Below are 115,000 nucleotides of genomic sequence, written 5' to 3'. Positions count from 1 at the left end.
AGAGAGAGAGAGAGAGAGAGAGAGAGAGAGAGAGAACGATGATAGAGAGAGACAGAGAGAGAGAGAGAGAGAGAGAGAGAACGATGATAGAGAGAGACAGAGAGAGAGAGAGAGAGAGAGAGAGAACGATGAGAGAGAGAGAGAAAGAGAGAGAGAGACAGAGAGAGAGAGAGCGAGAGAGAGAGAGAGAGAGAGAGAGAGCGGCAGATGTCGGCTCAGGTGGAAGCGGATCCTCTCAGTCAGCAGATGGAAGAGGAAAAGCATCTCAGAGGGAATTCTGCTCTAAAAACAGACTGACCGGAAGAGAGGAAAGAGACGGAGGGAGATCCGTGGATCTGTCCTTCATCAGGAACACCTCAGCGTCTTCTCTCTGCTTGAGAATGAATCTGGCATCAGCTTGTGAAAGCGAAGGGGTTCAGGAAGATGATCTATTCCTGGACGCTTCACAGGAACGTGCTCCTGATATAGAAACATCTCCAGGAGGAGCATCTGCTGCCGATCACAAGCGCTCACAGACTGATGAATCAACAATCATACAGTTTATTCTCCTAACACAGAGAGAACGGATCAAGAGAAATGAACCCAAGCTTGACTAATGGAGGATCGAGCAGCACTGAGGAATCAAACACGGTTAGATGTTCTTCCAGTCGATCAGGACATCAACAGCATCTCGTCTCCTGGAGAGGAACTGGAACACAAGTGATGTTTGTCTGGCTCCAGAGGGATAACACAGATGCTGTCATCGTCAGATATTAAATACATATCTACAGCAATCAGACAAACCCAGACCTACAGATCCTGCAGGAAACATTACCTTCATGTGTGTTAGTGATGCTCTGATGGACACAGCTTAGAGACTGAAAGCTATTAATGCATAAAAAATCTTGTTGAAAACACAACAAACGAAAATGAAGCGAATGATGCTGTGCATAAACATGCTTGGTAAATAAGCAGCTTTCAGATGTGGCTCTGGCAGCAGAAATATCTGAATTCATCATCAGCAAGAACTAATCAAAGTTAATTAAAAGCATATAGAAATCAAGAGGAATATTCTGCCCTTTAGTTTTATGACTTATGAAAGCACATCTTTCCAAATCATTACAGCCTCCGTTTCTCTCTAAACTAATCAGATAAAGCTGATTTCTACCGGATTTAAGATCTTTACTGAGTTTACTGATGATTGAGACAGATAATAAACACTATTTACAATCATTAACACCACGAATTCATAAAGGAGGTCAAATTAACCCTCCATGATGTAAATATCTGATCAATAAAACCTTCATTTATTTGATATTCCATGAAGTACAACTGCATTTTAAAAATAGTATGTTTCATCTTTTGCAATGCATGTAAAAATAGACAAATATGAATGTCTGATGTATTGAACATTTGTCTATTATTTTACATACTTAAAAAGACACCTATAATCCGAAGAAAACCAGTAAATCCAGTTCTAGTCATTTTGACCTGTATATATATATGTGTGTATAAGTGTGCACAAATCTTGACAGTCTGCTGATTTCCAGTTGAGCGCGAGAGCAAGTAAACCCTAACAGAGCATTTCTTCAGATAATCAGAGCGGTCCGTGTCGGAATCATCTCTTGGAGGAGTTGAACGTCTCAGGAAATGTGTCAGATTCACAGGGATTCATTACTTGATGACATAAATCATCTCTCTCAACACTTTCCACTGCACACGTGGGCTAAAATAAGCCATTAAACCTTCACGCTCAAAAATACGATGATCCAAAAAACAATAAAAATAAATTAATTAATTTCATCTAACAAAAGCAAGAAATGTAATGAAAGCAGTAATTCATGAGAACTGTGTCATCATATACTCGTGTAACTCGTGTTGTTTCTTCTGTGGAACACAAGAGCAGATGTTCAGCTTAAAACACCATCAGAGTATCATGTGAGGATCAGAATATTACACAGATTCTTCTGGAGGTACGAATCTGAATCAATCCACTGCATGTTTTTTGTGGTTCATTGTGATTCCTGTTCTGACAAAACTCTCATGGACTTTGCAGATGTGCACACAACCACCAACAAGGAAGGACAATATTTGGAACAGGACCACAGAATGACCCAGATGAGATGCTTACTTATGTAATCAGGGGGCGGGGCCTCACATATAAAATCAGGGGGTGGAGCCTCATATATATATGAGCACAGGGGCGGAGTCTCTGCTGTCAGCTTCATGCGCAGTTTCATAGAGAAGCAATGAACGCATCATATTTTTCCTCATTCTTTCTCTGATGAGTCTCAGCGGTCAGCGTTTTGCCAATCTTTTCCTCGCCCCGCATTCGCTCACTGTGACATGATGAATTACAGATGGCCTCATCTAATGGAAAATGAACTTGTCCGCCATGGAATTCTCATTTATCACACTGGTGTCATGCTTTCTTTCTCTCAGTATCTTATTTCAGTTTAATGGTCTTTTCTCACCATCCGCTCGTCACACATGCTCAGACTCTGTGTTTATAGAAGCAGCGAGCTGATTGTTTCAGGCCCAAGTGCTCTTTCTGTGTTTAGTATTTGCATCCTCATTGAGTCGTAGCTATGCCATCAAAACAAACACAGCGTCCATATGAACCCAAAGACACTCATAAAGTTTCTGTTTAACTCTACGTCGTGCTCTATATAAATGACACAAGTTTTATTATAAACAAAGCCACAAATGCAGTCTCTTCCCGAGTAAATGAAAACAGACAAACAACGCGTCTCTTTTCTTGATCAAAATGAGCATTATTTCAAACAATACACACTGCATGTAGAACCCATCATCCTGATGGATAATCAGACTTCAGCGGTGTATCTGACTGCACGATCTACAATATTTGACAAATTTGCCAACAGCCAAAACTTGAGTGAAAACCACTGCTGGCTTCGCGGTCAGAATTTCCATCCACCCAGAATGAACTAATTCACTGACATAACTCTGGAAATAATATTAAATATACAGTTTGGCTTGTTGATATCTATCTGAGTCAAACAAACTCAAATCATGATGCACTGAGAAAGCTGACGTTCTCTGGAAAGTGTCAGAATTTGAGAACAGTTCATCTGAAGTTTGCAGTTTTCAGTTGAATTGAAGCACCACAAGCTCATTTCTCATCTTGTATCACGAGAATGCATCTGCTCCGATGTAAACCTTTCTGTAGTTTGATCTCTGATCGTCTGCGTCATGATCAGCGTTTCTGTTTATCTACTGTGTGAAAAAATCAATCTCTCTTAGAAGAACGAATGCAAACACTGCACAAGGGCCACGAAGCTGGACACACACACACACACACACACACACACACACACAGACACAGACAGACACACACACACACACACACACACACACTCACACACACACGTTTGTTTTTGTGTAAAGTGTGTTCATCCCATAGGTGTAATGGTTTTTATTCTGTAGAAACTGTATATTCTATGGTCCTTCACCAACCCTACACCTAACCCTAACCCTCACAGGAAACTTTCTGCATTTTTACTTTCTCAAAAAAACTCATTCTGTATGATTTATAAGTGTTTTGAAAAATGGGGACATGGGTTATGTCCTCATAACCCTCTCCTTGTAATACCTGTGTCATACCCATGTCATTATACAGAGTTGTGTCCTGATATGATACAAAAACAAGAACACACACACATACACTCTCAGACACACACACACACACACACACACACACTCTCACTCACACACACACACACACACACTCTCACACACACACACACACACACACACACACACACACACACACACACACACACACACACACACACACACACAGACAAATTGCAACCATTCAGCTGTCAGCTACAGTATCACATCAGACAGTGCACTATAGACCCCCTGAGGAACAGTTCCACTCATTCTCTACTATAGAGAATGAGGAGTTGTCGTCACAGCACAAAGCCCCTCCCTCGATATCACGGTCTCCGCCATGTTTGCAGGACACCGGCGGCGAAACAGGATTGTTTACGTGTGTTTTTAACTCGGTAGTAGAGGAGGTTCTCACAATTCTGCACTGTTTTACCATGCCTGGAAGTTACTGCTGCGTTAAAAACTGCTCCAGTACCTCACACAATACATATGGAGAACATAGGAACAATGTAATACAGTTTTTTTAGGTTACACCAAGCGCAAAACAGCGGTATTTGGAGAAGCTCTCAAGCATCCAAAATATCGACCCATACGAGCTCCCTGCAGCAGCACAGAGACCTGGACAGTTTACCTCCATGCACACATATGGACATTGGGAATTATATTGTTTTTGGTTTAAGTTACTACACAATGCAGGAGTTTAAAAGCCACACGTCTTTGGAAAGTTACGAGGCTTTCTGCTGTGGCTGGGTCCATCTACAGCAGGTGATGAAAACAGTGTTGTGGTTCAGGTCTCTGTGCCGCTGCAGGGAGCTCGTATGGGTCGATATTTCGGATGCCTGAGAGCTTCTCCAAACACCGCTGTTTTGCGCTTGGTGTGAGCTTCTTCCTGTAAGGTCCCCTTTCTTTCGCCTTATGTTTTTGCATTGCTTTACTTTCTTCCTTTTCTTTCTCATATTCGTAGATCTGTCTCGATCTGTTCCGCCGACAAAATAAATGCGCAAAAATTAAAGATCTCTGAAATGTTTAGTCGCGCCTCTGTGAAGTTCTGAAGGCATTGCCCCTGGCAACCGATAGCGTATCCTGCCATCAAGGCCAGGCGGCTCAGACCCCTCCCAAATCAACCCAAATCGGCACGTGACTCCTCACTCTCAATAGGAGAGGAAGAATTGTATAAACTTGTTAAATCATCTAAACCAACAACATGTATGTTAGACCCTATACCATCTAAGCTCCTAAAAGAGGTGCTTCCAGAAGTCATAGATCCTCTTCTGACTATTATTAATTCCTCATTGTCATTAGGATATGTCCCCAAAACCTTCAAACTGGCTGTTATTAAGCCTCTCATCAAAAAAAACACAACTTGACCCCAAAGAACTAGTTAATTATAGACCAATCTTGAATCTCCCTTTTCTGTCCAAGATACTAGAAAAGGTTTGACACAATTGACCACAGCATTCTTTTGCATAGACTTGAACACTTTGTTGGCATTAATGGAAGTGCATTAGCATGGTTTAAATCGTACTTATATGACCGCCATCAGTTCGTAGCAGTGAATGAAGATGTATCATATCGATCACAAGTGCAGTATGGAGTACCTCAAGGCTCAGTACTAGGGCCGCTACTCTTCACGCTTTATATGTTACCCTTGGGAGATATCATCAGGAAACATGGTGTTAGCTTTCACTGTTATGCTGATGATACTCAGCTCTATATTTCTTCGTGGCCCGGTGAAACACACCAATCTGAAAAACTAATGGAATGCATAGTCGATATAAAAAATTGGATGATGAGTAATTTCTTACTGCTAAATTCAGAAAAAACAGAGGTGTTAATTATAGGACCTAAAAACTCTGCTTGTAATAACCTAGAACACTGTCTAAGACTTGATGGTTGCTCTGTCAATTCTTCGTCATCAGTTAGGAACCTGGGTGTGCTACTTGATCGCAATCTTTCCTTAGAAAGCCACGTTTCTAGCATTTGTAAAACTGCATTTTTCCATCTCAAAAATATATCTAAATTACGGCCTATGCTCTCAATGTCAAATGCAGAAATGTTAATCCATGCATTTATGACTTCAAGGTTAGACTATTGTAATGCTTTATTGGGTGGTTGTTCTGCACGCTTAGTAAACAAACTACAGCTAGTCCAAAATGCAGCAGCAAGAGTTCTTACTAGAACCAGGAAGTATGACCATATTAGCCCGGTCCTGTCCACACTGCACTGGCTCCCTATCAAACATCGTATAGATTTTAAAATATTGCTTATTACTTATAAAGCCCTGAATGGTTTAGCACCTCAGTATTTGAATGAGCTCCTTTCACATTATACTCCTCTACGTCCGCTACGTTCTCAAAACTCAGACAGTTTGATAATACCTAGAATATCAAAATCTACTGCGGGCGGCAGATCCTTTTCCTATTTGGCGCTTAAACTCTGGAATAACCTACCTAACATTGTTCAGCACCTAGAAAGGACCTCTGCATCCCTGAAAGACAGCGGAGACCAGGACAACTAGAGCCCCAGATACAGATCCCCTGTAAAGACCTTGTCTCAGAGGAGCACCAGGACAAGACCACAGGAAACAGATGATTCTTCTGCACAATCTGACTTTGCTGCAGTCTGGAATTGAACTACTGGTTTCGTCTGGTCAGAGGAGAACTGACCCCAACTGAGCCTGGTTTCTCCCAAGGTTTTTTCTCCATTCTGTCACCGATGGAGTTTCGGTTCCTTGCCGCTGTCGCCTCTGGCTTGCTTAGTTGGGGTCACTTCATCTACAGCGATATCATTGACTTGATTGCAAATTAAAACAGACACTGTTTAACTGAACAGAGATGACATCACTGAATTCAATGATGAACTGCCTTTAACTATCATTTTGAATTATTGACACACTGTTTTCCTAATGAATGTTGTTCAGTTGCTTTGACACAATGTATTTTGTTTAAAGCACTATATAAATAAAGGTGATTGATTGATTGATTGATTGTTCAGTGTGTAGAGCTGATGGCAGGTGTGTAGTAGTATAATAGTATAGTGTGTTTGTATATGCCCTGGCAACAGTCAGAGAAACACTGGAAAGTGCTGAAGTAATGTGCGTGTCAGAACCGCTTCGGTCTCTAGAGGATAATAATCACAGGTGGATTCCACTACTGAAACAAACCACTTCAGAATCATCAATCCTCTAAAACACCTCGTGAAGATTCATCCTTGAACTGATCACAAACACAAACTCACTGCACGTTCACCCGATCTTCACAGGGAAAGAGAGCGCACACGGCTGGAGGATAGTCACAAATTACCAACTTTCAAAAATTACCTGTAAATCTCTCATTATGCTATTTTATCATCACATCTTGGTTTAATTCAGTAATTTATTTGTCAAAAAAAAATTACAAAACATACAAAACATTACTAAAATCATTTAGTTATAAAAATCATTTATAACATACCATACCGTGAGAGCAAAATTAGCCAGTTTCAGTCCAATGTGATAACATTAACTAGCATTTACAGGAAAAATAAATCCTCTGTGGGTCGAAATGATCCAAAAACACTTGAGGTAGTGTTATAATCACAGATAATCATTAGTATTTTATTAACTGCTCACACACTGAGAGATGACACTCAAACAGCAGAAACACACACCAAATCTACAAACACACACCGGTTCTCAGCCTTTGACTCGTCGACTGGGATTAAGATCATGACAAAAGCGTTTGCAAATGTTTGCTTTTGAGATCTGTTTGGGATATTTTGAATGCAGTGCTTCATTTTGCAGTTTGTATTTTGTGTGTGCGCAGTTCTTGAATTTATGTAAAGTTTTGAAAATGTGTGTAAGCAGTGTGTAAATGTAAAAAGTATGAAATCAGCTCATAGAAACATGATGCAGATGTACTATATGACACTACCCCAATGACATCATCACAATCTGAGCATGTGCTGGTCTCCTGAGGGGATGAAAGTCTCAGATATTCCATGTGTTGTGCTTTATGATCCATACAGCAGCGATCAGAGCAAAGCCTCTCTCAGCGTGTTCTGACAGATCTCCCTGAGACAGCGGTCATATTAACTCTTAGTGTCCAGCACATACAGCGAGAGGAAGAGAGGGACAGACGGCAGATGATCCAGGATTCATCTCACTCGCTGAAAAGCTCATTCGTTTAGATGCCAGTAATTCTTGGTTGTTTACATCTGGTTTCAGTGACATCAGTGAAGAACACTGTTAAACCACACGACTGAATGATCAGAAACACACTTACACAGGCTTTGGTTCGATCCGTTAGGCTCAAAAACACGATTAATATTCAGAAATATTTATATCACATCACCATTGGAGAGATGCAGACACAATTTGTGAATGAAAGGCAAAGTAGCAAAGCATCTGAAATGTTTTTATGATGATTCTGAAACGTCTGAGGAAAGTCTGTTGTCAAAGTATTTCTGTATAATTGTTTTACACGACAGCAGCATCGACTGCTTTTATTGTGTTTCATCTGTTCACTCTGAGATCATATAGCTTATTAAAATGATCATATTCAGCTGCTTCTCCTAGTTTATTACTAATGTTTGCATTCTGCATCTGCATTTATTGTTTGGACACACCCCTTATATTTGTCCTAATTTGTCTTAGTTATGATTCATAACCTCGACGGGCCACTGACAGGCTTACAATGAATCCAGATTTCAGCTTCATGTTAAAACAGTAATTACAGGCCAGACTAAAGCTTTATATATTCCACAGTCAAACAGGTATTAAATTATAAGAGCTAATGGCGAAGTTAAAGGCATAATTCATTCAAAAATCCCTTGTGTTATTCCAAACCTGTACGACTTTCTACTATGGAAAATAAAAGATGTTGTTTAGCTGAATGCATGGAAAAATGAAGGTCATGGGTTCGATTCCCAGGAAATGCATGAATGGATAAAAAAGTGTGTACCTTGAATGCAGTGTGAGTGGCTTTGGAAGAAAGCATCTACCAAACACATGAGTGTAAATGTAGGAGAATGAAAGCCTGTGACGTTAGGAGTGTTTCCATCGGCTGACGTCAGTCTGGAGATCTGCTCTGTGTTTGGGAAACATTTCTTCAGAAACCACAGCCGTCAAAATGTGGCCAAAATTAATCCAAGGTTAATAACTCGGTTTGGCAGAAACCTACGATTGATCGAAACTGGAGTTCTCTGGTGTGCTTTAACATTTAACACAAACCATTCGTGTTCACTGAGAGGAACACAACCAGATCTCAAATCACTCCCAAAATCAGTTTTACGTGAACTGACCTGCTCTCCCTCCTTTTCTTTAGTCTCCATCATAAAGCATGTTGGACCGAGTCAAACATCTGATTCAGGAAGAAAAGAGTGACGTCCAGCGCGAGAGTTCATCATCATCATCATCATCATCATCAGGACGGCCACACCTCACACATCTGGAGCTGATCTACAGGGAGCGCTTACATTGTGTTAGAACTGTGTCTGATGGAGATTTCAGGACACACACACACACACACACACACACACACACACACAGACACACACACACACACACACACACACACACACACTGGGAGAGCATTATCACACAGATCCTTCAGAGAGAGGAGTTTACTGCTGATGATAGTGATGTATAGTGCTCCAGCATTAACTATTTCACTTTATTTGAGTGTGTGCATCGTCCGTCAGCATCTGTGCACCAGATATGATTCATTCCTTTTCTTGAGGAGAGAGTGCTTTTCTATACAATAATACAAATGAGAATAAAAACAACTCACAACCCCTTCAACAGTCCTCCGCAGCAGCGTCATGAAGCTGATGACCTGTGAAGAAAGATTCGTATGGAGTTCATCTGCAAGTTGTGTTGCATTGTGTAGCATTTCCTTTCCCCATAAATGCTAGCTGAATTTGCTCAAAAAATGTGATAGTTTCACACTTTTTGTGGATTTTCTTTTGAGCTCCTGGACAGAAATGACCGGCCTTGTTTTCTTTTGATTAGCCCAAGTTTTGTATTTCTTTAGGAACTCACTGATTAGACCTTGTGTGTTTTGAGTGAACATTTGCAGAACGATCCACAGATACTGCACAAGCTCTGAACATGTTTTGAAAGGCGGGCTCTCGTGTTCGTGGCGTGACGTCTCAGAGCCAGCAGGACTTTGACTTCACCCCAGTCTCTCTCTCTCTCTCTCTCTCTCTCTCTCTGGGCCCTTCTCCAAACGTTAACACTTTGTAGTTTTCCAGCGCAGCAGCTTGAACCCCAAACCTCTCGCTCTCTGGTGATATACAGTCTCTCTACAGCTAAAGTTGGTTTGGATTAAGTTAATGTCCCGTCTTCAATGTCTGGTGAGGGCCACAGACCCCCAATACATTAACCCTTCTCCAAACCGCTGCGGTGATGAGGGAAGATGGTCCGATGCTTTCTTTGCATTCTGTTCATATTCCTCATGTTCTGAATCAGGAGTAAATCAGATTAGGTTGTGCTCTGAGATCTGAGTTATTTGGGATTGGATCACTGGTCTTGCCTCATCTTCTGGACAGCAGCATGTCTTTGGGAATATTTGGTCCAGTCTGATGCCAGACTTCAGTTCATGTAGTTTGTGTTTGAGTCATTTCTTCAAACTCAAATAAAAGATGCTCCTGTCATTGTTATGAACTAGGGTTACCCCTGAACAATGATTTTCATATTTGTTGACTAGTTGCACTCTTATGATGTGAATTTAATGTTTCATATTTCATATCTCATGTCTCATATCTTCATGTGTTCCCCTGATGTTCCAGTCAACTATGTCTGATTTTGATATTGCGTTGCAAGAGAAAGCTAAGTAATTTCTAACAAGCAGAAACTGATGAGCAAATAAAAAGTGAAGGAAAAGAAGAAATGTTTATAATCCTCTGAGAAAACACAAGTGAGGATCTGGAAAAAGAACAAGAGATGTCATGTCTGGTGGAGTAACTCATGGGATATTGTGGGAAGAAAGGTGAAGAGAAACTAATTCAGCACAAGTGTTTCCACGGTTACAATGTGACGTTCAATTGCTACATTTAGCTTTTTTTCTCACAATTTGGTTGATTTAAATATTGACTGATGTTTAGTCGACCAGTACGAACGCAATGCATTGGTTATAAGCTGTTCCCCAAAAAATGACAATTAAACTATTTCCATGACAAATTGAAAATAGATATCATATGATAACCTTGCTTTGGATACCTTATGAATCAGAGAAACACGCTGTGTTGAGATTAGGTGTCTCATCTACAGGAACAAACATGAAAACTCATTCTTTCCCGAGAGTTTATGTTGCTAGAGTTGTTGTAGAATGATGAAGCAAACATACCTAGGTTCAGAGCCACATCATACAGTAATGAACACTAGAATGTGAAGAGACCTGCGAGGAAGAGACAGGCCACAGATCGTTCCAGACGGAGAACAGCAGGAGTGTGTGGTTAGTTTCTCTCTGATGAATGTTAGTGCAATCTCTGCTTCACTGATGCTGCTGATGGAGAAGAGAAGAGGGGAATTCCATCTCTTTCTCTCTCTCTTTCTCTCCAGGACGCTGATCTCTCGCTTGCATTTCTCACAAACATCACTGACTGCAGGAATGGATCTGTCCAGGGAGCCCATTACAATCCCAGCGCGGGCCAAAAACACGCCGCTCGCCGAGGCTCAGATTGTTTGAATTAGTGAGATTGCGTCTGCTTTCGCTCGCCGAGCCTCGAGGATGCACCTGCGCCAGAGTGATGTCACACCCGCACGCCTGCAGTGGCCTCCTGATGACATCATCACAGCGTGACATCATCAGCGCAGAGGGGCGTGGTCTGCTGGAACGGGCGAGTTCAGAACAGGACACGTTACAGAACATTAGAAATGTTAGTGGAGGTTTTTGACGTCACGCTTCAGCACTGTCATGACATCATCTTCTCATCCTCCAGAGCGATCAATCACATCGAATCAATCCCAGCTCAATAACCACATCCAGGAAGGAGTATACTAATGGATAACTCCCTGCAGGTATTACAGAGCTGAATTTATATCTTTATAAAACAACAACAACAGAAAAACCATGAATATCTGGTTTTCTATGACAGCTGTAGCTCAAACAGTAAATCATGGTCATAGGTTCGATTCCCAGGCAACATTTACTGATAAGTGGTTAAACACAAGTTTTTGGAAGTGAAAAGGTAGATGGCGTTCCTGTAGCTCCAACAGTAGATCGTGTCTAGTTCTGTGGTCCAGTATTTGTACGGTAACATCACGCAGCCCCTGTCTTCAGGTTGGGATGTGGAAGTGTGACGGAGCGCTCGCTGAAACACCACACACTGGAGCGTCAGATCTGGTGTGAGCTGCTTCTTCCAGTGCTGTGGACACTGTTCAGGTGTGTGTCCAGACTCACACACAGCAGCTGGACAGGTGTTACACAGCACTTCTGATGATCCACTGCTCGAAGCCCAAATATACAACGATTAACAGAAGACTCGCTGCTTGAAGAGGTCACTTAAAGAGGTCTGAATACTCACAGATTCAGTAAATCATTTGTTCGGTAATTCCCCAGAAGAGCAATAATCTTTTGCTTGTTCTGACTCAATCAAAGCCCAACCTCAGATTCAGAGTCTCGACCGGACGAGAGATTGATGAGTGAACACTGCAGGAGCGAGGCTGATTTCTTCACACGATCGAGCGAACACGTCTGCTGAAGGAGGTTCAGAGAGACGGAGGCATGTTCTGTAACTCTTATTAGAGCGGTCCCACCGGACGACTGGAGACACACGAGCCAGAAACACACTGAATACACATGATCTTATCCACACCGTTTAGTCCAGCGAAAACCATCAGACTGAGGAATGAACTCGAGCACACAGGTGTTATAGAAGTCATCAGACGCACTGTTTTTCACCTCTGGACAGTGAGAAAGGTGGTAAAAAGAGACTATTTTCACTAGAATCAGTAAGATCCCTGATAAATAAATACATATCGAGATGCATGTACACGCTCAGACGGCCGTCAGACATGACAAATATATGCTTATATGATTTATAAATCAAATTCTGTCCTCATGTACTTCCACCTTTACACACACCTACACACACACACACACACACCTACACACTCACACACACACACACACACACACACACACACACACACACACACACACACACACACACCTACACACACACACACACACACACACACACTCACACACACACACACACACACACCTACACACTCACACACACACACACACACACCTACACACTCACACACACACACACACACACACATGTCTGGTCAGCTATCCTCGTGGGGACTCTCCACAGGTGTAATGGTTTTTATACTGTACAGACTGTATTTTCTATCGCCCTACACCAACCCTACCCCTAAACCTAACCCTCACAGTAAACTTTCTGCATTTTTAGATTTTCAAGAAACTTCATTCTGTGTCATTTATTAGCTTGTTTACCTGTGGGGACCTCAATTTAGGTCCCCACCGTGACACGAGTCCCCATGAGTCTGTGTGTATTCAGGTTTAAGTCCCCACCAGAATAGAAAAACAAGTACACCTACACACTCACACACACGCACACCTACACACTCACACACACACACACACACACACACACACACACACACCTACACACACACACGTACACCTACACACACACACACACACACACACACCTACACACACACACACACACCTACACACGCACACACACACACACACACGCACACACACACACACGCACACACACACACACCTACACACTCACACACACACACACACACACACACACACACACACACACACACACACACCTACACACACACACACACCTACACACTCACACACACACACACACGCACACACACACACACGCTGCAGCTGGGAATATCTGTTAATGATCTATTTTGCGTAACAAGTCTGTCACTGACTCACAATGTCTCGTTCTTTCAGTGCAGTGTACAAAAAGAAATGAGTTCAAACTTTTCTAATCTTGACACAAAGAAAAGAACAACCAGGAATAGTTGGTCTGATGAAGGCTCATTATAACACACAGGGGCCTGATGTGTGTGTGTTAAATCAGAGCCGAGGCTGTTTTATAAGAGCAGGAGGAGGCACACAACCCTACAAACCCCTCAGCTGCTTTTATTGGGCTGTAATTTACATTTATGAGCCTGATTTGGTGGTTTTGCACAGATGAAAACCAGGACTGAGCTGAAAAACACACTGCTGGAGCGAAGGATTGAGAGAAACTCAAAGCATGTGAGAAGCATGATCTACAGAAACGCTGTGATGATCACGTCCATCCATCATCTCATGCAGTATTCATGACTTCTTCAGGAGGATGCCAGGATTATCTGTCGGACACACAGAGTGCACGCTGCATCCCAAATAACCAAAAGCTACTTGAAATCAGATCAGACCGTTTAGACTGAGATAGATGTGCCAAAATGTATAATCATGTTTAATCAAAGTGCTAGAACTATCCTCTGCCTATAACAGTTTCACTGGTACTTGATCTATCTGCACAACAGAAACACAGTATAGCTAGATGGGATCATCATTATATATTCCTACATTGCCTAACATCCTAAAACCATTCGATGTTAAAGCATTCTGACAGTCTGACTTTCTCTAAAGCTGCTTTAAACCCATGTGTGTTGTGAAAAGCGCTACATAATGACACTATTATATATTACATTATATTATGACACTAAAGTCTGACTTTAATCAGATTTCAAACCACGTATGAATTTGCTTTGAAACAGTCAGATTCTGCTGTGTGAGCGTTCACGTCTCCAGAGTTTAATAAACACTACGAACATCGCCGAGCTCTCGAGAGAAACGCCGTTCCCTGTTCTTATCAGCTCCAGCTCACAAACACACATCTGGAAAAACACTCGTCTTATCAGCCTTCAGATGCACACGCTGAATGATTTCTCCTTCAACAGACACAGAAACTGCTTCCCTGTTCCACAAAAAACTAATGTTTTTGAGAAAACAATCAATAAAAAACGATCCAGAGCTTCAGACTGGACAGACAGAGAGAAACAGCTCTGTTCAGAACCAATCGTGCTGTGTTTGAAGACACACGTGCTCTTATAAGACAAGGACTTCACAGTGTCTGGTTCGGAGCTGGATAAGCATCAGTAGATCAGGCTTCTGAGCCAGATCAGCTCAGCTTAAAAAGAGATGACATGTGAAGGGAAAATGTTCACTATAGATGAATATCGACATTTTATATTTATGCATTAAATTAAAAATACATTTAAGGAAATCTAGTATTTATAAAAATACAAAAAAAAATCTAGTTAAAAATTGGAAGAAAAAAATGCATCACAGTTTCCACAGAAATATCGAGCAGCACAACTGTGTTCAACACTGATGATAATCAGAAATGTTTCTTGAGCAGTAAATCATCATATTATTCTGATTTCTGAAGATCACTGAAGACTGGAGGAATGATGCTGGAAATACAGTTCTGATCACAGAAAACAGTTGATTTACATTCCCACGGCTCAATCAATGCACTTCTTAACTCTAGTATTCCCGTTATGTTCTGTGGCTAAAGCTATGGATGTTTTTTGTGAGTGAGATTTTTGGCGATGCTTGTGGAACCACGCAGGAGTGAAACAGCAGATTCAGGGCTCGTATCCCGGTGTCCTTCCTCCAGGAATCAGATCAGAGCCTCTGGTCTCCACACCCAGCCTCCGGAGACGGCTCTTACATAAGCGCTGAGAAACGCTCCGGATGGACTCACCCATGCCAGCGCGTCCGGAGAGAGAGCATGACTTCATCAGCCGGCGCTCGACTCAGGATCTGACTCTGACTCTGTGCTTTACTGTGTTATAAAGCTGTTCTGTCCTACAGATCACGATGGTGAAACTGAAGAGATTACTTTTGCCTTTCAGTTAGACTGAGTGCATGTTGTGCTTTCTATATGTGTGTTAATGAGATTATAATTAGGGTCTAATTATCTGTGTAAACCGTCCTGAACACCAAACAGAGCAGGAGCGATGGAGGAAGATTGTGGAGCACAGAGCGAGTCTTTGACTGTCAGCAGGGGTGTAGACTGTTCCTCTGTCACCGTACTGTGCTCATTAACCCTCGCTTATCTCTTCTCCATCTCCTAATACACGAGTCCGGCTGGCGGCCAGAGAAACCCAGATAAACATCAGAATCAGACTGGTGACAAAACGTCTGTGTGTTCGAGTCGGCCTTCACAAGCGAATGATCTCTGTGTCCTGATGGAGTTCGGTGCAGTCAGCTGTGTGTTTGTGTAGTCAGGGTCTGAGAGATGTGTGTGTGCACGCACTAAACCTGACCGAGTCTCTGTTCTTCTGTAGAGCTGCTCTAAAGCTGAATCTGATCTCCTTTATAGTCCACTAGTTTCCCTTTATCTCTGAATCTCTGCTTTAACACGATCTGTATTGTATAATCGTTTTAGAAATAAAGCTGAAGACAGCAGGAAGATTTACCAGCTTTACCTGTAACTCCACTATTTCCACATATATTTGAAATTAGGCAAAGCGAAATGAATGCATCATGTTTGAAACAAGTTATAAGCAAATAGGACAGAGATAGAGATGCATGCTTTCCTTCTGAACTTGCATCCGCTCTTATTTACGCTGAGAGACTCTCAAGTTTCATTTAATTCAACACAGCTTTATACAATACTGATAACAGATGAACAGCAGAATCAAACTCGATTATGAAGACAATCCAAATTCTGCTCGGCAGCTCTGGAAAGTGAAGGCACCTTTATTTATATAGTGCTTTTTACAATAATACAATAATAAATAAATAAAACTATCTCTCATTATTCAGCTCATGTTAGCTCAATGTTGATTCAGTTCAGTTCAATACCAGTATTGATGTTGCAAAATGTGATTCAACCAGTTTTGGGGAAAGTTATTTTTAAAAGTAATGCATTACATTCGTCCTATAGTGTAATTTGCCAAATAGTTTGCAGTAAGAGCAAGCCGTCATGAATTTGTGTTTGTGCGTCTGTTGTGCAATTCTGTGCGTACACATGTGTGTCTAGAAACATACCTGCGAGTGTTTGCATACCTGCAGTCTTTGAGAGGGAATACGAGTGTGTGTGTGCGAGTGTGTGTGAGCGAGTGTGTGTGTGTGTGTGTGTGTGTGTGTGTGTGCGTGAGCGAGTGTGTGTGTGTGTGTGTGTGTAATGACCTGAGCTCTTCTGGTTTAGTGTGTCACTAGCAGAACAGCTGACGCAGTTAAAAGCCACAGACATGAATTCTCTCAGCTGCTATTTTAAGAACAACCAAAAAATCTGCTTTCACTCATTCACACAGGAAACAAATGACAAAGACTTACAGAATATCTATTTTTTTCTTTACAATAACATTAGTTAATGCATTAACTAACATGAACCAACAATAAATATTAATGTTAATGTTGATAAACTCACATAATTTTGTTCAGGAAAAGTCTTAATATCCCAAGTCATTTCCCATCTCAATCAAATGTGTCCAGATTCAATGGAAAACTAATGTAAAACTACTATGAAAGTTGTTTTTCACAGTTTTTCCCATACGAAAATTCAGATACAGTACAACGGTATAAACAATGTTAGATTGGAGAGAGTAAACTCCAGAGCAGCTTGGATGGTCATCTCTCATCTGTCACTCATTGGCTCGATTCACGTCATCTCTCTGACCTTCAGACTGAAGTCATAAAGAACTGCTGCATGAACGAGACGAGAGACTCTCCATGATTATTACTGCGGTCATTCCCCGCATGACTAAAACAAGGCTATAAAGAGGCTCTGTGATATTCTGGTCACTAGATGTGGAGACGCTTCACGCTAAGATCACCGAGCTCTTGGTTCCTGGTTGGCAAACACACTCACAAATACATAGTTTCTGATTTTCCCAGGGCTTCTCTCTCCATTCACATTATTACTAACAATGAAGTCCTGTTCTAGTTTGAACACATCTGTGGAACTTCATCGTCTCCATCGTACCACAACAGACACGGAAAGAGAGGTCTCCCTTAATGAGGATGACCTTCAGCAGTATCTCTTTACACCTGGACCAGTCTAACATTAGTTTCCCATCACTATAAACATGTTAGATCTAAGGGCTTCTAAGGGTTCATTCTCATGGAGACACTAATGGAAAAGCCCAGAAGCAGCTCAGATCGTTTACTGCACAATTATCCCACTCTTCCATTAGTGTTCCTTCATAATTTGGACGTTTATGATAAAACTCCTCTAAAGTGTGGAAAATCATCATAAAGATGTCATAACCATGAATGAGTAGTTGTGTCCAAACATTTGACTGGTGCTGTATATCCCCCGTAAATCTTGCAATGGCATCACAAACACTATAAAAGACCTAGAAAACCTCTTTAAACAAACGTCACATATCTCTGATTTATGCCGAAAGCAAACATGTCATCTACAGGGTTTTCAGCGGTCTGTGCTCATTATTGTCCAGTCCACAGGAGAACAAACCAGCGAAGTTGGAAACTTCAAACCCGAGATAATAAACTCAATCAGGAATCTCCACCAAGAGATGTGTGTCCCACAGACGGTCATCACAGTGATGCTGTCTCCAAAAGAAAACGTTTAACATTAAAAGACAACAACTAGATGCTGTTGGATGGACTGCTCTGGAGAAGAAACCCAACCCAAAGACACAAAACAAAGGTTATGACAATTTTTTTCTGTGTGACACGCTCTCTCATCGTTATTTCTATTTCTTGAACAGAGCAGTTCTTTCAGAAGTATTTTTCCCACGACTTTCTCTTCACTCCTGCCAAACTCTCTTTCCATTCAGAGTTTCGTTTAAACTCTCTGGACTGTAATTCGGCTGGAGAAGCCAAACCGTAGTCGAGCCTTGCCTCACGTTACTGTCCGAGGTCTGGAGGAGAATATTCTGTAGAAGCAGAGAGATCTCATACAAGACATCCCAACAAACTGGCACTCCTCAAAATGGACAACTAGAAAAAATACCATGTTTCTACAGTTTTCCCTGAGAGAGTTGGAGGGAACCCACACCTACATCTCCTACTTCCCAAAAATAAACTCTGGGAAAGTTTCCATAATTTGCTGCATATTTCACACCTGTTTGCAACAATCCATTGCACGTTGGACACAGATTCAGAACTACAACGTGAAACATGAATATATGGCGCGGTTACATAAGCATATTGTGTAGCATTTTCCCTTATTGCTCCATACCAAATATGAAGTTTATTCCACTGATGTGTGATTCTGCAAAGCGTAAGATGCTTGACCAAGCTAAACGTCACAGACTCTTGGTTTCATGTGAAGAAAACATTTGAAAAAACAAATTCAAATAAAAAAAAGGCTGTTTCATGATGTTTCCTTCATAATCCATATCCATATTCACTACGGTGAAGGATCTTGCATGGTCCAAATCTAGTGTGCCCCTGAAAAGTACACAAGCTGCTCATTTCAAACATATAAAAACATCCCAGACACTTCATCGAAACAACAGGGCAGAAATACTGACTGATGAAGAACACAAGGGAATGAAAGCAGGAGCAGAATGTGACGGAAACGTCTTGGTCACATCATGAACATCAGAAAGTTTGAGACAGCGTCTACAGCTGGACGAGCTTCACCAAGCATTACATCAGAGAAGAGCAGGTCACAGACAACCTGTGCACGCAGAGGTCTACATGACGTCAGATTCCAGCGGGGTAGAGTTTGGGGAATCCCAGTGAACGTCTGTCTGGAGGAACGGGGAGAGGTTCACATCTCACATTCATTTCCAGAGACCTGGAAAGTTGCACTCGTTTGCATTTTATTTCATCACTTTGCTTCTCAGTCGCCTGGAGTGAATCCAGAATCAGTCTGCGCTCAGCCATTAGACCGTAATCAAGTCTTATGTGAAGATATCACCCCAAAACAATGCTTTGGCTTCAGGAGTGATCACTGGGTGATAGTGTTGCTTGTGTGCTTTGAGAAAATACATCTGCTCCGAAAAAATTTATAAAATTAAACAATTACAGTTTACGGTAAAAACTGGCAGCTGTGGTTGCCAGAATTTTGTCATAAAAAATACAGTAGCAACATAAAAGGCTTTACGGATTTTACAATTAAAAAACATATTTCATGAATTGATATACAGCCAGCAGATATACACATATACTGTATAAGATGCACATGGTCATTCACACCAACACTAATCACCATCACGGTCACGCATATGACAGGTTTGAAAGGGCCCTTACAGCTTATAAAAATATAACATTTGGCTTTTTGTTATTAAAATGAATAATCAAGCCAAGCCCAGATTACAAAAAGTAACACAAAACTACCAATGCATTACTTTCCATAAACAGTAACTCAATTAGTCACTTTTTATGAAGTAATGCAACATTGTAAGGCATTGCTTCAAGAGTAACTTTCCCCAACACTGAGTGTTTATTATGAATATAGCTGGCTCTTTGACAAACACTGTCTTCTTAAATGTAGATGTAATGTAAATAACTGTCTGAAATATATCTGTCAGCAAAGAATTGTATTTAAAGTAAAACATTCACACAGAGACTGACACTTCCAGAGTAAGAACTGAGTGTATCTAACAGAGATCACACACACACTCTGCTCAGGCGTATGGGTCGTGTGTGAATGTGTGCTGAAGAGCTGTCTTTCCATCTTTTTAGAGGTTTCTAATCCTGGAGAAGCCCAGTGACATCACCCTGCCGCACACACACCCTGGCCGTGCTGAAGGGGTTAAATCCCTCTGTCGCGGGTCACATGACCAGGAAGTGTGGCTCCTGTCCACTTCCTCTGCTGGCTGAAGGGGATCATTGTTACAGAGTGGGCGGCGCTGGGCCGCTCTTACACCATGGGTTAAAAATAACCAGCATATTTAAGAGCGAGGAGGAATCCCTTGGAGCTCAGAGGAGGCACAGACTGCCTCACGACAGGAGCTCACGTCTGCTCCTAAAAAAGAGCATGGTGTTGGTTTAACCCATGCACCCTTGCTATTATACAGGAAGAACATCTGGACATGCAACTATGAAACTTGCATCTTGTTTACTTTTTCTAAATAAGAAAGCACAGCTCTATACACACAGCAGAGTCGTTGTGTATGGAAACCTGTTTAATGACTCTGACATCTTGTTCTGTTTCTCTCTAAACGATGTTTATCTCGGCGGCTTTCTTTCAGTCCACCATTAAACTGCACTGTTCCCATCCCGTTCGAGTCTCAGCTTGTACAGCTTCAGAATTACACCTGACCTACGGCTGTGAAGATACTTATGTTCCCAAACACTGAAGCTTTAACAGTGAGAAACACTGAACCAGACTAATCCAGACCGAACAATGATTGGTGAAAACATGTTTTGTTCTGGTAGCAGCTGTTCATTCATTGATGATGAGTCTCCAGCGTATGCAAATATACTGAAGCATCAGAAGAGGAGAGATCACCTGTTTATTTAAATATATCATTTGCATTCTGATTCCTGGATAAATGGATTCTGTCAGGATTTTCCCACAGGTTTGTGAATCATCAGTCATCATATCAGTAAGCGAACACACTATTCCAAGGAAATGAAAGGACACATCTCTTGGAAACCTATAAATATGTTTGAGCTCTGAAATGCAAATATATAGCGAGGATATTCCAAGCCATTCCTGTTGGTGTTGACCCTGGAGAAGAGTGGCATTTGCATAAAGTCCTCATATAACCAAACATAAGCTGATTTCTGATTCTTATATTGTGCTTTCAGAAACAGCAGCTTACAGTGTTACACAGCGAAACTGAGAGTGAAACACCTTTGAAGGAAGGGAAGATAAACACCAGACGACATCAACACTGCATCTGATGGCACTAGATAACCTCAAGTTTCTCTTTCCCAAAATAGCTTTTTAGGTTTTTGTCATGAAAACAAAGAGTCAAGTATATCTCCACGCTCAGACTGGGCCACCAAGATGAGATATTTCACTAAACACAAACATCCAGCACCAGGAACCAGAACATGACACACAGAAGAGTCTGGATGCACTGAGAGATCAAGAACAGTAAGCAAATCAACATCTCATCCATGAATGATGAAGTTACACTACAGGAACGAGTATTGTGTGAGGGCTTGAGCGTGAGAATGTGTGTGTGTGTGTGTTCTGCTGTTGACAGAGCCAAACGAGCAAGATCCTGAAGGAACAGGATGGTCTCCGAGCTCGTGTTTGCTGATTATACAGAGATGATTGTAGACACTGCGGAGACATTACTCTGAGACTGACACACACACACACACACACACACGCAGCCTCGCACTCTCACACACACACACACACACACACACACATACACACACACACACACACACACACACACACACACATACACACACAGACTCGGGACAGCACAGGAACGATCTAAAAGGATGCTGGGGTCTCTTGATTCAAAATTAAAGGCTGTGATAAATTGTCCAACTGGAAAAAAAATTTGACTTTTAAGAATATTTCTGAGTTCATATCTCACAATTTAGTGTTCATATCCAACATTTCTGACTTTTTTCTTGGAATTGTAAAAAAAAAAAAAAAAAAAGAATTCTGAGAAAAATAGTGGCAATTACCTAATTATTCATATATATATATATACTGTATACAAAGTGCCTTTGTGGCCTGATATAAACCCTTCTTAGAATGCATTTATTTTGTGTGCCTATTTATTTTCATACATTTAATAAAAATTGCAAACCGACAATGCAAGGTTAAATAAAAGTCAAATAAATAACTTTAAAAGTAAAAAGTAAAGTAACTCAAAGACACAATCCAGAGGTGAAATGCTGCCCAGACTCAGTGCATGTGTCTGTAGTAATGACTGTATCAGGTGATGAACACTGAATGCATGGCTTCTCAGTCCTGCACGTGTCTCTCGGGCTGTGTCCCGTGTGTCAGGTGTAATAACGATCAGTTCCTCAGGTGTTTGAGAGAAGACAGGAAGAGATCGTGACTTTCACCCGTGGCTCTCGCGCTGGAGTCGGTTGATCCCGGTTGCTAACACGCACATATTTGTGTGGATACAAAATACCGGCGCGGTGCCAGATTCGGTTTTTTTGTTGTCGTTCCCTCCTCCCTCTTGATGACGTCACGAGGTGTGTTTTCCTGCGGTTGCCGCGCAACGAGAGGCGTGTCCGGGGTTTAAGAGCTAGGCGAGGAAAGCCCTGCGCGCATCCGACGAGTCACTCGCGTCCAGACACCGGAGAGATCGCGCCGGGGAATCCCCGTAACGACACCGAGCCGAGGCTGGTTAGATGGCCGGTTCCGTCAGCACGCGCTCGGTATAAGCCTGGAGTGATCTGCACTCATGAGCTGCGCGGTGCGCTCGGAGACTTCCGTCGCTTTCTCTTTAGGCTTTGATGTGTCCGAGAGTTTCCCCGGAGCTCCGTGACTAAAGGATTGTATTCTTTGCGCTTTCTCCGACTGCAGGTGGTCACGAGTGTGACGTCATGCACTGACAGCGCTGCGCGCGAGGCGATGACGGGACCTGCTGCCGGTTCAGTGAGTATCACACGGGACATTACCGGCCACCGATCCGGTACAGCACCGGACCGAAGCCATTCTCCAGCAAACCGGGCACTGTATACTGTGACCCTGGAGCACAGAACCAATCATTATCCATTTTTTGATATTCCGATTTATGCATCCTCTGAAGCTGAATAAATCATCTCTCCAGTGATGTCTGGTTTGTTAAGAGGACAATATCTGGAAATCTGCGGGTGCAAAAAATCTAAATATTGAGAAAATCATCTTTAAAGTTGTTCAAATGAAGTTCTTAGCAATGCATATTAATAATAAAAAATTTAGTTTTAATATATTTACGGAAGGAAACTTACTAAATATCTTCATGGAACATGATTTTACTTAATATCCTAATGATTTCTGTCATAAAAGAGAAATGTATGATTGTGACTCGTACAGTGTATTTCTCCAAACACACACCTGTGCTCCTGAAGACTGCTTCTGTGCTGCAGGGACTCGTGTCTTATGTTCTTTATCATGCACTGATTACACAATACTTCTATCAGTGTGGATTCTCTCAGGATCTGTAGCTGGAAACATGAAACAATGCAGCATGACAGGGTCTTCTAATAATTCACAATAACATCAGAGGACAAGCTGTATCTAGAAATAATTTGTGTTGAAGACCAGAACCAGGACACACTTTAACAACAATAGAAACCATCACAGAAAATCTAAGTTTCCACTTCATTATAATCAATCAACTTTTAACCACTAAAAATATTTAATTAATGGCAATATATATAGGTCATTTTCTATTTAAAAATGCTTATTTTAGAAGGTTTGAGATCCTGATCTTGAGCGTCTCTGAGAGACTCACCTTGTCTTGTCCTCTCTTCCTCTGCATGTGTCTGTGTTCACATTAAGAGATGGACGGAGGAGATGTCTCACCTGAAACGCTCCTGCATGTCTACAGGTGGGAGCTGTGCTGACCGGGACGTCCCCTCCGTGATGACCAGGAAGCAGTCAGAAGAGCTGGACCTGCTGGACTATGACTTTATCCTGTCGAACTGCATGCTTCAGCAGCAAGAAGAAGAGGAGGAGAGAACCGTGTCCTACTCCTATCAGATGCCGTCTCCTCAGGGACAGGACTCCAGCCTGCTCTACAACATCCCCGACATCAGCGACGTGTCTCCCTCGGGGGGGTTTGTGGCTGAACTGATGAGGCCTGAGCTGGATCCTGCGTATCTTCAGCCCACGAGCCTCCACGGAAAGTTTGTGGTGAAGACCACCATGGAGATGACTGACTACAGTAAGGGAGGCTCGGAGCCGTTTGCTTGTCCTGGGATCAAACAGGAGCATCCCAGCACCTGCACCATCAGCCGACCCACGGATCTCCACCTGGGACTGAACTCACGGAGAGCGCTGATGGAGACGCACAGCTTCAGTGTGTCCCGAGAGGTCATGGGTCCCAGCCGCTCGTGCACATCCTCTCTGTCTCCAGACGAACATCCTCAGACTCCTGTGATCTCTGTGGCTCCGGGATATCAGCCCTCGCCCGGATACTCACGCTTTCCTCCGTCAGGGCAGTACCAGGGTCAGTCACGCTCTTACTCTCTACCTCCACTTATAATGCTATCAAGACTTTTACATCAAAAAACATCATTTAGAAGCTGTTTTCTGTCCTGTTTATAACCAGTCCCACTGCTGCGATCGGCTAACAGTTGTGTGTTTGAGCTCGTATCTTCTGAACTGATGGACACTGATGGTCAAAAACACTCAAACGATGTGTGAGAAGAATCAATGATCCCAATGATCATGTAATGAAGCAGTTATTTATGTGCTCACACGTTACTGTCAGATCCGATGTAGTCTTTTAGTTTTAATCTTGCTGAAAATTGGACGTCAAATTGTGCCTTGTGCAAATTGACGGTAAATGAGTTCATCCACTCTTTCCTAACGTCGTGATCAGAAGGAAGAAAGTGTAAAGAACACGACTGCACAGAGTCTAGTCTTCTTCAGAGCATCTTTATCGTTAGGTTTCTCAATATTCCTCAATATAACACTACTTTGGTGAATCGTGGGCGGGGCTAAACAGACACAGGCGTAATGTGGGCGGTGCTAAACAGACAGCGCTTTAGAGTCGGTGGGCGGGGCTAAACAGACAGATGCGTAATGTGGGCGGGGCTAAACAGGCAGTGCTGTAGACTCGTGCTAAACAGGCATCAATGTAGAAGCAGGTGTTGTGTGGAGGCGGTGCTTACCCACATCTGTCGCTTTGACAGACTGCATTCAGTATAAAGATTCGTGTTCTGAAACTTGCAGGATGTTTTTACAGCACAATGACCTCTTACATGTCAAAAGATCAAGGGAATATTGGCTTCTCAGAGTCATTAGTTGATTTTGTGAACGTGAAGCATTATTTCCTAACGCTGTGTGCTCTTTCGTCTCCCCAGAGCTGATGTCTCCAGCCGAGTGTTTGTCTGAAGAGTCCAAGCCCAAGCGTGGCCGGCGCTCCTGGCCGAGGAAGAGGACAGCCACACACACCTGTTATTACACCGGATGTGGAAAAACATACACCAAGAGCTCGCATCTCAAAGCCCACCACAGGACACACACAGGTCAGTGTCTGTAGACTGGGAGATATAGAGACGTGTTCAGTACAGCTGGTGTGATCTGCTATTCAAACAGCAGTGAAACTTCCTCTTCTATTCAGTCAGCGCAGGGATGAGCAACATTTGAACAGTCTCTCTAATGTGACCAGTGGGTCTTGATTGTTCTGGTCAGGTGAAACGCTCATCTGTGTGTGTGTGTGTGTGTGTGTGTTCAGGAGAGAAGCCGTATCACTGTGACTGGGAGGGATGTGGCTGGAAGTTTGCCCGTTCGGACGAGCTCACCAGACACTACCGGAAGCACACGGGCCATCGGCCGTTTCAGTGCCAGAAGTGCGACCGAGCCTTCTCCCGGTCCGACCACCTCGCGCTGCACATGAAACGACATCTATAACGAGACTGGAAGACCCCGAACAGTGAAGACCCCAGTGGACTAGTGAAGCACGTGTTGCCTTTGATCAAGAGTCCGTGAACTAGAGCGGTGTCCTCCGCAGCATCAGCATCGGGACTTTTCCTGCTCTTTAGTTTATTTTATTCCCCTTTTTTGTCATTGTCTTCCAACATGCTGGTGATTCCCTGTCCGTTTCCTGCACACTGGGACAATACTGGAACGACAAAACTTGGAGATGCCAAGATGCCAAACACAAGACTGGAAATATATGAATATCAGGGATAATAGATGGACACATGACAATATCTGTATTAAAGAAGCCTTTGATTCGGTCACAACACTGATCCGTCTCATGGGTCGGTTTCTTCTAATAACTTCAGGTACAGAATAATAATTTATAAGTGTGTTATACGACGGTGCTGAGTATAGCCAGGTGTTCAGTGAGGTACCAAAGATAAAGTGATTTTGGGGTGAACGCATGACCTCTCTCTGGTGATGGACGTATAAACTGCACTGTGTTCTGAGGTGCAATCATTTTGATATTAAAGCACTCATATTTTTATATAAGAAACATTAACTCTGAACAAAGCTTTTTGTTTAAAGTCAGATCCGTGTAATATAATCTGAAGTTTTGTACATTTGTAAATACTTTTTTCATTAAGGTTTTTGTATTTTATGTATGAATGCAATCCAGTAATAAAAATAAAAAGTATGCAAATTGACTTTAGTATTGAGTAAGCTATGCATGAATAATGTGTGATTATTACAACATGTCCCAACATTAGCATGGGTTAATCAGGGTTTCTTCCATCTGTTTAGCAGCAGGTGTGGTTAAAGACTGCACACTCTTATTCATGCCTCTACAGAACTAGTGTCAGGCTGATTCTCTACAGCTACATGCATTAACATTTGTTATTGTGCATCAGCGTAAAAACTAAACAAAAAACTGCTCAATTAACAAAAGATGATTTACTGGTATATCATGAGATGAGATTTCAGACATGCTTTAACAGGCTTACGTATTTATTTCAATTTTTTTATATTGTTTTTTATAAAATAGTGTAAGTCAAGCCAAATGTCTGTATGTTATGCACGGGTCACGCGGTCAACAGCGCCCTCTGGAGGACACGCTACAGCACTGCAACACTGTCAAATATAATGTCAAATCTTTCCTTCTGAAACGATATGGCATCACACCTGAAGAAAAAGACTTTAGAAGTCTGAGAAACAAATGTGAAAGTATGATTTCGAGGAGGCGTTTAAAGTACGTGTGTTAAATGTATTGGAGACAGTGAATGATGAGAGATGAGAACTAGAAACTCTAAATGACCGAACATTTCTGAAAACCAATTTGAATCAAATCAAATGTGTCCAGATTCCCTAACTTCACGAGCCCCTTGGACCTGCTAACGTGTCCTAACGATGGAGGAAACATTGCTTTTATTGGTCATATGAGGAACAAATGAGGAACAGACAGGTCTCACACAGACGAGTGTTAGAAGAAGCAGAGGCTTTTACTGATTTCTGCTCATCTCCAGACGGACGTGCTCATGTCATCCAGTGTGTAGAATCAGACAGAATACCACAGCCTGTGTGTGTGTGTGTGTGTGTGTGTGTGTGTGTGTGTAGATTCTCTTCTCAAAAATGATCACTGAAAAACAAAAGCCCATAAGAGGGGATTCCTCTAATCATCATCAAAGTTCTGTTGTAAGAGGAAGTTTGCAGCCAAGTTTTCATTCTTCTCACAGGCAAAGTAGGCCTGTATAACGAGTCCTTCTGGGAATCCAAGGGCTTTTAGCTGAGGAGGAAACACAGAGAGGTTAGATGACACAGAAACACTCGCCAGACACATCCTCCATCTGCAGCTCGCGCTCATTAAAGGAGATCAGTGTAATTAGTTCATCTTACAAGAATCACTTTACAGCTTTAAGAAGTATCTCAAGAGAAAGTTAGAAATCTCTGAGTTTGTGTCGAGTAAGAGCACATCAACAGCTTGACTGAAGCACAGTGTGTGTCCCTCAAACACTCGGACATGACCCCAGACGGACAGGACTGGGGAACGTCTAAAACACCTGAAGCTCTGAGCTGAATAATAAAGCAGCACCTGTGATAACTGTTGTTAAACTGAAGGTGTGTTTTACCCTCTCGATAGCTTCTTTCTCCTGAGGTGTGACCTGGATGTAGTTCATGGCTCCGCCTCCAGCCTCGGCCACGCCCCCTCCACCTCCTTGCCCCGCCTCCTGCACAGGCTCATTAAGCATCTGGATGAACTGCTCCTGATGACTGCTGATTTGCTGAGAAACACAACTTTGTTTGAACTTTTTAATTGTTGTTCTAATGATGTGTGGTTTGAGTATTTTGGGTGTGTGTGTGTTTCTGTGTCTATGGTGTGTGTGTGTGTGTGTGTACCTGCAGCAGCTGAGGGTTCTCTCTGCCGATCTGCTGTAGGAGAGCTGGTGTGTGTGTGTGTGTGAGTGTGTGTGTGTGTGTGTGTGTGTGTGTGAGTGTGTGAGTGTGTGAGAGTGTGTGTGTGTGTGTGTACCTGCAGCAGCTGAGGGTTCTCTCTGCCGATCTGCTGTAGGAGAGCTGGTAGTAGAGACGGGTTCTGCTGGATGATCTGTCTCATCTGCAGGAACTGGGGCTGGTTCCTCAGGAACTCCAGAGGATTAGCTGCTCTCACACACGAAAAAATGAAAACAAAAAAAAATTGCGGAAACCAGAAAAAATGAAATGGAAAAAAGCTGACTTTGGAAAAATCATCTGCAGAGAGAGAGAGTGTGTGTGTGGTGTCACAGAAGGAGTGTGTGCCCGGTGTGTAAAGTGTGTGTGTGGTGTCACAGAAGGAGTGTGTGCCCGGTGTGTAAAGTGTGTGTGTGGTGTCACAGAAGGAGTGTGTGCCCGGTGTGTAAAGTGTGTGTGGTGTCACAGAAGGAGTGTGTGCCCGGTGTGTAAAGTGTGTGTGCCCGGTGTGTAAAGTGTGTGATTCTGCACTCACACTGCCAGTGATGACCCGGTATATGTGCGTGCTTTCACACACAACACGTGAAGATCCCGTAACGACACGTGACATCAGCGCGTGACGTGTAATGTACGAGTCGACAACGCTAGGCACGTTATGCTTTCACTGAAGCAAGAGAACGATCTCTGCGTCAGCGCGGAACTAACTGATCTCTGCTTCATTACAGTTCGCACATGTGTTTTCATCACGAACGTTGATCTTCATTGAAAACAGCTGAAAAAAAGAGTTGTGCGATAACGCGCGTCATCACTTCGACATGGAATTAGATCCGGCTTCTGTTCACACAGCGCTCGTCCCGGGTCGAACCCTGCAATGTTACTAGGTCTTGACCCGGGACGTGTTTGCTTTCCCACAGAAGGAGACCCGGCAGTGTTCCGTGTGAGAGGGGCTTGTGTCTCACCGGCTGATCCTGTGCTGGTCTGTGACGGAGCGCTGCTGGACACTGAAGAGAGGCCTGTGGACACCACAGGAGGAGGAGCCACGGGGTCAGCCCCGCCCACACCACCCTCACTCTCCGCCGGGATACCCTACACACACACACACACACAGAGAGACAGAGAGAGAGAGAGGCACACACACAGAGAGAAAGACACACACACACACACACACACACACACACAACTCTCAGAAGATGCATCACAAAACATCTCTGCAGAAGTGTTCATATCATCAGCTATTTTCAATGTAAGTCTAGTTTAAGTTGTATCATATTTAATAGAGATGGTCAATATATCACATGTGATCGTCATGTGTCTGGTCAGTAAAGCTGGGTCTGTGATCAGCGGGTAATGTCCATCACCAGAGCTGTAGATCAGTGACCAGCTACACAGTATCAGGATCAGTATGGAGGGCGATTCATCTGGGATAATGATCCTGATACTGTGCAGCTGGTCACAGAAGCAGCTTTACTGACCAGACACATGACGATCAGCAGCTGAAGGTGTGATCCTTCCCATCAGCCTGACGTGTCCTGTCACCGGAGCTCCTCACAGAACTGGTGTGGGGTTACCATCGGTCAGTCGATCGGTCAGTCTCTCACCGTGAGCAGGTACTCCACGGCGCGGTCAGGGTTGTTGAAACTGGCTCTCAGTGCGGCCACCACTCGCTCTCTCTCGTATCCCATCAGCATGATCTCTGTCACCATGTTCTCGTAGGACTGACCGGTCACTGCACACACACACACACACACACTTCATCACAGACATCACTGCTGAATCATGAACATGGAGAATGAGTGAACATCATCTTTACCCAGCGCTGACGTCGCCTCGTCAAAGATGTCTGCGTTCAGCACAGAGCTGCAAACAGCAGGAAAACAGACTATGAGCTTCTAACGAGTAATGATGACCACACCGGAGAGATGTCTGATATATCCTTTCATTTAAACACATTCTGTCCTGGACACAGCGTTTCCTCGGTAACCGATGTAAACACCGCAGCGCTGCGTGTATTAAGACACTGATACAAGGCTTCATTATTCAGATTAGGGCTTTATTGTTTTTATATTGCTTTATTTTATTAAAGGATCCTGCAAGCTCTTTAATATATCCCCCTTTACTCATTCTGCACGAAAGTGGATCAATAATGTTGAATGTTACAGGGACTGATTATTACAAATGCAGATCTCACTGTGTTCTGGTTAAACACATTATTAATGCTAAGGTTTGCACTCAGTGGTGTTCTCAAAGACAGCTTTCATTATGATATATACTATTCCTAAAATAAGAAATATCCCAATATATCCTTAAGCCTGGCTTATAGTATCGTATCGTAACCCCTGTATCGTATCGCCAGATTCTTGGCAATACACAGCCCTAATTAACAATCATTTTAATGATTAAAATGAAAATAAAATGTAATTTTTGAAAATAGTCAGTTGTGTTTGAATTGGGATCAGTAATATTTCCTCATGTTTAAAAGAAGTCTCTTCTGCTCAAGAAAACTGCATTTATTTGTACAGTCTGATTCAAGAAGGGGTCTCAAAAATATTTTATTCACTTATTAATTTTAAGTGAAATTGTGCTTTGTTGGTATAATGTCTGCTAGACCAATATTTTTATATAGTTTTGTAATTGACAAAACAGTAAAAAGCACATTTAAGATATTTCATGTATGCCATGATAAATCAAATCAAATCAGAAAACGTGTTTGTCGTTCAGTGTCTGGTTCTGTTGATCTTGGTCCCGGGGTTGTGACGGTGGTGTGGCGGTGTGTGTGTTCACCTGGCGGGTGTAGAGGAGGTCTCGGCGCCGCTGGGGGGCGTCTCCTCTTCAGTCCTGCTCTCAGACTGTGTTTCTGATGGAGGGGTCAGGGCTGGTGCAGTGCTGGAGGACTCTGTGCTGACCGCTGGAGCAGCAGGACACGCTTTGGGCTGCAGGAGGAACATCACATCACATGTGAGGAACACACTACACTACACACTCGTCAGCTAACACACATCTGAAGTTTAGTCTGCAGACACTGAGAAATCATCAAACAAACAGACTTATGGAAACATAAAACCAATTTCACAGGGCTCTAAAAATGTCATTTCTGTTGAACCTTTATTACATTTCTGTAAAAATGCATGAAAAACGTTCCATGATTAATTACACAAGCTTTCTGATCACTAAATTGAATAAAACCATTAAAACAGAATCCAGAAACAATAGAAAAGGGAGAATAACAGATTTCATAGACACACAATTACACATGAGGTTTGATTTAGATCCTCTCGATCTGAAAGTAACTAAGGACTGTCTCAGTCCTGCTCCTGAATACTTCAGCGTTTGGTCTCTCTGCAGCAGACGGTGATAACACTGATAAAGCCTCACCTTTGCTACCATCACCACCACAAAGTTCTTCTCCTCGATCTTGTACTCCTTCAGAGCCGTGTCATCGCTCAGGATCTTTCCTGCAGGGACAGAACCACACAGAAGAACCTGAGGACAGATCCTGAGCGTCACACACCGCTGGAGAAACACACACCGGACGTACCTGCATATATCAGCTTCTGCCCCGCCACAGGGAACTGATCTCTCCCCTTCTCCAGCTCGATCCTCTCCTTCAGGGCCTTCACCTGTGACAGACAGAGAGACAGAGAGAGAGAAAACAGGTCAGCGTCTGATCCGAGAGACACACACCGCTGGAACCCTGGAAGACCAGGACCATATCTGAACATCTGAGGGAGCCAAACAATCTCAATATTGAGAAAACCATCTTGAAAGTTGTTCAGATGAAGTTCTTAGCAATGCATATTACTAATCAAACATTAAGTTTTGATTTATTTATGGTAGAAGATTTACTAAATATCTTCATGAACATGATCTTATCTTAATATCCTGATGATTTCTGTCATAAGAGAGAAATGTACTGTTGTGTGTTGATCTCAGAGCAGACATGGAGGAGGTTTGGAGCGGATCTGTTGGTCTAAAGGACTGGAGTCAGAAATATAAAGCTGTTTTCCTGAGTAAGAGTATTTCTGAGAAGAACCGCTCCGAGAGCTCTGATAAACAGGAAGTGTGCACTAAACCCACAAGTGTCCGGCTGACCTGTGACCCTTGACCTCATCCCTCGAGGAGCACGTCTTATTTAACAGCACACACACACACACACACACGTGTCGTTTGTCCCAGATACAAACCTCTTCTGTAAACGCTCAAAGTTTAAAGAGATGTTCACACAAACACAATTCTGTCATTTATTCACTCTGACGTCGCTCCAAACCTGAATGATTTCTTTCTTCTGTTAAACACAAATTAAAATATCAATTTCCCGTCAAGAGTTTATGAACAGTAAGATTTTTTATGTTTTGTAATGACGTCTCTTCTGCTCATCATGCCTGCATTTATTTGATCCAAAATACAGCAAAAACAGTCAAACTTTAAAATATTTTTATTAAAATAACTGTTTTCCATTTGATTGTGTTTTCAAATTTTATTTATTCCTGAATTTAAGCGTCATTACTCCCTTCAGAAATCATTATGATATTCTGAATTGCTGCTAAATAAACATTTATTATTATTATTATTATTAGTGTTGAAAACAGCAGAGTATAATTTTTTCAAGTTTCTTTGATTTATCTGAAATATAAATATTTTCTAAATATTATAAATGTCGTTATCATCTTTTGATCAATTTATTGCATCCTTGCTAAATGAAAGTATTAATTTCTATAAAACATTATACTTGACTCCAAGCTTTTGAATGGAAGTGTATAATGTTATAATAGCTTTTTATTTCAGATGAATGCTGATCTTTGGATCTTTCTATTCATCAAAGAATCCTGAAAAAATGCTGTGTTCAACATTGATAATAATCTTCATGTTTCTTGAGCAGTAAATCATCATATTATTCTGATTTCTGAAGATCATGTGACACTGAAGACTGGAGGAATGATGCTGAAAATACAGCGGAGCATCACAGAAATACATTACACTTTAACACAGATTCACACAGAAAACAGATGATTTACATCAGAATAATATTTCACAAAATTACTGTCTTTGCAGTACTTTGGATCAAATAAATGCAGTCTTGGTGAGCAGAAGAGACTTCTTTAAAAACAATAAAATCTAACACTTCAATAACTAGACTGGTAGGGTATGACAAATGTTGGTAAACCAAAAGGTCAACATTGACTTTAGTAGATTGCTACTAATGTATGAAAGTCAATAGGAACCTGAAACTTAGGAAAATGTGTCATTTAATTTATGGGTGAACAACCCCTTTAACACCCAAACATCCCCAAACAGACTAACAAGAGTGTCATCAGTTCACAGTGAATGACTAACACAAGCCAGATTCAACAACACTGTGATATGAAGAACTGTTCCTGACTGCACATCTAACACACAGTGTTCATCCAGAAGGCTCTCAGAGAAGAGGAGGAACACATGAACTGTGTGTGACACGTGATCAGAAACATCCTCGTGTTCAATCACACAGCTGTCATATCAGAAATCACATGAATCATGTCCATAGAGCAGATACACACCGTGTGTGTGTGTTGGTTCATATACAGCTCTATCTCTCAAACACACACGAGTAATAACCTTTATAACACTACAGCATGACTTGCTAAAACACAATAATTACTCTTTAACTGTCTGTCCGTCTGACACGACCAATAAGGCATAACGCTGATTAAATGATGATTATAGTGATTTTGGAGTGTCTGTACTACTCTTATGTCTAACGTAGACAACTTTTATCCCGTCTTGGTGAAAATAAAAACTCATTTTATGAGAAGCTAACGAGCTAATGCTAAAATGTTCCCAGAATTCCGTAAACAGCGAGAAGCGCAAACAACAACTAGTGTTTAAAGTTCATTTAAAGCTACAGAGTAATCGCAATGTATTTACGTGATTTGACGGGAGTTTTACTGTGTTTTATTGACATCGATGACAGAAAGCCGTTAGCATCTCGCTGCCTCACGCGCCCGTCTCTCACCGTCTCCTCCGCGTCGATGTCGATTTTAAACGTCTGCTGCTGGAGGGTTTTCAGCGTGATCTGCATGTTCGTGTTCTTCCGTGTCGCCGCTGTGGAAACTGACCGAGGGCTGATCGCTGGCTGTGTTTCTCCGCCGAGGCTCATCACAGCCTGTCCGCCGCCATTACGCGCGTAAACACTCGACGCAACGTCCCCCATACGCAGCAATGCGCGTGCCCCACGCACCGACGCGTATGCGTCACTGCAAGCGTGAGCGAAAGCGCTGATGGGATATTGTGTTTTTCTTGCTTTTCCGTGAAAGCACAGTCTGCCTACAGAAGAAAGCAGGAAGTGGTAGAAGCGGATGTACAGTGGTACAGTGTTGGGAAGGCTACTTTGGAAATGTAATAGGTTACAAGTTACCCTATTTAAAATGTTATAAGTAGTGTAATTATTTTAATTAGCATACTCTATTAAAATGATGTAAATGATTGCATTTGATTTCTTTTCTAAATTTATAATGTTTTCAACTTAATAATTCTCAGACATGTTAAGCAGGCAGGGTTAAGCTTTTAGAATTACTCAACACTGATTACTATCAAAAACAGGTTTAAAACCATAACAAGAAACAGTTTAATAGCTACTGATTTTGAAATCAAACAGTTATGACAGAAAACACTTGCATCTAACAATGCCTTGGAAAAAACTGTTAATCTTAAAAAATAAAGCATATACATAAAAACCAGATAGGAAATAAAACAGTTATCGATCAATCATGTGTTTTAAATAAAACATTAAATCTAATATGGAAACATAAAACACAAACACAAATAAATGTTTTTCTATTTCATATCATAAAAGATACTTAAAAGATCATTTTTTTAGCTGATCTTGTAATATTTTTCCCTCATTTATGTATTTAATAGGCATCTGGTGTGAATCAATACATTTCAATAAACATTAAAATAAAAAAATTTCATATAAATCAATATATGCATGCAACTATATAACATGCATAATGATTTTTCATATTTGGACACGTCTCGTGTGCTACACACTGACATACATTCAATACTTACATTTTTAACAAAATGTTAACACACTGAACTAAATGTGAAATCTTGAAGTAGAAAGACTGTTGTATGTTCTTATCAAATGTCCTACAGCAGTTTCCACAGGTCTGTTCCTCTCATGCACTGTGTATGAACTATGTGTTGTATTGTTTTATATTGTGAGATGTCAGCTCCTGTTGTGCTGTGTTGATGTTAAACCTCCATCCGCTGTTTAAAGCCCATCTCTCCTGGGGTCTCGAGCGTCTCCTCCTGCACAAACACTGGTGTGAAGATCTGATCCCTCATGTCTCACACATGCTCTTCACAGATGAGGTTATAGAAGTGAAATCAAGCTCTGAAACACATCAACTCTTCTGTTGGGTTTCAGACGTGACCTCTCTATCACAGCTCAAACTGCTGTGTGTGTGTGTGTGTGTGTGTGTGTGTGTGTGTATACTTGAACACATGTGCATTTCAGGACAGTGTCACCTTCTTGATATTTCTGACCACAAAGTGCTGATTTTAATTCAGAAATGTAAAAGCTCATCACAGACGAGGTGAATTCATGCCCTGAGCAGAAAACAACAGAAGTGAGCGTGCTCAGGTTATCTGATAACTTTATTACCAAGTTAAAAAAAGACGATGAATTACAATATTTACAGAAGATAGAGAAATCAAAGGAATAAAGCTGTAAACAAGCGTCAGAAATCATCAGAAGAAAGGCAGAACGCAGGAGATCTAGTCGAGAATTAAAGGGCAACGATAGAAACTGAAGCACATCTATGTACAGATCCAGTGTGATCTTAAAAGCTTATATCTGATGCTTCTCTACTCCTTATGAAGGACATGGAGGGTACAAAAGAGCTTTTTATTCTGTTTTTTTATTCTTAACCAGACAATTTACAACAGCTTTGAACAGTGGAGAGCTAAAAAACAAAAGAAACGTCTTCTATTGATTTGTATTTTTTCTTCCTTCTTTCTTTTTTTTTGTTAATATTAAATATCAGAACAACACTTAAAGGAACAGACCCCTTTCTGAAACAGAATCCACAGTTGTAAACACTTACTGATGAGGAGCTTCGAGTCTATACACGGCTGCAAAACATCATGCAGGTTTCCCAGAATGCATCTGGGCCATTGCTCGGGAAAGACTTTGGGAAGCGACACTTTGCTTTCAGTTTTGGTGTGATGACTGGGATGATGGAGATCGGTGGATCTGTAAGGCTTTGGGGTTTGGAGCAATCACACGATCTCAGCTCCATGTGAAAACACAGAAAACACTCGTTCTGCTCAACATCCCAGAATCACAGCTGTCTCCACTCGTCCTTCAGCTTCAGTGAATCATGTTTAGAGCGAATCACGTGTCTTTGTTCCAGTGCGAAACACAGATGTATTTTAGCATGTCTGGGGAAATCTCAGAGCTGCTTGTCAAAATAAAATGTGTAGTCCTAAATGTCATATTTATGTATTTGAATTGCATATAAGATCTACACAGTTAACAAACTAATACAATTAATGTGATGCATATTTGTCAGCCATGCATGACTAAAAACTGGTCAGATTTCTGTAATTTTAGTAATAAAATAACATATTAATAATAATAATGAATAATAAATGTGTTTTAGACACTCAGTAGCCCATTTATATATATTCACCATCAATAAAAATGTTTTTTTTTTTTTAAATGAAGATGCACCAGAAAAAGCAATAATTAATAAAAATAAACAAACAGAAAAAATATACAAATATTTTAATATAAAATCTACATCATAATGATACTAAATGAACACGGATAAATCGGACCTGTTTGATGTCTGTATGATAGACAAGCATGCATCACAATAGGTTTATTAGTTTATGTTAAAACTGCAATTCAGAAACATTAATCTTACATTCAGGTGTAAATATTATTGTGAGTGTGTTTTGAACTAGTAATTTTCCTTTAAACCGATGGATAGAATCGTCCAATCAGCAGAGAGCAGCAGAAACACGTGATTGTGATCCATCGATGCCCAAACGTTAATCGTGATTAAAGTGAAGCGGGAGTGCAAGACGAGCCGGAAAGTGGCCGAAATCGTCCAAAGTAGCAATTTGCTACGAGTTTTTGGGGCAAGTGTTGATATTCTAAAATCATGTCTAAAAGAATCAAACGATCTAGATAAATAAGATGACAACTATTCCTCAAGGAATTCAGCTACAGGAAGATTAACACAAGGCTAAAATGTAAAAAACAGAAACCGTCAGGCGACGTTCCGAGCGACTCCGTGTCCCTCCTGCCGGCCGAGAAGCTTCCGGATGGATCGTCTCTCGTTTGAAACGGACGTGAATCGCTACACGCCGTCTTCAAGACTATCAGCGTGTACGACGGAAGACATTCGATTCTCATGTATGCTTATTTTTTATAAATGAATGTAATGAAAGGTGCATCGAGGAAATTTTAATCTCTGAACGGAGGGACTCGCGATTCGACCGGAATATCGACTCACGGTTTCATTCACTATTGGTTACCAATATATCAACATCTGTCCTGAGGGACCAAGTCACACTTTGTAAAATTCAGTGTAAGATTCAGCAACTGGACGAACGTGAAACACCAACATCTAGTGATACTCCAAACCGGGATCATCACATTCCACAAATCTAGCTTTTTAAACCAAATACTCAAGAAGCATCCAATGTTGTTCTGCAACAAAACCAACGATGAACAGATGAAACAACGGAACGCATGACATTCTCTACAGCTTTTGTTTCGCTCCTAAGGGTCATTTTTGGTCTTTTCTTCTTCCTCGTTCTGAATCGGACACTTGGATTGGTCAGACTGATCCACAGTGTTACTGGATAGGTCCAGCCCTCTGTCAATCACAGCTACTGGACCAATCAGAGGCAGCGCTGACGAGGACACAGGACTTCTGTCTTTCTTGCTGCCGTTAACAGTCCTGAAACACAAACAGAATTAACTCATTCGTTACTATTGTAAGGGTTAACACGTTTAATCCCAAATTTTGCCCGGACATGAAAATATCCAAGTGATGTGTCTCTAGTAATGCTTTGAAATAATCAATAATAATTTTTTGCACTTCTTTTGGAAAAGTTTGTGAAAAATTTAGTTTTATGGTCGGTCACAATTGTGATGTGTGTACTAAATTAACATATTTCTAAAGTCATAAAAATTATAATATATCTTAGCCCAGCAGGTTTTTTAAAGCAATAAGCCCCAAGAAGCCATGGTTTACAGTGAATTTATAACAGCTATTATGACGTGAGGCAGAGTGCCATTATAAATCCACTGTAAACCATGGCTTCTTGGGGCTTATTGCTTTTATAAAACGGTTATTCCATTTACATCGTAAAGTTTCACAAAATAAATCAGAGCAAATAAAGTGTAATGATATTAATAACAACAGTATTCTTCCACCAAACAATGTAGCTCCTCAGAAACTGTTGTGGTTGCTACAAAGTGGTTGCCGAGCAACACACAGAAGTAAACAAAGGTTCAAACGCGGTTCAACCAATCAGAATCAAGGAATGGAACTATCCGTTTAATAACAATTGTTTGATTACACTCTAGGGCAGTGGTTCCCAAACTTTTTTCAGCATGCACCCCTTTCTAGTGTTTGGCACCTGTCAAGCACCCCCCAACACCTTACTCTGGTTAGATTTCACATTTTTAATTGCAATAACCAAATACAAATATTCACAGTAAATTAGAAAACATAATAATAATAAAATATCACTTCCTTTTTTTGTGAGATGGATGGGCCTGCATGTTTGCACACAGATCATATACATTAAATATATATGATATATACATATAAATATTTAATTTCTTTAAAGTGCCCGTTTTTAACCTGGATTCACGAAACATTCTTAAGAAGAAATTTCTTCTCAACTTCCATTTTCTTCTTATTTTTTAATTTTAGAAAAAACTTAAGGATATTTTGTATTCCCAAAATCCCAAATTCATCTTAAGAATATTCTTATCTTTTCTTAAGATTGTTGAAGATAATCTTCTTAAATTTAGGACAGCCCCAGACTTTTCTTAAATCCAAATAATAATAATTATTTAATTAATGTATTGGTTTATTTGAAATTAATTGTTATATTTGAACATTACAGCAACAGCTATAATACATAGGAGGACTAGAGATGTGCACAAGTTTTCTGAAGGGACAGCGATGACTGTTAATGTAAACATGATCGCTCATGATTAGCCTATGTGTGACGCTGCTTTTTGCTGACTTCAAAACTCATTAGCAACCCTGAAACGAGTCAGGGTTAATTTTAGTTTATTAATACATCATCTTTGGCAATATTCGGTGCATATGAGTGCGCAGGATGCATTTGCTGTAGAAGCGCGGACTAAAATACCGGAAGCGTTCACTCAGATGAAAGTGCAAAAACACGACACAAACATTAATGAAACATATTGCTGCAGCTTAAGACAGGCTATTTTAAAAGTAACTGTTCAAAAACAGGCCGCATTAAAACATGAAGCTGAGCGCCATTCAAAGTCGCAACAAAGGTGTCCATTCTGTTGAATGTAGTAAGTGAAAAAAATGAACGAATTATCAGTTAGCGCCTAATATGAACGAAAAGAACAGGGCGGGGCTATTGTGACACAAACGTGCTTGTAAAATGAAATGAAATCAATTGTAATTTATACAGTAATGTAGTGTGTAATGTGAAATGTGAAATTTTATTTCCTAATAAAACCTTTGCATGTAAAGTTTACCTCAGTTAAATACATAAAAATAATAAAGAGCGATCTTTTTCCCCGCCATTACAAACATTCTCTTGCGCACCCCTGGTGGTCAGTCTGCGCACCACTAGGGGTGCACGCACCCCAGTTTGGGAACCACTGCTCTAGGGTTACTGTTATGTATAAAAATACAACATTGATGGGAATCCTGAGATAAAAGACAAAAGATACAGCCATCGTTGTATTTAAAACTGTGGATGTGGAGACTCACATGCCGTGTCGAAGCACGTGTCGCTCCCATTCGGAGCGGAGCGAGAAGCTGCGGCCGCAGAACTCACACGGATAGCGTTTACCGCCGCCACTGCCGGGAGACTCGCCTAAATCAGCAGAAAACACAACGAAACACATGCTCTGACTTCCTGCGAGGAAATGTCCTCAACTGATCTGTCAACAGCTACAGATGTCTTTATCCACAGTGTGATATCAGTATAACTGAGATCAATTAAAAAAGATGGTGAATTTAAAACCCTCTAAAAATACATTTTCTGTTCAGTCTACATCACTTTTGTTGTAATATGCTAATATTTGTGCATATTAATAAGATAATGCAAATTTGGATATACAGGCAAAATGATGGCTTTCTCATGAACTGGTTAGTTTTGAGATTTTCTATATCGTCTTGTTTCAGACTAGAGTAAAGTAGATGTTACAGCCACCGGTGGGCACCTTCTCCGGAATACTGACATTCTCATGAACTACATTACCCAGCGGCCCCGTACCTCGGACTAATCAACACCAGGTGTTCCTCATTCCACGCCCTATTTAAGCTGCAGCCAAACACACACACAGTGCGAAGTCTTGATTTGCCTGTCGGACATTTTTGAGCGTTTATCCCTGCCTGCCTACTTGTCTGCCGCCTGCCCCGATTCAAGCCTGGTAATCGACCCTGTCTTTGTCTCTGATATCGCTGACGCTGTTGTCTGAACCCTGCCTGTTATCACTACAAGTTCTTAATAAACATTGCACATTGATCCGAATGTCCCTGACTCCTCGTTACAGTAGACATCTAGAATATACATTTAAGGGTTTATTTTATTACACTTTATCTATTTGTGTCTGTAGATTTCAATCCAATCCTTATCTACCAGTTACACTTGGCAGTTTAATTCCTCTCTATATTCTGAAGGTCTGTTCATATATCATTCACTTTTATTTACAGAACACTTTATTCCTAAAAACATGATGGTCTGCTGACAGTATTTTTCTGATTTATGGAGTGACAAAACAGAAATCCAAAAACTCTGTCAACAAGCAAACAAGAATTCTGAACCTGGTTTTATTCAATTTTCAGATTCATTTTCTGGAAATATACTGGATTTGTATGTTTAAAGTAGGAAACCTGTACTTTTTTTTCTCTTAATGTACTATGATTAATCAGCTGGTCAGCATATGGTGATGTCTTTCTCTATTTACTTGTGTTGTACTGACCTATATATCATAATACAACAACAAAAAAAGGTATTTTAGCATACTTTCATTTTAGTGACAGGAGGTGAAGTGTTACTGCTATATTAAGAGTATTTAGTAGATTTACAGTCTTGAGTTTTGTGTCAGTTGTTCATCTGTACAGAAGCACTGTCTCTGATGAACATGAAGAGCGTTACCTGTCACCTCGGTCTGACTGCTCTCTGGACGCTCCTCCTCCTCCTCCATCAGCTCCTCTTCCTCCTCCCTCAGCCCCTCCCCCTCCTCCAGCTCCTCCCCCTCCTCCCTCAGCTCCTCCCCCTCCTCTGGAGTCTGCTCTTCCTCTCTCTCCTCCTCGCTGCTGCTCGTGTCCTTCATCAGCTCCAGCTGGTCCAGGTTCACCCGTCCCACCAGCTCTAAGTTTCGGATCACCTGCAGACGACGGGTTAGACTGAGTAACAGCTCATTAGCTGAAATCATGATGATCCAGGGCTGAGGACAGACCTTGTGCTCCTGCTGCAGGTGCATCTCCAGCTCGTTCAGGAGTCTGCTGTCGTAGTAGCAGAGCTGACACTGGTAGGGCTTCAGCTCCTGGTGTTTCTGGATGTGCTGCTCGAGGTTCTGCTCGCTGGAGCAGGTGAAGGTGCATTTATGACAGCGATACACCAGACCCTCCAGATGACGGGACAGCTTCGAGCGAGACACCTCCAGCGGGACCACACGCTCCTCTGAGAAACATCAGACCACACAATCACACACTGAAGTGCTCTTAAACTGACCCACATCATCTTCACACACTCATGCATAAATAATCATGTGTCTAATAATTCAAAAGTCTCCCACGTTCATATGAAACAGCCTACTTCTGCACTGAAATACACAGATGGATAGTTCATTTCCAACAATAGCATGTGGAAAAATACAACAACAAAAAATGCAACCATTGGATTGAGGAAGTTGGATTTTGAAACAAGGAAGATAAGTTGGAGAAATCCTAATTTGGTCAGTAGCTGACCTCTGTGCAGGACGATGTGGTCGATCATGCTGCTCTTGTGTCTGGTGTGGTACAGACAGAAAGGACAGCGCAGGTCTCTGGGCGTCTCCTCCGAGCCGCTGGTGTGACCGGCCTCCACATGCAGCGTGAACGAGGACCTGAACACAACACAGTCACTCACATGATCACTACATCTGGTGTGTCCAGACACTGCCCAATCTAGAGCTACACCTGTCCCTGCAGCACAGAAGCAGGCATCAGGAGCACAGACGTGTATTTGGAGAAATACACAACAATACACTGAATGAGTCACAATTATACATTTCTCTTTATGACAGAAATCATGTAGCTGTAGCTGAAACAACAGCACATGAGCGCTCGCGTCGAAAGGGTCACGGGTTCAATCCCCAGGGAAAGCATGAACTAACTGACATTAGATCTCACTTGTAGCAGGTGAAGAAGGAGCAGTCCTTGCACTTGAAGAGCTTCTTTCCTCCGTGCCGGTCTCGGTAATGTCTGCGCAGACTCTGCATGTAGCCGGAGCTGAACTCGCAGAACTCACAGGTGAGGATAGAGTCGGGCCGGGCCGGAGGAACAGGGCTCTCGAGCGGACGAGGACTGGACGACACATCTGCGGGCTCCAGATCCTCCACAGACTCTGAGACGACACGGACACAGAGACATCAGCATCATTACTGCCTCACATCTGCCTCGCATGAGTCTAACCATGCCTGAATCATCTCTCACAGCCCTCGTTTAGCTCGATGATTACATGTTGAGAGTGTGATGTGGCCACGCATAATAATAGAACATCATTCCTCCAGTCTCCAGTGTCACATGATCTTCAGAAATCATGATAATATGATGATTTACTGCTCAAGGAACATGAAGATTATTATCAGTGTTGAACACAGTTGTGCTGCTCAATTCTTCTGTGAAACCTGTCATACATTTTATTTTTCAGGATTCACAGATGAATAGAAAGTTCAAAAGAACAGCATTTATTTGAGATATAAGTCTACTGTAACATTATAAATGTCTTTCATACTTTCACCATTGATCAATATAATGTGTCCTTGTTCAATAAAAACTAATTATTAAAAAGACTTCTGAATGATAGTTTAAATAAACAATATTTTTCACCCTCATGCCAATATTTAGAGTTTTATTCTAAATGCATGTATAATTGTTGGCTGTTTATAACTAAAAGGTTCAATGCAAGTCAAACACTAAAGAGTGGGTCACATGCATGTCATGTTCAGCACCAGTGCATTGTGGGTCGAGGTCTGTGTCCTGCTGGTGTTCAGTGTTGGGTGGTGTTGTGAGTTTGGGCAGCGTGAGCGTCTCTCCGTGCTCCTGCAGCGAGTGCTCCTTCAGCTGGACGACGCTCACAGTGGAGAACAGACACGAGGTGCACTTATACGTGTGTTCACCTGCAACACACACACACACACACACACGCACGCACAGACACACACCACATTAACACACGCCTGCAGCTCTGTGCTCACATTCGAACACTTTGGACATTTCTTTTGAGTGTGTGTGCCTGTATGTGTGTGTATGTGTGTGTGTGTGTGTGTGTGTGTGTGTGTGTGTGTAGCGTCTCACCTGCGTGTGATTTCTGCAGGTGTCTCTTGAGGCGGCTCAGGTAGGAGGATTTAAAGGGACAGAGCTTACAGCGGAAGGGCTTCTGATGTCCGTGGTGTGACTGGACGTGACGGTCAAGACTGGAGACAAAACACAGCGGTCAGACACACACACACACACGCACAAACACACACACACACACACACAGAGAGGACAAACAACCATCAAGTTTCTAAATCCTCAACGATCCACATCTTAGTGTTCGATGCATCACTGTTATTATTACACATTACTGTATAATTGATATTTTGAATTAGCTTTTATTTTATATATATAAGTTTTCATTTAAAAATTAGTTTAATATTTAGTAGTTTTGTTTATTAGTTTTTTACACCAATTATATTTATATTTAGCATTATTTTTTTATTTCAGTTTTAGTTTGAACAATTTTATTTGGGGGGGGGGGGTTAAAAAATAAAATCTCTATTTTACCCAACTGATTTTTTGAAGTAAAGAAAATTATTTGTAACAGTTTTACTAACATCACTGTAGTCGTGCACACGCTCTGATCTCATGTGTGTGATACAGGTTTAATTATCAGATCTCTAGTCTCATAAAACAACACATAAATAAATATGTAAAGCATGCACTAACACTCAGCAGGTGTCACAGGTTCAGATTCCACACAGACTGGAAGAAAGAGACGCGTCTAATGATAACCCTGAAGACCTGAGGAAGAGGATCCCTGCTTTAGCGCTGAGACTCTGACTAAACAGCGTCTCCGACAGGGATCTGGGGAATCAGTGTTTTATATCCACGGTTCCTGTGTGGCACATGAATACAGCAGCTTTCTGGGTCACAGAACATCCAGTGAAGCAGGATTTACTCCAGGGAACCAAACAAAGGTCCTGCGCTTCAGACGAGACTAACAGCTCTGCCGAAATATCTGCCATTCTCACAGGAAGTAGACAAGGAGACGAGCACATCTACAGCTCACATACTCTCTCTCTAGTTATCTGTCTATCTCCTCTCTTAGTTTGATGTAAGAGACGATGAAGTTTATTATTTTAGTGCTCTCAGACGAGACACTACAAGACAAACACATCGAATTTGAACTTTTGGGTTTTTTCAGAGTAGTGGAAATGTAAGCTTTTATTTTATTCCTCTCTATCTATCTATCTATCTATCTATCTATCTATCTATCTATTGATAGATTTAATTTCCAACACGTATCTTTAAAAAACTAAAATTCTCCAATTTAGTACCACTTTTGCACGACGAAACATACTTTTTTCTGTCTATATTCTGAATCTTTTTCTGAGGGTTTGTACATGTATAATTCACACTGATTTATACAGCATTTTAACTCTAAAACACATGGTGAAAATCCATGTTTCTCCACTTCAGCAGCACTTACATAAACCAAAACTATTTTCTATGGATTTTTACTGAGGGGTTTGTTCATATATAATACACTGTGATTAGTAGGACACTTTATTCCTAAAACACATGGTGAAAAGCATCCTGTTGTCGGTCCTGAGTGTGTATTCTGAAGGGGATCTGATGTGAGTGTCACTCACTTGTGTCTGAAGGGCGAGCTGAACTGACAGTACTGACAGCTGTGTCTGTGGTGTGTGTGGAGGAGAGCTCCAGCGGAGTGGCTCCTCTCGTGTGAGCGCAGGCCCTGCATGGACATGAACATACGACTGCACATGCTGCACGGATGCCCAGGAACCACTCGCTCCTGCTCCTGCTCCTGCTCCTGCGGCTCGACCATCATCTCCGTTTCCACGGCCACCGGCTCCTCCGTCTCCATGGTGACGTCAGCCGGTGATGCAGCAGTCTCCAGTGGGTCAGCGTCCACGGCAACCACATCCTCCACATCGCCGTTGGTGACTGCGTCCATGGGAACAGGCATCTCTGCTGCTTCCTGCTGCCAGAGGAAACCACTGATGAAGGACCGAATCTGATTCTCATTACTGTATATATCTAAAATAATACATATAAGAATGATTTCTGAGACTGGAGAAATGATGCTGAAAATACAGTTCTGTTCACAGGATTAAATTACATTTTACAGTGTATTCACATAGAAAACAGCTATTTATATATTAATAACATTTCACAATTTTTCAGTATGTTCAAATCACATAAATGCAGCTCTGGTGAGCAGAAGACACTATTTTAAAAAACATGTTTCTTTTTTTGTGGTGAAACAACCAAACTAGTCATGTTCTGCACATATTTAAGGTTCCTGGGCTTTATTAATCCTGATAAATCTCACTGATATATGATATTTCTCTGTGTTTGGAGGTGATCTTGGGCTCTGGACTGAAGCACAGATGATCTGTGTTTGATTACGGCCATTAAAGCGCTCTGAGGCTGTGAGCTCTATCGGGACATCCCCTTTTCTTTATTTAGAAATGTGTTTCTGAGACATCTGCTGCTTTACAGCCGCAGGAAACTAAGCATCTCAGAGAGAGATCTGACCCTGCACTTCAGACGGGTGTATGAGACGCTCCTGCACCCTCGGCCAATCAGACGCACATTTAGAATATTTCTTTTTTGGAGTATTTCTGTGCAAAATGCACCACTGTGATGCAAGAGTGACAGATTTATCTTTTGAGCCCGTTCTTGAATCAATATATTGATCAGACTGATATTTAACACTATGTGATTACAAAGTAGATTTTTTTGTTTGACACAAATAACCAAACCAAATGCTCATGATAACTAGACACCACATCAGTGAGGTCATATTTCTATTTTAAACATGTAACATTGCATACTGATTCAAAACGATGATAAAAGAAAGAGTGCACAATAGTATAAGGTTTCCAAACTGGAATTCAAACTGATGAAATTAGAGAATTGTGTTATTTCTAGGACTGATGGCATGCATACCTGGTTTACATTCTGTATCTGTATTCACATTAAAGGTTTTTGTTTAATTGCAAGGATGATGCCAGTTTAGGTCATTGTTCTGAGAGTTAGTAGATATGTAGTTGCAAATGAATGAGAAATAGTTGACATGTAGTCACAAAGTGGACTTAACACATACTAAAACACTTCATGATGTGAATATTAACCAACATGCATGCAAATGGGTTTCTTAAAATTGTAATAAATTATTGAATTAACTTCACAAAATAATTTAGGGCTTCAGCTGACAAGAAACTTTGGGAATCCCTGCCCATGTGTCTGAGAGCCGTGAGCGCTGCCCCCTAGTGTCCGGTGCGATCCGTCCCATCTGTGATCCTCACTGGGCTTCTGCTCAAATCCTCAGGCCTCTCTGCCAGCACTGGCACTCTCTGAGGAATACTAACACTAAGACGCTTACACAACTCTCTCTACGCCAAACCATCAAGACAAACTAACTGGCTTTCTCTTCAGAGAGGGTTGCATCGAGGGTCTCAGGATTCTGGACTCAGACATGTCTAAATGCAGCTCTCTGCAGAAACAGTCCAACTTAGACGCTATGGTTAGTGAGGAAAGTCCTCATTATGAAAACCATTACAGTGTGCAAAACGCCACACATTTCTACTATAATACAGATATTGCAACCATGCATTAACTAATTGAAACTAACACTATACTTTTTAAAATTCATTTGTCACACTGCAGGACTATTTTTGATCAACTACTGTAGATTTCGTTTATTAAATATGGATCCAAGGAATAATCATTCCTGTCTACGTAAATATAAATGTTAACCTTAAATCTTTTGGAGTCTATTGACTGACCTAGAAAGCATTTTAAGGCATCACAGGTGCTCTCCTGACAGAAAGACTGTTGTAAGAGGTTGGTAGCAACATTGTTAGCGTCTAAAAACCAAATTTAGTGCACACTCTAAGGCCACACCACATTCAGAAAAGAGCTTCAGAATAAGAAGAAAATCCTTTATATCAAGTCTTTAATATGCAAAACGTGTAACACAAGGCCGCTAGATTTAATCGCATGACTTTATGACACGTTCAAGGCTGTCCTCAAGAATGCCCACACAAGGAAATAAAACACTAGAGTTTAAGGAAATGTCATAACTCCGCACTCGTTGTTTCTTCTGCAATTCTCAAGGATTTGCTCTATTTGTCCATTTCATTGAATGTGCAGACTATAGTAGTTTAACCATCCAAACAAGTGAACAAGACACTTAAGAGGAAGAAAAACATGTCCAAACAGCCTGTAAATGCACCTGCTATTAGAAAAGAGCAGAAGAAGAGAGGCCACCTCAGGAAATAGAGGTCTGCATCTAGATATTGTGAACAAATCTATTAAGATCTCAAAAACAGATGAGATAAAACAGACTTTTTAAAAGCCTTTGATGAAGCATGAGGTAACTATGTACGTTCGTACCTTCACGTGTCCCTTCTTGGCCTCCCCGTACTGCACATGCTTTCTCAGGTGGTTGCAGATGGCTCGGAGGGTGGGGTGGACCTCCACGCAGAAGTTACACCTGTAGCCAATGGGAGTCTTACCGGGGGTGCCATCCACCTGCTGGAAGAGACAATGACAACAGAAGATCATTAGTGCAATCTAGTTTTGTTCTATCACTTGCAACTATAGTCAATGAAGCTGAAGATTGTTGCCAGTGTTGCCTGCTTGCAATGCACTTGTTTGCTTGTGGTGATCGAGATTAAATCCAAATGCAAAAGCTACACTAAACTAACTTCTGCTGTTATTCTACTTCCTATGTTCCTACAGCACTCTGATCAATGCTAGAGAAAATCACACAGAATACAGTTTTGAAAGTTAGCCAGGGCCCGTATTTATCAACCCTTTGAGAATTACTCACAAAAACAATGATAGGAATTGACTCGAGAGTAAAAACTATTCTTGGCTCAAAGCTGCACTTAAAGGGGGTCATATGATGCAATTTCAATGTTTCCTTACTCTTTGGAGTGTTACAAGCTCTTTGTGTATGAAGAAGATCTGTATAGTGGCAAAGACTAAAGTCTCAAGTCAAAAGAGATATTCTTTTTCAAAGTTAAGACTCTGCCATGCCCCTTAAAACAGCTTGTTTAAACACGCCCCCACATCTCTACATCACTGTGTGGAAATATTTGCGTAATGTGGCCCAAATGTTGACCGAAAGAAAGAAGCTGTGGTTTCAGTAACACAGTTAGTGTTGAACCAGTCATGTCAGGAGATGTGTGTTTATCTAGGAGAAAGCAAATGCACTTTATATTTGGCCTTCCGTAAGTAGATGCATTTAGGAATCTTTAAGATTACTTACAAAATAACAGCAATGGATTTTATGGATGACCGTTTTGTAAATCTTGGAGAGGAGGTCATTCTGACTTTGCTATGACAATCTGGCACTTCTGACCCCTTTAAAAATAGTGATCAAGCATCTCAATCATAATTTAAGTGAAGTGTAGGAGTAAATCTTAAGTGTCAGTCTTATATATGATTCACAACACTTTGCTGTGCCCCAAACAGGATTTTGGATGACGACATAGGCATGGACAAATCACAAAAGTTTCTCAAGAATAAAATGGCACTTTGAGAAGCTTGATGAATACGGGCTTGGGTAATTCAACTGTTATAACCGAATTTTACCCTTTAGAAGGTGTTTAAGCTCACCTTATTCTCAGGTTTGGCATCTGGTGGCTCTGTCGTCCTCTGTTTGCTTTGAAGCTGTTTTCTTCGCTCAAGCCTCATGGCTTTTTTCTGGAAATCCTCATTGTGGTTTATCAGATGGACGCTGAGTTCTGGAAGAGTCAAGAACTTGATTTCACAGTGGGTGCACTGGTAGAGCTCTGTCCCATCTTCTGCGGGGCTCGGAATGGTGATGAAATCCCGCTTGAGTTCCTTGTCGTGGCAGTCGTTGTAATGCATCACCAGCAGCTCTGCCACACTGAACGACAGCTTGAAGCATTTCAGGCATTTAAAGGGGAGCCAGTCCACCTCACCTTCAGGTTCCACCTCATCCTTAACTTCAACGACTTCCACCTCTTCCGTAGATGGAGGTTTCTCTGCCTCCTTGGAATAGATCACAGTGAAGTAACGGCCCAGTTTGCTGGAGGGCTGCTTCTTGGGAAAGACTCCTGGGTGGCGCTTTATGTAATGGGAAACAATACTCTTTCTGCTGAACGCCTGGAAGGAGCAGAGTGAACATTTCCTTCGGTCCACTGCCAGCCTTAGCTCTTCGCTCATCGCTGGAGACTCTGCCTCTGATGCCAAGGGCACCGTCACCTTGTTCGGTTTCTCCGCCACAGTCTTGGATGCTGCCAAGCAATGGGTGTAGTAGGCATCAATGTCATGCCGTTTCTGGTAGTGTGCTGCGAGGCCTTTGCGGATGGGGTTGGTGTAGGAGCAGAGGGCACATTTAAAGACATTGTTCTTCCCTTCGGGCTGTGCTCTGACATTGTTATGCTTGATACGGTAGTGACGAGCGATACCTTTCCGGGTGGAGCAGAAGTATTTGCACAGCTGACATTTAAACAATGCATGCTTGTCGCTCTTCGCAACTTCGGGAAGCTTGAGGTCAAAGTCACAGGCCTCTGAGACTTCGGTCACACTGCTGCTGCTGCATTCAGCAACCAAATCCTCTCTTCTGGCTGGCGACTGGATAGCATTTGCTTTCAACATATCTGTGGCCGACTGGTTATGATATTTCTCATAGTGTATCTTCAGTTTCTCTAAAGTTCCATGTGTGTAAGGACATATCTTGCAGCGGTAAGCACCGTAGCCCTGTCTCTGGGTTTTGGATCGCTCATCTCCCTCATTAACCAATTCGTTTACCTGCTCGACATCATCGGCAAAGTCTTCAGCCGTGACTTTGATGGAAGGATGCCGTTTCTGGTAGTGTGTGAGAACTCCATGGATGCGAGAGTTCACGTACGGACATTGTCTGCACTTGTAAACAGAGCTAGGGTTGATATCTGCCTCCTGAGCAAAGTCAGCAGCTTTCACTTTCATGCCCGGGTGTTTCTTGCCATAGTGGGTCAGAAGCCCGTGAAGACTGTTGTACTCAGACAAGCATACGGTGCACTGGTAAGGGTTATTTGAAATAGACGATGTGGCAGACAAAGAGAGATTAGCCTGACGCTCATGTGTTGGGTGGCTGACTTCAACTGCAGCCTCTTCCTCCTGGTTGCTGTTAAATGGACTGGACATGGAAATATGTCCTTTGGGCAGATGTGGGAGCAGCTTTTCAGGTGCTTTGTTTCCTTTGATAATGTCGAGTAGGACAGACTCGTCACCTTTGACGGCCCAAGGGTGCACCACTTGGTAATGGTTAGTAATATCCCAGATGGAGCACGCCTCAAAGGCACAATCTCTGCATTGGTAATGCTTCGTTTCAGAGTTCCCAGCTTGTCTGCTGGTGGAAGTATCAGGACCAGCCCACAGTTTGCTAGCCATGTAGGTGTAGTCGACATTGTGCTCAGGATGGCGTCTTTGGTAATGCATGAGCAGCCCGCTTGGTTCAGCATGGGAGTATATGCACCACTCACAGTGATAGCCAGCCTCCAACACACCATCCTGATAAGCCCAGTGTAAGATCGTCATGGCCGTGGCCTTCACTGTAGGATGATCCTTCTTCAAATGCTTCTTCAAGGCATACACATAAGGAGATGTGTATACACAGTGTCTACACTTCAAAGATCGCAACGACCTGGATTTTTCTGCTTCAGTAGCTACAGTTGCAGTGGACGTAGAACTTCCTGCTTGGGACATCTGTGCTCGTTCTCTCTGACTCCTGACCACAGCTGTGTGTCTACGGACGAGGTCGGCATTGGCTTTCACGTCTCTGTGCTTCTTCTGGTAATGAATCAAGACCCCCTTCACAGTCCGGTTCCCGTAGTCGCAGTGCTGGCAGAAGAACAACATTTCAGGTTCCCCTTTGTCAGATGCTCCTTTAGTGCTGGAATTACCTGACCCTTCAATCCCATTATTGTTCAATTGCTTCAGAAATTGTTTAGGAGGTGCGATCTGTAACTCATCCATGAGTTTCAGCAGTCCCGGAGTTGGGGGTGCCTGCTTTATGTACTTTGCCGTCACCTTAATCTCCGGATGTCGCTTTTGATAGTGGACCAGAACACCCACTACAGAGCGGTTGTTGTAGACACAGTGTTTGCAGTAATAAACATCTTCATCCAGAGCTGCAGGTGAGATGACGTTTGAAGACTTGGGGGTGCTTGTCAGGCTGTAGGTTGAATTATTTGACAACTGTGCTCGGTCAACAGATATGACCCGCATGGTCTTCTGTATGCGGAAGTATGAGGCCTTTTGCTCCGGGTGCTTTTTCTGATAATGGACCAATACTGAGTGCATGTTGGGACTTGAGAAAGAACAGACGTCACAGTCATAAACCACCACATTACCACCCAAACTTTCTCGAAGACCTTCAGTCTCAGCGTTTGCTTCTGCCGTTTTGCAGATGCTTTTGAGAGCAGGACTGGATGATGATCTGGACCCAGATGAGGTGGGGCTGAAACTCTTGGGCCCAGAATTCAAGATTTCTCTCAGTGTTTGGGATTCAGCAGCACCCTTATGAGGCTGATCGACCATGTAGCTGGAGAAGATCATGGCATTGTTGATCTTCACTGAAGGGTGCATTCTTTGATAGTGGGGCATCAGGCTCCGCACATTTGGACTTGTGTAGGAACAGAAACGGCACATATACACCAGATCTGGCTGGTTAAAGTTCAAAACGTTACTTGCTTCTGGATGGTGTGTCATATAATGCTGGTGCAGATCATTAAAGTTGTTATATTCAATGAAGCACTCGAGACAACGGAAGACTGCGCTCTGATCCTCTGGGTCCAGGATGTATCTGAAGCTAAACTTGATATAAGGGTGCATTCTCTGGTAGTGTGTGCTGACACTGCGAGCAGACTTGTTTTGGTACTCACAATGTTTACAGTAGAACAGGTTTCCAGGTTCTTCAGTATTGAATTCAGTGTTGTCTTGATATGTCTCTCTGCTATCTTGGCTGCTTTGATCTTGGGCATCTTTAGATTCTAAAGAGGCACTGTAATTGTCTTCATCATCAGAAATGGTGACTTGAACCGGAATGTTTCTTGAGCTAAGTTTGGACTGCAGATTGCGTTTTCTTTTCCCAACACCACGCTCTGTCTGAACACTTCCAGAATTTCTAACAGGAAGGTGCTGAGTGTTGAAAGTGTAGTGCTGACTTCGAGCATCAGAGGATTCTCTCTCTTTGCTTGTTTCTAAATCGATGTGATTTCCATTCTCCTCCATATCGTCATCCATCTCCTCAAGGTTAATCACATCTTCATGCTGTTGGCTTTGACTTATCTTGCTCTGGAGATTGTTTGCAATTTCATCAATCCTTGTCCGTTTTTTGACAGGAGAGAGATCCAAGGGCAAATCGTTGATGGACTTTCTTGCTGTCTTCCCAATAAGATGCTTCTTGGTTGAAAATCCAAGGATTGAGGTCTGAGTTTTCTGAACGAAGCTCAAGGAGCTGTAGGACTCGGACTCAGAATCTTGCTGCTCATTGGACGAGCCCTCTTGACCAGCGACTTGTGTTACATCACAGTATGAGTGTTTGTGTTGCTGGTGGACACGTAGACCTTTTAGTGTGATGGTGGAAAAATTACACAGTGAGCACCGATGAGGACCCTGCTGTTCCTCGACTACACTAGATTTTTTCCCATTGATTTTAGAGCTGCCATTTCCTCCGTTTACTGGCACAGAGTGGTCAGACGGACCATCTACACTTTCACTGGTTAAGTCCATAGTGTCCCATTCAGAAGACCCACTGTGACATTGTTTGTGCGCGTCAAGTTTTATTGGGTTGGTGCAAAGAAAGGGGCACTTGTCACATTTATACACCGTAGCTTTGCCAGATAAGTGAATGTTCTCTATGTGACGAGAAATACTACGTCGGTGCATGGTCAAGAAGGAGCAGAAAGGGCACTGGAACCTGTTCATGTGTCTTTTGAATGGAACTCCTTTAGTTTCCAGCAGGTCATTATCCTCTTCTGACAGAAGCAGCTTAGTAGAATCCTCAGCTGACTCTGTGTAATTGGGATCATCCAAGTCACAGAGTTCATCATCTGAACTGCTTTTGGAATCATTAAGCATGCTGGCATCTAGATCCAGGCCAGACCTAGACATATCCGCCATGGTGAAAGTCGATCTCTCTGACAGTATGGAAGATCCTGTGCTGTTGGGTATTTTTGCTGTGAGCTGTGAGTACTGAAAACTTGATATCCCTGAAGTGGCCTTGAGTGATGCATTGCAAGAGGATCCTTTGATTGATGAGGGATTTGCAGAGGAACCTTCATTGCTCGCTAAATCATTCAGGTTTAAATTAGAGGTTGGAGTGCTTCTCCTGGATGAAGCCGAATCAGACTTGCTGGATCCCACACTTCCGTCATGCGTTTTGGGCTGTTGCAAGGATACCATGATCTTCACCATGTTATGGTGTTTCTTCATCATGTGATCGGCTAACTGCTGCCTTAGCGAAGTCTGAAACCCACACCACTCACAGTTAAAGCTTCCTCTTGACTGGGGCTTGATCATAGATTCCAGCACATTACGTTCTACATCCCCTGGCGACTCTTCACATTGTTCTTCGACGGAGGAGGCATCAGAGTCCAAATCCAAAACCTCTGCTCCAACAGGAGGAGCCGAGTGGCCTGGCAGACTTTCTTTATGATGCATTTTTTGGTGTTTCAGAATCCGTGCTCTTTGTGGGGATTTATAAGTGCAATACTGGCAGGAAAAGACCGTTCCTACACCATCGTAAGTCATAGCACTGCAGCTGGCCTGCTTGGAAGTTTTGAGTGATCTTTCATCGCTTGCTTCTCCATGGACCTTCTTGGTGTGTTCACTGAGAAGAGAGCTGGATCTGAAGTACCGCACACAGAACTTGCACTGGAAAAATGGACTTGACGTTTTGTTTGAAGATTTTGCTGACTGGTTGTGTTTCATTTTCTTTGAATCGGAGATGTGCCCAAGGTCTTTGTTAAAGGATTTAATACCTGAAACATGAACAGAGAAAGACAAACTATTTCAAACAAGTTTAGCTCTTCTTATGTCGTTTGTATCTTCTGCATCTTCTAATGAAATGTTTAATTATTTCTGAATCACAAATGTTGATATACCTGCTTCCTTTTTCAAAGAGTCGTAATTGTGATTGCTCAAGTCTTCCTCATCCTCTGTTTGGCTGAGCGAGTTTAACGAGTTTGACCTGGATCTTCTGGGTGACCCTTCACCTTCTCCCACTTCTGCGGGCTGCAGGAAGGCTGTGTGGACGTCTTCTACGTGCACCTTGAGCTCATCATTCGACTCTGCACGGAAATCACAGCCATCACACTGCAGCACTTCCATCGCTTAGGACTCCCTGGAAAATTAGGGAAACCTGGTTAGGGACAGAAAGAAAGAAAGGGTGAGAATCAGAGTACAGAAACACAGGCTGTAAACAAACACTTGGAAAGGAAATTTTGGAGCATTGTATTTCACAGCAAGTCGAAAGCAATCTGAAATTCTGAAAAGGCAGAATTCAACAGAAGAATGTTTCTTTTTTTTGGCGAGGGGTCAGTCTGCTCCAAGAACAATAGCTGAGGAGGGATTATGGGCTGATTTGTTCCAATTTTTTATTACCCAGGGATAAGCCTCAGCTGGAGCACACCAGTGGGCCTTGGTATTTACATCAGCATGTTCCATCAGATTGCATCAAGCCCTTCTGAAATAAGATTGAGTGAATCCGCAGAGGGATGAGGAACGCTCAGAGTTTCAGAGATGTTGTGCAAATACAAAGGATTATGGGGCGGGCCGTCACTTGGAGGTGGCATTATTGTGTCCTGTGATCTGAGAGCACCCAGCAACGATAGCAATCAATGAGCTGAAACAAAGTATGATTCCAGGCCTGATCAATACTTTTTCATTAATGCTCGCACAGCTGCCAAAATTCAACACATACACAGGTTTGTCTGTTCACGAATCCCTTCTGTATTTGGGGATATTGCAATATTTAATTAGACTGCACTGAACATTTTATATACCAATAGAACTTCACCATGAAAATCTACAAACTGATCCAGAAATTACAGAGAGTATGTTATGAACACACGACTAGAATAAAACTAATTCAGCACTAACCTTATGTAAACCTTATATCCAAAAATACATATAAAACCACAACTGCCGCTTTTCTCTGTAATACCAAGCAATGGTAAAAGACCACGTACAGAAACAGCAAACATGTTTTTCTTTCATCATGGGTTATTCTTTATCTGATCTGTGTGGCAAGGACATGAATCTTAACATGAACTCAACAACAGGAATGCATTTAGCAGTCATACAGCAAGGTACTAACGGTAGATCTGAAAACCATCAACACAAACCAGAGAAAATCTTCAGCCTTGGCTGGACCAGGACAAATTTCTGCAAGAAAAGGCCTCAATGTCACGGCCAGTGTTTAATGGGTTTAGTGCAATGCTACACACTGGAGGAGGCTGTAAACGCTGTAAAAACAAACAAAATAGACTCTACCTGGATCTTAGCCAGTCATTCTAAGAGCACAATACAAACCATTTTTACCGGTTGTGAGGACAAATTGATATAAAATCAGAGATTAGACTTCTAATTCACAAAGGAACCAAAATACTATCAAGGACCTGCAATCATTATTAAAATAAGAGACACAAATGTATGAACTATAGTTATCGTAGAACACTTGCTATAAATATGATGCAAAGTCAATATCCACTAATACATTTCACTTTTCTTATTTTGAACGAATATCATTTCATGCAATTCTAAAGCGAAAAATTTGGTTTCATCAAAAGCCAATAAAACCTTCTACTGATCTAACCAAGGCCATGTGTTTGGGTAAAAAATAATATTGAAGAATATAAGAATCTTTCATGGTGTAATCAGAACCCTAACAGATAAAATGAAGGGTTGCACTTGATTTTGATTGTCAACTTTAGATATTATACCATCAATAGGTACCTTTGTAACTACGTTTCTTAACTGTCATAAGTGTATTGGTAGACTGTTAGGTTAGGGTTTGTTGAATAATGTACTTGCAAAGTTGGCCTGCTCGCAGTCAGTTGAATGTCTGTTAGCAGATATTAAGCAGTCTACTAATAATCTAATGACTGCTAGTTTGCTTAAAGTCCAGAAAATTATTTAAAGTGGACTATGAAAATTAAGTGTTATCAATGTTATCAAATTTCACCCACCTGATGAAAATACTAAAATTATGGCAATATCACATCATGTCTGGCATACAAAAGGTGCATTGTGAGTTATAGCATCAGTGCTTATGGGTTTAATAAGCGTTAAAAACCCATCAAACTAACAAATGCAATAGTTGTACAGACACTAGACTAAAAACTGGTTTTATGGCTGAATGGTTGGAATTCCTGATAGATGAGAAGATCTTGCTTGTTTAGAATAAAGACATCTGAGCTCTCGCACCTATGGCTTATCACCTGTTGCCTCAAACAGTAAAAGCAGACACTGGTTTAAACCTTCATTCCCAGTGTGTCCCAGGGCAGGTTCGCCCATTGTCTCTCGAGGTTGTGTTTCAGCTCTGCCCTGATGTGTTCCAGCACTCGAGAGGAACTCAAACTAACACTCATCTCGACAGCCATATCTGACAAACCATGAAGACTGGTAGAGGAGGAAAACACAAATGTAAAAATAGCAGACCTGAAACAACACAAATCGCCCCTAGCAGCCCATCCGGCGGAGCGTCAGACACTTCCAGGCTAATGGGGTGAAATCTGTAAAGCTTTCATGTGCTTGGTGCGTCTCTGACAGCCACTGAGCACCAGATCCTTTGAGCTTCAAGGGCAGCCATTTTAAGAGCAGCAATGTGTGCTGAGGTGTTGAGACAGAGCGTAACATGGACTCCCAGATCTGATCCTCTCGCTGCCACTGGAGAGCAGCTGACAGAGATCTATCTAGCAGATGTAACGCACCCAAAACCTTCCGCCTGCACAGCTCAGCAGAAGCACAGGGAAAAACCTTCTGGCGTGCCAGCCTGAGCTCAGCGTGTCATAGTTTCAACATCTTGGGATATTAAAAAAACATATCACATTTTACATGTGGCAGAAGCTTTTACCCAAAGTAATTCACAGAGCATTCAATGGTGTGCAAATGGGGAATGTACAGCGCAGGGCAAAAGACTTTGCCACATTAGACGCTTCTCAAAAACACTTGGCTATAACACTTGTGGAAACTTCTCCAAGACGTTAGAAGAACCTACCAGCAAACTTTCCTATAAATGGTGCACAGGTGTATTTAGGACAAAGCAATGTGTGGACACACCAAATATCAACATGATAAATAAATAACTCTTACAAGCGGGGCCTAAACTTCTTGAAGTACTGTATCTTGGCGACTGGTTGTTGACTGGAGAAGTTTCCTACTGGCACATTAAAGTAAATGACATGAATAATTTTGTCAAGCATCTTGTATGCCAAAGACTTTAACACAGTATATGAGAATTGCGAGATCTAACAGTTTTCATGTGTACATTTTTGCAATTTTTTAAATCTTGCGTTTTTTCCCCATTTACTGTAAGAATTTGTCATGGCACCATGTTTTCCAATACTTCAACTCAAAATATTTTTTCCAAATAAGTTACACAAGATTCAACTAGACAAGATACAGTATGTTGAAATGACTTGCTCAGACAATCTGATTATAAACTAAAACTTGAGTTCAATTGCTGCTTTAAAAGTTTTTTTTAGTATCCCACTTCCCTCATCTTTTTTTAAACATGAATAGCCGCTTACATTAATATCTTAATTTCACTGCTGTCAATACTAAATTAAAAGACATTTTGTCACCATGACCCTTAACCAGTCTAACTGTAACTGACTAGTCTTATCTGGTTGACTGCTGACTTGTTGGTTTTGTCCATGCACTCTCACAGGACAGAGTCAAGAGTCTCTCATGTCCTCAAAACGAGCTTAGAGGAACTAAAGCTTCACGAGGGGGTCTAAAAATGCAAAGCATGCCTGGACTTCCCTCTTTCAGAGCTCACAAAACATCTGCAGCCTTGGGCTAAGAATGAGGAAGACCAGAGAGCAATGGGAACAAAAACTTGTCCGACCAGGACACCTGCGAGACCTTTCAATCCCATCGCAAACCAGATTCCAAAGTCTACTGATGTTAGTTAATCACCAACCGGCTGACCTGCCTTATACAGCCTCCTCTATACAGATCCCAGCGCAGCCGCCCCTCTCAAACACACTCGCAGAATAAGCCAACATTAAGCTGATTAGAAGTAGAAGGGTTTTGTCCTTAACTGTTTGCCCACCATCCCACACAACAGAGGAACAGATGGGGTCATGACTGAAGATTACACTCTCTGCCTAAACATTCACATTCTTCATTATATTCACCAGAAACATCTAATCAGCTCTCATGAATGAATAAAGACGCACTTATTAACAACATTTTCAGCAAATTCATTGAGGGTTGATGGTACAAAATGTATTAAATGGTTCAAGACCTTCAAAATACACAATATATATATATATACATATATTTTCAATTATTTTTTAAGTTACACTTTTCACGTCCGGGTCATTTTTGACCCGGATACATATGGTGTCCCATGGACCATTCTCACATTTTTTCAGTGATGTAATGTAATGACGTAAAATACTTTTTATTTTATACAAAACCTATTTATGCATCTGTGTCTGCAGTTTAAATGCATCCATGTCTCCTCTGAGAGACATAAACTGTGTAAACACATCTAAATGCCTTTTCAGATGCAGATTCCAGAAATGTTTTCTTATGTTGGAATGAAAGACGCTAAACACAGATTAAGTGCTTCTTATTCTTACACAAATATACAAAATGGAAGAAATAGTTAAAACTGAAGACATTCTTGCTACTCAAGCGGTGTATGAACATTTACTTGTTTATCGCAAAATTGCAAAATTCGCTTTTTTGTATATCTCACACACCTTTGGGACTGAACTTTATTGATGAACCACTGCAGCATGAAAAACATATAACTTTTTTCATCTGAAAGTGTATGCAAGTAAAATTAATTTATTTTGTGTGAAAAATTTTCAGAGTAATATTTATGTTGTTTTGATGTTTTGTTAGAAATAAATATGCAAGTTTCATAAATGTGGACTGTTTTGGGCACTCGTGACTTAAGAATTACTGGTTTTATTAGTTTATGACAAACATACCCAGAACGAGAAAACAGTATATGATTTTGAGTGCATTATGAGGGTTAAAAACAGATATTTTAATTCCCAGTGGCACTGTTTCCTCAAACACTTCTCTGTCCTTCCACAGTCTGGAGATACAGGAACTGAAGATCTGGTTCTTTCACTTCATGTCTGTGCAGACGGGTGGAACGGGATCTTCAGCGTGCGGTTAGGAGCATGTGCAGATCTCACCGCAGGAACGACCGGTTATATAAGCTTATATAAACCACACGACAGGGTCGATCGACAGATCCAGGCCCAGAGCTGTCAAAAGTACTGCTTCTTCAGTTGATGTGGAAATAGAATGAGCATAAAGACAGCGATCTGAGTTCATTTGGGTTGATTTCCCCCCCAGGAGTGATTGACCAAAAGCAAGAGGTGTAATAGTGTGCAAGGCTGCAGAGGAACACAGGGTAACTTCTGAGAACTGAAGGCCTTTCTCACATCGGCTGATGTTAATGTTCAGGAGTTCTTCATCAGGAGAACACTGAATAACAGTGTGCATGCTCTCCGAAAACAGCTCATATGGACAAGCCAGAGGACTACTGGACAGATGAGACCAAAAGAGCATTTTTTGGTTTATATGAGCAGTGTTCTGTTTGGAGAAAAGAACACACTGCATTCCAGCACAAGAACCTCATCCCATCTGTGGAACATGGAGATGGTAGTGCCATGGTTTGGGTCTGTTTATCCCCTCGTAGAGCACACAAAGCTGCCCGAATAACCCTGGACTGAGGCTCTGTGCGTTCTGAAGCTGGAGAACGCTCCAGAACTCCTTCGATCGCACGGCGCTCCAGATCACGAGAGGCCAGAGAAGAAGAGGAAACGCAGCGAGACGTTCGGTTTCAGTCACGCTAGCCGAAACTTCTCATTACAGCAGGAGAAACAGCTCTGCTAACCTCCAGTTCCTCAAAGCGCTCGGTCATGTGCTGTCCCTCAATAGAGGAAGTCTCAGATGATTCTCATGATAAAGCTCGGGCCGTGCCAAAGACCTGCCAGATGAGATCAGACACACAAACAGTTCCTGTTCTCACTCCAGTTTCCTGATAAACCGGATTGAAAAAAGTGCCACGAGTAACTCATAACGACGACTCCAACCGTGTGCAGCATCACGTCAACAACAGCCTCCGAGAGCCTTCCAGAACCCAGGACAATATAAGATTCAGCTTCATGGGCTCAGAAATACACACACTACCAGACAAAACTCAAAGGATTTATTTAACCAAAAATTCAGGAAAAATCTGTAATATTATTCTAATGTAAATCATCTGTTTTCTGTGTGAATCTGTGTTAAAGTGTAATTTATTTCTGTGATGCTCCGCTGTATTTTCAGCATCATTCCTCCAGTCTTCAGTGTCACATGATCTTCAGAATAATCAGAATAACTGTTATAAATTACAAACGTTTGGGGTGAAATGAAAGATTATGATTATTTTCAACACTGATAATAACCAGAAATGTTTCTTGAGCAGTAAATCATCATATTATTCTGATTTCTGAAGATCATGTGACACTGAAGACTGGAGGAATGATGCTGAAAATACAGAAATACATTACACTTTAACACAGATTCACACAGAAAACAGATGATTTAAATAGAAATAATATTTCACATTATTACTGATTTTACTGCATTTTTCATCAAATAAAGGCAGCCTTGGTGAGCAGAAGCGACTAAATCACTTTAAAAAATCCAGACATTTGAGGTTTAATGTTATCATTTTAACACAATTTAACAAACAAATGCAAAGATCCGAATCTAATACAAGAACACAGAAACTCCCTCTCATTCGACGATCCAAACATGAATCAATACACATCACGTCGACTATTTCCCGACATTCACGTCAACAGATGTGAGATCTTCTGGAGTGATGTGCTCATAATCTTCTTCCTCCATCCAAATCATCTGCTTTCATGTTTCAAAGCAAATCCCTTCCAGGAAGCATATGGCAGCAGAAATAGGTCAGCCATTAACAAACCAACATGAAGCTTCAGAGACGCATCCAACACAAGCCCTTCCCAAGGGTCCAGTTAACCCCTTCTGCTCAAACACTAGCTCTGTTCTCCACTCGTCTGTCCATGAGCGAGACAATCAACCTCCCCAGAGACTCCACTCTCTATAAAACACACAGCAATGGACTGAGAGATCAGCAGTGTCCCACCAGAAACAGAAAACAGCACAGCTACGACACTGCTTCTACACAACGGCTCCGCAGACAACCAAATATTGGGTAAATATAATTTTAGACATTATTGAGTTGCTCTGTCTCACTCCTCTATGAATCAGTGTTGTGGAATGAATCGCATGAATGATTCAACGACTCATTTCTAAAAACAGCCGATTGTTTCGATCATCAGACTGGGTTCTTCAGCTCTAACACTGAAGATGACTTCAGAGCGGCTGAATGAGTTGGTTTGCGTGAGTCTCCTGTAATCAGGTGATAATCATTCACCTCAGGAGTTGCAACAGAAACCACTTCTTGCTCAACTCCGGAGGAGAGAAGACTGAGAGAAATCACAAACGTCATCGCATCCACAGGCATTCTTTACATGAACGCAGTGTTTTAGGAAACACAACTGTAGAACAGCATTAATAATCTCACATGACACAGGGTCTTAAAAGGGATCTTTCCAAGAAGGACAATTCTGACTTTATTTCTTCAAGAAAAGCTCAGTCTGGAGCATCTAGTCTAAGACTCAGCAGATTTCTAGCACACTTTCACAGCTCTATAACTAAAATATCATCAAAAGTCCAATAGTTATGATTATGAATTTCTAAAATATATATTCCTTGTATGTTTTTGTATTTTAATTGTTGTAGAAACTATCAGAAATGTTTCTTGAGCAGTGAATCATCATATTATTCTGATTTCTGAAGATCATGTGACACTGCAGACTGGAGGAATGATGCTGAAAATACAGCGGAGCATCACAGAAATACATTACACTTTAACACAGATTCACACAGAAAACAGATGATTTACACTAGAATAATATTTCACTGTTTTACTGTATTTTTGATAAAATAAAAGCATCCTTGGTGAGCAGCAGCGACAAAATAAATAATAATAAAAAAATCTTAATTATTGCATTTGAGGTTATATATTTTCATCTTGTGTTCGACTGATACAACTTAATTTTGTGGGTTCCAATTATTATTTTAATTATTAATAATTATTTTTACATTTTACTTATACAAAACGACTTATTAATAAAATAAAATGAATTTTAGTTTTATTTAAAAAAAACAAAAACAAATAAAAATAGTAAATTGTGACAAAAAAAAACAGCAAACAGATCAAAACAGTATAAAAAACGGCTGTATATAATATTAACACTTCATATTTGTATCAAATGATCTGTGTGTACTCTGTTGTAAATCGGGATGTTTCCAGTGCATCTGTGAGCTGCTGTTTCCAGTGAACAGGACACCACAAACCAGGACTATAATCAGAAAACAGGATGTCTACAGTCCTAAAAATAAAGCTTTTTACTGGCATCGATGGTTTCATTGAGAAACTTGAACATCCAGAACCAACAGCTCCAGCGTCTCTAACGCAGCCCAAACACTGAATCAGGCGAGATCTTCTGAAACAAGCGTCTCTAAACCGTCAGCATCTGAGCAGAAAACATCAGCGCCGCTTCAAACCAGATCCACCATTACACTGAACAATAAACACATTAGCATTTCAACCATTTCCACTCGAGCTGCTCGTACATTTGACCAGATATCACAACGAAACGCCAAGCACTGAATTAAAGAGAAGCATGACTCAAACAGTGTTTTGTTGTAAAACATACTCCGAAAAATCCCTGAAAATCAATGTGTAGTGAGTCTGACCACATGCTTCACATGAATCTTACACTTATGACCAAAGTCTCAGACACAATCTCCGCTCTGCAACACTGAAAGCGTCATTCTTCATCCTCTCTGAGCGTCAGTAATTGCCGGCCTCAGGCGTGGGAACGCTTCGTCTAATGATGATGGATGAAACTCTGGGAGATCCAACATTTAACAAGGTCACGTTTCCACGAGCACTTTAACACCCATCTGATCACCAAACACTCAGATATTACTTTAGCACATTTGATCATGGGTGTGTAACCTGTATTCTTCATCTCAAACCCAAATCATCTGAAAACACTCATTCTACAGTAATAGAAACTACAGCTCTATCCATATCTTGAGGGTGAAGAGTGAGTGAAGTTACTGAACAAATGCTGATTACGGGCTACACACACTATCCGTGGAGCTGTCGTCTGATCACGATCTGTTCAATGCATTTGAAACTTCTCCTTTAAAACTGGGAGAAAATGCAAGAAAACTCGAGAGAAACCCTACGCATGCTCATGAAGAAACCAGAATCTGAACATGAAGGATGTCAAACACTCAGATCTATAAATAGCAGCACAACATGCCGATGTCCCGTGTCCACATTCACACGCATCGCTCTCCAGAGACTCCACGGCACCCAACCGAACTCCTCCAGTAATATTACCTCACGGACGAGGGCTTCTTCAATATTTGATCAGACTCTGACACTGGCACCTCACACACCGCCGCTGAGGAACACAGACGTCTACAGTGATGCTGAAAATACAGCGGAGCATCACCGAAATAAATTACACTTTAACACAGATTCACACAGAACACTTATGATTTACATTAGAATAATATTTCACTATTTAACAGCATTTTAGAATGCATTGAATCAAATAGATGCAGCTTTAGTGAACGGAATAGTTAAAGACATTTAAACTCTTAATTACTCATATTAATCATGATAATAAGACGGTTATTGTAGTTTATATGCATCTCTGGTTGAGAAGCACTGCTATAAACCTCCTCTCACCGTCACATTAGACTCAAATAATCTGATAATAACAGCGTGTCTGGATGAGGAGGTTCTTATGTAAGTTTGTGAACTCTTAAATCATGCTCGATCAGCTCTGAGGAGAGGAAAGATCATCGTGTGGTCTCCAGAGTCTCGTTCTGGAGCAGATTTCAGACTGATCTGTGGTCAGAGGAACCAGCAGAACCCAGACGTCCTCACAAACTCAAAAACACATCCACATACTGTCACATCTGTGCTTCTGCAGTCTGATCACAGTCATCTCCAGAATACAATTCAACTATGAAACACAGTGTTTTAAACTCCACCAATCCACTAGAACAATCTACTGAACGAAAACAGTGTGAAGTCAATGAAGAAAACACTGTGGATTTCTGTTTTTATTGTGTAATAATAACAACAATATCTGTATTATTATTATTAGTGCTGTCAAACGATTAATCACATCCAAAATAAACGTTTATGTTTACATAGTGTGTGTGTACTGTTATATTATGCACATATAAATACACACACATACAGTATACTGAACATATTTACATGAGTATACATATTTGTTATATGTATATTATATAGAAATGTATTTAAATATATAAACATAACATTTCTCTCATGTGTGTGTGTTTACAAACATGCATAATAATTAAATAGACACATATATAATGCAAATAAAAGCTTTTATATTTGGAAGTGATTAATCATTTGTCAGCACTGATTATTACTATTCTCCTTCAGTTAAGCAGCGCTAGTTATGAGCCAAACCAGGTTATGTAAATAATCGCAGCAGAAGCTTATATAAACTATGCTTCTTTAGATAAGACCGAGTGTGTGAGAGACTCCAGCGCATCACGTCAAGAAAGCGTCCACTGAACCATTTCAATTGGCTTTTGTCTCTGTGTCTTCTCTCTCTGTCAGGACGCCTGAGGAACAACTTCTGTGTGTTTCGGCCTCGTCCCAATGAAAGGTCCATTTTATATCTCAGGTCACTCGACCGTCAAACTGGAAGGCCTTCAGCGTCCTGAAAGACTGAAACACAGCACGCTTCTGCTGCAGGACGCTCTCCTCACTAGAGCCTGATCTCAAGATGAGTTAGAGAGGAACGTTTGAGACGGAGCTGGCGTTACGATGGAGAACCAACATCATTACATCACACGACAGAAGTCAGGACGGACAGCGAAGAAAGCAGAAGGACGTCTGGAGCCACGGGACGCTTCTCTTTTACTGAAACACTCACTAACAGCAGAATACACAGCTGTAAGTGTGGAGTAAAGTCAACAGGTCCTACATCTACAGCTCTGAACCCTAGAGAGCTCCGTGCTGTCTACATAGGGCTCATATTACCAACATAGACTCGGCTCAGTAGAGTCTGACATTAACATGCTGCTTAGTTAGTGACAGGTAAAACCATCAGTTCTTCTTCTTTAACTGAGGAAGTGATCAGACACGCTTGCTCTGAGATTATACATGCACTGAAAACACTTGTTAAACCCGAAGCCCTGTAAAGAGCCGCTCTTTCTGATGATGCTGTGTATGTAGGGCTGGGAACAGCTCAGGTTTACTCTGTTGACTTCAGCCTCATTGCTTCATCATTAAAAATAGATCATGCCTTTGTGTGTTTGCATTCGTTTTCTGTGTTCAACATGAGAAAGAGACAATACAGAGCTTCACTGAGAGTCATGAACAGATCTCCACCCATCTACATGATCAATGTTCAATACGACACCACCCATCGCTGACAGTGTGTGTTCCCTCCAGAGGAGTGTTTTACTGAAACAGAGAGGAACAGACTGGAGCTTCATGAAAGTGGGTCACGCTGAGTTTGAACCAGGACCATCATCATCATCATCATCACCGTGTGCTCAACAGTTGCATAAGACGCTTTCAGCTTTTCCAGGTCAGACGCTCGACCAGATCAAAGTCCTTACTGAGAAACCACACACATATCCCCTAAAATCCTCCCTGAAACACAGCTGAGACTGTTGGAGGAGGAAGAACTCGAGACAAATTAAATCATCCATAAAACACTACAAGCTGTTTGTTGCATTCTATCAGCAGTGAAAACATGAAGAAGAGTGACCTCACAGCCTCGATCCACCTGGAGAAGCTGCTGAGAAACACCAGACAGCAGCAGGACACGAGAGAAACCTGTCTGCCCTGACATCAGAGACGGGCCTCCATTTTGAGCTGCTCTGGCCTGCGTCTGTCGCATTGAGAGTGTGTGTGTGTGTGTGTGTGTGTGGAGCGCTGTCTTTGTCAGCGGGATTTCACAGTGGCCAGAGCGATTGCAGAAGGACACACACACACACACACACACACACACACACACACAGTCAGAGCCAATGGAGAAACAACCGCCTTCTACCAAAAAAGCTTTGACGGTGTGCAACGCTGAACATGACACACACACACACACACGTCAGATTATTACCCTTCAGCCAGACAAGTGCACAAACATTCATCTCACTTCCAGCCGGGAGCTTCAGATCTGCTCCCAAACACACACAGGTGCATAAAGAGAAGCGAAAGAAAAGTTGAGCGTGTGCAAGTTCTTCGGTCTTTGAGCCATGCATGCATTCACTAAAATGAAACTAAACTTAATTTCTGAGTCTGTGAGATGATCTCCAGAGGAGCGTCTGTAGGCCACTCTAGAACATTACTGACACGATAAACTCAACGTTTTACTCCAAAAGCGATATCGCGGTTTACCGCGGTATAATATATGATCGCGGGAAAACTTCAGGCAGAATCGCGTGCGAACGAGCGTGAAATGTGAGCGACGCGCGTCCAGCTCCACGCAGGGGGCAGTGACAGCAGAAGTCCACCTTTGTTCTCCAGACTCCATTTTCTGGAGAAGCCTCGGTGTCATTCTACACCTGCGGCGACAAACACCTGGAGCGCGTCGCGGGAAACGACACGGTGTTATCACGCTACACTGAAACACTCTGGTCACGTCACGGGAGCGTCGCGTCGCGTCGCGTCCGTCTGTGACTGCCTGACTAATGGACGCGGAGCTCCGAATCCGTGCAATGGCTTCCAGAAAGCGCCCGTCACATTGCGTTTCACCGCTCGGACGCGCTCACCGGCGGCGCGACGCGGAGACGCTCCAGCAACGCGTCACTGCACGAGCTCCAATGTGCCCGTTTTTGGAGGATTCGCTCGGTTTGGGCTCCTCTCGGGTCTGGGAAGCATTAAAAGCGCATTTCCAGGTCGCTCTCCACGGATCCCGAGCTCCAGCGCGGTTTATGGAGCGAGGCGAGCTGAGAAACCGAATACTCACGGCTGGATCCTGGATCTTCTGCGAACTTGTTCCCGGTCTAGAGCTGCAGGATGTTCGCCATCTTCCCTCTCGCTTCTCCTCCTCCTTCCTCTTCCTCTTCTTCTTCTTCTTCTTCTTCAGTGCAGCAGCTGCAGATGACCTGAGCTCCGGCTGTCTCTGAATAATGAGCAGCCTCAGAGACAAGGAAGACAATCTGCTCAGCAGGCAACACAAAGAAGTTCTGGAGTCTAGCAAGCACCAGAGGGTGCACAAGAGTTTGCGATGAGACAGAGAGACAGGAGGAAGGTCCACAGAGCCTCTCATGACTCCAGCAGCAGTGGAGCTCAAACATGGAGCCTCACGGCGCTCGCGACGCGTTATCAGGCGGACGCGTCACTCCAGCCCTCGCGCGCGTCTCTCGGGTTCTCCAGCAGCAGGAACCTTTCCTCGGGGTTCGCGGGTCTGGAGCAAGTTTTCCAGCGCAGTTTAAACACCACAGTCACGTGATGATGTTTAAGCGTCACAGAGTCCAAATAAATGTTTCTTTATGAATCTCGTGGATGTGTTTGTGTAGATGATGATTTCATCTGGTGTACAATGTTCTCCAGTGATGCTGATAATATCTCATGTTTTAACACATCTGACTACAGGGAACGTTCTCACAATGTTTTTTAAGAGTTAGTGATATTAATCTAAGAAAACAAATATTTAATGGTACGTTAATGTTATTTTTATAAGCTATACATTCTCTAAATGTTGAGAAAACGTTAATACAACAACGTTTTTTAAGAGTTATATTGATGTTAGGAAAATGTTCTTATTTTATGGAATCTTTTATATGATTTATATGATAGAATTGATCAAATCTATAATATTTTATATTAATTATATCTCATACATAACATTTGATGTAATTTGTAATTGAATGTTCTCATAATGTTGAGAGAAAACGTGTTATATTTGAGAAAAATATTACGTTTTTTTTTTAAACTTTGTATGAAACATTTTTAAAACAATGTTCTAATCACAACAAGAAAACTAGACATTGTAACGTTCTTAGAATATTGAATGTTAATGTTCAAATAACATTTTATGTAGAGTGAAAATAAAATGTAAGAAAGGTTTTTGTAACCTTTAAAAGAAATGCTATAATCATGACAAGAAGCTATAGACGTTTCAACGTTTAAAAACCATTTTAAAACAATGTTCCCACATCATTTTTAATAAAGCTTGTTTGTTGTGGTTGTGGCTGAGTAGAAGGAACACATCTGATCTGATTCCCATCTGAAGCTGTTAAACAGATAATGAACATGTATTCAGTTTAAACAGTGCCTGAATACATGATGCAGAACATCATTCACAATCAGACTGCATGCTGGGAAAAACCTGCACGCTTGTTTCCTCCGTTCGTCTCTTGACACAATGGTTAATTAGATCTTTAGCTGCTCTTAACGACTAATTCATAAATCATAACTCAATGTCCTGACTGACACAGAACACCAGTAAGTGTGACAGAATCATAAATCTGTGTTACTAGCGATGTTTTCTGTTTCAGCTTTGAATGACATGCAGCATGATGCTCGACTCAGATGGTCATGGGTTCGATTCCCAAGGAATGCATGAACTCTCTTTTGGAATAAAGAGTCTTCCAAACACGTAAATTTAAATCCAATGCAATAAATGCATCAACATGTGAAGAATGTGTCAGTAAAGTCAAACTTAAACTTGGTAAAGAGCACTTAAACTCAAAATAAAACCAACGTATATCGATGAAAGAGAGCAGAAGATTAGTCTCAGGTGAGTTCTAGATCTTTTTTACCTGTCGACTTCACCGCGTCATGTTTCAGGTAAATATTTGGACACAAAGACAGGTGTAATAGACAGCGCTGATCAATTACCAAAGTATTTCCCCTCAGGACTCACACCTCACTAATTGTGTTTCACATGTTTAGCAACGTCTTAGAAGAGCAGCGCAGTCATTACTGTCCTAAACACCTGACAAAAGTTAGATAAACTGACAGATGTGACTACACTGTAAAAAATTTACCGTAAAATTTACAGTAACTTACTGGCAACAATTAGCCAGTAAGTTACTGTGAATATGTTTTACAGTAAGGGTACTGTAATTCTATTTACAGTATTTTATGTATACACTGTGAAATCAAAAACAATTAAATACTGTGATTTTAGTTGTATTTACAGTAACTTACTGGCTAATTGTTGCCAGTAAGTTACTGTGAATATGTTTTACAGTAAGGGTACTGTACTTCCATTTACAGTATTTTATGTATACACTGTGAAATCAAAAACAATTAAATACTGTGATTTTAGTTGTATTTACAGTAACTTACTGGCTAATTGTTGCCAGTAAGTTACTGTGAATACGTTTTACAGTAAGGGTACTGTACTTCCATTTACAGTATTTTGTGTATTCACTGTAAAATAAAAAAAACAATGAAACACTGTGATTTTAGTTGTATTTACATACAAAAAACAGTTAAGCACTGTTTTTATGTATTGTATGCAATACAGTACTATAAGCAGTAGATAACAGTTAATCACTGTAAATTCAGTTTCTCACTGTACAATTTAAATACTGTATCACTGTGACTTAATATTAGCCATCATTAAAAGAATCACCCATATTCTTAAACCCTGCAATCAACTGCAGACAATAAGAAAATTGTTAACAGTTATTTATTTAAAAACATTTGGTGAACAGGAATGACAAAACAGGTACAACATAAAGGGATAATTGACACTGGACAACATGTCATTATGCCATCCAAAGTTAACGAACATTCTGTGTTTGTAATTTTTAATGGCGTGAAGTCTATTATCTGCGTATTCTACTGTTGCTAAATTTAATTACTGACTTAAGAAAATTTTACAAAACGAGGCTATTTCATTACAAGTTTTGTAAAGTTACAGAGCAAACTGTTACTAGTTCATTCACTAGTTCCACATGACTGGTTGCTATGGCAGAACAATAACGCAAATTGATACAACACGGTCAAAATATTTAACTACTTTGAAGCTTTTTAAATAACTGATTATTACCACATTCTAAAGAGTAATAAATAACACTATGGCAATACTGAAATAAAATAAAACATTGAACATTTAAAAAAAAAAAAAAAAAATTTAACATTTGCATGAACATTTAAAACAGAAAGGAAAATAAACTTCCCCTGCCACTATGGCCTCTTGCATGCCCTGACCTTGGAGACCTAGAATCCTAGTTGGAGCCCTGAAATTAAAGAAGAAAACACATTAGATCAGCTGAATGGTTTCGAAAATGGTAAAACTAAACTGTTTAACTCTGGGGGAGTTGTAAAATGAGCCTATTTCCAAAAAAAGGGGAGTGTTCTTTTAACAAATACAACTTTTTATTTTAATAATGTAGGCTACTAGTAAATAGTGAAATTAACATTTAGAAAGATTAATAAATGCTGTAGAAGTGCAGTTTATTATTAGTTAATGTTAACTAATGTAGTTAACCAGTTTAATAAATCGAACCATATTGTAAAGTGTTACCAATTTGTTATACACCGATTCAGACGACTCGCGAGTTCAGTGTTGGACAGATCAGTTGTTTTAACCATTCATTAAATGTAATCAGTTCAAATGAGTCATTAGTTCGAGAATCGGACGTGTCAGTAGCGGACTATGGCACGCGCTTTATTATCCCGGGAGTTTAGGACATTGCACAAGATTTTTGTCAACACAGGAAACATTTCATCACTGGATAGTTTTTTGTTTGTTTATTGAAAGTGTTTATATTTCAGGTGATGCAGAACAATTTTCAGAGTACATAAGGCAACGTTTTCTTTAGCACAATTCACACCCAGCGGTAATTCAGGGGAAACAAAATCTCTGAATGCTCGACATGAACTTCGGTCTTCCGATCTTTTACCATCATGTCAATTCTCAATTGATTTTGATTAATATTTAGATTTACATTTATGCATTTAGCAGATGCTTTTATCCAAAGCGACTTGCAGTGCATTCAGGCTAACATTTATTTCCTAACATGTGTTCCCCTGGGAATTGAACCCATAACCTTTTGCGCTGCTAACGCAATGCTCTACACCACTGAGCCACAGGAACATGCCTGAGGGAGCGAGAGAGAGCAAGACAGTTTGACGACTGTGAGAGTGCGTGCGCGGCCAGGGCTCTCTGCTCGTTCTATCAGTAACATGCGCCCTGTCACAAGTGCAGCAGTCATCTACATCACACCATTCAAATGGCTTTGGCGGGACAAAAATTCGTTTTGGCGGCTGAGAGAAATGGAGGGTGAGTTAATAATTTTCTTTTAACTGAATAATGAAACGCAATTCAGACCCTGATATTTATCTATCACCCAAAAGCCGGTATTAGTTTTCCTACACTGTTCATAGGCTTGCAGCCTCCATGTTACAGCTAATGCTGTGAGATTTTATGCATGTTAAATCTTAAACATAAAATAACCTGATCATGTTTGATCAAGGCAAGCGACTGTTCTGACTTGCATAAAAATCCTCTCTATTCATTTGAAATATAGAGTTGGGTTCTGTTTTAATGTACCCAAGTGTACCTAAAATAAAAAGAGTTTAATATACAGGTTTGTGGCTCTTAATTTCTTATTATTAATTTAAAATCAAGAATCGAAAGCTTGCGAATCGAAATCGAATTGGAATATCTGAATCGTTAAGGTTTTAATGGTATTACTACTCTTACCGATACGGCTTCGATCGATCGATCCGATACTTTAACGGTATTCTTGTCGGTACTCTTTGATAAATATATATATATATATATTATATATATATATACACATAACAAAAGATAAACAATTAACAAAGATACACATTATATAGGCCTACACAGTGCTTTCATTTCAGGAAGGTCTACTACTGTTCAGGTATGGTCTAAACAGAATTCTAGTAAAGCAATCAAATGTAAAATAACGCTGCATCGTTTATCATAGATAGATTAATGCTTATTAAAGCTGAAGTTATTCATTTAAGCCTTTTTTTTGTTTAATTCACAGTAATGGTGCAATCGTCAGCATGTTTATTAGACACTGACCCTTTAAGACCGAGTGCAGATCTAATAGGCGACTGATGCGCTATATTTTCTGACAACTATTTCCATACCTACGTCCATTTTAGACATATTTTTGTGTACATTTGCTAGTTTAGATGTGCACATGAAACTGAAAGTATAATTTGCTCATCTCGTTGCGTGCGCCACCTTGGGAACAGCATCTCATGAGCATATTTTTGTGCTATTAATAGCTCTTTTTATTATTAAACGCGTCTCCACAATTTAGCAACAGTAGCTAGACTGCATTTTACAACAATCACTGAATGCTGAATCTGATTCTGTCATGACGTTTAAGTTTTAGGGAAAAATGAGAGCGTAGCCTACTGCTGCAAAGGGAATTAAGTTGCGCTATACAGAATGCAGCTATAGTTTTTAATGGTTTTACCTCAAATATATTATTATTATAATCTTTGGAAGCCAAAATCTAAAATAAAATCAGAGTAATCACAAATCTGAAGTGTAACCAGGCTATGTTTGAATGTTTAGTTCTGTCCTCCAACGTCACTCATTAGGGCTGTCATGTGCGCACTGTGGACATCTCTCTGTCTCGGACTGCGAATAGCAAAAATGCATCACAGACAAATGGTTTAATATTATGGTATATAGAAAAGGTTGGCGAAATAAAACGTCTTTATAGCAATAATAACATTACGTGTATTTTTCCAAGTACCAACAGCATAACCGATAACGTCCGAGCTTATCGATACATCGGTCTTTCAAAATTCAGCCCCGGGGCCCGTTTAATACCAGCTTTCGGTACCCACCCCTACCCAGCCCTATATGTTAATGGAATATTTTTATGAATGAAGGCGTGTATCACTGATATTAGTAATATAGCTACTGATGTCTCGATGAAAATGTTTAAGAATCAGTATCAGTTTTGCAAAAATGAGAATCAATTAAAATAAAAAAATCTATATTTTTTTACCCAGCCCTAATAAATAAGGTAACAGTTTATGTTTTACTTACATATATGATTTAGTCAATCAAGAGCAATCAACAAGTCTCTCTCTCTCGTCAGTTAACGTTGATAAGCTACATTGTCTTGTTTGACTTTCTTTGCCATTTACATCTGACTGAACTACAAACTTTCCAATGACGTTTGGATAAATGGATGCGCTCAACTAGCTCACGCGTCTGTCCTGCTGCACGCTCAAGCCACAGCACGTTTTTCTCTTATCAGCTCGCGCACCAAAGCAATGTGTGTTACTATATTTCGTTTAATATTTCACTAGTAAGATAGATTTACTTCATATACTGCCTTTTTTATCCCCATTATACCCTCTGTTGTCAGTGTTTCTTTTTCTAAACACAAACACTATTTACACGCCTGGTATCGGTTGTTGGTATCGGAGTAAAAAAAATCATTTTTACGAGTACGAGAACATTGAGCTTAGTATCGGCCCGATATCGATACCAGTATTGGTGCATTCCTAATTATTATTATTATTATTATTATTATTATCAAATTATGATTAATTATATTAAACCCACAGATACCTATATTATTAATTGTATTATAATTATTATTAAAGCTATTATCAGAACCTCACCTGTATCTAGTCAGTTAGCAAATAGAACTCCGTGAAGTCCCTGATGAAGGAGATTACATGGGGGTTCATGTATGAAGTCTTCCGCTTCACCACTCTCCCAGTCGTCTTGCTCATCTGCTCCTTGGCAGTGCACTTGTTGGAGTCAGGATTAATCCTGACTAAAAACCTATGAACATGAGTATAGGAATTAGGGGATGGGACAATATGCGCACATTACTGAATAACTGTAAGTGCAGTGAGCAGTGTAGAATCATACATAAAGGCCAGCTGACAGAGGCATTTCACATCTCAACAGGAGTTAGTCAAGGCTGTCTACTTTCTCGATTACCATTCCTCTTCGAAGGACGACTAGATCATGCGGCCGACTAGATCATGCAGCCGACTAGATCATGCTGCAAGCCACTGACAACAGGCGCAATGGGATCCAATGGACCCCATTTACACAACTGGACGACCTAGACTTTGCAGATTATATCACATTACTGTCCCAAAAACACCAACAAATGTAAGAGAAACTGAGAGGGGTAGAACAGAAGTCAGCTGAGACAGGTCTCCACATTAGCACAACGACCAAAGTGCAAACAGAAAGACACTGGCCAGCTTGATGGTTAACCACAAGAATGGGCAAGGCAAGAGCTGCATTTGACACTCAAGACCAAACTACGGCTATTCGACTCAAGCATTAACACCATACTCCTTTAAAGATCTGAGACGTGGAAAACAACAGAGAACCTCCTGAACAAGCTACAATTCTTCAACCAGAAGATATATTCTCAACATCAGATGGCCTGAAAAAAAAAATGAAGAATTAAGAGCTTAATTACTCCCAAAAGGTTTTATGTAAAAAATATAGTGTGTACATGCCCAACAGTCCTCCTAAAGCATTCAAATTGTTAGGAGGCTTCAACCTACACTATTTAGATACTCAGATACTTTACATAATAGGGCTGGGCCATAAAACATTAACAATATGTATCGCGATAGACATGTAATCAATATCAATAAAAAATGCGTTCGATAAAACGTTCGATTTTTTTTTTTCTTTGCATGAACAAAGGCACTCACTCACTGGTAACCTAGCAACATAGGGAGTAACACACTACCAGCCAATCATGTAACAGTTTAGTTGCACCATATTGTTGTCTTGTGTTGGATTCTTCAATAACAGAACTGACGTGGAGTGATAAGTGGAAAGCCTTGTTTGATCGGTGATGTAGATAAGATGACTGACTGCTGCGCCAATTCTGACAGGCAAGCGCATGTTACTGAGAGAACGAGCAGAGAGAGAAAGAGAGCCCCTCCTCCGGCATCGCGCGCACACTCTCAGTCTTCAAACTGTCTTGCTCTCTCTCCCTTCTTCGCGCATATTAATTAAAATTGATATTACCATCAAAATCAATTGAGAACTGACACAATGATAGGTCGGAAGACCGAAGTTTCAGGTGAAGCATTCCGAGATTTTTTTCCCTGAATTACCGCTGGGTGTGAATTGTACTAAAATAACGTTGCCTTATCTTCTCTGAAAAGCGTTCAGCACATTCAGCTGACATAAACCACACTTTAAATAAACGACAAACACTATCCAGTGATGAAATGTGTTCTGTGTTAACACAAATCTTGTGCGATGTCCTAACTACTGGAATAATCACATGTGCTGTCACTGCGTCATGATAGGTGCGCATTATATTTTCCTGCTTTTTTGTCCTTTGCCAATCACACCATTGGTTGCTATTGCTTCCTCAAAAAACTTAATTTCTTTTCCACTGAAGAAAGAAAGAAATTTTCGTTTTGAGGTGAACTAATCCTTTAAGTTTAAAATAAAAATGTTTAAATGTAATATATTTTTCTCCTGGTCCTTATTTTAAATAGGTCATAAAAATATCAATAATTATCGATATCGACCAATATGAAACACTTATATTGTGATACAGTTTTCAGCCATATCGCCCAGCCCAATTACATAACATTTTAAATAGGGGTGTCAAAATTTATCGTTTCTACGATGCAGATGAGGACGATACGGTATCGGTTCAGTAATAGACCATAACCGATTATAATGTACTGACACTTTTCTGACGTCATTTGTCGCGGTAGCATACAATGGCAGAGGGAGGCGAGACGCGAGTGCGAGTAATTAAAGATGCTCCAACTACCTTTAAAGCCTACATCTGGGCACATTTCAGCTTTTATGAACAACCTGGTAAGCACATCCTGAAGAAGACGCACTTTGTGCACTCATGTCACGCACAAATAGAATATGCAGGAGGTAATACCACTAACTTGATAAACCACGTTAGCCGTTTTCACCCCGAGCTGTTAACGCCTGGCAGAGTCTGATTGCTTTTAGAGATGCACGGACGAGCTCCAACGCTGAATCCACAGCCAAAAATAAATCATCCACCCGCCCCAACAATTTTCTCTGACTTAAGTATCCGCACCCGATGGTCAAATTACTATTATTCTGTGTTGTTATGCGTGATTATAAATGGATGATAGTTACCTTCAACAGCGGACTCAGCGACGGTTGATGCGTGAATCTTTAATGGTAACATAATACACCGATTAATAAACGCTGCTTTTAAATGAATATTTCTTTAAAACAATTTATATGACAGATTTTTCTTTTCTTAATGGCATAAACAAGCTTTACTCCCAACTGGAATGTCACTGTTTCAACAGGCGAGCACACACACGCGCACTCATCACTTTTGAAGAAAAATGTCAAATTGAGTATGCGGTACATCGCGATGCATTGTGATATCGAATTGAACTGAATCGATGACATGATAATCGTAATCGAACCGAACCGTGAGACCAGTGTCAGTTCACACCCCTAATTTTAAAGGGAGAAGATGATTTTGAACAGCTTTTCAATTGTCAATTTGCTTTTACACTGTAATCAAACTATTTAAGATAAAAAATACCTCTGAACAAACTCCAGTGTTGTGCTGGCTTCCACCTGATACTCTAGGTTGAATACATAGTAACAGGCGAAGAGAGCGGCCAAGGCAGTGGTGAAGTCTGCCATGTGAGCACCAGGTGGGATTACGACCCTCCCCTCGATCGACAGCATCCATTTTTTTGCAGTCAGGATTGTCTCTCCTTAGTAAAGACAAGAGTCATCACAAATTATATTTCATAGTAATACATTCTATAAAAGATTTTCTCCACATAAATTATTGTAAAAACAGGGCAGGGAGCATACATATCTTCGAAGCAATGCATTAAAGGGTTAGTTCAGCCAAAAATGAAAATTATGTCATTAATGACTCACCCTCATGTCGTTCCAAACCCATAAGACCTCCTTTTATTTTCGGAACACAGTTTAAGATATTTTAGGTTTAGTCCGAGAGCTCTCAGTCCCTCCATTGAAGCTGTGTGTACGGTCTACTGTCCATGTCCAGAAAGGTAATAAAAACATCATCAAAGTAGTCCGTGTGACATCAGATGGTCAGTTAGAATTTTTTGAAGCATCGAAAATACATTTTGGTCCAAAAATAGCAAAAACTACGACTTTATTCAGGATTGTCTTCTCTTCCGTGTCTGTTGTGAACGCGACTGTTGACGTACGACGCTGCTGACGTGTTTTCTGGTGCAACCAATAACAAAGAAAACACGTCAGCAGCATTGTACGTCAGGGGCGTCACTGCAGTGTTGTGAACGCGCTCACAACAGACCTGGAAGAGAAGAAAATGCTGAATAAAGTCGTAATTTTTGTTATTTTTGTAGCAAAATGTATATTCGATGCTTCAACAAATTCTAACGGACCCTCTGATGTCACATGGACTACTTTGATGATGTTTTTATTACCTCTCTGGACGTGGACAGTATACCGTACATACATTCTCAATGGAGGGTCAGAAAGCTCTCGGACTAAACCTAAAATATCTTAAACCGTGTTACGAAGAGGTCTTACGGGTTTGGAACGACATGAGGGTGAGTCATTAATGACATAATTTTTATTTTTGGCTGAACTAACCCTTTAAAGGAACACTCCTTTTTTTTGAAATAGGGCTTATTCACATTATTTCCTACATTTAGATAGGTGGGCAAATGCATTTTTGTGTCAGTGCATGCATTGTTTTAGTTTGACTGGGTCGGCGTTAGCTTAGCTTAGCACAATGAATGGAATCCTTTGTTGCCAGCTAGCATGGCCTGAGTAAAAGTGATCAAAAAAATAAAAAAAACCCCACCTAATTACTTCTTGTGGCCTTCGTATTCACAATGAGTACAAATAGCGATCCAGATTAACACTAGGCGATTTCCTAGGCAGATATTGACTTGGGACTATATTATGGGGAAGCACAGGCGAAGCACTGCTGCTTAGGCGAAGCACTGCTACTTCGGCGCAGAGATATCACGCAACACATGAAATCCCACGACTTCCGTCAACATACCGGCGTGAATAGTAGCTGCCTGGCTATTTTCCTTACAGTACACGAATGGCGATGAACATGGCTGATTTTGAGAGAGACGAAGAGGGTGACTTCTCAGACAGTCAAGAACAGTCAAGACAGTCAATACCTATTTGAACCAGAGTTTACAGAAGACGAGCTGCGTGCTTTGGAAATAGAACGACAGGAGGAGGAGGTTGCGTTCGCTCAACAGCCTGAGGACGTGAGGATGAGAGCCAACATGAACTGGTGGTGTGAATGTGGGGGAATATGCCAATCTATGCCGACGGAAATAGAGTGTCTGTGCTGTAGAGAGTGGGACATGTTTTTGCCATTGATGACCAGGCTCAACACGTCAAATCAAGATGAGCGTGCCCGAAGTTGTGTGTGTCACATCTACAGAGGATTTCACGGCGCTGATCCATTCTGCAGTACTCGATTTTTTTTTCCGGTGTGACAAAGTGAACTGGAAAAAACGCCCCACGCCGAATGGACCAAATGGACAGCTGTCCACAGAGTAAGTGATTATTTTAATCATGACGCATGTATAGATCGACCCATATTATACCTGTATTCACATAGAGTTGATGTTTTCATGTGTTGCGTGATATCTCTGCGACGAAGTAGCAGTGCTTCGCCTGTGCTTCCCCATGATATAGTCCCAAGTCAATATCTGCCTAGGAAATCGCCTAGTGTTAATCTGGATCGCTATTTGTACTCGTTGTGAATACGCAGGCCACAAGAAGTAATTAGGTGGGTTTTTTAAAAAATTTTGATCACTTTTACTCAGGCCATGCTAGCTGGCAACAAAGAATTCCATTCATTGTGCTAAGCTAAGCTAACGCCGACCCAGTCAAACTAAAACAATGCATGCACTGACACAAAAATGCATTTGCCCACCTATCTAAATGCAGGAAATAATGTGAATAAGCCCTATTTCAAAAAACGGTGGAGTGTTCCTTTAAAGGATTAGTTCACCTCAAAATGAAAATTTCCTAATAATTTACTCACCCCAATGCCATCCAAGATATCCATGTCTTTCTTTCCTCAGTGGAAGAGAAATTAAGTCTGATTAAAACATTTCTGGATTTTTCTTCGAATAATGGACTTCAATTGTAACCAACGTTTTGAAGTCTAAATCAATGCAGTTTCAAAGATGAAGTGCTTCAACGGGCTGTGCAGGATCCCAGCTGTGGATTAGGGTTTTATCTAGCGAAATGATTGGTCATTTTCTAAAAAAAAAAATTATAATAATTTATATACTTTTTAACTACAATTGTTAGGATTGAGCTGGGAACTACATGTCGAAAGGTTGCGCTCGATATCGCCGGTGGAAATACACAAAGATGGCCAGCGAAATGGAGCGCGACCTTTCGATGTGATGATGTAGTTCCCAGCTCAATCCTAACAATTGAACTGCATTGATTTGGACTTCAAAACGTTGGTTACAATTGAAGTCCATTATTCAAAGAAAAATCCAGAAATGTTTTCCTCAGACTTAATTTCTCTTCCACTGAGGAAAGAAAGAGATGGATATCTTGGATGGCATTGGGGTGAGAGTAAATTATTAGGAAATTTTCATTTTGAGGTGAACTAATCCTTTAAGCAGCAATAACTGGTTTGCTGATAGAAAAACTATGAGTGATACAGGCATAGCAAGCAATCTGAAATAGCAATCACGACATTATAGGTGGCTACTAAAGATGAGAGATTACTCCACATAACTTAAATTTGGAGTGACTGTGCTGTTACTGACTGGTGCAGAAGCAGAGAATGACACAACACACATTCACTAGTGTTTTCCAGAAACTTTGCTTTGCTTGTGCCCTAACCATTCAAAGGATTCGTTAACATTGAATGTGAAACTTACCAAGCATGATGATCCTTGGAGTGACTGGGAGAGACAGCTGGGCCTCTGCGTCTGCGGGAGTGGTAGTCTCCTATGCCAGCAAAGATAAGAGTTACTTGAAACAAGGTAGACTGTATATTATCTCTAGGATAGAAAAAGCTTTTTGAAATTTGTTAATAAGGAAGCAATGAGCAATGGTCCTTTTTTTTTTTTTGCTCTGAAGGTTTGTGAAAGGTTTACACAAAAAATTAACTAAGTACCACAATATCTTTATCAATTACAACACTACATCAATTTTCTCTTAATTAAAATATTGTGCTCACAGTGGACAACAGTGACTTTACCCAGCATTTACCCAGGAATTGAGATAGAAGCTTGCACCATGTGGGTTATATTGTGAGGTGAGGTCTATCAAGGAAAAAGTGCTCAACCACCAATAACATAAACCTGACACAAACCTGTATTTACTTGAAAAACTGGAGGTTCGTCAACCTGCATTAACAATTTGAGGGGGGGGGGGGGGTTCACTCTAATCAGGGAAAATGATTCTTCCACAATAAATGTGACAATTAATTGTTGAAAACTCCAAATAAAAGATTTAAATAATTAAGGAACTTACATCGGCAATGAGAAAAAGTGACTCCTCTTGCTCTTTGAAGTGTGCCAACATCACAAGCATCGCTGCTAGGCCATCAGATCCTTCTCGGTCCTTCTTTATGGCTTCCTTCAGAACAGCTCTTACTTCTTTCCTCCACTTTGTAATCTGACTACTGAAGAAATCCAGGAGTCTTTTACCCTTTTTGTCCATATCTTCATTCAGTCTTGTGTATAGTTCAACATTGGTGAGAGTGGTGAAGTGTGACAATAAAAACTTCTGTGAAAAGAGAAATGGCCACTCTTTACCCACATCCAGAATGCTTGGGGAAGGCTTTGCGTTGATGTATTCCCGCTGTTTGGCATAAGTGATTGCCATTAGGTCTTCTACCCTTCCTCTCTCAGCGCCCTTTAGTCCCTCTCGGCTGAATATATCAATCATCTCAAGCTTCTTTTCCTCTAATGATGCTGATGTTTCCCCATCTGGATAGTCCGCTGGCTGCCAACGAACACACCCATAACTGTCGATTCTTGCACATGTAGCTACTGCTGGCTGGTCATCATCACCATCCTCATCATCTCTCTGGGTGCGTTTGTGCTTCCTCAGACGGGAAAGAGAGTTGCCTCGATTCAAATATTCTACTCTGGTTTTGAGCTGATTTATAACGCTGAAATACCCACATCCAATTAGCTCCCCCTCTTCATTTTTGTCTAAAAAGCTATTTGGATATTTTTGAGTTATAGCTTTAGCCACTACCACACACTCTCTGCGAGTAGGGTTCAAGGAACGCTCTCTCATCGCATCAACAGTGACTTTTATCAAGTGTCTGCGGTCATCCGGAGCTGGCCTCTCACCAGCATCTACTGCTCTTCTAAGAGTCAGCCTCACTTTGTTCCATGGCACCTCAAAACTGTTCACCCATGCAGAGATGGGACTTATAGATGATATGGGGCATGTGCTGGAATAGGCAACTGACAGTGGCTCAGACGATGAAGGGCTCAGCTGGGGATTTGAAGGACCTGCATTACACACTGTGAAAGCACAGAATAGTCAGGTGAAAATAAGGTTTGACCCAAAAAAAAAAAAATCTAACAAAAGTTTTCTTAGTGGTTTACAATAGTATCAGATGTACTTAAACTAAAACTAAAAAAAAAAAAATCAAAATGGTGGCCGTCAAGTCCTTATAGGTGGGTCAATATAGGGTTAAACCAACAAAATTTATATAAAATGATTTTTGTTTGTTTTTTTGGATTCTGGTACAGTTCAAATATACAAACTATAAAAAATACTAAATAACAGACTACAATGTATTTAAATGTGACCTTGGGAAAAGGGTCATTTCAAAAATGGTTGCCATGGCTTCATCTCAATTACTAATCAGCCTAGATGGGTGATTTGAGGTCAACTGATGGCAAACAAGAAAATTATTTTACATGTTAACATTGAAATATTTTTGATGATGTGCTTTTTTCCAGCCGCATTGCAGGTGTATGTTAAAATCAATGTGTTTAAAAAAAGAGCAAATGCAATGCATGACTATGGGATCTGCATGGATGGGGGAATATGGGCAATATTTTAAATGCTGTTTTCAATTGCAATGCGACCACTATCCTTCTGTACTGTATTGCACTGTTCTTACATACTTGGGCCTATAATCAAGTGATTAGGCTCTTTGGAAAGTTGTGGGTCTGTAGTTTTGCGTGGAATAACTGTATCTAGTGCAGAGACAGCATTGCAGAGGCAAGAATATAGTTTTTATTTTTCCCTTATATACCATCTTTTTTTTTTTTTTAAGCAAATTTGGCTTTATATGCTGCCATTAGCAAACAGCAAACTGCACATCCAGAAGGGCATCTATTGCCGTGGGGGATTTCAATAATTCTAACCTCAATCTGTACTCCTCAAGTTCTATCAACATGTCACCTGCCTGACCAAAGGGGACAGAATCTTGGACCAGGTATACACTAACATCCACATATAACAACTTTTTTTTTTCTTTTTTTTTTTTTTTACAAAATTATGATTGAATGATTGCGGATTTATTTAGTTATTAATTGTAGCGGATCAACTAATATATGTTAATTAAAAGAACTAATCTCACCTTTCAAGGAATGAATAATTTTTCTGCACTGAATGGGTGTGAGCAGATGTTTGATGTCATCTTCTTGAATAAACTGCAGATCATCTGGTCCTTCAACACCTACTTTCACCAACTCATTGACTAAAGTTTCAAGCTTTGCTTCATCTAGCTGTGGTAGCACGGCCTGTATTGCCTTCTCAATGGAGTCCATTACTCATTCTTCTGAAACACAGAATGATGCAGAGCAACAAGATTAAGACCAAATTGATTATATACAGAAAGAGGGTAATAATCTGCAAGATTCTCTACAGTCAAACACTGATATTGTGCTTCTGAGTTGCTTTGTAAGCAATAAACACCAAGATCCACAACAGGCACAGACTGATACTGCTGGACAACAAAATGTACGTTTGCCTCGTTTACCAGTATCAACAGTATTTTCCCAAGTAGATACCCTGTGTCATTTTGGTCCACTACAACAGTCATGCCTCTTTTGTACAGAGTGCCTTTGAAAGTGACAGAGGGTGTTTCAGTAGTGTCTTCTGGGCGGAGACCCTTGAGACTGATAGCTCTCTGAATGCCAATCTGGTACAGTTGGTCATCAAATTTACTTGGTTGGCCCATTTGCAGAGTTGGAGGAAATAAGTTACCAGCATGTAAATATGCTTGTAGCAACTGGTGTCTTTCTGCTAAGGTACTGCAGAGGTTTTTAAAGTTATGCAGTTTCCTTGCACACTGCTTAAAATATGAGTGCTTGCTTTCAAAGCGCAATGTCCACAACCTAATGAGGGGACCAAACTGAAGAATGAGTTCTGGGTAATGGACAAGATAGTGGTGTTTGGGTTTAAGTGTCTTTTCTGGGAATGTGGCAGTTCTTAGCTGGATGTATTCCTCAATGAGAATCTTAAGGTATGCTACTTGGTTGGTATGGATCTTGGGTGCACATATCAAATCCACAATTTCTCTGAGCTTTAAGCACAACTGCCACACCTCGTCATCAAGTGGATTTTTGATTCGGTCTCCAACCAGAATAGGAAAGAGACGTAAGAGGCACCAGTTTTGAGCAGCATGTCCTCCCAGCTTCTCCGCATTAGTTTTAACCTCACATGGCTTGTTATTTGCATCACTGCCTAGGTATGTGAACTGTGATATAGTCCGATTCAGTTGACCATAGGTAAAGTGTTTGCCCACTGTCACTAAGTGCTTAATGTACATAGCAAGATCAAATGAAACAACCCCTTCAAACAGGTCATGACCCAGGCACGGAGGGAGCCCTGGCTGGCAAACATGAAAATATTTCAACTGATTGAAAATTGAGTCAAATTTTACTCCACTGTTCATCTCCTGGTCTGCCAGGTCTGCCACACTATTTTTGTAACTCTCTATGGTTCTTTTAGGACCAGATTTGCAGGGATCTGTTTGAAAAGACACTCTGTCGATGACACAGTACCGGCAAAAATGTGTGCTTTTACTGAAGTTTTCAGTAAACCCGCCAATACTGTGTGACCCCAGATTATCTCCAGTAATGGCAATCACAGAGCCTTTTATTTTCTCCTCAGCACCATATTCAATTCCATTTTCCTCCATTTCTTTTAAGTCACTGACTAAAGTGGAGAACACTTTTTCTTGTCCAAAAAATTGGAAATCCTCCTCTCTGCACAACATAACAAGTTGCATTGGATCAATGGAAGACCTGTTGTGTGGTGCAATCTCTGCAAGTGTCATGTACATGGCCAGTATTTTGTGTTTTTTTCTGCCTGAGCCCAGTGGGTTCGCAACTTCGAAAGAATCCTGATACAAGATGAGAGACAATGAAGATGGTGAATCTCGTAAAAGTATATTCTCTTTAAAGTTTCTACCATCTCTCACATCTTCCAGAACATCAGGATTTGTTTCTGTGTCAGCTTTAGCTTGGGCATACTGTTCTTTAACAGAGTTCTGAGAGAGGAGTGATTTTACTGTATCCTTGATGGGCACGTACTGGTAGAACCTCTCTTTGCCTTTAGCATCAATGCCCAAATAAGTCTTGACTGGCTCAACATAGCTAAATCTGCTCTTAAAGAAGGTTTTACGGGTTTGATCTGTTCTAAACACTCCTTCGTTGCACATTTTCAGAAGGTTATCTTTTGAGAGATTATCAAGGAGCCTCTTAATATCACTTTCAGGGACATTCAGATTTGTTAACTCTTCATGCATCCTAGACAATAGATGAGTCAAACCAGTGTTGTGTACCTCTTGTATTTCCTCTATTAAGGTCTGAATTGTACTGGCTGGTAACAGCATTTTAGCCTGCATTCGGAGATAAAACATGGCCAGATTGTTCATAAAATCATCTGTGTCCACTTCATCTTCTGTGTTGTCATTATCATCGTCAAAAGTGGTCTCAAAAGTGTGATCTAGTTCACTGTCTGATGACATGGAGGCACAGGTGATGTTAGTACTAGCAGCACTGGTAGAACTTTGGCTAATACGTGGAGAAGTAGATATACTCTTGTGTTTCCGATTCAAGTGCGAGGCAAAGGTTGAACGGACACGGAAATGTTTTAAACAATTAATATAAGGGCATGACACTTCTGTGCCATATTTAATATGCCACTGAAGATGTTCATGTAAGCTTGGAAAATTTGCTGACACATAGTTACAACCTTCAACAGAGCAAGCCAAATCAACTCCATCAATGTTCTTTTTAAGTACTGGTTTAGCGGTCTTCTTGTGAAAACGGTACATGTGGCTCTGAACGGCACCACGAGTCACAAAAGTGGCAAAGCATTTTGCTACGCCACATGGAAATCTAAAGTTAGCTAGATTTCTGTGTATGCTCAAATGACGAACAAATGCAGTAATTGAAGCTGTGGTGAAATTACAGTGCTTGCACGAGTAATTCATCTTGATGGAAAGCTAACTAATTATACTCCTAGCGCTAGCTGTATACACTTGGCTTTCCACAGCCTGACAAGGGTGTGGCACTGAACTTTCTATTTTTCCTTTTTTTATTTTTATTTTTTGCTCTAAGTAGTGATGGTAGAGTTACTTACTGATTTTCTGGAAGTCCCGATAAGCAGTCTGTGAAGGATCCGCGATTCCAAGATGGAAACTCCGGCAGAGGCCACGGGTGGGAAAAATACATTAACGTTAAAGCCTGTGAAAACGTCTCCGTCGGAGCTCTCACGGAAACGTTTTCGCTGAATTCCTCTCAGGCAAAAAGTGAAAGATATCAACACAAAGACGAAAACAAAATAAATAACTTTACAACCACAAGACAAATCCGTGTATAAAGAAACGTAAATTTGAGTAATAGTCTGTTATTAACGGAGCTTAACGTTAACGGCTGCGAAGACGTCTCCGTCGGAGCTCTCACGGAAACGTTTTCGCTGAATTCCTCTCAGGCAAAAAGTTAAAGAAATCAACACAAAGACGAAAACAAAATAAATAACGTTACAAGACAAAACCGGGTGTAAAGAAACTTAGATTTGAGAATTAACGGAACTTGTCTGTCACTGACGACGAGTCAGAAATTCAAGTGCTGCTGCCTCTTTCGCGCTTTTTTCCCCCACAGATACTAGATCGTTCTAGACTGGGTAAACTCCGCCCACTCTGGCGCTTTGATTTCGCCAAACAGCTCTGGAAACTTGCACCTTTATCTCTCCTGCTTCCGAAGGAAAAAAATATATATAACACTGATGTTTGTAAAATAAAAATCCCATGGTACGTATTTATGAGTTAACCAGACAGCCCCAATTTTGGGAAGTAATGCACATGACATAGCCTACCCAAAATAAAAAGGCTGCTGCTCATAAGTCATTCTGAATAGACACATAACCTACATATATTTACAAAGCTTGAGAGTTTTGGCTCAAGTTCAAAACTCAAAATTAATCAGATGTTATTAATATCGAGATATATAAGCTCAAAAATAAAAACAACAAATATTAAGATTATATTTATTAAATGTATAAAATATTAATATTTAAATATTAATATACATAATTATGTGAATATACTATTGCAACTTATAACCAATGGTCATGCTTCAGTTCAAATCTGAGGATGATATCTCAAAAAATTATGCGTTTATGAAGCCTATATTGTTAGACCATGTCAGCGGAGACTTTGGAGAAGTTTAAGATAAGGCTTATCAAATATTTTATTGCCCTGTTAACACCCATTTACACCCAAACACCCATTTACAGTCACAAAACAAACAAACTAACAAAAAATATTCTTGGAATCTTATGTGAATTCTTTAAAAAATATATATTGTATGGAATAGAAACCTGCAGCAGGTGCATCAGAGTACAAGTTACATGACACATTTTAATTTATTAATATTACACTTTTACTTAAAGCTCACCATCGAGTATTTACATCATATTCCGGTAATGAATTATGAACAACAATAATCTGGAGTTGTCCATGTGAAAGGGGTACAAAGAAAGATATGATAAAAAAAGGAAAATTACAGTAGTTTACTTTACTATTTACAGTACTATAGTGGCTAAATTGTGATTTTTTTACAGTAATGCTTTGACTACTGTGATTTCAACTGTAATGCTTGGACTACTGTGATTTTTACAGTCTTACTGTAAACTTTACAATATTTTACTGTAAAAATCTTATACAGTAATGTTACTGTGAAATCGACAGTAAATTACTGTAGATTTCACAGCCATTTTTTACAGTGTACATTTAGAGTCAAATATCAGCATAAAACCACATTTACAACAAGTTTTACCAGTGCAGTGAATGGGTGCCGTCAGAATGAGAGTCTGATAAAAACATCACAATAATCCACAGCACTCCAGTCCATCAGTGAACATCTGGAGAAGACAAAAGATGAAACACATCCAGCATTAAGATGATTTTATAGAGTCTATAATCCATAATATTTTCCTCCAGTGAAAAAGTGTTCTGGTCTGAATCAGGAGAGAAATCTGCACAGATCAAGCAGCGTTTAAACAAATATGTGTCTGGATTTAGATGTGAGAGACAGCAGATGCCCTTTTTCACTGGTGGAAGTGATGTTTTTATCAGACTCTCATTCTGACGGCACCCATTCACTGCAGAGCATCCATTGATGAGACACTGATGCAGTGCTGCATTTCTACAAACCTGATGAAGACACAAACTCATCCTGATCTCTGATGAACTGAGAGAACATTTTTATTTTTGCCCAAACTATTTTTAGTAAAAAGAAATTAAAGTTTGTAAATTTGTTGAGGGAAATGCATGCTCAGGCATGTTCTAAGCTCCTCTGAAGAACCCTTAGTGCCAGTGAAGAAGTGGTGTTCTTGAGATGTTCAGCGGAGGCTGATCTGGGATCAGGGTGGGCAGGATCACGCTGTCTGAACATATGGCCGGCGCAGTAAATCTGATTAATTTGGGAGGACCAGGACAGACTGCACCAGGAAAACCCAGCCAGGATCTCCTCCAGAGCAGCTAAAAACAGACGAACAGACGTCAAACCCTCAGATGGTCCTGCTGAGGACGGGTCTGCGGGTCTCAAGACAAAACACAGCACGAGGATCCAAATATACTCAGCCGAGCTCGTCACAGCGGTCATGTGACTCGGACACGACACGCTCAGATCGAACACAGGAGATGCAGAGATCTGGAGACATAGACCCAACCTAGAGCCTGAAACATCTGATCTCACTGCATCAAGCCATTTCAGCTTACTGTGTCATAATCAGAACGAAATAGAGATCAACAGCTTAACACCACAAACAAACATCTTCAGGCCATTATACACTGAGAAATAACCATAAGACTGTCTTGAAAAATAATCGTATGTGACCCTGGAGCACAAAACCAGCCTCAATAAGGGTACATTTTGTGAAATTATATAAATATATATGTACACACATACTCTACATATACAACTATTATCAACACATAAACTGTGAAGGTAAATATAAACAAATTACTAACCACAATTCAATTTATAATACCATATTTTATTATTATTATTGCAATAGGATTTGTTTACCTCTTGATATATTGCCGTTTTTTCATCTTTTTGCCTCTGTAATTAATATGTTGATAATAATATTAGCATTAATTGTATTTTAAGTAATCTAATAGTTCAATCAAATGATAACATTGGCACTTTAATGGTAGAAACCACTGGTCTAAAGGAAGAAATCATCATTTTATTAAACAGTTATTGTGATTGTTATATTTTTAATTTATTTAAACCTTGAATGAAGGATGTTCTGCTGTATGTTGTGAGATACAGAGTTACAGAGACTCACTGGTCAGAGTAATAGTCAATAGTTTCTGCTTTCAAACGTCATGCACTGTGACAGAGCTACACACACACACACACACACACACACACATCTGCAGTCAGACTGAATGTAGCACATCGATGAACATCCGTCTGTCACAGACCAGAGATCAGCTGCAGACACACCGTATCCCAGCATCCTCGGCTGATGAGAATGTATAAAGTGAACTCTGACACGTTCAAACCTTGCAAACATGATTTCCCATCGCATGCATGTGGCATATTTAAACATCTGTTAATAATGGATTGATGGTCCTGCTGAAGAGCCAGTTGTGCAGCTGAGCTTCATCCGTCCTGAAGAAGAGGTAATGTTCCTGGAAAATGCTGAATCCAACTGCTGAATCATCAGAGAGGCGAGGAGAGTCCATCCATCAGCATCCGCTGGAGAACACACTGCAGACGCAGGAGAAAAACAGCTTTAAACATGAAGAACACACAGGACAATCACAAAGAACATCTTGTTCTTCAAACCATCTGTGTTTAGAACCTCGAGACCTGCAAATACAGACAGATACTAACACTAGCAGCAGTCATAGATGAACAGATTTAAGCTCAGTGACCTCTGACCCCAGCGCAGATAGACTCTTTATGAGGTCGTCTGTTTCTTACACAAGCTTGATTCTGCTATGACATAAAAAAAAAAAACAATTCTAACTTACTTTTCCCAGAATTAAAAGTTTCAAGTAAAGAATTACAGGTAAAACATCAAAATGCCACCAAGATATCAACCCAAAAATTACAAAAAAAGTCTGAATTACAAGAAATAAATGTAAGAATTGAGAGATATACAACACAACTGGAAGAGTAAAGTCAGAATTACAAGTAAAACATAACTCAGAGATACAAACTTAAAGTAAAAAAGTCTGAATTACAAGAAATAAATGTAAGAATTGAGAGACATAAACCAAAATTACGAGAGTGAAGTCGGAATTACAAGTAAAACATCAAAATCCTGAGATATAAACAAAAAACTGCAGGAAAAAAGTCTGAATTGCTACAAATAATTATAAGAATTGCGAGATATAAAAATGTAATTGTAAAAAAAGAATGTTAAAATTGCACACAACTTTAAAGTGAGATACAAATCTATAATTACCTTTTTTATTACCTGCTTCTTATTTGCTGAATGAAATTCTGTACTTGTTTCCGACTCATTTTGTGTGTCTGCCCCCCAAAAAAGCATCTGTTTTGCACTTCCACATCACACTTTCCCACAAAAAACATTTTTGCTTTCGACAACTATTAGTACTTGTATTTTCTTGTAATTAGCAAAAAACACCACAACATAATTCCTTTGTGAATCTAAGCCAGATTACACTGAGCTGATCAATTCCCAATTCCCATTTTCACACATTTGATGAAGAATATGCAAAGATAAGCCTGAGGTTTTGAATTTTAATGCATTCATACAGTGACAGAAAATGACAGATTCTGTGGGGTAAGAGCGTATTAGACATTAATTGGGCTTTTGAACATATTTTCAATTTTCTATGCATTTCATTAAAATACAAATGACATTTTGATTGCTTTGGTTTTGATCAGTGCATTAGAGCTGATGCCTAATATAGCCTATAATTAAAAAAAATCCTTATTCCTATTTTGTGAAATTGTTAATGATCTGAACTGGCATCATCAGATTAGGCCTTTTAGAACTTTCCCAACTAACAGGGTTCTGTCAAACTAACATTATCAGAACATTGATTCTGGTCTTGAAGAATGTTCTCAAAACATTAGCACAAGAACATTATTAACAGAACGTTTTAATTCTGAAACATTGCAGCTGGACATTCCTGTAATGTTTTCTAAATGTTGTTACTTGTTTCAGAATCTTAAGAAAACACTCAAAAGTAACGTTCCTATAATGTTTGCAAAATGATACAATGGAACGATCCCTTAATGTTCACATGAAGAAAGCACTTTAAAAATACTTAAAACCTATATATTTTAGAGAACATCCATCAGACGTTATCATGAGACTTCAGACTGTTTACTGTAGACGAATGACTCTTATAAAAGTGTCTGGAGATGTTCTGACTGATGAAAAGATACAGTAAAAACACTGCGTTTCATCTAAATGTTTAAGAGTGATTGGAGGATCCGTAATGGCCTCTTAAAAATGATTTATGATGAAGAATCACAGGAAGATTAGACGAGCTTCGGGACGACAGGTGATTTTAGAGAACGACTGGTGCTTTGACAATCTGTGAGACACAAATCAAAAAGAAATGACAAAACCCACAACAAGAGGCTCCCGCTGTGTAATTTGAATGCAATTTGAAATCTTTTCAATGAAAGCCCAGACTTTGTGTTGAAGATGTTGTACAGTGATAGAAAGTGGAAGCATCTGTCTGCAAAACCAGACGCGTGCGTCTCAGAAAGCCATGAAGCGTGTGTCCTGACGTCTGATCAGTGATGAACGAGAGCTCAGCTGTGAACACCAGAACTACACGTGTGTCGCTCGCTTCAGAAAGAGTCTGAGGAACTCTGAGCTGAGACGGAGTAGAAGAGAACCTTGAGATCACTGAGCATCGCAGACATCACCGTAAAAATACAACGTCAAAAGGTTCTACTAACAAATGTAAAAACTAATTAGCCTGAACAAAGAATTATTAGTAGAAGTCAATAAATTATTATTTTATTTTATTTTATTTTATTTTTTGTGAGAAAAAGCTTCAGGAGATTTTTGAGTTCTCAACTTGTTATTTTCCGTTTATACAACAAAAAGTTGAGAAAATGAACAAAATGACTAAAATGCATTTAAAGTATTAACAACAAATAAATATATAAAAAACACAACAAAATTACTTGAACCTAGAACTTAAATTACAATAAAAACATTAAATAATTAAATACAAATAATTAAATATGTAAAATAAGTAACGCAAAATATTGATTAAAAAATTACAAAAACATTAAAATTAAAAGATAAATTTAAATTATAAAAATGAAAAGTAATTCAAAATATTTATAAAAACTAAAATTCCTATAGTAGGTAACTGGCACTAACATGACTCTGGCCTTGAGCCTTTACAACTGTATTCAGCACAAACTCGTTTGTTCACAACATATCAGACTTTCCAAACTGAGTCATCTGAACAAACAAGTTTGCATTAAACAACTTTGCACAAGTTTCCATCATGCACTGCAGCTTAAAAAACATTTAATATCAATTATCATTAAAATATTATCATTGTTCTACCATCTTTCTGGGTTAATTTATGATGTGGCTGTCAACGAGCTTTCATGAGGATCAGAGTTCATATTTTCACTGAATATAGCATCTGTTGATCAAAATCCTGAGTTATTTGACAGTTACTGGAATTGTTAAAATTATTATTATTTTACATCAACAACACTGGAAATGATGCAAACACGATACACTGTATGTGGTCATCTTAGCAATTCACATTAGTCTAAATCTTTTCAAAATTAAATCAAATTACCTTAAATAGAATAGAACATGTATTATAATAATGCATTAAAGACACTATCATGGTTAAAATCATCTTAATGCTGGATGTGTTTCAGGTTTTGTCTTCTCCAGATGTTCACTGATGGACTGGAGTGCTGTGGATTATTGGGATGCTTTTATCAGCTGTTTGAACTATTCATTTATTAATCATCTTTTTAAATTGTCAGCGTGCATAAATGTCCCATACTGTTGTTTTGTGTTATTTGGCATTGTGCACTATGAATATTATGTTTCTCTTCTATTGCTTTGGATGAATGTGAATGTAAATATTTTCTCATTTCTGAGGACAATGCACCCAAACCATCACTGATAAACACACTCACACACACACACACACACACACTCGGAGCGGGTCAGAGAAGGAGCGTCTGGAGTCTGGTGTGTGAAATGTAAGCGTGTGATTGTGGATTCCGGTCGCAGGTTCCAGATGCTGGCTGCTATGCAAATGAAGCCGTGTAGCCGTCAGGAAGAAGATTACATTCCTGCATTTACTATTCATATATTTGCAAGGTGACTCACTTCAGACAACGCTGGTGATCGAGAGAGAGAGAGAGAGAGAGAGAGAGAGACGGCATATTTGATATGTTCACTGTCAGCAAACCCACTTTAATCCATTTCACTGTCAGGAGTCTGAAAAACAAGCAGCAGAACCAGAAACAGAGCAGACGTGAAGCAGAGGCTTCCAGACTCCAGTAATCAACACCTGAATCACTGAGATCAGCATCAGACATCAGCAGATTCATCATGTGTTCTGATCATACCACTGATTTCATCATGATCTCTGATGAACACAGACACAAGTGCTGCTGAACACTCATTATTTACCTTATCAGTTATATTCATATTTCAAAACAGATTTGATTTATTTGAGATGTTTTATGAAAATCTATCTATCTATCTATCTATCTATCTATCTATCTATCTATCTATCTATCTATCTATCTATCTATCTATCTATCTATCTATCTATGGGTGAACTAAGTTAAGTCCCTTTAAACGTTTTATTTTATTTATAAATATTATCTATTTCAAGTTTGTATTTTATTTTTTATTTTTTTTACTCAAGCTTTAGTTAAACTTGATTAAATGTTGGTAGATTTTTTATTCTAGGCCCAGTTTCACAGACAGGCCTTAGTTCAATTAAAGTACTTAAGTAGCTTTTATATAAATGTTACAGATGTTTATCTTGAGACTCTTTCTTGATATTTATAGATCTGTCAGAGCAAGATATTTTCTGTTGAGACCGCTCAAACATGCATTTCAGTCTGGGACTAAACCAGAGCCTAAAGATGATAAAATATAAGTTGACATTTATCTTATTTCAGGTAAATAATGTTTATTTTAAGTCTTAAATAAAAGAATGTTTATATTATTTCATTTTATTTAACGTAAGACGTTATGTTTTGATGGTTTTGGTTTGAGTTGATGATGATAACCCTGTTCTGCAGTTCTCAAAGTATCTGTGAGCAAACATCAAGAGCTGAACAATATTAAACTGAGCTGAAGAGTGAAGACGAGGAGAAGTTTGTTCTGAGAGGAAGGACTGTGTGTCAGCAGAATGTGTCTGTCCCAGAGTGCACTGCAGGAACGCTGATGTCATCACTTCTGCGGAGGACACAGACGCCAGTCAACTCTCAGAGACACAACTCAAGCTGATGAAGCTTCAGACGACTCTAGAGACCAGCGAGTGTGTGTGACCGCCGTCGAGGGGTTAAGTCAGCCATCACTAGTGCTCTAAACACAGTTTCACATCAAACACTCATATAAGCGTTTAATAAGAGAGATCTTTGACAATACAGCAAGACCCGCAGAGTAACGTGACCCAATCAGCTGCGACACAACAGAGACACCGTGATGCATGTGCTGTCAAACACACCATATTCACTGCATCACACTACTGCGGCTGAATCATGACATCTGTGATCGACTCATAACCTGATGCAATATACTTCAGAGGAAAGACACTCAATGATCTCGTCAAGCCATTGATCTTGCATTCCTTATGTTATGTGTGCAACACTGAGGTCAGGGTTCAGTTCACAAGGAATCAGGGGCGGATCTAGAACAATATTGATGGGGCGGCGAGAAGGGGGCAGGAGTTTTTGAGGGGTGGCAACATATGGCAGACGTATATATACTGAATTTAGTCACAGTTATCACAGTTTGATGATAAATATATGTGCACACTACAAAAGGACACAGGCTATCATTTACAAACTTAATCTCATGCAATCAATGTCTTGCATTTGAAACAGTTATAACAAACATTACAAACATATAAGGAATAAGTGACCATACCCCATAAGCACCACACACTCACTAATGAATGCAGTATGCATCCACATGTCATTAAGAGCATTATAAAAGATTCAGTGTTATCAATATGTCAATTTATTATAAGAAACACAAGACTTTAACAGCCATTTCCAGCTGGGGAGACTCAACTGATTTTCTACAGTTTAGTGTTAATCATCATCTAACTCAACCAGTCAAGAGCTACATTTAGCCTTAGATGTTATATGAATATGGTCCTGAAGCATAGCTTTTATTAGCTGACAATAATCATAAACAAATAAACATTATAGGCACAAATACAAATGTACTTTCAGAAATTGTTTCTGAAAAATATGGTGTTATTGTTTTGGCAAGCTTAAATTAAAACTTCTATGAAAACTTGTGTGATATTCCTTTAAAATAATGTTTTAGTATGTCTTTTTTTAAGTATATTTTACTAAGCAATTTCTTACATAATTTCTTTGAGTTAAACCAAACTTTTATTTTGGTGAGTTGTAGACAGAGTTTCTGTGTTTTATTAATAAACTATTTTTATTAGCTATTAAGCCTACTTGAAGTATAGCATACTCTACTGTGCAATAGTACTTTATTTCTGTTTGAATTTCTTCAAGCTATACCGAGATTTCATTTTGACAGGTTGTCATAAAGACATTGCCGTTTCTGTCTGTCTGTGTATATTATACGAATGAATGACGATAGTTTTATCAAATGAAATGGTGAAATCCTCTCATAGCCGCTGACGTACACATGTGTAGCCTACATCATGTGTTAATATAGTGAAGAGCTGAATACACCACGCGTGCTTCAGTGTGTGTGTGTGTGTGCTTCAGTGTGTGTGTGTGTGTGTGTGTGTGTGTGTGTGGTAGAGCACACATTCCCAGAGACGTGTATAACAACACCTTAAGGGTTCCCATAAGCAGGATTTATTGTTGTGCCCCCTTCCTCAAATATGATGATGAAATAAACACCTACTATAGGGTGAAAAAATAACTTTAATCAAATAAAAAACGAAATAAATAAATTGTATTATTTACAAATCACAATTGTAGCTCTCCACATTTACCTGTGGCTATAACTTTATTATGACTCTAATTTATTTTATAGTCTCAAGCATTCAGAAATCATGCAAAAGGAAATTAAGCAGTTTTACTATGATAAAACCATGGTTTATTTTTGTAAGGGTTGTGATTTGCACAGTTTTTGTTGAAGAAATTATAAAGGCTGTGTCATCTATAGCAAAAATGTGTCCAGAAATGAAAGATGAAGTGAATATTTGAATGAAATGTTTGGTCAGTATCCTAAACAAGGATTTGATTGTCCTGTAAGTGTAACAGCAATCACATGGCATTTGTAATAACATGTACATAACATTGTTTATTTTGTATTTGCCTACATTATGTATTTTAACAGTGTTATTAATAACCAATCATTATTGCCTCATTATTTTTTTTATATAATGCATTTTAAGTCATTTTAAAGGATATTGATGGCTTAGGTCTATTTTTATAGCAACAACAACATCAAAAATATTACAGTATATTAATACTTTGTAAATTTTTATTTGAAGTAACAGAACCATGGTTAATTTGCAGTTACCATGGCTACAAAAACAATGATTTGTGGTGTTATTGTTAAAACCATGGGAAATTTTCGTAAGGGAACCTGAAAAAAAATAAATCTTTCACAGGAATGTGCCTGAAAGTGATAAACGGGCCTTGTTTTTACCTAAATGATTTATACTTTATTTTAATATATATTAAAAATGTATAAGGTGTGCATTGTAGCTGACAACTAAATGAACACATTACAATTGTTTTATGACTGCAAGTCTTTCTCCTCAAATGCTTTTGAGCTTTACATTTGCGTTTGAGCCCATGTGAAAGAGTAGCATACATTTACATATGATTTACAGTTTATTTTAATAAATATCAAACATTTAATTCAATTGTGCTTTATAGCTGACACCTACATGAACAATTACAGTTGTTTTTATGACTATAAGTCATTCTCCTCAAATGCTACTGACGTTAGAAAAGTGTATACCAACATCGCATGTAACTTTAGAGACGGTCCCTAAATTTGAGACTCGTCCAACGTCCAACGTCAAACCAACTTTGTCTGTTTTTTTTTTGTTTTGTTTTTTTTACTTTTGTTTTCTTTTCGCTGGATTGGATTCGTCCATCAATTATGAACATTCATTCGCAAACATGAGGTGCGAGCGGTCGCGATTTGGGCAACTGGGATGGTGCCCCCTCTGGGAGTTGGTGCCCTAGGCAGATTGAGTCAGTTCAGGAGTTCGGAGCGGGATCGCGAATCATTTGAGTCAGTTCAGGAGTTCGGAGCGGGATCGCGAATCATTTGAGTCAGTTTGGGGATCGCGAATCATTTGAATCAGTTCGGGAGTTCGGAGCGGGATCGCGAATCATTTGAGTCAGTTCGGGAGTTCGGAGCGGGTTCGCGAATCATTTGAATCAATTCGGGAGTTCGGAGCGGCTTCGCGGATCATTTGAATCAATTCGGGAGTTCGGAGCTGGTTCGCGAATCATTTGAGTCAGTTTGGGAGTTCGGAGCGGGATCACGAATCATTTGAGTCAGTTTGGGGATCGCAAATCAGTTGAATCAGTTCGGGAGTTCGGAGTGGGATCGCGAATCATTTGAGTCTGTTCGGGAGTTCAGGGCGGTTCGCAAATCATTTGAATCAGTTCGGGAGTTCGGAGTGGGATCGCGAATCATTTGAGTCTGTTCGGGAGTTCGGAGCGGGATCACGAATCACGAAAGATTCGCGCTCGTGAATTTTCAAATTGCTGCCAACTGGGGCAAGGCTTTCTTTTTTCTTTTTCCACCCCTGTAGATCCGCCCCTGCAAGGAATGCATGATCAATTGAATGAAAAAAAAATCTGCCAAATGCATGAAGAAATGAATAGTTTTATTCAGCATGGATGCATTTAATTGATCAAAAGTGACAGTGAAGACATTTGTAATGTTACAAAAGATTTATATTTCAACTAAATGCTGTTCTTTCTGTGAATCCTGAAAAATAAAATGTATCAGTTTCCACACAAATATTGTGCAGCACAACTGTGTTCAACATTGACAATAATCAGAAATGTTTCTTGAGCAGTAAATCATCATATTATTCTGATTTCTGAAGATCATGTGACACTGAAGACTGGAAAACAATCAGCTTTGATCACAGAAATTAGTTACATTTTAACAGAGATTCAAACCGAAACATTTTCACTGCTTTTGATCAAATAAGCGCAGCTTTAAAAGCTAGTGTGAAGTGTTTTTCAGTGTCATCCACAGCTTCTTCTCAACCGATGATTCAGAACAAGTCACAGAGGAATTGGTGCTTTTTGAAAATGTAATGAGAATTCTTATTCTTTCTTATTTTTTCAGAATTCGCCCTGAAGAGCCGAAACACAAACATGACTGTCCTGATGCAATTTGTGCAAACTCTAATCATCATAATGAAGTAAATAATCTCAGAAGAGACTTACTTTTTGGCAATTTATTACATTTGAATTAATCAGAGGGATGTGCAGGGCTGTTTAATTAGGCATTAGTTTTAATGGAAAGAAGCTTAAGTCTCTAATAAGGACAGTTTGAGTGTCAGTAACATGAGAGAGAGAAGAAGAAGATTCTGATGAAGGTTAATGGAGAGTCAGAAAAACAGATCTGAAGGTCTGACTCTAACAGGTGGATGATGATGTCGGTTGAAATGATTTCCTGCTTGACTGTGGCTTGATGAACATGATTGCCTCATATTTCCTGCATTCAATAACAGATCAGATGACACAGCTGCAGAATCCTGTTAGACGTCAGCGTGATGAAATGAGTTCTCTGTTTCTGAGATGTGAAGAGCTTCTCGATTCAGTTCCCTTCACAGGTGACCACATTCTGCCAATTAGAGAGGCACTAATTACAGCGGCGTGTCATCTGAGATTAACATCAGAGCGTCACGCGGCCAGCGACTCCTCTGAAGTGATGGAGAGGAGAGAGAAGTGAAGGAAAAGCTTTAACAGAGAGAAGACTGACTGACATCTACATGCTGTAATCCTTTCAGTAGCACTGGACGGATTCCTCCTCTCTTCCCTCATCTAACCATTTCTCATCTCTGGACGCTAATGCAGCAAGACGCTTTTAACTCTACTTTAACCTCTGTTTGTCCCCTGTCTTCCAGGTAGCACTGGCTGTCCTCTTCTAACCCCTGGTCATCTGATATTCTTCATGAGCATCAGACCGAACTCAGGGCAGCAGAGAGAAAATGGCGCAAATCGAAAGATCCGTCAGAACTGAGCATATATCAGACGTTACTTTCATCTTTCTCTGCTGAAGTCCATACTGCCAAACCTTCATCCTTCAACAACAAGCTCAACATCACTCTAGACACACGTAATCTCTCCAAAATATTAAATTCTCTCAACATTCGAGGCCTGGGAAGAGGAGGTATCCAAAACACATCAGCTGGTCACTGGGGTTCCTCAGGGATCAGTGCTCGGACCCCTCCTGTTCTCCATTCACATGACATCACTGTCCCATCATACATCAGTCCCATCAGCAGCTGCTCTGACAGTCTAGATGGTTGCTAGGTTATCTCTGGCTGGTTGCTAGGTTATCTCTGGCTGGTTGCTAGGCAGTTGCTCAGGTGTCTGTCAGAGTTTGTCTGTGTTTCAGGAGTTTCATTCTGATTGACGTCCAGCTCAATATCTCAACTCCCCTGAAGTCTGTACTGAAGGCATGAAGAGGAAATAATCAACTCACGGTGTCTTTGTCTGAACACAGAGTGTTAATCTCAACACTGACGCTAACATTCAACACCTGATCTCGAGGCAAGACTTTAATACAGATTTAAAGCTCAGCACAGAAATGAATGTCAGCACACTATAACAGATTGTTATATTGCCAGATCAGGTCAGGATGGAAGTGTTTGTTGGTCTCTGAAGACACGCTTCACATTCCCTCAGCATCTCCACTTTAATGTTTTGACCTCCATTACTTTCAGAGGAACCTAAAATGTAAGTCACTTTAACTGTGTTAAACTCTGCAGCCAGTAACAGCAACAGAATAAAATACAAGCCATGCATTTTTATTTAACAGTGTATGAATTCATTCTAAATCACCACCTTGTAAAATCCCTTTTACATCACACCTTCAGTTTTTGACCTTTTCCTTGCGTTTGTGTGTTCTTCATTGGTTTTATTTATTTGCTGTTGTTTTTCTGTAAGCACTTTGAGAAGGTCCCACTTTTAAAGGTGCTAAATAAAATAAATGCATTATTATTATTATCATTATTAAAATAGTAGCGTTTTCCTGTAAGATAGGTTGAATGATATCCATTGATTCCTGTGCTGTGTATTTCCCCTTCAAACATACAGAAGCACTTGTGATGGAGCAGTGCTTTGTCTTCATGCTTCAGTGAGTGATTGTGTGTTTCTGTGTTTTCGTAGCGCTGCCTGTGGGAAATCCTGAGGAAATTCAGATCCATAATCATCTCATCAGCCGTCATCCCTCATCTGGTGATTTCTGATCTGTTTATATGATGCATGCGGAAGAGCCACGATACCTTCATGAAGAGACACGTCCGTCTTGGAGACAATCAACAGCTTCTTTCAGTCAATATTCTGGTTAAGCCGCTTTGAGACAGCCGACTGATTCATTCTCAGCACTGAATACAAAACCCACAACAGAACAACATGAATAAACCAATCACGACTCGCGGATCAAGTCCATCTCTCTGTATTTAAACAGACTGATGTTACGACAGACACAGAAGAACTGGCTAGAAATCATCAGAAACTTCACAGCTGTTTGACACTCATGCAAGTGTTGATTCTGACTGTTCACATATTGTTTCATAATAAAATTTGGGATTGGCTTGAAATGTTTAATCACAAATAAAATGAAAAACTCACCAGGATGAGATCAGGATGAGTTTGTGTCTTTATCAGGTTTGTAGAAATGTAGCACTGCATCAGTGTCTCATCAATGGATGCTCTGCAGTGAATGGGTGCCGTCAGAATGAGAGTCTGATAAAAACATCCCAATAATCCACAGCACTCCAGTCCATCAGTGAACATCTGGAGAAGACAAAACCTGAAACACATCCAGCATTAAGATGATTTTAACTCAAACACATAGAGTCTATAATCCATAATAACACTTCCTCCAGTGAAAAAGTGTTCTGTCTGAATCAGGAGAGAAATCTGCACAGATCAAGCAGCGTTTAAACAGATCTAAACTCATCTGTGAGAGACCTTTCACTGGAGGAAGTGTTATTATGGATTATGCCATATTCACCGTATCACTATCAGGTACTAGTGAAGACTGACTAGTGAACAGCACTAATTAGTTCACCTAATCATATACTGTTACTGTTCCCATCTCACCTCCATCAGGAGCATCTCATCCTCAAACCACGATGGAAATACAGAGAGGTGTTTGCCATCGTGTGCTGTTCTCTGAATGATGGCCGTGTCTGTTTCTGACAGGCTGGAGATAAGAAAGTGCCCTGGGGTATTAGATGTCATTCCTCCTCGGTGCTGTCTGTGAACAGAGGATCTCAGCACAACAAAGCTTTCTGTTCCCATTAGGAGAGAGGAACGAGCAGGATAACGGAGAGAAGTGTGTAATCCCGGCTCAATCACACACAGGCACAGAATTTCAATCATCCTTAATAACTCAAGTTCACTATGAAGGGCACACGCACATAATTCAGCACAGTACGAGCTCTAGATCTCTACACATCTACTGGCTGATCCTGATGCAGTGCATTCAGTGACGGTCTCCATCATGATGTTGTGTTTTACGCTTCACAAAACAGAAAACGTCATTATTTTATATTTCAACCTTAATTTTAGTTGAAAGTTAACATTTTTGTTGTTGTTGTTAATACTTTAAATGTTCATTTTAGTCATTTTGTCATTTGTTTTATTTTACTATTTATATATGTCTACTTTATATACTTTATTTGAAGCATTTTTTAAAATACTATAACTACACAATCAATGGAAATCTTATAGATTAAATAAAATAGGTTTGAGTTCGTTCACATTTCAATCTATTTTATTTCAAGTAACAATTTGTTTGAATGCTTCTCATGTTAGGTTTAGTTAAGGATAACTCATGACCTTTGACACCAGCAGCTAATGACCTGAGCAGTGTCTCTCTCCTCTCAGAAGTCTGTTTATTCGACTGTCCTCACTATGTCTCAGAACAGACCTGAGGGATCCATCAGACTCAGAGGCTTTCGTTTGGTGAACCCTTGAAGGCTTCGAATGCTGTTTGTGTAGGGAACGTCACAGAAGGTCTTTCTCTGTGTGTGTGTGTGTGTGTGTGTGTGTGTGTGTGTTTCCCCCGAGGAGCAGGAAACGTCCTCTTCATGTTCTGGTCCAGATCCTGAAGGATGCACTGCTGAAATCCATTCAGCTTCTGCTTTGAGATGCTGTGGTGAGTCAGCGCTTTCTTTCCCTCAGGATGAATCATTCATCATGACCTTCTCACACGGAACCGCTCCATCAGGTCTAATGTGTGTGTGTGTGTGTGTGTGTGAGGGACAGGAAGTGTGTATGAAGCCTGAAGCTGGATGGAAGATAAGAACGCTGAAGGAAGAGGAGGAAGTGCAGACGTCAGGACACGAGTCTCCAGGAAGAGCATGAGTCTGTTTATAGAGTCCACATGGTGAGGAGATCCACCTTCATCCCTCGTGATCTGAGCAGAGTGCTAACAATAGATCTGCTGAAGCATGAGCCTGCACCTAGAAACCAGACGCAACACCCTAGCAACCGCATAGCAACAGCCCAAAACACTCACAACACTCTAGTAACCTCATGGTATCCAGCTCAGTTTCTGATGAAGCGTAACTGATGTTTTCCGTACGAGTGTTTCTCAGTCAGACAGGAAGGAGCATGAGAGACAGACAGAGCGTCTGTGTCTGGAAGAGCTGAACACTACACACACTTCACAATGACAGGTCGAGAATAGCAGGAAGGAAGTCAGCTCGTGTTTGAAGGGCATGTGATCTCACCTCACTTCCTGTCTCAACTGGAAGCATTGTGTGTATTTGATGGTGATCTTGAAATTGTTGCCCTCTTACGACTGTTTACAATAATGTGTGTCTAAATTCCTCTGATAGCTGTGGAAACTGTTCCAAAGCTCTGAAAACATCAGTTCTTCAGCTCAGCTAATGTGCATTACTGAACTGTGTTCCTTTCGGTTAGGTTTCTTATAATATTTCAGTGTGTTTAAGTACACAAGTAATTGGTTGCTTCTTTTTAGAATGTAATTTTTTACATGATGCTTTATATTTTCAAGCTGCCCTAGAGGATTATGGGAAATGTAGTGTGGTGACCTCTTAAAGGGCTCAAGCACAATTTCACACGTTGAAACTTGTTTATAACTATTATCTTACGCCGTGATTCTTTTCTTGTCAGAAAGTCTTTCTCTGTGAGTAAATACAACACATTGAGGGATTGTTCTGCATGCGTATTCTTCTGCGTTTACTTCTCAGCTCTGATGGATGAAGGGTTTGTGTTTGGATCTTGAGGCTGAAGAGATGAAGCCAGCTGTTTGTACACGCGTCTGATCTCTCCTGTTGGTTATGATTATGATGCTGTGCTCGGACACATTCAAGGCAAACGTCATTTAAGACGGGATTAAGAAGAGCGAGGGAAGCAGTCAGCCATGCTTGTTTCACATCAGAGCTGGATATCAGCTCACTACATTTTCAATATATAGCTGATAAAACTTCAGCAATGTTTCTCACCTTCATCTCAAAGCACAGAGAGGAGCGAGGAGAAGAGAGAGAGAGAGAGAGAGAGAGAGAGAGAGAGCGAGGAGAAGAGAGAGAGAGACAGAGAGAGAGAGAGAGAGAGGAGAAGAGAGAGAAACATGATGAGTGTATCTTCTGAAGAACGGCTGATAGCATCGACACGAGCCTGTGTTTACCCCAGACACCAGCTCAACGCTCTTCCTCATCATCCTCTTGTGTTTCAGAAGTGACACCTGAATGAGACGTTTAGCAGAATGTCCAAGCTGCTCTTTTCCGTATAATGACCTAAAACAAATATAAAGGCAACATACACTCTTAAAAATCATGATGCCATAAAAAAACATTAACATCTGAAGAACCTTTTTTTGGTTCGTATTTCGTATTTGGTTTTTAAACTCAAGCAGCTGAACTGTAATCCTCTGTGCATTCTTTTATTTTGCTTTCAGAGCAATCCCACTGTTATGGATTATAGACTCTATGTGTTTGAGTTAAAATCATCTTAATGCTGGATGTGTTTCAGGTTTTGTCTTCTCCAGATGTTCACTGATGGACTGGAGTGCTGTGGATTATTGTGATGTTTTTATCAGACTCTCATTCTGACGGCACCCATTCACTGCAGAGCATCCATTGATGAGACACTGATGCAGTGCTACATTTCTACAAACCTGATGAAGACACAAACTCATCCTGATCTCTGATGAACTGAGGGTGTGTATTTACTCATTTTAGGGTGGACTTCTTTCAATGTGCATTTAGTCGTATTTCCCTTTGCTCTGGTTCTGTCCTGCATCAGTTTATTTTGTGCCTGTGAATCATGTTGATTCTCTGCAGCTGAATGAGATTTCTGTGTGTGTGTGTGTGTGCGAGAGAGAGTGTGTGTGTGTGTGTGAACACCTGTCCTCTGTGTCTTACCTGTCCAGCTCTCTGTCAGGTAAACAACAGGTGGAGAGCGTTCACCTTGAGTCCTGCAGACAGACTGTTTGTCACCCATCTGCTGCCTTCAGTGTGTGTGTGTGTGTGTGTGTGTGTGTGTAATGACATGGGTATGACACAGGTATTACAAGGAGAGGGTGACTTATGAGGACATAACCCATGTCCCCATTTCTCAAAACACTTATAAATCATACAGAATGAGTTTTTTTGAGAAAGTAAAAATGCACAAAGTTTCCTGTGAGGGTTAGGGTTAGGTGTAGGGTTGGTGAAGGGACATAGAATATACAGTTTCTACAGAATAAAAACCATTACACCTATGGGATGAACACACTTTACACAGAAACAAACATGTGTGAGTGTGTGTGTGTGTGTGTGAGAGAGAGAGAGAGAGAGAGTGTGAGTGTGTGTGTCCATTCATAATTTCATGGTGTTTCAGTGAGTTTAGACACTTGGAGAAATAACAGCACAGTCAGTGAATCAGGTGATAAATGTTCTAGTGCGGTCATCAGAAGTTATTATAGCACAACAGTCTAAGAACTATCAGTCTAATATGAGTAATCCAGCAGCGGCGGGCTTCAATCAGGTCCTGTGAAGAACCGTCAAACCCTGAATGATGAAACATCTCAGTTATTAGTAAGAGTTTGATGAACTTTAGTGATTTGATGCGAGACTCGCTTCACCCTGAGAACATTACACTTCATCAAACTATTAAATATGAGATTTCTGTGCTTCTGAAAGAAGGCTCTTATGTTCAATCCATTCAATACTGGGAATGTTTATGCAAAAATAAAATAGAAATAAAAAAAGTATTCAAAATATTCAGTAGTGTTTGATACACACTTTTTCTTCAATCTCACTGGTGTTTAAAAGAAGCAACTGAGATTTTAGAGATCTTGTGTGTGTGTGTGTGTGTGTGTGTCCTGCTCAGACTCTAAACACATTCAAATGTACAGTGTGCTGTTTTAAAGAGGGGCAGCTGACAGCTGGTGTGTGTGTGTGTGGGGGTGTGTGTGTGTGTGGGGGGGGGGGGTGTGTGAGCGGGGGGGGGTATGTTTTGCTGAATTGGTCGTTCAGAATCGCTGGACATCTGTCTCTTCTCAACCGGCCTGAATTCAAATCATCCGCCGTCGTCCTGTAAGGGATTCAGCGATCATGTGTTCAGCACGTTTATAACACTGTAATAACTGAAGCTATGTGAAGTCTGGAGTGTTTCTGTGGCACAGAGAATCAGCGCTGCTAATCTTACACCATTAATCGTTTCTTCTTTATCTGTCTCGCCTCGGCGGCACACGCCTGACAGAATACTGATGAGAGCCTCCTGAACTGATCCTGGATCAGCCTCACACACCAAACACTGATCTCAGATCTCACACACACACACACACACACTGTTATGATGCAGAACGAGACTCATGTCAGACTCACGTGAGCATCTGTAGATGGATGAGACGGCAGCTCACACTGATCTCTGAAACACACAGAGATCTGAAGACACCAAACACAGAACTGAGAGAGAGGATCTGCGTCTGTCCTCCAGAGGAAGATTGGGGTCACGGATCTTATATCTGATGTTATTCTGTTTCCTTCTTCAGTCTCTGACGCTGATGTAACACACACTCATCCGCCGCTCGTCATCAGCTCTAATGCAGTTTGAGAATACACTCATAACTAGACAGATATTACAGCCACAAATCAACATTTACTCCCAAACCCATATTTCTGAGGAATACCTCACAGCATTAACGTCATCATAACAATAATTCATACGATCAGCTGAATCAGATGATGCTTTAAGTGAGAAACAAACTGAAGGGTTCTTTAAAAAAATAAAAATAAGTTTTTTTCTGCTCAACAAGGCTGCAATTATGTGATCAAAATACAGCAAAAATTGTGAAATATTATTCCAGTGTAAATCATCTGTTTTCTGTGTGAATCTGTGTTAAAGTGTAATGTATTTCTGTGATGCTCCGCTGTATTTTCAGCATCATTCCTCCAGTCTTCAGTGTCACATGATCTTCAGAAGTCAGAATAATATGCACATGATGCTTTGTGTGAAAAACGAATAGAAATGTTTTCATGTGCTTCAGCGTTCGAATCAAATATAACATACTACATGTTCTTACAAATGATTGGAACTGATGGATTCATCAAGAACCTTTAACATCTGCACAAAAGGTTATTTGTCATAAAAAGGGTTCTCTAAGGATTTCTGAAGAGCTGTTCACTGAAAAGGTGAACCAGAAGAACTGGTTATGTGTGTTCTTCAAACACCTTCTTCATGCTCCACAGGAGAGAGGAAGTCACGAGGGTTTGAAGGACGCGAGGGCGAGACACTGTGACGTTTGTGTGAAAGGATTCAGCCGTGAGCAGAGATCTGTACAGATGGAGGCTTCTCGTGGCTTCTGTGTCGTCTTTGTCTCCAGAGCAGGAGAACACAAAGAAGGAGGGTCCGGCGCATGTGTGTGTGTGAGCTCCCTTTGTTTGGGACGTACCACTCGGAGTCACCAATCGGCTGCGGCTCCACTGAGAGTGAGGTGGTCCCCCACCGGCCCCTCACACACAGCAGGACCCCTAGTGGACAACACATGATCCTGCAGCTGCCTTCACTCAGAACACATAGTCAATGAGATGACATCACAAAGAGCACGAGAGTGTGTGTGTGTGTGTGTGAGCAGCATGTGATGACATCCCTAACACAGCAGGACAAATTCACTAAATAAACATTTACAGTAAGTGTTTATTTTATTGAGCTTTTAATCAGAACATTTCAATTCCAATCCATATCTTTTTCTTACAGCTGCAACAAACTTTAGAGGTTTATTTATTTTACTCTGAAGACTTCTACTGAGGGGTTTGTTCATACTGCACATCAATTCACATTTTTATTTAATTTTTTATTTGAATGATTTATATGACATTTCATTCCTAAACACATGGTGAAAATGTGTGTTTTCTGTCTGTTGACAGTATTTTCTGATTTATGGAGTGATAGGAGGAATCCAAAATCCCCTTGGGAAAAACCATTGTGAATTATGAACTTGGAATTATTCTATGTTCAGATTTCTGTTTTTGAAAATGTTTATTTATTCATTTTATTCTTATTATTTTGCGATTGCTAATGTAGGCATAATCAATCAACTATTTAATGCCATTTCTGTAGTAGGGAAAAATGTATTTTGAAACATATTTTAGTCTATTTTGCCTTTTCGGTCTAATTTTGTGTCTACTCAAATAATGTCATGAACATGCACAGCACACCCAGTCTGAGCAGCGTGTTATTATTAGCGCTCATTATGACATCACAAAGGACAGCGGAAGGAAATTTCCCGCGCTCTCTGTCAGAATGCTGTTGGCACGGCAACAGCAGCGCGCGCACATTCTTGGCAGTTATTTCCCGCCGCGGGCCGTTTGGAAATCATTGATGACATTTGGCGGGAATAATTGAGCTGTTGATTGTTCCTTCACAGCAGTAAATGAGATTATGTTCTGTTGATCGCTCATTAACAAACCTAAAGCATGATTATGAAAATCATTTCCTGCTGCATATTCCATAGAGTCATATTCAATTACATAAATCATACAGCCACAATAAAACCCCAATTCAATTTCTGCAGAATGTGCTATTCAATATAATGAGCGATTAAACCACGCCACATTTGGCGTTTCAAACCCTACAATCTTCTTTGTTGTCATTTCAGCTTTAACTCTATATAGCTACATCATCTTTCACAAGCTGTTGATTATAATAACATGTCATGAATCAGTTTTAATAAATGCATTGTGAATGGGTGCCATCAGAATGAGAGTCCAAACAGCTGATAAAAACATCCCAATAATCCAATGTCCATCAGTGAACATCTGGAGAAGACAAAACCTGAAACACATCCAGCATTAAGATGATTTTAACTCAAACACATAGAGTCTATAATCCATAATAACACTTCCTCCAGTGAAAAAGTGTTCTGGTCTGAATCAGGAGAGAAATCTGCACAGATCAAGCAGCGTTTAAACAGCTCTAAACTAATGTGTGAATGTAGATTTGGATTACTGTTTTTATCAGTTGTTTGGACTCTCATTCTGACGGCACCCATTCACTGCAGAGCATCCACTGATGAGACACTGATGCAATGCTACATTTCTCCAAACCTGATGAAGAAACTCAGATGGGCTGTGGTGGGTGAGCCCATTTTCAACTATTCCTTCAAGTTGAATTCATCCGTAATGATTGCTGGAAATAAATGCAGCACTAAGACCAAACCCCAAGCTGGAGCTCATTAAAAGTGCATCAATTTTCCTGTGAATTTCATCACTCATGAGTCAGTCTAGAGAAATCTGATGCTTTTCACGAACACAAACTGAAGACAGATGAGTCGGAAGCAAGTGAATTGTATTCAATAATTTCAGCACTCAAAACGTCTTAAAACGGGCTTCAGCATTCGACTTTCAGTGCATTACATTCATAAATGCATTACAAACATTATTAAAATATATTATCCTCACCATTAAACAGGATAGAAAAGAATAGAATTCTCTGTGAATCAAGCAAATATATACATATCAGGAATCAAGATAAAAAGAGCTTCTGTGCGTTTTAAAACATTGTGTAGAAAGGTTTAAAGCGGGTTCTTCAGCTACAGTAAACCGTCTGTTCTCCGGCAGCTTCAGTCCGTCTTTTTGCTGCTCTCTGCGTCTTTGGGGTCGCTTTGGTCCGGTTTGTTGGAAGCCGATCCGTTTGGTTTGTTGATCGGAGAAGAGAGGCAGCTCGGGGTCGAGTCGCTCAGAGGTGAAAAGGTCAAAGGTCGGACAAACAGAGTATTGTAGATCAGGGACTCCACCGCTGAAAACGGATACGACGATGAGCCCAACAACATCATCCGCGTCTGAAACAACAACACAACACTTACAGCTTACCACAGCTCTCCAATACTTTGAAATACATTTTGCACACAAAAATAGCTCATTTCTCATAGTATTTCCTCAGTATTTCTGTCTTGGTTTTCAGTGCAAATGCCTAAATGACATAAGAGTCTGATAAATGAAGTGAATTTATGATTCAAAAAGGACTTCATATGTTTATTTTGCATCTCTAGTGACCGTATCTTGATTAAAGGAGGTTTAGATGTTTGTACTGGAAAACAAGACACAAATAAGTTTTTAAGACACTGATTGAAGGCCTTTTAATTGGTGGAAGGGTGAAGGAAGACTTCTGAAGACCTGCAGAACCCAGAGTTTCTCAAAAATAAAACTCTGAGTCAAAGATCTGAAAGGACAGTGATTTCCTTCACGAACCCTCAGTAAAACTGAAAGCTGAAGGACAGAAGCGCAGAGGTCAAAGGGTACGAGCGTGAGATCTGACTGAAGAACTCCAGACTCACCCTCAGTCTCGCTCAACTTCTCTTTTTAAAGCAGAATGATGCAATTACATGAAAATGATGTAAAAAGTGCGAGAGGCGTGTAAGAGCGTAAAGCGCTCAGATCACACTGAAGGGCAACACCACACACTTTGATGAGCTTTAGCAGCTCGTTCGTTAAATTCAGTCAAACGAATGCCGACAGACGTCTGATTCAATCAAACGCTCTCTTTGCCTTGATTCTAATGGTGAAATCACAGCTAATATTTGCTCATCAGTACATGAACTCACAGAAGCTGAGCTATAATGATGTTTCACTGTACTCTGTCAATTATCAGTTATACTGCATTTCTGATTCTATTTTGCATTAAATGTCAGAAGGTTTGACTGTTTTGTCAATAAGGAGGTAACATTCAGGTAGGTTATATAAAAATATATATATATATATATATATATATATATATGAAGAGTTAACTTCATTTTTAACAGTTTGCAAAAATCATGTTTTTTCATTGTGCTTTCTAATTAATCTCAAACTGCAGTTGGGTTAGTTTGTTAGGTAAAATAATAATAAAGAATAAAACACACACACACACACAAAAAAAACATGATAACAATAAAAACACTTTTGTATCAAACAATTGGCCTTACAAATTTGTAAATAGTGATTTTTTTTAATCTGTGAAGTTTGCTAATCACATGCTAATCATGGTAAAATCATGTAAGCAACATGCTAGTCGCATGCTAATCATGCTAGAAACATGCTAACAAAATGCTAATCATGCTTAAATCATGCTAGCAACATGCTAGTCGCATGCTAATGATGCTAGAAACATGCTAAAATCATGCTAGAAACATGCTAACAACATGCTAATCATGCTAGTAAAATGCTAGTCGCATGCTAGTAATGCTAACAACATGCTAATCATGCTAGTAACATGCTAGCAACATGTAAATCATGCTAGAGACATGCTGGGGAAATGCTAATCATGCTAAAATCAGGCTAACAACATGCTAGTCACATGATAGTCATGCTAGAAACATGCTAGCAAAATGTTAGTCGCATGCTAGCAAACATGCTAATCATGGTAAAATCATGTTACCAACATGTTAGTCTCATGCTAGTCATGCAAGAAACATTCTAGCAACATGCATGCTAATCATGCTAGAAACATGCTAATCATGCTGAAAAATGATAGCAACATGCTAATAATGCTAAAATTGTACTGGAAACATGCTAGTCGCATGCTAGTCATGCTAGAAACATGGTAGCAACATGCTTATCCTGCTAGCAAAATGTTAGTTGCATCCTGCTCATGCAAGAAACATTCTAGTAACATGCTAATCATGCTAGAAACATGCTAGTCGCATGCTAATCATGCTAGAAACATGCTAGCAACATGCTAGTCACATGCTAAAATCATGCTAGCCACAGGCTAGTTGCATGCTACCAACAGGCTAGTCGCATGCTAGTCATGCTAGAAACATGCTAATCATGATAACAACATGATAACGACATGGCCAGTCACTTGCTATTTATGCTAACGACATGCTAGCAATATGCTAATCATGCCAGAAACATGCTAGTCGGATGCTAATCATGCTAGCAACATGTTAGTCGCATGCTAATCATGCTAGAAACATGCTAATCATAATAGCGACATGGCTAGTCACTTGTTAATTATGCTAGCGACATGCTAGATACCTTGTTAATCATGCTCAGTACATGCTAGTAACTTGCTAATCATGCTATTATTATTCTTTTTTCATGCTATTATTATTCTTTTTTACTATTTTGACAAATATAGATAAAGATCTAGATATCGATGATAAGGAGTGTCAGACACACAGACCTTGTTGGTGACGATGAAGAGCGTGTAGATGAAGATCAGATGATGCGTCTGGATCGGGAGGAAGTGACACTGCTGGAGAGAGAACAGAACCGACCCCAGCAGAGTCACCTTGGTCGGGCTGCACACACACACACACACACACAGACATAGACAGAGACACACACACACACAGAGGTCAAAGGTCAAACAAGGAAGTTAAATATAACCGCTCTGACTCTACACTGTAAAACACACAATTAACACACAGCTGAGATGCACATTCTATAGAAATGTGTCAAGTTTAACATCATTGCGACCATAAACCTTCTAATATTACTCAGTGTGGAAGAATTGTGCAGTGTGATTGATATTATTAATAATAAATTACTATTCACGGTAAAAGCGTCTTCAATATTGTTTGAATCATTCATTGCTAATACAACATTTTAATTACATAATTTTTTTAAATATTTTTAAAAATGTATTTAAAATTGTAACTATCGGTTTCTGTGGGCTGAAATATTTTTACAGTGTTTATTGAACATTTATCAATGTTCATATGTGACGTTTGAGCACAAAACCAGTCATAAGGGTAATTTTTGGAAAGTAAGGTTTATGCATCCTCTGAAGCTGAATAAATCATCTCTCCAGTGATGTCTGGTTTGTTAGGAGGACAATATTTGAAAATCTGGAATCTTAGGGAGCAATAAAATCTAAATATTGAGAAAATCATCTTTAAAGTTGTTCAAATAAAGTTCTTAGCAATGAATATTACTACTGTATTTTTCGGACTGTAAGTCGCACCTAAGTATAAGTTGCATCACTCCAAAAATACATCATGGAAGAAAAAAACACATATAAGTCGCTGACTATAAGTTGCATTTATTTAGAACCAAGAACCAAGAGTTCACATTACCGTCTCCAGCCGCGAGGGGGCTCTCTGTTTTTACAGTGTAGACCACAGGAGAACTGAGCAACATAGAGCGCCCTCTAGCGGCTGGAGACGGTAATGTGAACTCTTGGTTCTTGTCAAATTAATTTTGATAAATAAGTCGCACCTGACTATAAGTTGCAGGACCAGCCAAACTATGAAAAAAAGTGTGACTTATAGTCCAGAAAATACGGTAATCAAAAATTAAGTTGATATATTTACAGTAGGAAACTTACTAAATATCTTCATGAACATGATCTTTACTTAATATCCTAATGATTTCTGTCATAAAAGAGAAATGTATGATTGTGACTCATACAGTGTATTGTTGTGTATTTCTCCAAATATACATCTGTGACACCGATGACTGCTTCTGTGCTGCAGGGACAGGTATTTTATAAAATCCATAAGCAATAAGGTCATGTGTTACAGTGTGTTAGGAGTAAAATGCTTTATTTTTTTTTCCACATAATTACTGAATAATTTAAGACATAATTTGCACCATAACAGATTCTGCAGGTTGGTCTGCAGGTGTGTGTTTTTAGTGAATCTGCATTGATCAGGCTGATCTGAACAAGCGATTCGTGTTTTATTCCCATCAGATGCTCAGAAACACAGAGAAGAAGCATCGAACGAGGCTCATCTCCACGAGAGAAACACTTACTGTCCTGCGTTCTTCTGCACGAACCCTTTCAAACCCCACTCGCACAAAAACCATCACAACAAGTGTCTCCAAGAAATCAATACACAGGCCAATTATTCTACCTGAGGCATTCTGGGAGCAAACGCTGTGATTGTGAGAGAAACAGAGTCCAGATTCAGCTTCTGCAGACAGAGACAGCTCATGTGTGATGCTCTCATCTCAGCTCGTTACACAACGAACGTCCTCAAACATCAGCGTGCTGTCTCATAAACGTCTTTAGAAACTGAAACCACTCGAAATATCACATGAAGAACAGCGAGGATCCTGCAGATCTGAAATCA

At 40.4% G+C, this 115,000-nt stretch overlaps 5 protein-coding genes and 2 long non-coding RNA genes across 11 annotated transcripts in view; 1 reads left to right on the top strand and 6 right to left on the bottom strand.

Moving 5' to 3' along the window:
- Nucleotides 1–22,772: 22,772 nt before the first annotated feature.
- On the top strand, nucleotides 22,773–26,806 carry LOC127986310 (Krueppel-like factor 4). 2 transcript variants are annotated; one of them, XM_052588592.1, is made up of 4 exons: nucleotides 22,773–23,115; nucleotides 24,053–24,673; nucleotides 25,533–25,697; nucleotides 25,907–26,806. In XM_052588592.1, the coding sequence occupies exons 2-4, from the start codon at nucleotides 24,088–24,090 to the stop codon at nucleotides 26,080–26,082; spliced, it is 927 nt and encodes a 308-aa protein (XP_052444552.1). In that variant the 5' UTR covers nucleotides 22,773–23,115; nucleotides 24,053–24,087; the 3' UTR covers nucleotides 26,083–26,806. The 2 variants fall into 2 exon arrangements, with proteins under 2 accessions (XP_052444552.1, XP_052444551.1); XM_052588591.1 differs by having other exon boundaries at nucleotides 24,004–24,673.
- Nucleotides 26,807–27,502: 696 nt separating this feature from the next.
- LOC127986305 (UV excision repair protein RAD23 homolog B-like) lies at nucleotides 27,503–34,730 on the bottom strand. The gene is made up of 10 exons (XM_052588587.1): nucleotides 34,529–34,730; nucleotides 32,075–32,156; nucleotides 31,912–31,991; nucleotides 31,321–31,469; nucleotides 30,350–30,396; nucleotides 30,138–30,265; nucleotides 29,499–29,625; nucleotides 28,622–28,749; nucleotides 28,221–28,373; nucleotides 27,503–27,877 (listed from the first exon to the last, which is right to left on the bottom strand). The coding sequence occupies exons 1-10, from the start codon at nucleotides 34,724–34,726 to the stop codon at nucleotides 27,764–27,766; spliced, it is 1,206 nt and encodes a 401-aa protein (XP_052444547.1). The 5' UTR covers nucleotides 34,727–34,730; the 3' UTR covers nucleotides 27,503–27,763.
- A 1,429-nt stretch (nucleotides 34,731–36,159) lies between these two features.
- LOC127986285 (zinc finger protein 462) lies at nucleotides 36,160–68,759 on the bottom strand. 4 transcript variants are annotated; one of them, XM_052588554.1, is made up of 14 exons: nucleotides 68,609–68,759; nucleotides 55,388–55,644; nucleotides 49,890–55,264; nucleotides 48,660–48,800; nucleotides 45,887–46,239; nucleotides 44,328–44,446; nucleotides 43,982–44,149; nucleotides 43,161–43,374; nucleotides 42,738–42,874; nucleotides 42,227–42,450; nucleotides 42,009–42,154; nucleotides 41,923–41,969; nucleotides 40,530–40,635; nucleotides 36,160–38,495 (listed from the first exon to the last, which is right to left on the bottom strand). In XM_052588554.1, the coding sequence occupies exons 2-14, from the start codon at nucleotides 55,611–55,613 to the stop codon at nucleotides 38,315–38,317; spliced, it is 7,437 nt and encodes a 2,478-aa protein (XP_052444514.1). In that variant the 5' UTR covers nucleotides 55,614–55,644; nucleotides 68,609–68,759; the 3' UTR covers nucleotides 36,160–38,314. The 4 variants fall into 4 exon arrangements, with proteins under 4 accessions (XP_052444514.1, XP_052444516.1, XP_052444515.1 ...); XM_052588556.1 differs by having other exon boundaries at nucleotides 45,887–46,236; XM_052588555.1 differs by having other exon boundaries at nucleotides 48,660–48,797.
- A 2,507-nt stretch (nucleotides 68,760–71,266) lies between these two features.
- On the bottom strand, nucleotides 71,267–81,975 carry LOC127986356 (uncharacterized). Its single transcript, XR_008160824.1, has 4 exons — nucleotides 81,493–81,975; nucleotides 78,153–78,330; nucleotides 75,229–75,394; nucleotides 71,267–71,837 (listed from the first exon to the last, which is right to left on the bottom strand). It is a non-coding gene; the product is annotated as an uncharacterized LOC127986356 (long non-coding RNA).
- A 94-nt stretch (nucleotides 81,976–82,069) lies between these two features.
- Nucleotides 82,070–88,862, bottom strand: LOC127985901 (uncharacterized). The gene is made up of 2 exons (XM_052588103.1): nucleotides 84,168–88,862; nucleotides 82,070–83,097 (listed from the first exon to the last, which is right to left on the bottom strand). Exons 1-2 carry the CDS (start codon nucleotides 84,355–84,357, stop codon nucleotides 82,070–82,072), a joined length of 1,218 nt encoding a protein of 405 aa, XP_052444063.1. The 5' UTR covers nucleotides 84,358–88,862.
- A 10,833-nt stretch (nucleotides 88,863–99,695) lies between these two features.
- On the bottom strand, nucleotides 99,696–102,489 carry LOC127986361 (uncharacterized). Its single transcript, XR_008160829.1, has 3 exons — nucleotides 102,115–102,489; nucleotides 101,766–101,867; nucleotides 99,696–101,667 (listed from the first exon to the last, which is right to left on the bottom strand). It is a non-coding gene; the product is annotated as an uncharacterized LOC127986361 (long non-coding RNA).
- Nucleotides 102,490–110,272: 7,783 nt separating this feature from the next.
- LOC127986313 (trimeric intracellular cation channel type B-like) overlaps nucleotides 110,273–115,000 on the bottom strand; it is a 12,661-nt gene continuing 7,933 nt past the window's right edge. Inside the window, exons 6-7 of the mRNA XM_052588595.1 lie at nucleotides 113,107–113,224; nucleotides 110,273–110,782 (exon numbers count right to left, since the gene is read on the bottom strand). Of these exons, the coding sequence (XP_052444555.1) occupies nucleotides 110,564–110,782; nucleotides 113,107–113,224 (337 nt within the window). The 3' untranslated portion in view covers nucleotides 110,273–110,563. The remainder of the gene's footprint in view (nucleotides 110,783–113,106; nucleotides 113,225–115,000) is intronic.

Source organism: Carassius gibelio, chromosome B21 (assembly GCF_023724105.1).
Source record: "Carassius gibelio isolate Cgi1373 ecotype wild population from Czech Republic chromosome B21, carGib1.2-hapl.c, whole genome shotgun sequence".
NCBI lineage: Eukaryota > Metazoa > Chordata > Actinopteri > Cypriniformes > Cyprinidae > Carassius > Carassius gibelio.
Note: the sequence above shows the minus strand (reverse complement) of the source record. Positions and strands in the feature narration are given on the sequence as shown.

Bases quoted from the DNA above. Each gene is read 5' to 3' on its own strand.
- LOC127986310 (XM_052588591.1), top strand. From the start codon at position 23,092: ATGACGGGACCTGCTGCCGGTTCA. The intron at 23,116-24,003 runs GTGAGTATCACA...GTTCACATTAAG, and splicing joins CGGGACCTGCTGCCGGTTCA to AGATGGACGGAGGAGATGTC. The intron at 24,674-25,532 runs GTCAGTCACGCT...TCGTCTCCCCAG, and splicing joins TCCGTCAGGGCAGTACCAGG to AGCTGATGTCTCCAGCCGAG.
- LOC127986305 (XM_052588587.1), bottom strand. From the start codon at position 34,726: ATGGGGGACGTTGCGTCGAGTGTTTACGCGCGTAATGGCGGCGGACAG. The intron at 30,397-31,320 runs GTGAACACACAC...TGCTGTTTGCAG, and splicing joins ACCTCCTCTACACCCGCCAG to CTCTGTGCTGAACGCAGACA. The intron at 29,626-30,137 runs GTGAGAGACTGA...GTGTGTGTGTAG, and splicing joins CCGTGGAGTACCTGCTCACG to GGTATCCCGGCGGAGAGTGA.
- LOC127986285 (XM_052588554.1), bottom strand. From the start codon at position 55,613: ATGGAAGTGCTGCAGTGTGATGGCTGTGATTTCCGTGCAGAGTCGAAT. The intron at 46,240-48,659 runs GTACGAACGTAC...TTCCTCTGGCAG, and splicing joins CCAAGAAGGGACACGTGAAG to CAGGAAGCAGCAGAGATGCC. The intron at 40,636-41,922 runs GTAACGCTCTTC...CTGCTGATTTAG, and splicing joins CAGTCAGACCGAGGTGACAG to GCGAGTCTCCCGGCAGTGGC.
- LOC127985901 (XM_052588103.1), bottom strand. From the start codon at position 84,357: ATGGACTCCATTGAGAAGGCAATACAGGCCGTGCTACCACAGCTAGAT. The intron at 83,098-84,167 runs GTGAGATTAGTT...GTGCTTTCACAG, and splicing joins AATTATTCATTCCTTGAAAG to TGTGTAATGCAGGTCCTTCA.